Below are 144,179 nucleotides of genomic sequence, written 5' to 3' on the forward strand. Positions count from 1 at the left end.
TGTGCATTGTAATGGTCTGCTCTCTCTCTGGTGAAACTGCTGGGATTTTGTAGTTACCAGGATAAGAAATTTTGATTCTTTCACTATGGATCATCCTCCATGGTGCCATCCATTCTGACTGGGGGCTCTCAGTCTGGGTGCCACCCCACCACAGCAATAGCTGCCTGGCATAGTAAATGATGCCCAACGTCTCCCTCAGTATAGGGGATTTTCAGCTCTGTCATCAACACTGTATCCCTTGAGTTGCCAGTGAGCTACAACTGGGCAGATACTTGACAATACCCTCACAATAGATTATTTACCAATTTAAGTTTTGGATGTCTAATTTGGTCCACTCACACAAGAGGTGCTTAAGCTAGGTTTTCACAGTGAATGGAATGTGCACACTACTATAAAATTTTGTTACAGTGGAGGTCAAACACGAGCTAAAGACTAAACATGAATTAACCGAAATGAGTGAGGAAAAGAAAGTCTGTAGGATACAGAGTATGAAACCATAACCAGAGTCAAATAAAAAACCAAGTTGTTTAGAAGGAAGCCATCCTGCAGACCAAGTCGGAGTAGGATTGCAGCACAGGAATGGAATGGCCCAGGGCCAGATGCTAGCCACACACGTACTCACAAGAGACTCGTAGTGGAATGTGAGGGAAGCATACCACTGAAGAATAACGTGGTCATCCCAGCCTCTGTCATCTCGTTTAAGAACGGATTCGGTGAATTGTGGACAGTTAACTGTCGCCAAGAACCGCAGATCCTTCCAAGACGCATGCACGTAGCAAATGTTGAGCTGTTAATTGACAAACAGCTGAGTGTCATAGAAACTTCCCATGCAGAGTCTGTGGGTGAAATTAGCACTACCACTACGAGACAAGATCTTCTAGCTCGACTATTACCAGATCTCACTAAGGAACAACAGAAGAAGCTACTTGCCATTGTTCAAGAGTTCTCTGAATGCTTCAATCCACAGGTGAAGAGCAAATTAGATAAATAGATGGTGAAGCACCAGATTAGCACTGGAGACCTTCAACCAATAAGCCAGAGAGCATACTGTGTGTCAGCAACGGAACGCCAGATAATTCGTGACGAGGTAGAGAAAATGATAAAGAATGACATCATTTAGCCTTCGCAGAGCCCATGGTGTCACCAGTGGTTCTTGTCAGGAAGAAGGATGGCAGTTGGCACTTTTCTCTTGATTACAGGAAGCTTAATAAGATAACCAAAAAGAACGTTTACCCTCTTCCACGAATTGAAGATATACTAGACTGTCTGAAGGGGGCTAAGTTTTTCTCAACCATGGACATGTACTTGGGATACTGGCATATCGAAGCAGATGAGGCTGATTGTGAGAAAACTGCATTAATCGCCCCTGAGGGCCTGTATGAGTTTAAGGTAATGCCGTTTGGTTTGTGTAATGCACCAGCAACTTTTGAACAGATGATGGATAATCTTCTAAGGCACCTGAAGTGGATGATGTGTCTTTGTTATTTAGATGACATTATAGTGTTCTCAGAGACATTTGATGAACACGTTAAAAAGACTGAGGACTGTTCTTAAATGTCTCCAACAAGGCGAACTGAAACTTAATCCAAGAAAGTGTCGCTTTGGACCAAAGAAATCAAAATACTTTGACACCTTGTGTCAAACGGAGGTGTGTGGCCAGACCCAGAAAAGGTGAGATCTATAACAGAATTTCCTATTCGTAAAAGTATTAGGGATGTGAGAAATTTCTTTAGATTATGTTATTATTACCGTCGTTTTATCACAGACTTTTGTATCAAAGCCAGGCCACTCCAAGAATTGTTAAAAGCCGATGCTAAATTTATCGGGGTGGTGTTCAGCAAGATTCTTTCGATGTGCTGCGAAAAGCTCTGATGACTGACTCTGTACTTGGTCTGTGTGATGAGAGAACACCTACAGAACTGTACACAGTTGCCAGTGGGTATGGGATTGGTGCTGTTCTGGTGCAAATTTCGGATGGAAAAGAGAAGATTATAGTCTATGCTTGTAGGACACTTGAAACAGCTGAGAGAAACTACTCAACTACAGAAAAAATATGTCTTGCTCTGATCTGGGACATGTACAGATTTCAACAGTATCTCTATGGAAGGGCATTCACAGTTGTTACAGACCATCATTCACTTTGTTGGTTGACAGGTCTTAACAATCCAACAGGACGACTAGCCAGGTGGGCACTACATCTTCAAGAGTATGATATTACCATAGTGTACAAAAGTGGAAGAAAACACCAAGATGTCAACTGTCTCTCAAGAAACCCTGTGGAAGACCATCAGGACATTGATGAAGATAGTGACTGTCTCGCTGCACTCCAGGATCTCTGCTGAGCAGAAGGACGCCAAGATATCTCAAATTATGCTTGCCTTAAATTGGCCAGAGGGTGTGAAAGGTCAATTTAAGGTTGTTAATGGATTACTTTGCAAGAAAAACTGATCCGTTTGGAAAGAGGTGGCTACCAGTGATTCCTAAACACATGCGCTTAGATGTTCTACAGAAATTCCATGACACCCCTGACGCCGGACATTTAGGATTACGATAGAATTCACAAGAGATTTTTCTGGCCACCTTAATTTAGGAGTGCCTATCACTATGTGTCGTTCTGTTGAGAGTGCCAGAGGGGAAAGGCAGTGCCTCAAAAACCACCTGGCCGACTCATACCAACTCCACCAGCCGAAACGCCTTTCCAGCATGTTGGAATTGACCTCCTCGGACGATTTCCAACATCTGATAGTGGAAATAGATGGATTATTGTTTGCACTGATTATTTGACACGCTATGCCATTGCAACACCCGAAGCATCTGAGGTAGCCAAATTCATTGTGGAAGACATTGTATTAAAACACGGTGCCCCAAGGTCATTAATTACGGATCGAGGGAATCTTGTGACAGAGATAAGCCGTCGGTGCAACATAACTCATCACATGACGACTGCCTAGTGTCTGCAAACTAACGGGCTTACTGAACACCTTAGTAAGTCCTTTGTCTGACATGCTCTCAATGTTCGGCAATGTTGAGCAGAGCAACTGGGATGGGGTGCCACCTTGCGTGACATTTGCCTACAACACCAGTCAACAAGACACAACAGGATTTATGCCATTTTTCCTGGTGAGGTGACTATGACAATGGACACTGTTTCTGTTACATTCTGATGATGTGGACGATGACTACATCACCAGGTGTTAACCAGAGCTGAGGAAGCTCAGCAGTTAGCTCGACTCCGCACGCTGCAGGCTCAAGAAAACAATCACCAAAGGTATGACGTGAGCCACTGCCCTGTTGTCTACCAGCCTGGTGACCATGTCTAGATGTTCACTCATGTTTGGAAGGTTGGCCTCTGTTAGAAGCTCCTCCAGCATTACTTTGGACTTTATAAGGTTGTAAGGCAATTGTCTGATGTTACTTATGAAGATGAAGATTTTGACCCTAGCACAAGATGACGAAAGATCAAAGATACAGCCCACGTCCTTTGAATGAAGCCCTATAGGGTATCCTGCAATCCAGGATAAATTGAAAGCTCCAGGGTAAATTCGAAGATCCAGCGACAGGCAACAAGCGAAAAGGTGACGAAGAGCATAGCGGCATAAGAAATTCTAAGATCACCACCAGGGCGAGAATCAGTCATCAGGATTCGGAGTATGCAGGACCGATGACTCGTTCCTGGACAAGGAGGATGTAACACTGAGACACTTTTGTCTTAAGGAGGGAGCAATGTTGCAGTAGAAGCTGAGTAGCACAATTGCATAGTGTTTATGGTACTACACTGTTGCATGGAGGGCCTTGGGTTCAAAACTCACCTGGACTGTACAATTTTAATTTCTATATTCCATTAGAATACATTTTAGAAGTATCCACAAATGTCAAGAATGATTGTACTGGAATGTTCTGTTGCTGTATATATGTATATACTGTACGCATTCTGGCGAAAGGCAGTTCGCTCCACGCTTTTGTATGTACAAGTGCTGAATAAACCTTTGTTAAGTGAAGTTAGTGTTGGTCATTCATCTAATTACACGTTATTCTACATGACAATATTAATTGCAGTTGAAGTAGAAGTTGAGTTTTGTGTACTTTGTGTGATGAAGATTGGAAAGTCAATTTGAGAGCCTCCACCAACAATTTTGCTCATTGAAGATGAAGTTACTGTAATTGCTCTTATCCATAAAAATAGAAACAATACTACTTCTTAATGAGCGTAAAAATCCTATTGCAAGTGACTTTTATTTATATGTGTACTAATTATTTAAATAGGACTAAGTCCATGTCCATTTTTGGTTTAATGTTGACCATCACAACATTTGATGATGAGATAATTTCTAGATGACAACGTGTTACTGTTGAGAAGAGGTAAAGCTGTTAACTGTTTCTGTGAGAACTTGCATATAGGATTTATAACTGCTAGCATCATTGTACCACTTGTCTGAGTATGGTAGAGTTCATTGCACTTCTTTGAGGAAGAAGTAATTGTAGCTTTCCTTTATCATAACTCTATACAGATTATATAAAAGTAATTTTTCACATTACCATGCCTAATTAAGCTGGCAACTGGTTTTATTTAAGTAAACTTGGTTACTTAAAATATTTTCCAAATTTCAATCTCTAGCTTTCTGGTTTCTTTTGTAACACTAAATTCAGGTTCAATAAGTCAAACCCATTAGGTAATTCATGGTCAATTTACAAAAATCCTCCCAGAGGGTAACATTAACTGCGTAATAATACCATAATTGGTAATACACTGTATGTTAGTATTACACATGATGCACTATAGCTTTACAAGGCAAATAACAAAGACCTGAGCCCAGTGCATAAGAGTGAAACTCTTGCAACCTATGATTAAATGGAATCCATTACTTTAGAATAAATGTGTTTTAGTATATGTACTCCATACCTTGCTAATTTTGTATTTTTTAAACGTTTTTGAGGAACGTACATAGTCTTCATTCTTTCACTTGAGAAAGATAATTTTATGCAGGAAAGATTTATTTTAATATGCTAGGTTACCTAATAGTTTTGTGTTGTCGCTTAATGATATTTTAAACAGCCATTGATTTGCTGTTGTAGTGAAAATATAAACCCTTTAATTATGTGCTTGCTCAGTCCTTGCTCAATTTAATGTAAATCCTATGAGTACAATTCAGAAGTTATTATTTCTGAAAATCAATTGAAAGCAGTAATGCTGTTTAACATGTGTATAGTAGATGTGCATCTTATTTTAAGTAATGGAAGTGACATGAAGAAAATGATTGATAATATGTGGACTGCATTACATTTCAAGACTAATGGAGGGGTACTTGCACATATTGATGTGCACATTTTAAACCTGAAATCTCAGGGAGCCACAGCTCACCCCCTAACAGAAGCAGATCCCATGGTCACTTACTTCATCTCTTTTTTTGTGCACTTTCCGATCTATTTTTCACTGCCTATCAAACAACATCCCCATTTCCACACAACATATATAGAATTGTAACACTTTTTGAACTTGTGGCGCAAAGGCTTTGAAGAGATTTACTTAAAACATTAGTGCTGCAAAAGTCAATGTAACTCACAAAAAATTGTCAAGGAGTAATGTACTGAATCAGACAGAGTTTGGTAAATATGGTTAATCAGGGAGGATAATTGTATCGAAGAGTAGATACCAGTAAGTTTTATAATATACCAGGTGTAGAAGTACGAAACCGAAATTTGGTTGCAATAATTAGACGTATGTTGTTTGAACCTGCTAAACAATATCTTATTACAAATAATCTCCATTGCTATTTGTAAATTTATTCACCTCTCCAGCAGGCTATGAATGCCATGCACTAAGACAGTAGTTCTTTCGAAGTGAACTAGTCAGCGAGCCATTTTCATATGAACTGAAGCGTTCTTCAGTCAGAGCTGTCCAAGTCATGCAAATAGATGATAACTGGATGGAGCCAAGTTTGTAGAATAAGCTGGATGTCCTAGTATTTCCCAACTGAATGCCTAGATTGTTTCCCTGACCCGTTTTGCTGTGTAGTTGGTTGGTTTAAGAGGGGGGAAAGGGACCAAACTATGAGGTCATTGGTCCCTTGTTCCTAATAAGACAATGCCACAAGTGTGAGAATAAAACAGACAAAACATATGACAAAATGGATTGAAAGGCAATGAACCCTAAAAGGAACAAAAGAGGATAAAAAAACAAGAGAGAGATGCAGGAAACAAAGGAGAGTAAAACAAGGAAGCAGATTACAGTGGCTGGCCGACCATGAAAATAAAAGGAAAAGCCAGTCACCCTGCAACACATTAAAACCTCCACGCTAAAAGCTCTAGGATGGAGGACACAGAGGGACAAAGGATATGTGCTAAAACTCAGCTCAAATGGTAAAACCCACCCTCATGGATGAAATGTAAAACCAAATCAGCCTATGAGGCATTGTCTGCAAAAATCAACGATAACAAGTCCAGCAACCGAAGATGAAGTCACATGGCACTCAAAGAAGGACAGATCAGAAGAATATGGGCCACTATCAGGCAGGCACTGCACCAACACTGAGGTGGGTCTTCACGGCGCAAGAGGTAGCCATGGGTTGCCCAGGCTAGGCCAACGCGGATCCAGCAGAGAACCATGGAGTCCCTGTGAGAGGCCCTCATCGAGGACTTCCACACATTTGAGGACCTCTTAATGGCTTGCAGTTTCTTGTGTGTACTGATATTTTGCCATTCCGTCTCCCAAAGCTGAAAAACCTTGTGGCGTAATAATAAATGCAGGTCAGTTGCGGGGTGCCCATCTCCAGAAGTGGTTTCCGAGTAGTCATGTCAGCAAGTCCATTTCCTGGGATTTCAAAGTGACTAGGAGTCCAGACGAACACCACAGAATTACTGGACCATTCCAGGACATAGATGGAATCGTAGATGGACGCTACCAAATGTTGATAAGGGTAGCACTGGTTGATAATTTTCAGGCTGGTCAAGGCGTCAGTACATAAAAGAAAAAGACTCCCCAAGGCACGAACGGAGATACTGAAGTGCACGAGAAATGGCCACCAGCTCTGCACCGAATACACTGCAGCCATCGGGTAAGGAATGCTGTTCAATACGGCCACTATGAACATAGGTAAAGCCAGCGTGACCATCAGCCATTGAGCCATCGGTGTAAACTACATCAGAGCTCCGGAGCACATCAAGAATCGAGAGGGAGTGACAGCTGAGACCTGCAGGGTTAACAGAGTCCTTAGAGCCACGTAAAAGGTCCAGACAAAGCTGTGACCAAGGCATACACCATGGGGGCATATGTGAATGCACCGCAAGTAGAGGTGGTAAAGGAAAGGACTCCAGTTCGGAGAGAAGGGACCACAGGTGAACCACAATCGTTAGCCCCGACCTGGGCCACTGATGCAGGAGATGGACTGGAGCGGGCAGAAAAATTTGGATGCTCAGGAGAACTACGAATGTGTGCTGCGTAACTGCCAAGCAGTTGTGCACGTCTGATCTGTAGTGGAGGGACCCCAGCCTCCACCAGTCGCTGGTCACCGGACTCGTCCTAAAAGCTTCTGTCGCTAGTCGAACCCTGCAGGGGTGCACAGAGTCGAGTAATGACAACGCTGAACCATAAACCACACTCCCATAGTCAACTTGGTATCAGACAAGGGCTCTGTAGAGCCGCAAAACCATAGAGCGATCTGCACCCCAATTGGTGTTGCTCAGGCAATGAAGGGCATTGAGGTGCTGCCAGAACTTTTGCTTAAGCTGACAAAGATGAGAAAGCCAAGTCAATCGTACATTGAAAACCAGTCCTAAGAACTGGTATGTCTCCACTACAGTGAGTGGATTGCCATAAAGGTAAAGTTCTGGTTCCAGATGAATGGTATGTTGCCGACAGAAGTGTATGACATGTGACTTTGCAGCTGAAAACTGTGATCTGAGCGCCAGAGCCCATGACTGTGCCTTGAGGATGGCTCCCAGTACGCGACGCTCAGCAATACCAGTACTGAAGCAGCAGCAGTTGTTGTTGTTGTTGTTGTGGTCTTCAGTCCTGAGACTGGTTTGATGCAGCTTCCATGCTACTCTATGGTGTGCAAGCTTCTTCATCTCCCAGTACCTACTGCAGCCTACACCCTTCTGAATCTGTTTAGTGTATTCATCTCTTGGTCTCCCTCTACGATTTTTACCCTCCACGCTGCCCTCCAGTACTAAACTGGTGAGCCCTTGATGCCTCAGAATATGTCCTACCAACCGATCTCTTCTTCTAGTCAAGTTGTGCCACAAACGCATCTTCTCTGCAATTCTATTCAATACCTCCTCATTAGTTATGTGACCTACCTATCTAATCTTCAGCATTCTTCTGTAGCACCACACTTCGAAAGCTTCTATTCTCTTCTTGTCCAAACTATTTATCGTCCATGTTTCACTTCCATACATGGCTACACTCCATACAGATACTTTTAGAAACGACTTTCTGTCACTTAAATCTATACCCGATGTTAACAAATTTCTCTTCTTCAGGAACGCTCTTCTTGCCATTGCCAGTCTACATTTTATATCCTCTCTACTTCGACCATCATCAGTTATTTTGCTCCCCAAATAGCAAAACTCCTTTACTACTTTTAGTGTCTCATTTCCTGATCTAATTCCCTCAACATCAGCCGACTTAATACGACTACATTCCATTATTCTCGTTTTGCTTTTGTTGATGTTCATCTTATACTCCCCTTTCAAGACACTGTCCATTCCGTTCAACTGCTCTTCCGAGTCCTTTGCTGTCTCTGACAGAATTATAACGTCATCGGTGAACCTCAAAGTTTTTATTTCTTCTCCATGGATTTTAATACCTACTCCTAACTTTTCTTTTGTTTCCTTTACTGCTTGCTCAATATACAGATTAAATAGCATCGGGGAGAGGCTATAACCCTTTCTCACTCCCTTCCCAACCACTGCTTCCCTTTCATGTCCCTCGACTCTTGTAACTGCCATCTGGTTTCTGTACAAATTGTAAATAGCCTTTCGCTCCCTGTATTTTACCCCTGCCACCTTCAGAATTTGAAAGAGAGTATTCTAAATCTACATCCATACTCCGCAAGCCACCCGACGGTGTGTGGCGGAGGGTACCTTTGAGTACCTCTACTGGTTCTCCCTTCTATTCCAGTCTCGTATTGTTCATGGAAAGAAGGATTGTCGGTATGCTTCTGTGTGGGCTATAATCTCTCTGATTTTATCCTCATGGTCTCTTTGCGAGATATACATAGGAGGGAGCAATATACTGCTTGACTCTTCAGTGATGGTATGTTCTCGAAACTTTAACAAAAGCCCGTACTGAGCTACTGAGCATCTCTCCTGCAGAGTCTTCCACTGGAGTTTATCTATCATCTCCTTAACGCTTTCGTGATTACTAAATGATCCTGTAACGAAGCGTGCCACTCTCCGTTTGATCTTCTCTATCTCTTTTATCAACCCTATCTGGTACGGATCCCACACTGCTGAGCAGTATTCAAGCAGTGGGCGAACAAGCGTTCTGTCAACACCTGCTTTCTTTGGGATTGGAATTATTATATTCTCCTTGAAGTCTGAGGGAATTTCGCCTGTCTCATACATCTTGGTCACCAGATGGTAGAGTTTTGTCAGGATTCTCTCTCCCTAAGCCGTCAGTAGTTCTAATGGAATGTTGTATAATCCCGGGGCCTTGTTTCGACTCAGGTCTTTCAGTGCTCTATCAAACTCTTGACACAGTATCATATCTCCCATTTCATCATCATCTATATCCTCTTCCATTTCCATAATATTGTACTCAAGAACATTGCCCTTGTATAGACCCTCTGTATACTCCTTCCACCTTTCTGCTTTCCCTTCTTTGCTTAGAACTGGGTTTCCATCTGAGCTCTTGATATTCATGCAAGTGGTTCTCTTTTCTCCAAAGGTCTCTTTAATTTTCCTGTGGGAAGTATCTATCTTACCCCTCATGAGATAAGCCTCTACATCCTTACATTTGTCCTCTAGCCATCCCTGCTTAGCCATTTTGCACTTCCTGTCGATCTCATTTTTGAGATGTTTGTATTCCTTTTTTCCTGCTCAACTTACTGCATTTTTGTATTTTCTCCTTTCATCAACTAAATTCAGTATCTCTTCTGTTACCGAAGGGTTTCTAATAGCCCTCATCTTTTTACCTACTTGGTCCTCTGCTGCCTTCACTACTTCACCCCTCAAAACTACCCATTCTTCTTCTACTGTATTTCTTTCCCCCATTCCTGTCAATTGACCCTGAAACTCTGTACAACCTCTGGTTCTTTCAGTTTATCCAGGTCCCATCTCCTCAAATTTCCACCTTTTTGCAGTTTTTTCAGTTTTAATCTACAGTTCATAACCAATAGATTGTGGTCACAGTCCACATCTGCCCCTGGAAATGTCTTACAGTTTAAAACCTGGTTCCTAAGTCTCTGCCTTACCATTATATAATCTATCTGATACCTTCTAGTATCTCCAGGCTTCTTCCATGTATACAACCTTCTTTCATGATTCTTGAAGCAAGTGTTAGCTATGATAAAGTTATGATCTGTCTTGAAAGGAGGATATAAGATGATCATCAACAAAAGCAAAACGAGGATAATGGAATGTAGTCGAATTAAGTCGGGTGATGCTGAGGGAATTAGATTAGGAAGTGAGACACTTAAAGTAGTAAAGGAGTTTCGCTATTTGGGGAGCAAAATAACTGATGATGGTCGAAGTAGAGAGGATATAAAATGTAGACTGGCAATGGCAAGGAAAGCGTTTCTGAAGAAGAGAAATTTGTTAACATCGAGTATAGATTTAAGTGTCAGGAAGTCGTTTCTGAAAGTATTTGTATGGAGTGTAGCCATGTATGGAAGTGAAACATGGACGATAAATAGTTTATACAAGAAGAGAATAGAAGCTTTCGAAATGTGGTGCTACAGAAGAATGCTGAAGATTAGATGGGTAGATCACATAACTAATGAGGAAGTATTGAATCGGATTGGGGAGAAGATGCGTCTGTGGCACAACTTGACCAGAAGAAGGGATCAGTTGGTAGGACATGTTCTGAGGCATCAAGGGATCACCAATTTCGTATTGGAGGGCAGCATGGAGGGTAAAAATCGTAGAGGGAGACCAAGAGATGAGTACACTAAGCAGATTCAGAAGGATGTAGGTTGCAGTAGGCACTGGGAGATGAAGAAGCTTGCACAGGATAGAGTAGCATGGAGAGCTGCATCAAACCAGTCTCAGGACTGAAGACCACAACAACAACAACAACAACAACAACAAGTTATGCTCTGTGCAAAATTCTACCAGGCAGCTTCCTCTTTCATTTCTTTAGCCCCAATCCATATTCACCTACTACGTTTCCTTCTCTTCCTTTTCCTACTGTTGAATTCCAGTCACCCATGACCATTAAATGTTTGCCTCCCTTCACTACCTGAATAATTTCTTTTAATTCATCATACATTTCATCGATTTCTTCATCATCTGCAGAGCTAGTTGGCATATATACTTTTACTACTGTGGTAGGCGTGGGCTTCGTGTCTATCTTGGCCACAATAATTCATTCGAGCAGCAGTATGAAATGCAAAAGTAGTCTGCATATAGAGAAGGTGAGAAGGAGAGCTGCTACTAGACCGTTAATAGCCACTAAAAATAGAGACACTCAAGATAGAGCCCTGCAGGACTCCATCCTAGTCGATAGAGATGGAACTATGGGAGGCACCAACTTGGTCACGGGAAGTACGAAGTAACAGGAAGTTTTGGATACAAATCTGGAGTAAGCGAGACCCGACTCATACAATGTGGCAAGGATATGATGTCGCCAGGTCGTGTCATACGCTCTTCGTAAATCAAAAAAAGATGGCAACCAGGTGTTGCCATCTGGAAAAGGCTGTTCGGTTGCCAGACTGGAGGGACACAAGATAACCAGTGGTAGAGCAACCCTGGCAGAAGCTGTCCTGACATGGAGCCAGTTGGCCACGTGACTCCAGGACCCAACCCAACCGCCAACATACCATACATTCCAGCAGCTTACAAAGAACATTGGTGAGGCTGATGAGTTGATAGCTATCCACATCAAGTGGGTTTTTACTGGGTTTGAGCACTGGAGTGATGGTGATCTCCCGCCATTGTGATGGAAAGATGCCATTGCACCAGACTCGGTTGAAGATGACGAGAAGACGTCACTTGTAGTCAAATGAGAGATGTTTAATCATTTGGCTGGGGATCCGATCAGGCCCAGGAGTTGTGTTGGGACAATTGCAAGGGCACTCCCAGTCTGTACATGGGGTGTTATAGGATTCACTGTGGTGTTGAGTGAATGAGAGGACATTTCCTACCAGCTGCTGTTTGAGAGTGTGAAAAACTGGGGGGTAATTCACTGACACAGAGGCCTGAGCAAAGCGCTCGGCAATCACGTTTGCATTGGTACATAACACGGCATTTATGGTAACACTGGGAACACCTGTTGGGGTCAGGTACGTTTGATCTTTACCCAGACTTGGGAAGGTATCTCGCCCAACCCTCCCGCTTCTGTCATTTGGTAAGCTGGCGAACGCGGGCATTTAAGCGTTTAAAGGGTGTGAGGTGTTCCAGGGAAGGGTGCAACGTATGCTGTTCTAGAGCTTGCTGACACTCCTTAGTTGCTTCAGTAACTTCGAGCAACCACCAAGGGATTGCCTTACACCTTGGACACCCTAAAGAGCAAGGCATCAAGTTTTCTGCCACAGAAACAATTGTGCTAGTCACCTGCTCAACCATCAAATCAGCGGTGACAGCAGAGGTGAAAGTTTCCCAGTCCACCTTGTTCAAAGCCCATCTGGGCAGACGTCCGTGGGCCTGGCACTGGAGCAGTGGCAGGAAGACGAGGAAGAGGTCACTACCACACATGTCGTCATGTGCTCTCCAGTGGACAGATGGAAGAAGTCCTTGGCTGCAAATTGATAACTCAATGGCCGAGTAACTACCATGAGCCTCACTGAAATGTGTGGCGACCCCAGTACTTAAGAGGCAAAGTTCGAGCTGGACAGTAAAGTTTCAACATCTCTGCCTTGGCTAGTAAGCACAGTGCCACCACACAAGGGGTTAAAGTAGGAAAGGTTTAGGGAGTTGGTCAATCAGTGCAGCCAATACATTCAGGGGTATTGCACCATCTGGAGGAAGATATACATTGCAGACAATTATTTCCTGCGTCATCCTTATTCTGACAGCCACAGCTTCGAGAGGGGTTTGAAGGGGCACAGGTTCACTACAGACTGAGTTTAGGACATAAATGCAAAATCCATCTGACACTCAATGATAATCGCTACAGTTGCTGGAGGGTAATGCAGATAGCAGGTGTAAAGCTTAACTGTTGCCGTAGCTCTGGCAAGGCGGTGGAAAAAACAGTAATTCCACTGGAGGATGACGTCATCATGAGACTGGGAAAGCATGGAACATTCAATGAGGTATTTAATGCCTCAGAGTCACCTGGTGCCACCAATTTATTGCCCGAACAGTCCATATCCGATGTGTCTGGGTACCTGGTGAGATCTAGGTACTCAGCAGCTGCCAATATCTCCATCCCATCCTCAGACACAGAGCTTGTAGGGAGCGGTGGTGTGGGTGCCACTGCTATTTCCTTTGTCTTTGGTGGTGTTTTATTTATTTATTTTCACTTCTCTCGCTGCTCCTTGGGTTTCCCTGGCTCAGAGGACTTCACTGGCTCAGTCTCTGGGACTGAGGATGAGCGTGAAGTCCTACAACCAGCTGCTTTTGGGCTCTTCAGCCACTGGCGGGTGTCATCTTTCCCACTAGCAGAAACCTGGGACTGGAGCGACTCAAGGGACCGCTTCCTAGTGAGAGAAGCCGAATACAACTTACACTTCTCTGGATTAGAAATGGGGACGGATGCCCCAGATGGTTGGGGGGGGGGGGGGGGGGGGGTGTTGCTCCCTTAGTAGGTGGTGCAGGAGCAACAGGGAGGGAAATGCCCCCCACCATCAAGGGGGCATGTGTAGTCTTCTGGCTCTGAGAGGTGACTAGGGTTGGTGGAGCTGATGGTGCCAGAACTGTTGCAGCAGCATTGTAAGATGATGTCATACACACAGGATGCAGGCATTCAAATTTTCTCTTAGCCTCAGTGTAGATCAGTCGGCCTAGGGTCTTGTACTCAATGGTTTTCCTTTCTTTCTGGAGAATCCTGCAGTCTGGCGAGCAAAGCAAATGGTGCTCTCAACAGTTGACACAGATGGGAGGCAGGGCACATGCAGCATTGGGATGTGATGGGCATCCGTAATCTGAACATGTGATGCTGGAAGTACAGCAGGAAGACATATGGCAGAACGTCCAGCATTTAAAGCACCACATCGGGGGAGGGTTGTTTGGCTTGACGTCACAGCGGTGGACCACCACCTTGACCTTCATGGGCAATGTAACACCCTCGATGGCCAAGATGAATGCACTGGTGGCAACCTGATTATTCCTCGGACTATGGTGGACACGCCGGTCGAAATGTACATCTCGCCACTCTAATTTAGCGCGCAGCTTATCGACAGAATGCAAAAGAAGGTCCCTGTGAAATGTGATACCCTGGACCACCTTTAAGCTCTTATGGGCTGTGATGGTTACAGAAACAGCCCCCAGCTTGTCAAAAGTGAGTAATGCCCGTGACTGGGCAGAGGATGCTGTTTTGATGAAGACTGACCCAGCTCTCATTTTGGACAAGCCCTCCACCTCCAAAAACTTGTCCCCTAAATGGTCAACAAAAAACTGAGGCTTCATCGTCATGAAAGATTACCTGTCAGCTCTCGGACGTACAAGGTACGGGGGCGAATAAGATCTGCTGTCATCCTTAGCCTGACGTTCCTTCCATTGTGTGGCCAGGGAATTGAACTGAGCTCGTGAACACTTAGACTGCTGGTGTTTCACCACCAGCAAGAGATGATGGACCTAAGCTTCATCACGTGTCATCTGCCATGATGCCACCCACTCCTACCAGGGGCCCTTCCCACAGGCGCCATCCAGTTGCAGCATAGGCCACCTGGCAGGATGGCCATTGGCGGGAGCCCTGATGCCCCAGGGGATGGGCATTTACCCCTTGGTATATGTGGGTAGTGAACGGTGCAGGCATCAGCAGAGCGATCCCTGCATGGTCTGGGGGCTACATCAAAAGGGTACATGGTGGCCCCACCACAATGGACTGGCTATCATGTGCAAAGAAGTCCAGGGTCATCTTCGATGCAGAAAGCGACACTGCATAGTGCATGGTGGAAAACACACCCAGGAAGGTGTCCTCACCCAAGAGATGGAGAATGGGCAGGACTGCAATGTAACAATGAGTAAGTGGGCTAAAGATCTAAATGCATGATGGGCACAATGCGCCATGTAAGGCACCCTTCCCCAGTTGGCTTGCTCTTCGGGAAAATTTTGAGGCATGGAGGTCAAACCCTACAGGGGACCATCACATAAAGGCCAAAATATGTGAAACTCCTTTTAGTCGCCTCTTATGACAGGCAGGAATACCTCGGGCCTATTCTTAGACCCGGACCCGCAGGGGATTGCTGTGTGTGATGGCGCATTATCATAGAGCAATATGACCTTGTGTTTCCTATTTCCGCATTACAATAATTTTTCGCATAATGCTTGATTTAAATTTATCATTTGCTGTTGGTAACAATCAATGTTAACAGTTTCACCAGATTTTAGTGGCTAGTAATAGATGACACCCTTCTGATCCCATCAGCACAGAGCGTTGTCTTCTTTCCAAAGCGATTTGGTCTTACAGTCTATTCACCCATGATTTATGATGCTTAGGATTCTCAAAATATATCCGTTTTTCATCAACTCTCTCTCTTCGATGGAGAAATGACTTTTTTGTAGCTAGTGAACAAGTGTTTCACAAGTGGTCTTTCGATTTGCTTGCTGTCTTTCATTCAGTTCATGTGGAACTTTTATTCCCACTTTCTTTACCTTTCTCATAGCTTTCTACCAAAGAGAAACATATCTCTGCATCACTATCAGTTGTTCCGCGAGTTCCTGTTGAGTTTATCATCTTCATCCCATAAGGACTGCAATTCATAGTCTTTGAACTTTTTTGGTGGTTTCCCATGCTGCTTGTTGTTTCTCACATCAAAATCATCACTTCTGAATTTTCTGAACTACTTGAAACATTGTTTTCCCAAGCGCATGTTCGCTGAAAACTTCGAAAAGCATTTGATGCGATTCTGCAGCAGTTTTCTTCAAATGATAACAGAAAACCAATGCTGTCCTCAAATCATAGTTCACAGGTACAAAACTCTCATGTTTACAGGTTTGGAACAGATACCAATGTATGAAACTTGGGTTACTGTGTGCTGACGTTTGTCATCAACCATTACAGAAACAGATGGCACTGCAGATGCTGTCTCACGGGCCCTACACTGACAGCTACCACCATCTATAGGGAAATTCTGGTTTCATACTTCTACACCTGGTAAACGGAATATGTAATCCAATGTCAAGGGTCCATCAATAATTCCTTAACCTTAACTCATCTACAGAAGGAAGATTTGTCATGGAAGAACATGCTCAATATATCTGACTCAATGGATACAAAAACTGAGGCAGTGTTTGTAATCTTCACAATTATCAGCATGCCTCAAATCAGGTTTAAAATCAATAAATCATGATTAGTGCCTTATTTATATGAACCAGATAAGGTTGACATAACAGTATACTTTACTAAATAATAGACTTACCAAGCAGGAAAGCGCCGGTAGACAGGCACAATAAAATAACTAACACCTTCGTCAGGAAAGAGAAGAGTTTACAAACATTTCGTGTAAACTCGTGAATACTATTTCACAGCTTCAGCTCCTTTCACCCATTAAACAACCATCTCAGCTATTTTCAACAACTTTCGTTTTATTTCCATTCCCGTTTTTCCCACATAACCGATCATTTTTTAGCAGCTTCCCACAGGTTTAAACGTTATTATTTCTTTGTCAAACAATTGTTAGCCTCATTTTCATAGCCTGCCAGTACATAACCAGTCCTTTAAACACATTTACACGCATTTTTTTCGAAATTTTCCTGAATTTCCCCACCCTTTAACGTGTTTTGGAGACAACACAACTAGCTAACCTTTGCACCCATTGTTGTTCACCAACCTAAGTTCAGCACAGGATCAACATAGCTCATCTCAAACCAACACTTTTTCGACTTTTTTCACACCTTTGTCTCTCCCTATATATATATCTATTTATTTTCACTTTAACCTCATGTTACCCTTTGCACCTTCTAATACCATGTCAACCTCACAAAATCCCTACAATGACCCCATTAAATTTTATTTACATTCCCTCCGCAAACATGCCTTCAACCTAGCCAGATTATGCTCCCATATTTTATTTACTCAGGCTTGTCTGACATTTGGCATTACCCCCAAAGGCCTCACACTTAAAGTTCCCATCTCTGTCTGCAATCCTCCTTTCCATCAGTCCTTATACCAGTTCCAAACTGCACAATCCATAGCCCTCACCCGCCTAATCCTTCATCTTTCCTCTTTCCTGACGAAGCAGCCGCCAGTTGCGAAAGCTCGAAATTTTGTGTGTGTGTGTGTGTGTGTGTGTGTGTGTGTGTGTGTGTGTGTGTGTTTGTGTGTTATTTTATTGTGCCTGTTACCGGCGCTTTCCCGCTTGGTAAGTCTTGGAATCTTTGTTTTTAATATATTATTCCCATGTGGAAGTTTCTTTCTATTTTATTTACTAAATAATAGAATATTATGCTGGAGATACCAATGTTATTACAGAGAAAGCGGAGATACCAATGTTATTACAGAGAAAGCAACAAAGCAAAACATTCATGCGTCGAGAGGGTGGGACGGGAAGTGGGGGCAGAAGAACCAAATTACGAGTGTCACAATACTGTACAATGAAGAGTTTTTAAATGAAAAGCTTTAATTTTCCTTGACTGATTTGTCATATTAGCGAGATTCTAAGAATTTTACGAAGATGGTCGCAATGTCAATTTCATGAAGAGTAAGAAACAATCTATTGAAGTCAGATATTTCCTCAAAAGCAACTCCTTTAGTTTTAACTGGGCACAACAAAAAGACTGTAGATAAGTCATCTTACTTTAATTTACATAGCAGCAAGGACAGCAACACACTGCTTAGTGTCTAGATATTGGTTGGAGGGAGAAGGTGCCTTGACATTGGGCGAGCACCTCATTCATATTTTAACAATTTGCTGTCCTCCTGTGTGTGCGATGCTCTCTCCTCCCTGACACACAACCAGGAGTTGCACTATTACAACAATCCCTTCGCAGTACTGTTTCAAAATCCTCTCACCTGCACTCTTCATATGTCAATCACTGCACTCCTCATGCTACATAGCATTTCTGCAACTCTTCAAACTTCATGCAGTTTCTGTTGTGTTCTGTCTTACAAATAAGTAATAGTTTCATTTCTCTTTCCCCCCTCATACTCACTAGTCCAACTTGCATTCCTCATTGTTGTCAGAAATTGCCCTTGTGGCTGATAAGTCTCTTGGAAGCGGTGCAAAGTGACACCTCATCCTACATGTTCCATCAACTTCTTACTGTATTTAAATTGAAGGATTTTTGGTTATAATTTCTTTTCATACCAGAGACATGACTGGTATAATGAAATATCGTTAAATAACTATAACTTCTGAATGACAGTAAACTAAATTACAGTAACTTTAACACAAATAATTTGTCCATCGTGTTTCTGCTCATCAGACAATAAAATACTGCATGGATCATATATTAATGTGCTCTTCCTTCTTTTCACCCATGAATATTTTTTTGCAATATGAAGGTGCAAGTGTGAATAAAGGCACTTATCAATTTCCACAGCAGAAATAAAAGATTTTTTATTTTAATCCCCAACATTACAAAATAATATTAAACTGTACAGAAAATAAATACAGGTACATACTTTCACATTACACATTTACAAAAAGGACCATGAAAGCAGTACAGTATCTCTCTGAAGGAAGCAGACTGATCTGCTCTTCTGTGCCTGCACATAAAGGTAATTTGAGTTCCTTGTTATATCACAACACCCCTACCACTTCTTTTTTAATACTGTAGTTTCGAAGACACTTGACAATACTTATAAGAATAAGACTGGCAACAAAGGAAACATTAAAAATATAAAATGTCATGAAAAGGAATAGCACCACATTTTATGTTCTTTACACGTCTCAGATCTTATTTGAAAAACATCACAAACATACCAACAATGCTACTTTAAGTCTATAGTACAGCTGATCATACCATCTCCCAACATAATCAATCTGCAGTGTAACTTAATATAAAACATTAATTCAATATGTAAAAATGTAATTTAAATTATAATTATTGCTTTGTGTCACTTTTTGATGGCTGCCTAGGATGTATTACAGGCACAGGCGGGTACTACATTCATAGCAGCTTCTTTCAAGTTTCCACTGGGTTCCTTATTTTGTCCTGCATCACCAGCATTTTTATTAGCCTTATTATCTCCTGTTTCAATAATATTAGACCCTATTTCATTGTTTTGCTCCTTTTTTTTATCATCTTGTGGAGGATTCACATTAGCCTTTCCTGGTTGTTGCTGGTCTTCACCTTGTTGGGCCTGCTGCACAGGGCTTCCCTGGGGACTCTGTTTAATGGCCTGATCTGGTGGCACCTGGCCAACATTTGCCTGACCTTGAGGGATCTGGTTGTACTGATATGATCCAGGTGGAATATGTCCTTGTGGTAAATGTCCTTGCATTACTTGACCTTGTGGGTTATTCCCTTGTGGCATAAAGGCCTGACCTTGTGGGAACTGTCCCTGTGGTTGTTGCCCTTGTGGGAACTGTCCCTGTATCTGGTGGCCCTGTGGGAACTGTCCCTGTATCTGGTGGCCCTGTGGGAACTGACCCTGAGGGAATTGCCCTTGTACCTGGTGACCTGGTGGGGCTTGTCCTTGTGGCATATATCCTTGTGGTACGTAACCTTGTTGTTCTTGTCCATGAGGCTGGAACTGTTTAGCTGTATGCAACTGCTGCTGTGGTTGTTGTTGTTGTTGTTGTTGTTGCTGTTGCTGCTGCTGCTGCTGCTGTTGATGATATTGCTGCTGCTGCTGTTGCTGCTGTTGATATTGCTGGTACTGCTGCTGCTGCTGTGGTGATAGTGGAGGAGCGAACTAATAAACAGAGAGAGAGAAATTAAACTTGTGTTGACTATTACAACATGAGAGTACACAGAAATACACAATAATTCACACTGTTTTAACTTAATTGTATGATTTTGTACATAGGAAAATTTATTTTAGTAATTCTTAGAATGGAGTTAAGCACTTCCATGACCTTTCTCACTTCAACAATAATCAAGTCTCTAGAATGATATACATGAGAATACAGGGTATTTTTCATAAATTCCACATTTATCTTTAATAGAACTGCCGCAAAAGCAAGTCACTTTAACAGTAATAAGTACGAGTCCAGTGTATGTGTAGTCCTCAAAATATCTTTTGTATTTTAAAGATAAGAGTTAATCAAAGGAAGGAAGGAAAGAAAGAGAATGAACTTACTTTGTTGTCAACTTCATACAGTAATATGTACAATCTAGTACATAACATGTGACAATGAAACATGAGTGTTAAGCCATGACCTACAGTACCCAGATTCATGTGTGTAAAGGTGAAACATTTCTAGATTACATCATCAATGGAAAAGTATCACCCAACAAGTTTTTGAATGAAAAACGTGAAAATAGGTTTGATTCTTACATGGAAGCTTCCTTATTACCATATTCAATAACGATGTGTTACTGCACTTAAGAAGAGCTAATTTAAAAGAAGGGGCCTTAAATTCTTGCTAGCAGATTTATTGTGCAGTACGAGAACCCAACTCCTCAAATAACTGTCCCACACACATTGCTATGATGTATTTTGGATAGCGTACATACCTACTGAAATGAAAACCTTTGAGTGACACTTTATTAGTACTTCGAAGAAACAATACTTGGGAGACGTCAGTCTCATTCAAATTTACATATTTCTGGTGCTGTCTGCACAGAAACACTTATGTTTTTATCCTAATGTAATTGTAATGTATTTTTGGAACTTACACATTTTATATAAGAAAATGTGTTTAGTTTATGCTGCAAAAATTACTTACCATATAACACTCACTAAGGTATTTTTACTAGTAAACTTCTGAGAGCATTATACAGTTTAACTATAGTGTTATTCAAATAATCTGTTCTCACACAATTCCCTGGACAATACACAAATTTCAGAAAGGTGTGAAGTTGTTATTTAGGTGTTTATTATGAGTTTCTACGAGAGCTGATTCCATACTGCACTCAATATTTTGATGACTAACCTAGTTATTTTCAGATATGGGGAGCAATGTTATGGTGTGCACTTAATGATGCTGAACCTCTATTCACAGAAAAATTCAACTTTTGGTACCTGCTGTGCTATTTGATGCGCATTGGCTTTCTCCGTAGTGTGCAGTTATTCCCTTAAATAATCATGTCCTTGGTGTTTTCCAGTTCTGACAGACGAGATGACTAGAGAGTGTGGCTGCCAACCATCCTGTATGGTAATGGATTTCTCGAATTTCAGTGTTAAACATTTTTTTTTTTCACACATGAGCGTTGTACAGGACACTAAAATCCAATAGTTAATCTTTTTCCACTAATTTATCTTACTCATTTAAATCATCTGTTGAAATTACAACAACGTTAGTGCTGTATGTTGCCACTCAATATACTGAAGTATGAACTTCTGTTACAACATGTTTGTTGGACTCATGATTTAGTGCACCACATTATTTATTTGTCCTTGGGCAATGCATCTAAGTTTGAATTTGCCTTATTTAAACTGCAGCCTATGTCGATTGTCATACTAACTTAAATAATAAAGTCTATGTATTACCGCAGTCTAACAAACAGTTGTGACATTCACTGCTGTGAAAGTTTTTAATGTCTGACAGTTGGAAGGATATTAGCACCCCTAGTGGCAGCAAAAAAGCGATCCTTAAGATTAATGTTTGTTTGTAATTACATTTCTACTTATTTAAAGAAATAGTTGTTATATTTTTGTGTTGCAAGCATCAGTAAATTCACGAGATATGCATCTCACTAATTCAGTGAGATAAGCTGCAATTTACTCACGAAGAATCACATTCAATTATGTGTGTAATAGCAGCTCATGCCACTGAAAACAATGGAATATAAACACAGTATTCCATGCACAAGAAGCATATACTTCTGCTGCTGTCTGTTCTTATTGCAATGGTCTCTTTTCACGACATGTAAAAATTTTGTATGTAGTCTAATAATTTGCATTTTCTTACACTTAACTTGACTTTCACGCACATGAATATCGATATAAATGCAATTACTTTTGCTTCAAAAGTGAATGTAGTGAAGATTGATGCTATTTCTGGCTCAGTGGTAGCAAAAATTGCAGAATGGGTTTCTTCTGTGTAGGGTAACAGTTTTATTGAGTTTTGTCATTTGATTATCGTGTCTGCGCAGTTCTCTCTTCAGCTACAGTTTTGGTGATTTATTTGGTGTGTTAAATAAAGTAGGCATTGCATTCCATACAAGTTTTTGACATTCCACACTCAGTGATTTGGCTGGAAGTGTAGTGAATGAAACTTCATGTTGTTGGACAGATATAAAATATTTTTATGCAACAGTCAGGTCTTCTGCTGTGTTTAAGTAATTTTTGGTTCTTAAAGGAAAGCAATGTTCTTCAGTAAATATCTGTATGTTACAAGGAAATCATAAACTGTCCTGTAATTTACTGTTTCATGCCTACCAAGGTCCTTTTGGGGGGAAGAAGAAGAAGAAGAAGAAGAAGAAGAAGAAAAAAAAAAAAAACACAATGTATCATTTTTTTAGTTACTGCTGATTTTTATTGTACCAGATTTGCTTCCTTTGTAAAAACTATTTTACAAACAAATATTAATAAAACTATTTGCACTCATCTGATACCATATTCAGAATTATAGCTTATTGTCCACTTAGGAGTCTGCCATTGCACCATATAACAAAAATGAACAAGAGTTTTGTAACTGCACACATAAGAATGTGGTATTACTGAAAATACTCTGACATTTGGAAATGGTGGCATCAATGAACAATGTTTTACTTAAGCCAATACTAACTGCCCTTTCCATAATTTTTGATATTTCAATCTAGAATTTCCATTGTTTAGCATTAAAGTAAAAATATCTAATTCACCTCCCAAATGTTTTGAACAGCTTTGTGTTTTTTAGAAATATGAGAAATGACTACAGTATTTTACACTAAACTCATTAATGTAAGTTTTCTCTTTACAACATTATGTATGTCCCTTCCTCAATAAAATAACCGTTGTTCAGGATAAAATTTGTAGTTTTCATTGGGTCCCTTATTGGAGTGCTGTAGAAGTCTGAAACTTTATTGGAGGGACACTAATCAACTGAACGCCATATTCCAAGCCTTACTTTAATACCTCTAATCTGTGTTTACAAAGTTTTCCAACATTCTTACTTCAATATTGCCTCAAACACATTTAATCCTATCAACAAAGATAAAATGCCTCCTATGTAATGTTAAAGATGAACTACGTCTTCAGAAACAGGGTGCATATAGCAGTCTGTTCCAATATGGCATGTTGTATGCTGCTGATACTGACAAGGAACATTAGTCACAAGACCCTACACACAGCCCAACATATCATCCCTATGCACTGTCTGGAGCATGATAATATAATGCAGTATAATGGTGCAACTGTCCAATTTCTAGGACTTAACTGGGTGTCCCATTTATCTTGACCACCCTAAATAAATGTTTGTCCAGATTCAAATTACAAAATGTTTCAAGCAAATGTTCTTTAGCTGTCAGGAGGACGTCAATCAGCATGATTGCCTTCGTTGTAGCCTCTCTCTCTCTCTCTCTCTCTCTCTCTCTCTCTCTCTCTCTCTCTCTTTCTCTCCTCCTTTTTTTTTTTTACAAAGATATGAACAGCGGTGTGACTTTTTAAAATGGCAACCTGTATTTTGTATTTGGTAATTCATTCCCTCTCCTAAAGACCTATTCAAAAATGTATCACAGTGTACCATTCACTGAAACACAATGTTATTAATTACATAACACAACATTGAAGCTGACACTCCCAGCACTTAGTGCAGTTACTCGGGGTAACGGAAAACATCCACGTGCTGACGCTGACAGAGGACAAATGTAAAAATAAGTACAGTGCACACCCATCATTCCATTAACCATCGTCAGCTGAAGAGTTGTGTGTGTAGAATGTACACCAACGAAGAGAAAGTAGAAATGCTACTCATCTATAGGGAATGTAAGTTAGCAGAACAGTAATTACAATACTGTTTTCTTATGTACAGGTACATTTAGTACAGTAGTTTAGTCCTTTTAAATACTGTTGTGTAGAGTAGGCATAGAGTATAGGCTGTCCTTCCTACAAACAGCATCAACATAACATTTCTTTTATTGTTATTGCTGAAGGTGGGCAAAAAGCTATGCATGCAGTGGAACTGTACAGAGAGCAAAGTCTTCACAAGAACCCACCTTACCGACGGATGTTTTTCTCATCTCGTTGCGACACTTCAGGAAACGGGAAGTTTAAACCCACAACAACGCAATCGTTGTAGCACTCGCATAGACCAAACTGCTGAAGTTACTGTTCTTGCTTACATTGCTACGAATCCACATGTGAGCACACGACAACTTGACACGAGATTGTCATGCCTATAACCAGTGTACATCATATTCTTAGAAGTCATCGGTTCCATCCTTACGATGTACTCCTATATCAAGAGGTGTATGGGAATGATTTCCAGAATCGTGTACAGTTCTGTCAGTGGGCACAGCAGCAAATACTCGCCAACCCGAACATCTTCTCCAATGTTCTATTTACCAATGAATGTTCCTTCTCAAACAAATGGCAGGTAAATACAAGGAACATACATTACTGGTCCAGCAACAGCCCACAATGGCTCAGACAGGTGGAACATCAGCGTCCATGGAGAGTTAACGTCTGATGTGGTCTGCTTGGTACTACAATTAATTGCCCTTATTTCATCATCAATGTTAGTCTAAATGGCACAGCGTATGCCAACTTCCTCAGACGGATTCTTGCTCCTCTTCTGCATGAAGTGCCGCAAAGAACCAGAATGCTTATGTAGTATCAACATGATGGATGTCCAGCACATAATGCCTTGTGTGCACATTGTTTTCTAAACTGAAGGTATCCTGCCAGATGGATTGGTTGAGGAGGAGCAGTTACTTGGCCTGTCAGGTCTCCTGATTTAAATCCTCTGGACTTTTTTCCTTTAGGGGTGCATTAAAGGCGTTGTCCATGACAATATTCCAACAACTGACGACGTGCAGGAACGTATCGTGCTTGCTTGCTTGCTTGCAATTCTCTTCAGCAGGCAACATTGGAAGCTGTAAATCATTCTTTCATTCAATGAGTGCACCAGTACTTTGAGCACCTTTGAATGTTCTACTCCTGGGCAATGGTACAGGAGAGTCAAAGTCAATTTTGTGTTATGTTTTTACTGGGTTTTTATTTGTTTTCTGTCAACTCCAGCAAGAGGACGAGTTTATGATCCCGGGTTCAAAGTCAATGTTGTGTTATGTAATTAATAACGTTGTGTTTCAGTGAATGGTACACTATGATACATTTCTGAATAGGTCTTTAGCAGAGGAAATGAATTACTGAATAAAAAATACAGGGTGCCATTTGAAAAGGTCATACCGCTGTTCGTATCTGTGTAAAAACCAAAGCTACAATGAAGGCAATCATGCTGACTGATGTCCCCCTGACTGTTAAAGAGCATATGCTTGAAACATTTTGTATTTTATATCTGGACAAACAATTATTTAGGGTGATCAAGATAAATGGGACACCCTATATAAGAGTCAAACAAAGAAGGATGTCATGAGACCTTACAACAGGGACACGTATTTAAATTTAAGAAGAAGGCTTGATGTCCAATACACAGCTTGTTAAGATTTCACCAGTCATCTTCCACTATCAAAAACTGAAAATTTTGAAGAAATGTGCATTTCACACAACATTGACATGGGCTGGGGAAACTAAATACATGTCAAAGATTGCAGCAGTGAGAGTTGAATAAGTACAGGTGACACACTAACGATACCTCACAGTCCGTTCAGGTTCAGTCAGCAAGCACATTACTCTGCTTGGAGCGTCTGAAGTATATGATCAGGTCAGGTCATCAAAATATTGAGTGCAAAATAAAATTGTCAACCTGATTAGAAACAGACAACATACCGTCAATCATTCACATCAAAAGAATTTCATATATCATAATTACCACCATGTTCTGATGCACACACAGATTCAAAAAACAGCAGAAACAACAACAGTATCATCATGACAATGAAACCTTGGTTTTACATGGTAAATTCTGATCTTGCACCTGTGAATAAGCTATTGTAATGAGCAGAAAGTGCAGAACACAGAATTATAACATATCACTAAAGTTAACCAATAAGAAGCAACAAAAGTTTTGGGTGAATTTGCAGTTTCTCTGTTCTGTTAACTGCCATTCACAAAGTAGACTTGACATTTAAAACAACTTAATTTAAGGAAGATCTAAAGATTATTAAAATATTAAAACAGGAATTAAACTTCATTCCTACCACAGTCAATAAAGTTACTTGGATAACTGTTCTACTCAGCAGGTATTTCTAGACTAACTACAGTTACATACTTGCTGTGGATGGTGAACTGGCTGTTGATGACCAGGTGGTGGAGGCATGCCATTTGGGTAAGGTGGAATCTAAACATGCAAACGTGTTGTGCAATTAACAAAGAAAAACAGCTGATGATACAAATGACACTATACTACATTACTACACTACAAGGGTGTTAACAGCAAAATGCTACACAAGTAACTTAAATTACATATGAAAGGAAATGTAATCTTACCAGTCCTTGAGCAACCATTTTCTGGATGGCTTCCAGTCTTTGTCTTTCAAACTCATGATACTCTTCTTGGGTGAAAACTTGCTGTTCATCCAGACTTTCCCAGCCTTGATCCTTTTCAAAATCTGGCTTCATAGTTTGTGCAAGAAATTCAGAGTAGCTGAAATAATAATAACACAAAATATTAAGCCAATAAAACTAAAGCTATGCTATCTGTGCACTTTTTATTTCTCTCTCAACTTCCTAGTCTTAAATCTTGCGATCAGGAAAATATTTCATCAACAACAACCATGCTTTCAGTGAAACAATGTTTTAGTGCAGCACAAACCACACTACCATAATATACCACTCTCTCATTAATTTTGTACTTTTGAAATAATATATATTTATAATATAGTAGTATCCACGAATTAACATAACAAAAGCACTCACACTGTTGTTAATTTTATATTTTTGTGATTATTGGTGTTTATATTAAAGGTGTATATACCACATAACATAAAGAAAGCACTACCATCTTCATACTTTTAATAACATAATCATATAAAATGATTATCTATTAAAATTTGAAGACTTCCTATGTATCAAGATGTTCTTTTACATGTTGACTGTCACCATGCTTAGTGATGGATGTTTCACTGCCAGGCCAGGCAAAGCCCAGCCAGTCACACAACACTAAGTGCGAGGCACTCCTGTGGCAGCTGGTGGTCACGTATGAGTCAATGCATTATACTGAAGAAGAAAAATATTTACATGCATAAAATTAAAAGATGCATATTTTAAGGTCAGAAACATTGATTTTTGGAGAATGAGAACCCATTCTGTAAGGAACTACATGAAAAATTGAAAATCAAATTGAGCAGAGCAGAATACTGTCTTCTTATAAATTGGAAAGGTGGAAAGCTCCTGTGTCTTGCTCTGCTCACTGCACAAAAATCACTGTTGGGCAAAGACGTCCTCCAGGCTTTTCGATGCACCAATGTTTTTAGCTACACACAACCAAGTGCCTCCTGTGTGTTTTCTAATGCCATCTATTACTCTCTTGGGGTCATGATTTCTATCTTGGTACGATGTTGATGCTGACAAGGAACATCAGCAACAAGACCCAACAAACAGCCCAGCAAATCAGCCTTGATGTGCCAAATTCATTTTCATTACAATTGTAATTATATCTTCAATTCGGGCTGGTCTCTCTATATTTATTTGTTGAAGGTAAATACTATTTGTAACCTTCCCTTTACAGGCACCTTATCAACTTTTGTTTACTCTTCTGTTTATTTCTTTGGTGACTGTGCAGTCATCATTTTAAAGTTACCCTGAATACAAAAACTGAACTGGTTCCATGAATTCATTATTAACTTGTACAGTTTTTAGATGTGTTGGTTATATGTTATTTTTGTCCCGCTATAATCAGTTTTCACTCACTCTTCCTAACTAAGTCTTTCATTGACTGACTAAATTTACCTGCAATAGTGGTGGTAGGTACAAATTGTCTGGATGAGCATAAAGACTGGCAGAGCCCAGAAATCCCTAGTTGCTGGGGAGGAGGACTTTACCAGTACTACATCAAAGGAGCACATGAGCTACAATGCCCAACTTCGCATCAAGGTCTGAATACGTCCTATGACAAAATTGCAGAATTCTAGTTCCACAAAGCAGAATAATTTTACAGAAATTCCAGATATGCCAAAAATCATTGTCACTTAGCCAGTAGTTGTACTATAGAAAAGAAGGAAGTAATGACAGAATACATTTATCAATACAAGTACAAAATACATAAAAAAATTAATAGCATCAAATGCATTAGCCTTTTAAGGTGTCGTGCAATCGCTGAAAGAGTCAGCTGTCAACGCCAATCATCTTGTATCATGATCTCAAATAGAATTAATATTTAGTTTACTTTACCAACATCTCACTATGCAAATGTGCTTGAATGTCAAATCCTCCATACAAATGAGGTGTGATCAAAAAGTAATGGAAATTTTAATTTTCTTAAAGAATCTTTGTTTATTCATGAACATCAACTTTGTCCCTTTCAAATAAGCCTTCTCAGGTACAATACACTTGTGCCAGCTAGTCAACAACATGGTGTCCGGTACAGTTGTTTGTTTATAGTGAGAAAGTGAACAAAAGTTATAGTTATGCGGTGAAAAACAGAACGTACGTAAATTATAACAGTGAAATAGTGATGCTAAATGAACGTGTATCAAGCCTGCAATTAATTGTAGACGTACTAAGGCGGGACATTGCGCATTTAGAAAATGAAAATGCCGAACTGAAAAAGGCGCGTAATATCCTGATCGCTAAAGAAAGTAAAACACGGAACTGGGAGCACATGACTAGCACGATCACGGAAGAAAGAAGCGAAAAGGTGATAAATACAACGAATGGAACGAACCGCGGCAATAAAAGCAATTTCAGTGTCCTACCTCCAATAAACGAGTGCTCTGAAGTGGATATAGGCCTACAGGCAGAAACAACAAGGCAACATATGTTTACTAGGCCAAAAAGGGTAGGTCGTGTGAAACCCAGTGACTGTAGAATTCCTGTGGAACAAAAAATCGTTTTCATGCACTAGATTCAGATATAAATGTGGAATCCACAGAAAACTGTGACGACAACAACACGCCGAATCTATATAGTGACAAGCACATGAGCAGAAACTTCCGCAATAAACATGAAGACAAACTCAAACTGAAAATATTCTCCGATAGCCATGGACGTGAGATCGCAAAAATACTATGTTACAGTCATTGTATACAAGCAACTAGTATTGTCAAACCAGGTGCACCCGTCCAAGAACTCATTAGAAACATAGAAACTGAAAATGATCGTCATATTGTCGTCATAGCTGGAGCCAATAATGTATATAAAAACGACATCCACAGTGCAACACGAAACCTTAAAGCAATACTAAATTCAACACAAGAGAAATCAGTTTTTGACATCGGAATTCCACATAGGCATGACCTTTCGGAATGGTCATGTGTGAACCTGGAAATCATAAAAGCAAACAGGCAATACTCAAAGATTTGCAGGGCCTACCAAAATGCATATTTTATAAGTATGGACTCATTGCAAAGAGACTGTTACACGAGACATGGCATGCACCTTAATAACAGAGGCAAGAAGATTCTGTGCCAAAACATCAGCATAATACTGAAAGCATCTGACAACCAAGAAGTAATTGCTGCTCTTCCTGCTCCTTGCTTGACACAAGCAGAGCCTGAAGAAATAGTTACTTCTATTGCAGCAGTAGAAGTAGAGGTGGAAACAGCAATTGTACCCACACACATAACAAACGCTGCAGCAGCAGTGCCTACCACACTTCATCTACAGGATTCAACAGCAGCAAAAGATGAAGCAACATCCAAATCTCCACTGTCACCAGTTGCCACAACAATGCCTACAGCAGCAGCAGCAGTACCTATCACACGTCACCAGCAAGATTCAACAGCAGCAGAAGAAGGAGCATTCACCTTATCTCCTCAGTCACCAGATGCCACAACAGTGCCTCCACACACCGTAACAGCAGTTCCATCAATTCCTGTAGAAGCAGCCTCATCTACAATATCATCACAAGGAGGGAAGAGTAGGCATACAACAGTAGACATGCTACCACTCCGAGTGAACAATTTTTTTAGTAAAAGGCAACAAGAGGCAGAAATCCAAAAGATAAGCCCTCAAAAAGGTTTGAAAACCAATCACCATAGTGTTCAGTGTGTTAGCAATAAGAGCATGGATCTTAAAATATGTTACATTAACGTTCAAGGAATGAAAGATAAAGAACTTATCATAAATGAGTTTGGTCTTGATAACCAGTTTGATATTTTTTGTCTGAGTGAACACTGGGCTAATGAGAATGAACTTGCAGTTGCCAAATTTGACAATTTTAGTATAGTAAATAGCTACTGTAGGAAAGAGCACATTAGAGGTGGTGTGGCAATTTATTCCAACCAGTCACTCAATTGTACAATAACCAAACTAGACCTAAATTCCTTGTGTGATGAACAGCACTTTGAAGTTACAGGTATAATCATTAATAGTCATAAGCTAATAGTAGTATCCATGTACAGATCACCAAAGGGAAGCATTAACATATTTTTAGAAAAAATGGACATGCTATTGAGTGAATTAAGTAATATTAAATGGCTACACTATGATACTGCAATAGGAGGTGATTTGAATGCTGATTTTGATGTTACTAAATGTAAAGGTAGTGTTGCAGATCTGAAAACTCACTAAGACAATACAATTTACATCATGTTAATAACAGGCCCACAAGAAACAAAGCATGTTTAGATAACATCTTTGTAAACTTCAAGACCACTGAAAACACATGCCAAGTTGCAGTGTTCTCATTCTCTGACCATGACTCCGTATCTCTAAATTATGCAAGTCAAATTCCCCTCAATAGGAGCAATGCAAACAGACCTATCCCAGCAGTTGTGATTAGCAGACCCATAACTGAGGATAAAATTGACACATTTCGTAATTTCCTTGCAGACAGAGACTGGTTTGGCCATTTTAGTGTAGATGGACATTACACATCAAGTAATGACCTGCCAGCCAAAATAATATTTGATAGCCAGAATGAGATTTTCACTCTGCAGTGGAGGGTGCACTGATATGAAAATTCCTGGCAGATTAAAACCGTGTGCCCGACCGAGACTCGAACTCGGGACCTTTGCTTTTCGCAGGCAAGTGCTCTACCAACTGAGCTATCGAAGCACGACTCACGCCCGGTACTCACAGCTTTATTTCTGCCAGTACCTCGTCTCCTACCTTCCAAACTTTACAGAAGCTCTCCTGCGATCAGGAGAGCTTCTGTAAAGTTTGGAAGGTAGGAGATGAGGTATTCCCATAAAGAAAATCAAAATAATGGACAGTAGCCACAAATCCAGATCTCAAAACAGACAAAATATATGGTACACTAAACAGCTGACAGATCTAAAGAAACAAGTTTCGTTACTGTACAACATATACAACAGTATGAAGTCTGACTGTGCCAAATCAGCCTATGTGGAATGCAGGAATGAATACAAAAAAGCCATCCTGCAAGCCAAAAAAACCTACAATGCCAACAGCATACATAATTCCACCAATAAATGCAAAACTGCTTGGAAAGTAATTAACAGTGCTGCCACAGATAGTAAAAAAGACAAAATTAATATCCCACCACAAATACTCAATGAGTTTTTTATTAATTCAGTGAAAGAAATAGGAGACGCAATTATCAAACCAGACATTAGTCCATCAGAGTTACTCTCCCAAAATTGGGGTAGACAGTCACTAAAGACAAGCATGCTAACCTTCTCCGAAGTAACGCCTAGATATGTACAAGGGGTCATAAAACAACTGAAATCATCTGATAGCTTAGATATATATGGCATATCATGCAACCTGCTAAAAAAAGTGTGTGATTGCATTCTGTACCCTTTAACCCATTGCATAAACAAGTGCTTACTTGAGGGATATTTTCCTGATGAGTTAAAACTGTCTAGGATCATCCCAGTATACAAAAAGGGAGATACGGACTCTCCATCTAGTTACAGGCCTATTTCAATAGTAACCGCATTCTCCAAGGTAATAGAATGCATCATGTACCAGCAATTATCTCACTTTGGGAATCTAGGAATAATTAATGCTACACAATACGGGTTTAGGAAGAATCTGTTAACCATTGATGCAATCAACACGGTAGTCAGTTACATCCTCAAAGTTTTTGAGAACAAAGGCTTTGCTCAGGTCTCATTCTGTGATCTAAGCAAGGCCTTCGACTGTGTTGAGCACACGCCACTACTAGAGAAACTAGAATTCTACGGCATCAAAGGAAACAGTCTCAGACTATTAAAAGCTTATCTCAACAACCGTAAACAGGTAGTTTGTGTTGGTAAGAAAAGTCAAACATATAAAATTTTAAAGTAGGTGTGCCTCAGGGATCTGTACTTGGGCCCTTCCTGTTTCTGATAATGATCAATGACCTTCCCTCGTTTATTAGATCCAACACTGTATTGTATGCAGATGATACGACTTTTCTTCATAGCAGTAACAATCTTAATGATCTTAAAACCTGTGCTGAAAATACACTCACTCATGCAGCATATTGGTTCAGAGCAAATGGTTTCCTGCTAAATGAAAATAAAACTCAGCAGGTAATCTTCACTCTAAGAGACAAGCCACTATCTGATGACCCTAGTTCTGTTAAATTCCTGGGAGTTTATTGCAAACCCTTATTTACTAAACAAAAAATTATGACTGTAATAAACCTCTATATATACAATGTCTTAATCTTTATGAAGAAGAACCTACAAGATGTGATACGTAGAGAAAATGTACATTGTTACAACACAAGAAGCATCAAAAACATATACATGCCTTACCACAGACTATCAAAATCAATAAATAGCTATGAAGACTCAGGACACAAACTATTTAATAAGCTGCCACATGCCATACAGGATCTTCCTGAACACACATTCAAAGGAAGACTGCATGAATGGTTTATTGCCCACCCCTTCTATGATATAAATGAATTCTTCAACTGTAAAATGCAGTAATCGGACAGATGACCCACTGTACATTTATTGTAATACAAGCTAAAATGTTTCAGTAATCAATACCTTATCACAGTGTATTATAAATTGTAACTTCATTTGACATTGCCAATTGCTGTAATGGCCTAAAGACAATAAAATATTTATTATTATTATTATTATTATTATTGCTTTTTCCAATCTTTGAAGCACTTCTGGAATTCACTTTTTGTTTATGTTGTTAAGCTTCTTCAGCAATTCTGTTCTTATCTCGCCAGCGGTGGCAAAATGACATCCTTTCTAGGTTGTCTTCAACATCAGGAACAGAAAGAAGTTGTTGGGGCCCCATGTCTGGCAAATATGGTGGCTCAGGCAACATAACCTTTTTTTTCCCTTTTTTTCCAAACAATCACAAACAAGGGTGGGAGCATTATCATGGTGCAATTTCCACAAGTGGTTTTGCCACAGTTCTAGTTGTTTTCTTTGGACTGCTTCATACAATCAGTGCTTAATTCCAGCTAGTATTACTTATTTACCATACGATCATAAGGCTCTATCCCACCATAATCGAAGAAAACAGTGAGAAGAATGCTCATGTGATCAAACTTGTCAATTTTTTTTTGTCTTGGCTCTTCTGGCAATTTCCACTGATACAATTGGGCCTTGGTTTCGATATCACACACGTTTACCTATGTTTCATCACCTGTTATAACCCTCTTTAGAAGTTCTGGATCATTGTCAACTTCATTCAATAATTTCTTATCGCTGACTACACAATGTAGTTTTCGGTTGACATTCAACAAATTCAGAACAAACTCTGCTGCTGCATGTTTCATGCGCCGCCCCCCCCCCCCCCAAAAAAAAAAAAACCGCCCCTGCTTGGCATGAGCCAAAGGATAAGCCGATATCATCAACAACCTCTCTGACAGCAATTTTCCAGAACCACTTTCTTTACTTCTTCCATACTGCTGTCAGTAATTGATGTGTTATGGCAACCAAAGTGGCAGTTGTCTTTGACACCTTTTCGGACCTCTCTGAAATGTTTATACCACTCAAATTCTTTTCTTACTCATAGTAAATTCACTGAAAGCCACAGTCAACATTTAAAATACAGTGCCGCATTTTATTCCATTTTTCACACAAAATTTAATGCAAATTCTTTGACTGAGCTTTTTTGAAAGTAAAAATTCCCGAGCACTTGAAACCACACGTAACCTTATCGACTGTCAACAATAAACTAAATATTCAAAACAGCTGAAAAGGCAAATACATCAGGAACATCTGTACAAAATAAATATTTTAAAAAATGAGAAAATCTGATGTACAAACACCCAAATTTTAAAAAATCCACTACTTTTTGATTGCATCCCTTAGACATAAGATGATAATACGAACATAGCATTGTGTAGCCCTGACTACCCCTTTCTCCCAACGCTGCATCTGTGTAAATTTCAGTTTTATTCAATAAATAATCAAGTACTCATTCCACAACAGATTTTCACTCTGCATCAGTACGTGCAATGATTTCAAAAATTCTTAGCAGATTAAAACTGTGTGCCAAACGGAGTCGGACCTAGGCTCTTTGTCTTTTGAAGACAAGTGCTGTACTGACTAAGCTATCCAAGCATGATTCTCAACACACCCTTGCAGCTTTTTCGAACCAGTACCTCCTCTCCTATCTTCCAAACTTCACAAAAGCTATTCTGCGTGCTTTGCATTCTTTGAAGAAAGGATATTTCCACGTAAGACAAAGGTCCCCAATTTGAGTCATGGTCCAGGATAGTTTTAATCTTATAGAAAATTTCAAATGATTACTCATTTGGTTACTAATAAATAGGCAAAATGTGTAAATCCTAGGACCAACACTGAGAAGTGAGCATCAAGACAGCCAATATTCTCAAGACTATGTTTGTTTAACTACACTCCTGGAAATTGAAATAAGAACACCGTGAATTCATTGTCCCAGGAAGGGGAAACTTTATTGACACATTCCTGGGGTCAGATACATCACATGATCACACTGACAGAACCACAGGCACATAGACACAGGCAACAGAGCATGCACAATGTCGGCACTAGTACAGTGTATATCCACCTTTCGCAGCAATGCAGGCTGCTATTCTCCCATGGAGACAATCGTAGAGATGCTGGATGTAGTCCTGTGGAATGGCTTGCTATGTCATTTCCACCTGGCGCCTCAGTTGGACCAGCGTTCGTGCTAGACGTGCAGACCGCGTGAGACGACGCTTCATTCAGTCCCAAACATGCTCAATGGGAGACAGATCCGGAGATCTTACTGGCCAGGGTAGTTGACTTACACCTTCTAGAGCACGTTGGGTGGCACGGGATACATGCGGACGTGCATTGTCCTATTGGAACAGCAAGTTCCCTTGCCGGTCTAGGAATGGTAGAACGATGGGTTCGATGACGGTTTGGATGTAGCGTGCACTATTCAGTGTCCCCTCGACGATCACCAGATGTGTACGGCCAGTGTAGGAGATCACTCCCCACACCATGATGCCGGGTGTTGGGCCTGTGTGCCTCGGTCGTATGCAGTCCTGATTGTGGCGCTCACCTGCACGGCACCAAACACGCATACGACCATCATTGGCACCAAGGCAGAAGCGACTCTCATCGCTGAAGACGACACGTCTCCATTCGTCCCTCCATTCACGCCTGTCGCGACGTCACTGGAGGCGGGCTGCACGATGTTGTGGCGTGAGCGGAAGACGGCCTAATGGTGTGCGGGACCGTAGCCCAGCTTCATGGAGACGGTTGCGAATGGTCCTCGCCGATACCCCAGGAGCAACAGTGTCCCTAATTTGCTGGGAAGTGGCGGTGCGGTCCCCTACGGCACTGCGTAGGATCCTACGGTCTTGGCGTGCATCCGTGCGTCGCTGCGGTCCGGTCCCAGGTCGACGGGCACGTGCACCTTCTGCCGACCACTGGCGACAACATCGATGTACTGTGGAGACCTCACGTCCCACGTGTTGAGCAATTCGGCGGTACGTCCACCCGGCCTCCAGCATGCCCACTGTACGCCCTCGCTCAAAGTCCGTCAACTGCACATACAGTTCACGTCCTCGCTGTCGCGGCATGCTACCAGTGTTAAAGACTGCGATGGAGCTCCGTATGCCACGGCAAACTGGCTGACACTGACGGCGGCGGTGCACAAATGCTGCGCAGCTAGCGCCATTCGACGGCCAACACCGCGGTTCCTGGTGTGTCCGCTGTGCCGTGCGTGTGATCATTGCTTGTACAGCCCTCTCGCAGTGTCCGGAGCAAGTATGGTGGGTCTGACACACCGGTGTCAATGTGTTCTTTTTTCCATTTCCAGGAGTGTATTTATTGACATATCTTTTATTTAAAGAGGAGAACATATGTGTTTGAAATATGTACTGTTGTTTAATAATGAACCAGTAGACTTGGAATGGCTTGTGAGGCCAAAAAACGATCAGCAGAGAAATGAACTCCCTTCCATGTTAACTGCAGGCTTAGATTTTTTTGGCAGTTTTGTTGGAGCAAGGTGTTGTAGAAGATTGGCAGAGGCCACATGTTGACACCCTTACAGTCTACTGCTGTTAGCCACACTCACAATCAAGAGCTACATCAGTTGCTTAAGATTCAAGTGATTGTTTATTGAGCTGAGAATTGGAAATGCCACTTTCATACTTTCATTTGTTTTATGAGAAAGCTGTGAACAATAGTTTGGGACTTAGAATAGACTGCATTTTTTTCTGTGATAAAATTTGGCCCTCAGCCAATATTTAAACATTTTTACTAGTGCTGGACTCTGAGCAGCAGATGCGACTTAGAATTATTTGTGCTGTTTTGGTGACAGGCTCTATAGAGTGTTAAAGACTACCATTTTGCATATGGATTGTACAATATTGCTATAAGGCATTAAACTGCCTATCTGAGCATGATCTGTCAGACCTTACTGAAGCTGTGGCACTTCAGTATGTTGCATTTGCACACCAGTTAAACACACAGATGTGTACCAGATTCTGCTAGTACCTGTTCCCACATACAGAATCTTTAACTGAACTTGTTGTATTTCATATGTTTGAGACTCCACTTACTTCCACTATTTGTTTCAGTGAAGGGCGAATTATTCACAAGTTTGACTGCTGTGAATCGAAAGTAACTATTTGATTCAATTTATCCATATGTTTTTGGTATGGTGTTAGATTAAAGTCATTTGATTATTATTTTAACATGCAAACTTGCTTGACTTTGAGACTGTTTCAAATGCATGATTACTTATGAACCCTGTTGCACTCTCAGCTAGGACAGGGCAAGCACATGAGCTGTACATTAGTGTAGTCCGCCTCAATAGGTGTGCTGGTTGCTCTCTTTAGTAAAATGTCTCCAGGTAGCAAAAGTAAATAGGTAGTATTAATGGCCAATTTGTTGTACATTTTATGCTCAATATTTTTGCCAAGCAACCCAGCTTTCATCTTCATGTCCTGCAAGCTGTGTGTACATAAGAATGTACATTCACTGTGTGGACTCCAATCAACTGATTGGGAGTATGCACACACCAAGAAAAAATAAATAAGCAAATAAATAAAAAGAGAGATATATATAAACAGAAGATGCAACACAAAGGAATTACCCGAATGGGACAGAAATTAGTAGATGTGATGTACATGTACAGACATACATAACTTCAGAAAAATTGGATGATTTATTAAAGAGAAAGAGGTTCACAAATTGAGCAAAACAATAACTTGTTGGTACACCCATGGCCCTTATGCAAGCAGTTACCCAGCTTGGCATTGGCAGAGCTGTTTCACGTTGTGCAGAGAGATATCGTGCCGAATTCTGACCAGTTGACATATTAGTTCATCATACTCCCAGGCTCTGAACGGCTCTGCCAATAATTCTGCAAACATTCTCAAGTGGTGAGAAGTCTGGCAATCTTGCTAGCCTAGACCGGGTCTGGCAAGCATGAAGATAGAGTAGTAACTTTTGCCGTGTGCAGATGGGCATTATCTTGATGAAATGTAAGCCCAGGATTTCTTGAAATGAAGAACAACAAAACAGGACATAGAATATCGTGAATGTACCGCTGTGTAGTGATTAGACAATTGACAGTTTTTAACAACTGATTCGCCAGTCGACTGTTTTTAAGTTAAGCTGTTTTTTTTCAGTCAAATGAAACAACTGAATGAAACTAGTCTTTGTGGCAATGTCAGCTATATGAATGTTTTTACTCACTCACCGTGTTTTAGTGATTTTACTTACATCTTTTTCTGTCTTTCTAGATGTACATGAACCATGACTAGGGTTGACAACTTTTTTAGAGCCAAATGAAGTATCTTATTTCAAGGAGATGTGAATGACAAGTACATTTCTAAAAATATATTCAAAATGTATGTATGTACTTACTGAAATGAGAATTTTTGACTTGTGGCATTAAATATAAATTTCTGTTGGTTTTAAAAGTTTAATATATGGTGCTGCACTGTAAATTTATTATATACGAGGGTGAGTCAAATGAAAACCTTATATTTGTAATAACAAATCGAAATTTCGTGCTGTTATCCTGTAAGCTGGGAAGCGTGCTACAAACAGCATGCAGAATGGCCCATAGGTGGCAGCATAGTGCAAATGCACACATACCGACACAGTATCAGTATCAGTATAAAGATGGCCACATGACTTGCGACTTGCAGCAGGGAAGAACAGCATTCTGTTATTCAGTTTTTGCATAGTGAAGGAGTGAAACCTATTGAAATTCACTGACGAATTAAGGTTCAGTACGGTGATACATGCTTGTCACAGCAGCAAGTCTACGAATGGAGTAGGAAGTTCGCAAAAGGTGTGACTTCAATGGAAGATGCTCCTCGTCCAGGTCAGGCACCATGAGTTGTGACTCCACAGAACATTGCAGCAGTTGAAGACATAGTGAAGAAAAACTGCTGAGTAACACTGAATGACACTGCAGCATGTTTACAGATTAGTCATGGGTCAGCAGACCACATTTTGCATGATATGCTCCAGTTTCACAAAGTGTCTGCAAGATGGGTGCCATGACAGATGACTCCTAGAAGGAGAGAATGATGTGTTGAAGCTTGTGAAGAACTTCTTTGGCGCTTTGAACGAGAAGGTGATGGCTTCCTTGCAAGAATCGTTCCTGGGGACAAAACATGGGTTCACTTCCACCAAACGGAAACAAAGAGAACGAGCAAGGAATGGCGCCATTCCTCATCACCAAAACCAAAGAAGTTTCGAACAGAACCATCAGCAGGGAAGGTTATGCTGACTCTCTTATGGGGTGAAAAAGGTATCATTTTTGGAGCATTACATGCCTAGAGGGACAACTGCCACCAGTGCATCATACACAGATCTCCTAAAAAAATCACCTGCGGCCTGCAATGTGGATTGCTGTCGGCACGTGTCCTTTTGCAACAACATGACAATGCAAAGCCCACACTGCCCGTACAACAGTTGCAGCAATCACACACCTGCATTTTAAGTGTCTTCCTCATCCACCTTACTCACCAGACCTTGCCCCCAAGTAATTTCCATTTGTTTGGACCATTCAAAGATGCAATGGGAGGAAAGTAGTTCCGTTCTGATGAAGAGGTACGCCACACGGTGCACGAGTGGTTTCGCAGACTACCAAAAGAATTTTTTTCTAAAAGAATTTATGCACTTTGTAAGCACTGGAGGACTTACATTGAGCGTGGGGGAGATTATGTTGAAAAGTGATACAGCTTTGTACCACTTCTGCAGAATAAATAATATTTAAAGAAATATTTAACGTTTTCATTTGACTTACCCTCGTATAAACGAACAATCACTTTTTAACATGTTTTTATCGGTTTCTTGTCTTTTTAGGTACAAATTTTGCAACTGATTTTAAACTAGCTTCCTGGTAAGCTGGAGACTTGAAACTTGCAACATAGCTCTGAATTGGATGACACTATAATATTAACTCGCTTTCGAGTCCAATGTTTGGCAGAGGTTACTTTGTTTTTCGGTTTGTCTGTCTGTCTGTGTCTGCCTGTCTGTCGAATCGGTCAGGCACAAATTTTGCAACTGACCTTAAACTAACTTCCCAATAAGTTGTAGACTTAGCTCAGAACTGAATGACAATTGCCTCGCCTTCTCTACTAGTTTGCGGTGGAGAGCAGGTACTTTGTGTACTATTGCCCTGTGTGTTTGTTCCAGTCGTGAATGTTTTTCTATTAAAAATGACTGCTGCTAAGCTTCCCTATGAGGAAGCTATTCTATTCTCTATTCTATTCCTATTCTCTCTCATTTTTACATTCACAGTCTTTTCATGAGATATCCCTATGAGGAACCAATATATTGGTCGGCTCAGTTGAAGGGAAACCGAAATAAACCTGAAGTTTACCACATGTTACTGTAAAAAACTCACAAAATGTTGAAAAATTTCACACACACAAGACTAAAGAGCAGAAAATAACTATTTAAACAGAGATACTGTTTTAAAATGAACTAATAAATATGAAAAAATCTCTCCTAGTCCCATACAGGTTCCTAATGTCAGAGATAGTTCAGAAAATTTGTACTAGAGAATTTTTAACAGCAATGACATTATCTGTAAAGCTGGAAATGCTGGGAGGCATGTATGTAGCTGGTGATGTAATTTCATGCACAAAATATTTACCTTCCACACAAATACAGCAGAGTCCCGCTAATCTCAACCCTGGTAATCAGAATGTTTGGTTAATCCAAATGTGAAAAATGTTACTCTAAGTATGGAAAAGTGCACAGTAAACTGCTGTACATACAACTATTTTAATTTATACAGTACAGTAAACATGCATTAGAAAAATTAGCAAGAAAACATTAGGTTTAAACAATGCATAACAATGAAAGAAAAGCTGTCAAACTTACTAAATACAGCTGACATTTTATCCCTATTTTTTAGATGACAAAACCTCGGTAATTGTTTTCTGGCGTAATGAAGACAGTCTGTTATAATGTGATGCATAGTCGAGCAATTGTCTTATAAACATCAAATCAGCAGGTGTAGCAGTGGGCTGTTGCTCCAAAGAACATAGCACGAGGTCAAGGGTTTCTGCTGTGTCACTGTGTGTCACCAGCTCTCCTTTGTCGCTTTTAGACGCATTGTCACTACTGTCACAGCAGCCCACTTGTTCCTGGTCTTGAATCACAGCAGCAGATCTACGTCCCCTTCACTAGCTTCTTCACATCAAGGAATTGTCTGTATCATTAGTATTAGATCTTCCCTCTTCATTTTCAACTAGATTGTTCCGAAATTCAAGAGATGTCCACAGTTTTCTCCACGACTTTCTCAGAGTATTTTCTGAAATATTCTGCCATGCCTCAGCGGCACTATAAGCAACATCCTTCACATTGGTCGATTTTATTTTGTGCACTAAAGGAATATAATCATCTTGAATCAGCATTCTTAAAAATTGTTTCTTGTAAACCAGCTTTAATGTTTGCAGTACACCCTGGTCCATCGGTTGTAGAAGTGGTGTAACATTCGGCAGCAAAAAGTTCACCACAATTTCTCCATCACATAATTCTTCAGTGCTGGGGTGAGATGGCGTGTTATCAGTGAAAAGGATTGCACAGGGAGACAAATGACTTTCCTTAGAAAACCATTGAAGAGGGAACCTGGTCTTGAAACCATTCTTTTAACAGCTTACCATCCATCCATGCTTTTTCCTGGTTGTGATAATACACGTGCAGGGACTTTACGTTGCAGTTTTTAAAATCTATGGGCCTAGCAGATTTGCCGATCAGCATTAAGGGCAGCTTGTGATTACCAGCAGCATTGTTGCACGCTAATAAAGTCACACGATCTTTGCACATTTTAAAACCAGGAGCATGGTCTTTGCTTTTGATGCCAGGCTTTTTGTTGGCAATGTCCTACAATTACGGCCAGCCTAGTCAGTGTTATAAATTTGTTGGGGAGAATACTTTCCCTCTCTTATAGTTTTTTCAAACTCACCCAAGTATTCCTTCACTGCCTTACGGTCAGAAGAAAGCTTCTCTCCAGTAATAGTTAGCTGACAGAGTCCATGACGTTTTTTGAGTCTGTCCAACCAATCCATACTCTCGCTACTAAAAGACTCGTCACCATTCATTGACTTGTTCAGGTAAACAACCTTCTCCTGAACCAGTGCTCCATCACACATTGCCTATAAAACAGAATGCAAACTGTTGCTAAAATGAGGCAAGATTCCTTTCCTTCTTCACGTCATGAAGGGAACCATTCTGTTCATCTCTGCATTTTCCAATAAGAGTTGCAATACATCCAGATTTCCCTGTCTTGATCCTAATTTTGAGGGCATCCAGAGGTGTGTTGGAGCGATTTTTATACAACTATTTGGTGTAAACCTGGCTCTTTTTCTGTGTAAGTGAACATTTGACTCATCACAAACAGACTGTAATAAATCTTAGTTACAATTCAATAAAGGAGGACTGAACCATATACAGTTTCTTCATTTTAGTCTATTTAAAAAAAGCGCCAGTTATCATGCTTACACACTCTCCTGTACACAAACAGTAAGTTCCAAAATCATCTTTACAACTTTGATCATGTATATTTTAGAAATGGGAATAGGTAGAAACATGCAGTTTATGGCATAATGTTAACACACACATCCACAGCTGTTTTTTCTCTCTTATTTTCACATGTTAGTTATTGGCACTTTGCTATCTATCCCTATTTCTGAAATACAGTGTTAACAAAAACACGGTAACATTTTACCAATCCAATAAAACTAGAAGTGATGAAAGAAAGGAATTGCATCCATAGTAATTGAAATCCTACAACCTTGCCATTTACGAAACATTAATGGCATTTATCATTTTTTTAAAATTACGTCCTTTAGATGGCGTCGTTTTGAGTAGATACATTCGTAAAATCTGCTGTTAAGATTCCTTATTGACCATTGCAACATCTCAGCTGGGATACTGTGAATTGCATCCCGAATTCTCTGTTTTAACTCATGCAGGGTTCTTGGTAGATTCGTGTAGATTTTTCTCTTGTAGCCCCACAACAAAAATCACAAACAGATAAATCTGGTGATCTAGTGGGACAGGGAATATTACCAAGTCGTGAGATCAATCACACTGTTGCCGAACAATTCTTGCACATATGGCATTGATTACCATGCAGTGTGTGATGTCGCTCTGTCCTGTTGAAACCAGGCTTCTTGAATGTTTGGAAAGTTTTTCAATGCAGGTGTAACGAACGTACATAACATCTCAACATAATGTTCGGCAGTGACAGTTATTTTGTTTCCCCGTTCATTTGCGAAAAAATACAATCTGATAACCTCATGTGATGAAACACCACTCCATACTGTCACTTTACTAGTGTGTAAAGGGTCCTAATGAACATAATTAGGATGTGTGTTTGCCCAGTAATGGTAGTTCTGTTTATTCACATAACCTGCGAGATGAAAACGTGCCTCATCTGACATCCATAACTTGTTTAGAAATTCATCGTCATTAAAACAATCGTAACCGGTAAGCGTTGCCCTTCAATTGTTGCACCATCTGTAGTTTGTACGGATGGAATTTTAAATCAAAATGAAGAATTCTGCAGTCTCTTCAACGTCATTAACTCAACATTTTATCAGGTGTTTCAACAAAATGGCATCATGACATCCTAAAAATATCAAAATTCCCTCTGCACTGCTACCAAACTATCAGTGTTTTATAAAACATTTTTATGGCTAATGCACAGTGTTGTCCATTCCACTGATCCATGATTACTGAAATAAGCGGACTGTTGACTCGCTAACCGTCATGAACCAGCAGTGCTGCCGCCTGCCAACTGCTGCCACTACTCATTTCTAACATTTCCGTTATTCTATGTCACCCTGTACATGTGATCAATGTTGCGAAGACAAAATTGGAACACCCTATATTTTCCATACTTATTTATTGAGACAATGGGAAGCTTCCCACAATGAGCACTCACATACACTGCGATGCCACCCCACCCGCCAGCCAACTGGATATCTTAAATGTCATTTGCCCTTCTACTCATTGAGCTGTATGAAACTGACATCATTTACAATCATATTCTTTACTGCGAATTAGTACTACATCTGAACATGACTGCACTTTAAAAAATCCTTCTCAATATCATGTAATTTACACCTGCTGGTGGGATGTAGACATGTGCCCACTGGCGTTGTCGGCACTTAAACATAAGTGAGGAAACATTCCCCCTCTCATGCCCCCGTTCGCCACGCAACACCATGGCCATCGACCAACTTATGAAGAGGCTGTTTGTGTCTGGCAAAACAATCTGATTTGACTCAGATGTCCGTGGTTTTCGAAGCTTTTGTCTTGTGTCGGCAATTTACGTGATGAGAGGCCTACCCCAGTGATACATCAGGTTAATTAGTTATGCAATAATGGCAACTGGAACAATTTAATCCACAACAGTGAATGGATCCGTTTTAAATTGTGAAAAGAAAAATTACTGCATTCCGTACGTAATTTAATGAACATGTATACTGCTTATTTTAACTTTGGCATACCCCTGAGGCAAGTCTTCACTTAGGACCAATCTCTGTCACTATAATGTGGCACTGCTTTAGTTCAACTAATGAAATTACTGCAGGCTTGTTTCACTAGAAAGACTGAATGGATACCTTGGTCATCTAAAACATGAAAGAGTGGTTTCAGTGAAAAGAATGAACACATGGTTCAACCCACGGAAAAATTACCAATTGATTTTTTTCACTTGAAAAGAAAGAATGAATAATTCAGTCAATATGCAAAGCTACAACAGTGTCAAATCTTTTCATTTGACTGCTAACACACTGATTGCTTTCACTCAAAGAAAGTAAATGAATAATAATCCAGCTGATACACAAAATACAACTGAGTGACACAATTTTGTTTTCTTTCAGTTGCTTCCACATACTGGTTTCAATCAAAGAATGAATGAGTAGTCCGAACAACTGAATCGATCGTTTTCATTCAGTTGCTCCCACAGACTAGTTTTACTCAAAAGAATGATTGAATAATTCAACTGACACATGTAACTACAACCAAATGAGTCAACTGTTTCCCAACAACCAAAAGAATCTATTATTTTCATTTCGACGTTCCCATCACTACCGCTGTACTGTAAGAATGCTGCAGGTGACAACGAAAGGGCGATTGCTGTGAAAAGAAATGGCATCCCAGAAGGATCAGTTCTGGCTGCTGGGCTGTATGGTGGGTGACAGTTAGGTTGGTATCGCACTGCTGTCCGGAGCGTCTCCAGACATGTCTTCGCTTGTCATTGGGGCTAAATTTGAAGTTGGAATCCTCACTGAACACAATTCTATCGTCACTGAACACAATTCTACTCCAGTCAATGTAAGCTTAAGAGGGGTCCTTGAAAATGACCAAAGGTCAAAATTCATTCTCCAAACACACTGAGTGTTCTCTTTGTAAGTGATACACCACAACAAGCTACGAACTACCATACAACAGAAACTGAATTAGTGAATTGAAAATGCCTGTGTTGCATTCTCTCCATTCACTAACGCAAGCTATATTAACTCTGCTCCATCAGCCCAGCACCAGTGAGCACTTGCAGCTCACCTGCTGAGCCCGAGTCCATGCCTTGTTCCATTGCACACAAACAGCCTCTATCCTTCATAAAATATGCTTAATGGGACACATTAGGATAATGATCTAAAACTGGTGCATTAATGGACAAACTCTGTCTTTTTTTAAGGTTATCTTGGTATAGGAAACCACCTAAATTATTTCACATGGTTCATCACTACCATTACACATCCAAAATACGTTTTTTGTTTATCACCAAAACACTGTACAATTTGGCCACAGTTGAGACAAAGCTTCATAAACTGCAAAATAAATTGATATTATTTCGCATTCTGTTTGTGTTGCACCTGATACTCCAACTTTACAAATGCACTTAGAAGTCATTGATTTACAAAGCTGCATTCTTCTCAAGGACAGATATTACAGTAGCACAAATTTGCCCCAATGGTACGATCAGAAGAGTATCCCAAAATACACAGAAATGCAGCCATCATATCTATAGTTTGGTCAGCATTTGATTGCATTAAGCTTTGTTCGTTCATGAAAAGGAAAAAAACTTCACAACCCAACACTAAAGGGGCCTTCTGTGTGTGACACAAATATTTTCTCACTCATGAATAAAAGGAAATCCCATGTTCCACAAACATAACACTCATTAACAGTTTTCCATTAAATGGATGCTGTAACAATCTTATTTCCTCAGTACACTAAGCACTTTGCACACCTAGCCCACTGGCGGGGTGCAGAATGCGCGTGGACTCGCGATACTGAATGTACCTTGCCCTAAGGCAATGTAAAAAATGACTAAATTCACAACACCACAGAAAACACTTCTAGAGTACTACCTGATTAGACCATCCTTATTGGTATCAGTTTCGGCAAACACATGTTCTCTCATCCTTTCCATTTCCTCCACTCGTTCTCTCATGTCAGCGTCTGGTGCTCCAGATTTATACAGCTTGTCCAGTTCCTTCAAAAATAGCGCTTTTACCTCTTGTTCATCCCAAGCACCATTTCCATCCAAATCTGTAAAAATAATAATAAAGTTACTAAACTTTATGCTACATTTTATTGGTATGCAATAGTCAGTTTATACACCTTACTTTAACTAGCAACATCTGATTGTTACCAATAACCAGTCAATACTGTATTATTAACAGATGGCAAATTGATATACAAAGGCATTAGAGTGTATGGACTTTGGCCAGGGGTATTTTGAGGCTATGATTGGTTCTCTGATGGGAGCATCTCTGACACCAGGGAACAGGAGTTTAGTGTATCACTGACAGCAAGGTCTTTAGAGATGAAATACTTGCTTTCCTGGAGAACTGCAATTATTTAAGGAACAATTCCAGCATTCAACCTGAAGTAATTTAGGGAAATCTTTCGGTACCTTTACATGGACCATAAAAATCACATACTGCTGACAATATAGCCCAATAATGTTGTTTGGTAACATTGTGGCTACTTGTATAACAACATTACCAGCCACTCCTGTCTGGCAATGTTGGTGGTTATACATTTCTAAGCCAGAGATGTTTACACGGGGACCCTTACTGATAGACAAAAAAATGATGAACACAAGGTAGTGGAAGTGAGTGTGGCTCTCCTGCTTTCATGTCACACCAGGAATAAAGTTAGAAATAATAGACATTGGACTTTGAGGATGTGTTCTTTTTTAGGTAAGCTGAATGCTTCAAAAAATGTAACTCGTGAACTGACACGGGATACATACATTTTCTGAATGGCAAAACATGATATCAAATATCTCGTGGAAGTGGTCCAAGAACTGCCAAAACCAACACATACATGGGAGAGTGTATACCAATTACAACCCAACTGGCAATCACCCTTCAGCTGTTAGCTACTGGCGGTTCATAGAAACTTTAACGTACCTCTTTAAAGAGCGTTATTCATCAGTAAGCCTCTTGGTACCAGAAGTATGCAATGCTTTGGTAGGATGACTGAAGGATTTCATTATGGTAAGTTGGAATAAGGATACAGTTTTTATTTACACTTCATTTTTGTTCACCAGCACACCACTGTTTACACTATCAATTCCTGCTTCAGGCCCATCTCGAGAAATATGAAACTCATAGTATCAAATGTGAACTATGTGACTGAAGAGTTGCCTGCACTTCCACTCTTCCTTGGCATCATTTTTACATTGCATTTGGCTTGGTTGGAAGGCTTCAGAATTTTGTGTGTGCCTCGTCAGACGAGATTCTAAGTTCATCGGCAACAGCTTGCCAACAATCCTTTTTCTAAATGTGAACTTTCTATACATTATTTTCGACGTTCCATAGCTCTGGTCCTAGACAAATTACGTTTATGAAATTCTTAATTCTCTCTTTTTTCCATTTCTCTGTTGCTGTGCACAACTAATGAATGACCATATGTATACGTGCAAACTTTCGAACAAAAGCGAGACAATATTGTGGCTGCAGCACTGTTAGTGAGAGAAGTAGAAAACCAAGGTGAGAGCGAAAGGGAAGCATTCTGAGACAGGGAGAGAGATAGATATTGCAATGTAATATGAAATATTCTCCACCTTTGATGGCGAACACCCTTAACCCCGCAGTAATACACTGACAACTGCCAGCAACAGCCTGCTATGTATTGCCTGGCCATACCACAAAATTGCTGTGTATTGCAGCCACATTGCAGCTCCACTGACAGCAAAGGTATTGCGGCCAAATATTGCAGTAAAATATGACCTGTAGTAAAAGCACCTTTAGAAAAAGTTAATCAAAGTGGCAAAAGTTAATCGAAGTGGCCGGATGGATATTGGAAATCAGTTTTTCCCAAATACGAGTCTAGTTCCTTAACTGTTACGCAGCCTCACTCAGCAGTACATCTTGGGAAGAGCATAAAAAAGTGAGGGTGCCCGAGTAGATGAGCTATTTCCTAACAAATTCCAATATTCTAAGACTTTAAAGTTAAGGAAATATCAATGTTTTTAACAGAAAATCTTAACCAGTGCAAAAAATCTGTTATGTTGTTCCAAAGCAACAAAGCAGTGTCTCCTGTTTAGATGTGATATTATGAACAATCTACAACATATATATTTAAAACTTTTATTCACTCCTTTTGGGTGTGCCAAGTTACTGCTACAAAGTACAAGCAAAATTCTTGAAACTGGTGGTTCTTATAAGAATGAGCATGGTAATTGTGAGACATCTCATTTTGTCATAGCAGGATACTGCATTATATCAAATACTTCCACTTGAAGTTTGCCCAGAGGTCACTGCTCATGTCCGTAGGCTGAATTACGTGGACTTCAGACTGCTTAATGTTTTATTGGCAACAAAAGCTGTCAGTAGAGTTTAAGCATAGGGAAATATTGAAGTTTTAAGTTTATGTTTTCTGACATACTGATACAAATGGCAACTGTATTCTTACATACATGCATGACAAACATTTATTTATGCTCTGACTTCGTTTATATGCTGCAGAATATGTTTCAAATGATAGTGCATGGTTGGAACTGCACAGCAGTGTTAGCATAATGTCAGGTAACTGAATGTGTAGCGATCAGCTTGTGATCTGGAAAATTGTTCTGTGAACAACAGATCGTTTGATGATCACAAAAGAATAAAGAATTATATGCACCACCTTGACTGAAAGCCTAGCAAGAACTTGGTATTGACAGAATTATCTTGTTGACCCAGTTACAGCCAATAACACTAATTAGTATCCTTTAATAGAGATATTTATGTTCGTACACTGTATTGTGGGCAACTATACTGATATTCCAGTCATAACTTCACAAAGAATAAGGAGATCCTAAAGTTGTCAGCACACGGAGCACGCTTTTGGATGTCAACATTGAGCATGGTGAGTTCAACATGCTGCTGAACAGTCAGAAACAATGTGACTTGTGGATATGGTACTACTTCTCAATGTGGTATATGCAATCGCATCGTGCTCCAGTTGCAGTTTGCACCTATATCTGGCTCATACATCACACTGTTCACAAACTGGATGCATGCAAACTTCCTACATTAGCTCTATTAAAACACACACTTGCTTCCTTGTCCAAATTCTAGTCATTTTGTTCTGCCTGTAGTATACAATAATAAAAACTTCAGTATCTATGGACATGTTATGAGGCAAAAAGGGAAATACCACATCCAGTCAATAAATACATTGGCTTAGAAAAGTTCCATTAAAATTAATGCAATACAAATTTACAATAGTTCTTCACATAAGATAAAAAATTATTTAATCATACTATTTAGTAAAACACTAAGGTCATTCTTACTTAATCACTGTTCCTATTCTGCAGCAGAATCTCTGAAAAATGTGAATTACAAAACTTAAAACAAGAAAGTGCAAAATACCTTACTGCAAGTAGTGAAAGCTGTCTTGTAGAATAAGCCAATTGAACGAACTCACTCCTTGGAAAGAGCAGTACTTATATTCACATAACATTGAATGTTATAGAATATTTTTCTATTACACTAATAAAGTATCAGAACTGATTAAAAAATGAGAAGGCTAGTAAAATTTTTTTTTAACCCAGTGAGACACAAACCAGTAATGCATCATCTGAAAACTTACAATTTTATGAAGCTACTCGTTTTGCTATATGGACCAAGAATGTTACATGACCACACTTTATGTCTTACTATATCCTGAAAGCTTTAATCCTAGATATGTTATTAACTGACATTTAATTATAGAAAGTTGTACCAAGAACATTGCGTTTCTTATCGGTCTTCAGTGTGCCATTGCTTTGAAACAGCAAACTTTCATAATACGGTTACAAAAATTCTTTCGCCACCAATATGATGTTTTCCCATTATTTGACACAGATGGAAAAAAACTCACAATACCATGAAGTAGTTGTGCAACCTAAATGAAAGTCGGTAGGCACTATGCCTGTTCAACTCTTGTGTTAATCACATAAGAGTGGTACTACTAGCTTCACTATGAGGGTGCAGCTCAGGTTTGCGTTAAATACATTCTGTAATGGTCATAATCACTAGTTACCTTTGAGACTGAGCATGTTGACTTGATGTTAGGCAAGAATGAATTTAAGGTGACAATAACACTACTATCAACACCTCACTGTGTTTGAACGAGGTTGTGTAATAGGGCTATGAGAAGCTGGATGTTCCTTTTGTGAAGCTGCAGAAAGACTCGGCAGGGATGTAGCCACTATACGATTCCTGGTAGCAGTGGTCATGAGAATATACAGTTGCAAAAAGATGGGGCTCCAGGTGGCCGTGTGGCACTACCAAAAGGGAAGACCATTGTGTTCAGCATGTGACTCTGATGCATTCTACTACTGTATCTGCAGTAGCAATTTGAGCAGCAGTCGGCACCACACTGACACAATGAACTGTTATAAATCAGTTTACTATAAGAACAGATCTGAGCCGGGTGCCGTTGAGAGCATTCCACTGATCCCATATCACTGCCGTTTGTGACTTCATTGGTGTCAAGCAAGAGCTGATTGGAGGGCAGGATGCATGTCTATTGTGTTTTCTGATGAAAGGTGGTTCTGCCTTGGTGCCAGTGATAGCCATGTGTTGGTCAGTAGGAGGCCAGCTGAGGGTCTGCATGCTAGAAACACTAGAGGTACACCTGGAGTTATGGTCTGGAGTGTGATTTTCTATGACAGTAGGAGCACTCTTGTGGTTATCTCATGCACCACGACTGCAGACCTGTACTCCACCTGTTGACTCAAACTGTTGTGCTGCCATTTGTGAACAGCATTCCAGTGAAGGGTGGGGGGAGGGGGGAGAGGGGTGTTTTTCAACAAGATAACACTCGCCCACACACTGCTGTAGCAATCCAACATGCTTTACTGAGTGTCGACATGTCTTGGCTTGCTCTATCACCAGATCCGTCTCCAATCAAGCACATATGAGACTTCATCACCCAACAACTCCAGTGTCTTCCAAAAACATTAACTGTCCCTGTATTGATCGACCAAGTGCAACCGATATGGAACTCCAATCTCAAAAACTGACATCCTACACCTGTATAACACAAAGCACGCACATTTGCAAACTTGCATTCAAGATTCTGGCAGTTACATCAGTTATTGATGTACCAACATTTCACATTTGTAATGGCTGATCTTGCACTTACATTAACTTGTGATCTTGCAATTTTTTTCTGTCAGTGTATTACAGCAAATCACACAATTAATGGCGGGTTCTCAAGAGATCTTCAATTTGCTGATGCTTAAAAACTGCATATATATACAATGGGCTTCAACTGAAAGCCAGTATGGCATCTCTTGGCTCTGTACTGAAGAGATGGTGTGCACGTAATATAGGTGGCATTCTTCCATATCACTGGTTGTACAAACACACATTCAGAATGTTATGCTAAATTGTTATGCACATTCAGAAAGACTCCCCTACGTGATTATTCCACACTATCTCAGCATGCTCAACATTCAATAGCACAGTCTGTTTGCTGACAGCTTAACCAATGTATTTGATTCAATACAGATGTCAGAGCAAATGCAAGCAGTGTGTGTTTTGTATTCACACTAAATATATATTCTTCATGGACTTTACATTTGTAGTTCTTATGTAACCAGTTTAATGCACTGCTCTTCACTGAAAAGCTATTTGTGCTTTTTTTTGTATATTAAAACCAATAAATTTAAGCAAAGGGTCAGCTTAAATGATGCATGAGGTTTCAAAGCACTGTTTGTTGACATGTAAACGACATACAAAAGATGAATGATACATGAAAAGATACACATTCTCGCCAATTTTAAAAAGCTTGCCTTGTGGCTCGCGTGCATACTAAATGACAGGCCTGTGATAGCACTCTACAAGATGGTGGCAATGCAGGAGAAGAGTTTTTATGTATCACTATGTGTTACAGGTGCTCAGTTTACACTCATACACAAATATGGAAAAGCTCAGCCTGGTTACCAGAGCGTTTTGTGTTGATTATGCCAGTTTTGTGATACTTGTTTGCGTAACGGGAAAAGTGTGGGACAACCACATGCCTCAGAGGAAATTGTGGAGTGCATTAGACAGAGCTTTGTGTGCAGCCCACAAAAATCAACCATTTGTGCAAGCTGTTCAGGGCATTCTGCAAAAAACAGTGTGGAATGTTTTGCGCTGCATTTGCATTTCAAACCCAACCATTTATAACTGATACAACTGATCCTAGATAATTATGCCCACGGATCGAAGTTTTTTACCCAAATGCACCAAACTATGGAAGACGGTGGTGATTCTGCAGGGACATTGATATTCAGTGGCAAGGCAACGTTCCATCTGACAGGATAAATGAGTCGTCACAATGTGAAGCACAAATTGCTGCATGTCCCAAGGGTGTGGAGCTGGAAACGGATTCGCCAAAACTGAGTGTCTTCTGTGTCACATCCAAGACAAAGGTGCATGGCCCCTTTTTCTTCATTGAGCAGATGGTGACACGTTGTGTGTACCTGGATACATGCAGTTATGGTTGCTGTCAAAAATTACTGTTGACTATTCTACTTTCATCTTTCAACAGGACAGGGCTCCCCCACAATTGTCCACATCTTAGTCAACAGAGAGCTGCCACACTGCTGAATAGGTTGCGCTGGTCTGGATGATATTCCTCAGTACAACCCATAACCCCCCCCCCCCCCAACTTTTGAGTTTCTTTTTTTCCTCTGGTTGGGGATGGGCATGACAATACCACAATTATGACACACTCATTTAGTACTGTTATCTCTTGAGTAATTTGCTCAATGAGCTCAACTGACTTCAAGTTAGTAATGTTACTGGCCTCATGTCAAGTCAGTGGGCTACCCAGATTTTTGTAATTTATTTGCCTAACGACAGCCTCCATTTCACTAGTGACTTTTAAGTCAACAGTTAATATCCAATCAACGACTGATTCGTACCCAACACAACAACTCGGAAACTGCAGTCAAAACTGGTGGAAAACCAATGTGCCTCCAAGATCAACCTAGTAGGTAGATATTAGCAACTGTCATGTATCACATAAATCAGCTCAGAAAATCATGGTAATAAATAACCTTTTGACATATACAAGTATCAGCAATTGCTATTTGGCGTCGCAAACTGAAAAGTGAGCAGACACAGGCTATTTCACAAGGTTATGCCTACCTTTCTGCATTGTGCTTGTAAATCAGTGACAAACCATGAGCAGACATGCCTGGATAGTGTCTATTTTCCACTAAACGCACATGAACCAAATCTACTTAAATCACTGCACGGTGTGCTGCACAGTTAGATGTCATCATGTATGACAGCTTTGGTGTTATTCTGGGAAAGGCCGATTCCCTCCCTCCCAAGTGCTGCTTGCTCTTTTTTTAGCTTACAGACTATACATGATCCAGTTTCTCACACTGCACCAAGTTGCATTGTGGTTTGGAATGAACATTAAGCTTTCGTTAAAAGGACAGCAAAAGTAATGGTGGACCTCCTTCAATACAACCACATCTAGTAAAGCACTGTGGTGTTTAAACCAACCTTCGAGTTGCTGGTAGTAATAGCTTTAACTAGAGAAGTTGGTGCAATCTATCCCAGAAGGGTGGCTGCAATCTGAACTTAAGCATTTGAGATACATTCCAAGAATACAGCTACAGATTTATAGGTACGACATAGAAGTTCTTGTGAAACAAATAAAAAAATAATTCATGACTTTGGGAAGAGGTCAACCTATTAATATTTCTGTGAGGTTGTAATCAACAGAATAAGCTCCACAATTCTTATGCATAAATTAAGACCATTGCTTTAAACAGTACAAACGATATTAACCTACTGTTAAACGTAGCTCACACCTCAAAAGTTCCTACTGTTTACAGTATTCCCTGTGAATCTGGCAGTAATGTTTAAGGCAAACTATTGGAGCTGTCAGTAAGTAATGTACACAACATGCATGCCACATAAAGCAAAGGGCTTTAAACAAATTGGTTGTGTTATGGTGTCGAGAGTAGACATTAAAACAAAGAATTTGAAAATGAAAATTGAGGCTCATGTTCAAGATATGGGAAATTTTTTATAATAAGATAGCACACAAGGTATTTTTTGACTGAATTTGATTTTATGAAAAATTAGCAAATACACTCCTAGAAATGGAAAAAAGAACACATTGACGCCGGTGTGTCAGACCCACCATACTTGCTCCGGACACTGCGAGAGGGCTGTACAAGCAATGATCACACGCACGGCACAGCGGACACACCAGGAACCGCGGTGTTGGCCGTCGAATGGCGCTAGCTGCGCAGCATTTATGCACCGCCGCCGTCAGTGTCAGCCAGTTTGCCGTGGCATACGGAGCTCCATCGCAGTCTTTAACACTGGTAGCATGCCACGACAGCGTGGACGTGAACCGTATGTGCAGTTGACGGACTTTGAGCGAGGGCGTATAGTGGGCATGCGGGAGGCTGGGTGGACGTACTGCCGAATTGCTCAACACGTGGGGCGTGAGGTCTCCACAGTACATCGATGTTGTCGCCAGTGGTCGGCGGAAGGTGCACGTGCCCGTCGACCTGGGACCGGACCGCAGCGATGCACGGATGCACGCGCACGGATGCACGCCAAGACTGTAGGATCCTACGCAGTGCCGTAGGGGACCGCACCGCCACTTCCCAGCAAATTAGGGACACTGTTGCTGCTGGGGTATCGGCGAGGACCATTCGCAACCGTCTCCATGAAGCTGGGCTACGGTCCCGCACACCGTTAGGCCGTCTTCCGCTCACACCCCAACATCGTGCAGCCCGCCTCCAGTGGTGTCGCGACAGGGTGAATGGAGGGACGAATGGAGACACCTCTGGTGATCGTCGAGGGGACACTGAATAGTGCACGGTACATCCAAACCGTCATCGAACCCATCGTTCTACCATTCCTAGACCGGCAAGGGAACTTGCTGTTCCAACAGGACAATGCACGTCCGCATGTATCCTGTGCCACCCAACGTGCTCTAGAAGGTGTAAGTCAACTACCCTGGCCAGCTAGATCTCCGGATCTGTCCCCCATTGAGCATGTTTGGGACTGGATGAAGCGTCGTCTCACGCGGTCTGCACGTCCAGCACGAACGCTGGTCCAACTGAGGCGCCAGGTGGAAATGGCATGGCAAGCCGTTCCACAGGACTACATCCAGCATCTCTACGATCGTCTCCATGGGAGAATAGCAGCCTGCATTGCTGTGAAAGGTGGATATACACTGTACTAGTGCCGACATTGTGCATGCTCTGTTGCCTGTGTCTATGTGCCTGTGGTTCTGTCAGTGTGATCATGTGATGTATCTGACCCCAGGAATGTGTCAATATAGTTTCCCCTTCCTGGGACAATGAATTCACGGTGTTCTTATTTCAATTTCCAGGAGTGTACAAAGAGAGTGGTGGAATAAATTAGATTGAAAAATCTGGCTGCACACCAATCACAGAGTGCAAGGATATCTCTGTTTCGAGGGTGGCAGTAATGATAAGAATTTATAGTGGCTGTCCCATGTGCCCACTGAGTTCAGTGGCATAACAGAGTTGAGATGACCCTCACTGTTTGATTACTCTTCTTGTACATGCATACTTTCAGCCCCTCTCTCTAAAGTTCAATACAATTTTGTGATCCACCTATTGAAAGTTATTGCTAAATTAATTTTGGAAGTCTACTTTTGGATAGTAGTCTATTGTCAAGCAGTTGTAGTTGTTAGATGTTCCACAAGAATTGCAAACAGCAATTCCAGAGGTTGGAAATGGGCAGATTTGAACCTCTTCCTTAAAAACATCACTTAGCTTGGAAGGAAAACTTTGTTTAAAGTTCATGATTGAGGACATATACAATAAAGCGAAATGCTCTTGGCAGTTTTCAAGGCTACTTATAAGTGAGTACATTTTTCTTTTGTATTCTGATGGAACCAGTTGCTAACTGGCCATGTCAGTACTGGTAACTAACAATGAAATAACTGCTGAATATCAAATTATACACTGACAAGTGTCCAAGCATAATTTGTGGGAGTCCATGAAACACATTATATGTAATATAAAAATCTAAACAGAATTAGAAGCACTGTTATACCTTTTTTCTTTATTATTAAACATTAGGTGAGTATGGAGGCTAAAGAATCATAATAAGTGTTGCTTTAGACCAAAAATTAGTTTTTAAAGGCTCCAGCTTTTCACAATGTAGGGTCCTGGCACTCAGAAGGATCAAGAAACACTGTATTAAAGCATCCTACACAGCAATGGTAGAAAAATTATCTACAATTCCAATCCCCCATCATCCTAACACAGGAAAACCACAGGGTGAGTCAGTTTGCCTAACAACAAAACAATACCCAGTGTGAGTACACTCACTGAAGTGGATGATATTTAAAACACAAAGGCCATGAACAACCTATGAGCATTCTCTTGAACATCTGAACTCAAGTGTATGAAGATGCAGTTGCAGCATGTTGGTCACAGAGAGTAAATTATTTTAAGTGTTAATACAACTAAATGTAAAACAGGGTGCATACGCGGACAAGGAAAAAAAATTCCCAGATTTCCCGGCTTGAAATACTTCTAAAATGGTTCGTCATCAAACGCTCTGTAATTTAAGAAATTCATTGTACATACTTGCACACAGTTCAACATGTGTAAAACAAAATTTACTTTGAAAGTAAAGCATTTCAAACCACCATTCGCAATATTTTCCCCGCAACCTATTAGAAATAGGTTCGTTTCAGTAGCCGCCAGAGAGCGCCAGATAACAGGCGCCACCTTGCTTTGGCAGCTGCTATGAAGCAGGAATCCCAGATGTTCGTACGTGTAAAATATTAAAAGATCTTATATTATGTCATAAAGGAAAAAGACATCAGAGGATACTCCAAGAGCATCGGAATTTCATGAAACATACTAAAATGGCACGTTTAAAGTGCTTACTTAAAGACATTCATATGTCCAGATTCCCAATGAAGTAGGCTTCGACCTGATATTAAGCTTTTCAGTGTGGGTTTCGGGATGTAATTTTTCTTGGAGCACCAGTACTGCATTAATTCATTTTTGATTCTTTATTATACTAGCCAGAAGATGAAAACGTGCACTTGAAATGCAGCGAGCAGTTGAAATTAGCCAATAGTGTGGAACTAAACACTTTGTTTCAAACACATTGACTGCCTCAGTGTAAAAGATTAATAAAACCAAATTTCTTTAGCAAACCAACAAAAATAATTTCATTGTTCTGCAAGGCAATTAATGCATGGCTGTCAGAAAAGTTGAAATAAAATAAAATCTGAAAGTAATAATGTATATTAGCCTTCCGTAATTATGTGAATGTATTTTAATTCACTTGATAGAGCCCGGCTACAGAAAACCATTTTGTTTTCATTTGACGTGAGAGCAGTAAACGAAGAGGAAACAGCAAAATCACTAAATGTAAACACGGGTCACGTGGAGACCACACACTTCCCCACTATAACTCAGACTGCTCTGCGTATCAGCCTCTGATCTATGACATTTCCGAACCGAGGCAATACTAAGATAGTGGCGCCACCCCCACTCAGGTAGTCTGAATCTATGTATTTCCCTAGTAATTATAACAACAATGACATTCACAAACCCAAACAACATAATCAGACAGCGATTGGTGTTCACTCGTTCGGCTTTACTCCTCTCAGCTTGTATAGCCTGGTCCCCTTTTGCCTGCAGAAAAGAATCTCAGTGTGACAAACAAAACAGTTATAACAGGGAACAAGGTTCGAGCATTCCTATTGTAGGGGCCACAATATTACTGCATACCAAAAACAGAAAATTTTACCCAATTTTTTAACAGTGGTTTTATTGTATGTTGAAAACTACTATGTGGAAATCCATGGAATAGAAGGTGTACCATAAATACTGAACATAAACAACCAAAATTTTCTGACTGTTTAAAATAATGCGTACCATGAAGGTAGAAGAATGTTTTTGGGTCAAATTCCTGATTTTCCATATGATCCTGTTTCTGCCATACCTCTTCAAGCTGTTGCTTGCTACCAGGATGGTGGAGCTGTAACAATAAGGACATAGTTAGGATTACTTTAAGGACCTTAATGAAAGTAAAAAATTAATTCATTTCTTGAAGCACTAACACAGCACTAGTTCTTGTGTAATACTAATAATGACCATTGGTGCATAAGAGAAAATAAGAATCCAATTGCACACTAAGAGGAAAATAAGAGTCCCCAAACCAATAGTCCAACACAAATATTATACAGTTGGTAAAAGATATAAATCTATGAGCAGATTATCATACATATCATCAAGAGTTTCTCATTACCTCAGTTTGTTGCCACTAATGTTCACAGCATTTGGTCTAAAATAAAAGATCACTCAAAATACAATCTCCTCATGCCCCGCATGTGCTTCACTGGGACTAAATCTGAAGGTCACACTGTATGCATAATTACTACCCTGTTGTAAAGCCCAACTCCCTGACATAAGACTGACAACAGAATATACTGGGTGCTGTTCCTGATGTATCTTATACTATTCAGCTTTCTCTCAATAAATACTCATTGTAGGCTACAATTTCCAACACCGTACTTCCTGGAATTGGTATTTCTTATCCATTTTAACACCACTCTTGGCACTAGGTTTTTGCAAGGGGGATTGAGGAACTATACAAGGTGCTAGAGGGAAATATGGTACATGCAAACTTGAGGAGTTGGAGGAAAAAAAGAGGCACGAGGGCACAGGGGCTCTATACCACGAGTAATAAACTAACACTGAGAAGCAGTGAACCTAATAGCAAGGATACTAGAATGTGTAACAAATTACACTGAACATATCAACAAAATACTTAGACAATAATAACTTTGGTAGTCTTGACATAAAATAAAACTTAACAAAACAAAAATTATCTGGATGAAAAAATTCAGATACATGTGGCTGGTTGACAACCACATAAAAGCACAAATACCCATGTCAAAATATGCTCCCTAACGATATAGGGATGAATCTTGATTCTTTACAAGTTGTCGAAATTCATGCTACACTCATCCAACATCACTTACGCCTGAGGAGAAGTCTACAGTCAAGCCATTTAACACTGTCTTATCAGTATACAAAATATGATTTAGACATAATGTGGAGCAACGATTCCACATGGGTCATATTCTGGAGGCTCTAATGCTGGAGAAAGAAACCACAGAAAGCATCCCATGCAAAGATAAACCAGAGTTCTCATTACATCTGAAGGAGTGGGTGGAGGCATTCTTTTGATACCTCTTCTGCCTAGAAAGAGTGTAAGTTAAGATCAGTGTTCACGCACTGTTCAACAACTTCTGCAAGATTAGGCAAACAACTGGTAAGGTGAATGGATGTGCTTATAAATATCATTTGACCTCTGATCAGGACTAAGATGTCTGGTACAGAGACTCTCAACATTTTGGCTCCTTATAATAATGTTGCCTGTTTCCCTTAACTAATTCGTCTAGCAGAGTTAATCAGCCACAATTATTCGTATAACTGACAATGAATCCATTAGCGGATCCTGGGGGAGAGTGTACTCCAAACAACAGAATGATGCAGAGCTCAAATTAGGCTCAATCACAATACATTTCAATCAACACTTAAGTGCAAGCAGCAACTCAACAAACTGAAGTGGCATGAAGAGAAAAGCAAAACTACTTACAAAAATAACCAATATTAAAGAAACACCCAAATGGCAGTAATCACTTCCTTAATAATCTGTCAATGACCAAGAGTAAAACCTTGATGACTAAAAGGTATACATCAAGGACTTTGGGAAAAAATATGAACTTCATAATAAAGTAAGAGTGGGCAGTAAACAGAACTAAATTTGAATTGTTAGAGGCAACATGCATCTAGGAAAGGTTATGTAGCCATATGCTGAGACCAGATGACATGTTGATGACATGATTTATGCTTCCACTGAGAAAGAATGATTTTGTGAAAACAGAAAAGCATTGTCAGGCATTACTCCCTGAAACTTCAAACTGACAAAAATTCTCGTGACTACTTGACGCTTGCACACACAGGAAGACAAACTGTCCATAAAACGAGTTTGTCTGCCATCTTAATGGAGTTATCAATTTGCATACCAAGAATTATGCACCAATCTATGCAGAAAATTAGGTGACCACTCAAGGGATCAAAAGACATACCTCTCACCTCTTGTTTCATTAGGAAGCACACAGGAAATCAAAGAAATTTTAAACATATATTAATTTAATCTGACATACACATACCCTACATTGCTCCTTGCAATCATATCTTTCTAAAATTACTACTGCTCCACTTGATAAGTAAATCTGAAGTTTACTGTTACATCTTGAAGGATTCTTTTTTGGGGGAGATCCAAGCACGTGGCATACATTACAATCCCCTTTAAGAATGCTCTCTTTGTCAATTATGTCACATGGTGGGAAATAACACCACATATGCGTTTATTTTCAAATACACATGAAAAACAATTACTGCCTGTAAGCTGAAGGTGAGTGGGACAGAATACATAGTTTCCTAATGCAAAACCCCACAACATCCTTAGAACTGGCAATACTGATCAACCAGCAGCTCGGGGACCCAAAGTTCACAGCATCTATACGCAGCTATTGCTGTCTGAAACCCACTGGGTGAAATGACCCTTGTAATGAGCATGCATCCTGGTCTCTACTGAGATCTACCCATCTACAGTGGTCCTAAGACAATTGGAAATCTCCTAAATGAACACTACCTTGTCAACGGCATCTTCAGTATGCTGTGGATGCACCTTGGTAAAGCCCAGCACTCTGCTGGCATTAGCATAGTTGCCTTAGGGCAGGCCTCAGCAGAAGCCATGCTGCATGTCTCACATTCTAGAGAGGATTGCAAAGGTCATCACTCCCCAATGCCATTCAGCCAGAAATGGCTGTGTATGAGCACTGAATGTTGGGTTCCCAAACTGTTGGCTGGTCAGTAATGCCATTTCTAAGGATGTGAGGTTTTGCATAAGAGAACTACATACCTCACCTGTCTCAGTCACCTCTAGCTTACAGGCATCAACTCTTGCCCATATGCTTTTCAAAACTAGCATATTCACAGTGTGCTTCCCACCATATAAACTACTTGCAAAGAGGGATTTCTTAGATCTAGTCATTATTCCTCTCTATAGGGTATATAGAAAGTGGACCAAGAGGAGCAATCACAGAATTCAGTAAGTGGCCACAGGACTTCCTTTTGTTAACCTGTCAGTAGATTGGATATTAAAACTGTAGTGTGTATATAAGATATTATGAAACAATTACCTAAAGATTATATCTGAATCATTCTCTTTCCTAAAAGTCATGAAACCTAAAATGACTCTGGGCCTTCTAAGAAGTTAATGTTGAGGTTTACAACAACCTTGGTGTAAGATATTAATTTTGCCATCCCTGATTTTTAATGTGTAGTTCATGAATTTCAAAATATATGAGCTAACCTTATTAGATCTTGTTTTGATATCCTGGTTGAAATTCACAAAGTAGTAGTACTGTCTCCTCATTCGCTATTATCACAAACACCAAAGATGACTGCCTCTACAGACAAAAGTAGCAGTAAAAGGAAGTGCATCTTCCAACAAAACTGCTTTGCCACTATCAGTGAAAATACAGACCAGTACTTCAAACATTGCCACTCTCTCATCAAAAAATTCGAAATGTATCAGAATTCATAGTGTATGTCTCAGCTTCCCACTGCTCTGTAAAGAAGTCATGAACATAAATGACGAGCAAAATTGAAAATATTACACACCATTCTTCTTTGTTCACACTCTACTGGCTGCAGGAAAGAGTCTATCTGTGAAACTTCCTTGAGGAGCATGATTTTATTGGGAGCATCAGCCTCTGAGGACATCAAAAATGTCATTCAAACATCACATTAAAACAGGGCAAAGACAATGGAAATCTTATTCATACCGCTGGTGGAATAAGTTGTACCAATCTGATTAATTTGCACCTCAAGCTAGGTGCTTCATTGCTTTATTGTAGTACTTCCTGTCTGGCATGTTTAAGAGATTATACTTAAGTAGTACTGCCCCCCCCCCCCCCCCATGAACATGAACCATGGACCTTGCCATTGGTGGGGAGGCTTACGTGCCTCAACGATACAGATAGCCGTATCGTAGGCACAACCACAACGGAGGGGTATATGTTGAGAGGCCAGACAAACGTGTGGTTACTGAAGAGGGGCAGCAGCGTTTTCAGTAGTTGCAAGAGCAAGGAGTGGGGAAGGAGTGCTGCTCAATATGTCCTCCACGAACATATGCGAAGCTTACATGACCATCAGCCATTGAGCCGTCAGTGTAAACCACTTCAGAGCCCCGGAACAAGTCAAGAATCGAGAGGAAGTGACAGAGGAGAGCAGCAGGGTTAATGGAGTCCTAAGGTCCAGATGAAGCTGCGGCTGAGGTGTACACCATGGAGGCATATGTGAACGGACCGCAAGCGGAGGTGGTAAAGGGAAGGACTCCAGTTCGGAGAGAAAGGACCGCACGCGATCTGCAATCGTTAGCCCCGATCTTGGTTGCCGATGCGGGAGATGGACTGCCATGGGCGGAAAAAGAAGACTGTTATTTGGGCGCACAGGGGAGCTATGAATGTGTGCTACATAACTGGTGAGCAGTTGTGCATGTCTGATCTGCAGTGGAGGGACACCAGCTTCCACCAATATGCTGGTCACCGGACTCGTTCTAAAACCTCCTGTCGTTAGTCAAACCCTGCAGTGAGGCACAGAGTTGAGTAAATGCAATGCTGAAGGCGCTACCAAACCATAAACCACTTTCTCATAGTCAATTCGGGATTGGACAAGGGCTCTGTAGAGCTGCAGCAGCGTGCAGTGATCTACACCCCAATTGGTGTTGCTCAGGCAACAGAGGGCATGAGGTGCTGCCAGCACTTCTGCTTAAACTGATGAAGATGAGGGAGCCAAGTCAACTGAGTGTCAAAAACCAGTCCTAGGTTTTTATATGTCTCCACTACAGTGAGTTGATCGTCATTAAGGTAAAGTGTGGGTCCCGGATGAATGGTACGACGCTGACAGAAGTGCATGACACACAACTTTGCGGCTTCAGCAACAACAGTACTGGAGCAGCAGTATGAAATGCAGAAGTCGTCAGCATATAGAGAAGGTGAGACAGAGAGCTGCTGCTAGACCGTTAATGGCCACTAAAAATAGACAGACACTCAAGACGGAGCCCTGCATGACTCCATTCTCCTGGATATGGATGGAACCATGGGAGCCACTAACTTGGACACAGAAAGAACGAAGCGACAGGAAGTTTTGGATAAAAATTGGGAGTGGTCTCTGGAGACCCAACTCATACAATGTGATGTGGCAAGGATATGATGTCATTATGTTGTGTCGTATGCTTTACATAAATAAAAAAAGATGGCAATCAGGTGTTACTGTCTGGAAAAGGCTGTTCGGATGGCAGACTCGATGCGATGGTCACAAGATTATCAGTGGTAGAGCAACCCTGGCAGAAGCCGCCCTGACATTGAACCAGCAAGGCACGTGACTCCTGGACCCGACCAAACCAACGACGTACCATATGTTCCAGTAGCTTACAAAGAATGTTGGTGAGGCTGATGGGCCAATAGCTATCCACATCAAGTGGGTTTTTACTGGGTTTGAGCCCCGGAATGATGCTGCTTTCCCGCCACTGGGATGGAAAGATGCCATCACACCAGATCCGGTTAAAGATAATGAGAAGATGTCGCTTGTAGTCAGATGAGAGATGTTTTATCATCTAGCTGTGGATCCAATCACGAACTGTGTTGGGACAATGTGCAAAGGCACTGAGGAGCGTGTAGTGAATGAGAGGATGCTCCCTTCCAGCCGCCGTTTGAGTGTGGAAAGGCTGGGGGTGGTTCTCCGACGCAGAGGCTCGAACAAAGTGCTCAGCAAAGTGCTCGGCAATTGCGTTTGAGTCGGTACATAACTCGCCATTTATGGTAACACCAGGGTCAGCTGTTGGGAGCTGGTACCCAAAAAGACGTTTGCCCAGACTTGGGAAGGTGCCATGTGACACCCAATGGTGGAGACATATCTCTCCCAACACTCCTTCCATTATTTGATACGGTAGCGAACACGGGCACAGAGTCGTCTAAAGACTGAGATGCTCCAGGAAAGGCAGGGTGTATACGTGGACAAGGAAAAAAAATTCCCGGATTTTTCCCAGATTTCCCGGTTAAAAATATACTTTCTCAGGGTGACAGTATATTTTCCCTTATCAATCCTTTGAATGGTTATGGTTTTATACACGGGCGTACAATTTCCCGGAACTTTACAAAACGAAACTTCGATGCGCTTTTGTAAGCCAGTCGTAGCTCATGTCACGTGTCTTGTCAGCCAATAACAGCAGATCTTCAGAGCATAGGACACGTGATGTAGCCAGCCAACAGCAACATCATTGTTAAGTAGCATGAAAAAACAAACAGGGGAAGTTAATAGTTTAAATTAATATACATAGTGTTGCTAAAAGAAAAGAAAAGCTTTCACATATAACATTGTTCTCAAGCTGCAAGAGAAGCTAAGATTTCACATATACTGTTGATCTTTTTTGCGCTTGTTACACTTTAAGATATCACACAATTGTGCAAGTAAAATTTTTAATAATGACATAAATGTCTGATCTTTAGGGTTCGAAATTCGTCAAAATGGCTCGCCATCAAAGAGTTGATTTTTAAATGAGAGTCAAATGCTCTGTGATTTAATAAATTCATGGTACATTCTTGCACTTAGTTCAACTTACGTGAAATGATATTTACTTTGAAAGTAACGCTTTTCAAACCACTATTCGCAATATTTTCCCGTGACCTGTTAGAAATAGGTTAGTTTCAGCAGTTGCCAGAGAGTGCAGATAACAGGCGACACGCGCTTGGGTAGCTATCATGACGTACAAAGCCCGTATGTACGTACGTATAAAATATTGTAAGATAATAGATTGTGTCATAAAAGAAACAAGATATCCGAGGATACTGCAAGAGTATCCGAATTTCGTGAACCATATTAAAAAGTGCACATTTAAAGTGCATACTTTAAGTGCACATTTGTATGTCCAGATTCTTAATGAAGTAGACCTCAAGTTGTTATTAAGCTTTTCAGTGTGGTTTTGAGGATGTAAAATATCTTTGAGAACCAGTACTGTATTAAATCATGTTCGGTTCTTTAGTATGGTGTAATGTCATACGTGCCAGAAAATGAAAATGTGCACTTGAAATGCAGCGAACAATTGAAATTAAACATTTCGTTTCAAATACATTGACTGCCTCTGCGGAAAAGGTTAACAAAAGGCAAATTTCTTTAGCAAACAGACAAAAATAACTTCATTGTTCCGCAAGGCGATTAATGCTTGACCGTCAGAAAGGTGGAAAAAAAATAAAATCTGAAACTAATGACATATTTTAGCCTTCTGTAATTATGTGAATGTGTTTTAATTCACTTGATAGCTCCCAGCCACAGATATCCATTTTGTTTTCATTTGACGTGAGAGTAAACGAAGCGGAAACAGCAAAATCACTAAATGTAAACACAGGTCATGTGGAGACTACCCACTACAACTCAGACTGCTCCACGCATCAGCCCCGGATCTACGACATTTGTGAACCTCTACTCATCTACATCCATACTCCGCAAGCCACCTGACGGTGTGTGGCGGAGGGTACCCTGAGTACCTCTATCGGTTCTCCCCTCTATTCCAGTCTCTTATTGTTCGTGGAAAGAAGGATTGTCGGTATGCTTCTGTGTGGGCTCTAATCTCTCTGATTTTATCCTCATGGTCTCTTCGCAAGATATACATAGGAGGGAGCAATATACTGCTTGACTCCTTGGTGAAGGTATGTTCTCGAAACTTCCAACAAAAGCCCGTACCGAGCTACTGAGCGTCACTCCTGCAGTCTCCCACTGAAGTTTATCTATCATCTCCATAACGCTTTCGCGATCACTAAATGATCCTGTAATGAAGCGCGCTGCTCTCCTTTGGATCTTCTCTATCTCTTCTGTCAGCCCTATCTGGTATGGATCCCACACTGCTGAGCAGTATTCAAGCAGTGGGCGAACAAGCGTACTGTAACCTACTTCCTTTGTTTTCGGATTGCATTTCCTTAGGATTCTTCCAATGAATCTCAGTCTGGCATCTGCTTTACCGACGATCAACTTTATATGATCATTCCATTTTACATCACTCCTAATGCGTACTCCCAGATAATTTATGGAATTAACTGCTTCCAGTTGCTGACCTGCTATTTTGTAGCTAAATGATAAGGGATCTATCTTTCTATGTATTCGCAGCACATTACACTTGTCTACATTGAGATTCAACTGTCATTCCCTACACCATACGTCAATTCGCTGCAGATCCTCCTGCATTTCAGTACAATTTTCCATTGTTACAACCTCTCGATACACCACAGCATCATCCGCAAAGAGCCTCAATGAACTTCCAATGTCATCCACAAGGTCATTTATGTATATTGTGAATAGCAACGGCCCTGTGACACTCCCCTGCGGCACACCTGAAATCACACTTACTTCGGAAGACTTCTCTCCATTGAGAATAACATGCTGCATTCTGTTATCTAGGAACTCTTCGATCGAATCACACAATTGGTCTGATAGTTCATATGCTCTTACTTTGTTCATTAAGCAACTGTGGGGAACTGTATCGAACGCCTTGTGGAAGTCAATAAACACGGCATCTACCTGTGAACCCGTGTCTATGGCCCTCTGAGTATTGTGGACGAACAGCGCGAGCTGAGTTTCACATGACCGTCTTTTTCGAAACCCATGCTGATTCCTACAGAGTAGATTTCTAGTCTCCAGAAAAGTCATTATACTCTAACGTAATACATGTTCCAAAATTGTACAACTGATCGACGTTGGAGATATAGGTCTATAGTTCTGTACATTTGTTCGACGTCCCTTCTTGAAAACGAGGATGACCTGTGTCCTTTTCCAATCCTTTGGAATGCTACGCTCTTCTAGAGACCTACAGTACACTGCTGAAAGAAGGGGGGCAAGTTCCTTCGCGTACTCTGTGTAAAATCTAACTGGTATCCCATCAGGTCCAGCGGCCTTTCCTCTTTTGAGTGATTTTAATTGTTTCTCTATCCCTCTGTTGTCTATTTCGATATCTACCATTTTGTCATCTGTGCAACAATCTAGAGAAGGAACTACAGTGCAGTCTTCCTCTGTGAAACAGCTTTGGAAAAAGACATTTAGTATTTCGGCATTTAGTCTGTCATCCTCTGTTTCAGTACCATTTTTGTCACAGAGTGTCTGGACATTTTGTTTTGATCCACCTACCGCTTTGACATAAGACCAAAATTTCTTAGGATTTTCTGCCGAGTCAGTACACAGAACTTTACTTTCAAATTCACCGGGTCAATACAAAAAAAAAAAAAAAAAAATCAAATTTCCAAAATATGTTCCTCTTTTAGTGCACCTCTTCCTAAAAAGTTCGAAACATAAAACATATGTATTCGAGGAAGTGGAAGACATATTATTTGATCTTAAGTATGCCGAAGTGCAGTGCCACACCTCTTCATAAAGCATTTTTCTACCGCACGTCCGAACTATATTCAGGAGAGTGGAAACTGAAATGTCCTGTGGTGCCTATCCTTCTCTCAGTCAGCCGGTTTGACAGCCTGCCCCTCTTTAAAAAAATCTCACACCTTTAATAGTGGATGGAATTATTTGTGATCGAGAGAACAAGAATTCTTCAGAAAATGGAACTTTTTATTGCCTATTAGTTAATAACTTGCTGTTTTGTGTGGCATAAAATTAAATATAGGATATATAAAATCAATGCTGACAAGAGATAAGTAAGAAATTACACACTTCTTCAAACCTTAGCTCCTAGTATTTTTTTCTCTCTAATCTTGTTACAGCTTTACATGGCATGCTTTCCTTTCTGCGAACGAATATATTACCTCATCAAAGTTTGTCAAACGTTTTGCTACATGAAAAACCGAAATGTCGTTATCTGATACTGAAAAAGCTGTTAATACAAATAATACCCACGACTAGTGTGGTTTCTCAATCTGATTTCGTCTAGTTTGTCACTGTCTACTAATAAAACAAAATTGGCCTTTCTAGTATGGTAGCAAATTTGTAACATCAAAGAAACGAGACTGTTTCAGCACAAATGGCCATTTTGATTACATGACAGAATATAATCCACGAAGTACCAATAACAAATGCCAATTAGGCCTACAACAAGCAGAAAGCTTTATGTTCGGAAATAGTTTCACATTTCATTCATATGCACCAGCTTCTCAAGCATGAGATCGAAAAGTAGTATTACGAAATTTTTATATAAATTTGGAATTGTCTTATTCTTCCACAATTTGTGTGATGTCCCCGTTTATCCCCGTCCTCGTTCTAACAATCTTGTCATCACCAATTCTGTAGCTATTGGTGCCATTGTCAAAATTTGTTCGCCAGTTAACTTTACTAACCCTGCCAGTATCACAGGTTTAGTTATCCCGCAATTATTTTCCGGTTAGGTGTTATTACGTGTTTGAACAACACGTTTTCCACGTTACTTCCAGAATAGAACTCACGCGGCTGCTAGCCGGGGACTGTACTACTGGTCCTTACAAGTGTAGCGATCTGGCCAAAACCTTTCTGTCAAAATTTCATTTTCTTGGATACACTGAGAAGATAATACGTAATATTTCTCACCTGTTATTCCTGTCAGTCATTTATTTCCATTCTGGTAGTCTGAATCTATGGATTTCGCTAGTAATTATAACAATTCTGATCATTCGCAAACCCAATCAACCACATAATCAGACAGCGATTGGCATTCATCCGTTCGGCTTTACTCCCTCGGCTCGTATAGCCCCATCCCCTTTTGTCTGCGGAAAGTTTGTTTCTAGATGCGATGAGGATTCTCCTGACAGAAACATCACGTACACTATGCATGCATTCAAAAGTCAACTTATGATTCATTCAGAAATCAACTTAGATGGTGTTCAAAAACCAACAGGGAAGTGTTTTAAAATCGTATGAATAATCGATAGACAAAATTACGCTGGATGCTAGGCGCTTTGTGAAACAAGTTTTTTCCCCTCGAGAATATGAATTTGTCGCCCCCTTTTCCCGACAGCATCTAACTGCTTGCTGCAACTGCTTGCACAGCCAACACCCACATTCCTGTAGCCAGAAGCGGGAGAATCTACTACTCAAACGCGACTCAACTGTGAATGCGCATGAGCCCGCTCGTAACTACTAAAACTAATCTAATATAAAACCCTTTGACACATTTTGCTGTTGGCAGACACTTGCATGAGCACTGTGTGACATTGTATATGGCGCATTTCCCTTGCAGTTTAAGTTATTTTCGTTTTTTTCTCTCGTTTATGTTTTATTGTTGAAGTATTATTCTGCATTAGTGAGATACAGTAATATCCTCTGTTAGATCATCGGTTCTTAAAAGTCAAAATTACAAAAATTTAACTAAAAACTAAAACAATGAAAAATTTCCGCAATTCTAAAAATATCCCGGGTTTTTTCCGGTTTTCTCCCAGATGAAAAAATTCCCGGGTTTTTCCCGGCTCTACCGGGTCGTATACACCCTGGAAGGGTGCCACTTATGCTGCTGTAGAGCTCGCCTATGCTCCTTAATTGCTTCAATGACTTCCAGTGACCACCAAGGGACTGCCTTATGCCTTGGGCACCCTAATAGAGAGGGATCGTATTTGCTGCGGAAGAAACAATTGTGCTAGTCACCTGCTGAACCATCACATCGATGTTACCATGTGGGGGAGATTCAGCGGTGACAGCAGAGGTGAAAGTTCCCCAGTCTGCCTTGTTCAAAGCCCATCTAGGCAGGCGTCCATGTGTCTGACGCTGGGACAGTGACAGGAAGATGGGGAAGTGGTCACTAGCACACAGGTTCTCATGTGCTCTTCAGTAGATAGATGGGAAAAGTCCTGGGCTGCAAACTGATAAATCAATGGCCGAGTAACTACAATGTGCCACACTGAAATGTGTGGCGGTCCTAGTATTTAAGAGGCAGAGGTCGAATTGCGACAGTAAAGTTTCGACATATCTGCCTCAGCCAGTAAGCATGGTACCACCACACAAGGTGTTATGGGCATTAAAATCTCCCAGAAGTAGGAAAGGTTAAGGAAGTTGATCAATCAGTGCAGCTGATACATTCAGGGGTACTGCCCCATCTGAAGGAAGATATACATTGCAGACAGTTATTTCCTGCGTCATCCTTATTCTGACAGCCACAGCTTCAAGAGGGGTTTGAAGGAGCACATGTTCACTACAGTCCGAGTTTATGTCATAAATGCAAACTCCACCTGGCACTCGATTATAGTCACTATGGTTCCTGTAATATCCCTTATAGCAGTGGAGGGCAATGCAGATAGCAGGTGTAAAGCTTAACAGTTGCCGTAGCTCAGCCACGCAGTGGAAAAAACCGTCGCAATTCCACTGGAGGATGACACCGTGAGACTGGGAAGGTATGGAGCACTCAATGAGGCAGTTTACACCTCAAGAGTCACCTGCTGCCACCGATTTATTGCCTGAGCAGTCTATATCCATTGTGAATGAGGGTCTGACGAAGTCTAGGTCCTCTGCGGATGCCAAAATCTCCACCCCATCCTCAGCCGCAGAGCTTGTAGGTAGCGGTGGTGTGGGTGCCACCGCAATTTTCTTGGTCTTAGGGGTTTCTTTCTGGATTTCTCTTGCTGTTCCTTGGGTTTCCTCCCTGGGTGGAACGACTTCACTGGCTCAGTCTCCAGGACTGAGGATGAGCATGAAGTCCTACAAACAGCTGCTTTTGGGCTCTTCAGCTACTGGCGGGTGTCATCTTTCCCACTCGCAGAAACCTGGGAAGGGAGTGACCCAAGGGACCCCTTCCTAGCAAGAGAAGCCAAAGAAGACTTACACTTATCCGGCTTAGAAGTGGGGACGGACGTCCCTGATGGTTGCGCAGAGAGGGAGCTGTTGCTCCCGAAGTAGCTGGTGCAGGAGCAACAGGGCGGGAAATGCCCCTCTCCATCAAGGGGGCAGGTGTAGTCTTCTGGCTCTGAGAGGTGACCTGGATTGGCGGAGCTGATGGTGCCAGAACTGTTGTAGCAGCGGCGTAAGACAATGTCATACGCCCAGGATACAGGCCTTCAAATTTTCTCTTAGCCTCAGTGTAGGTCAGTCTGTCCAGGGTCTTGTACTCAATGGATTTCCTTTCTTTCTGGAGAATCCTGCAGTCTGGCGAGCAAGGCAAATGGTGCTCTCCACAGCTAACACAGATGGGAGGTGGGGCACATGGAATATTGGGATGCGATGGGTGTCCGCAATCTCTGCATGTGACGCTGGAAGTCATATGGCTGAACTTCCAGCATTTAAAGCACCGCATAGGGGAGGGATACATGGCTTTACATCACAGCAGTAGACCATCACCTTGACCTTCTCAGGCAATGTGTCACCCTCAAAGGCCAAGACGAAGGCACCAGTGGCAACTTGATTATCCCTTGGACCCTGATGGATGTGCCAGACAAAATGAACGCCTAATCACTAAGTTGGGGCGCAGCTCGTACATGACAGCCCCACCACAAGATACTGGCTACCGTGCTGGATATTAGGTGCAAAGAAGTCGACGGTCATCGTCGTCGCAGAAATCCACACTGCATAGTGCATGGTGGAAGACGCACCCAGGCAGGTGTCCTCGCCCAAGAGATAGAGAATGGGCAAGACTGCAATGCGATGAGGAGAAAGTGGGCTAAAGATCTCAATGCATGATGGACATGATACACCTTGTAAAGCGCCCTTCCCCAATTGGCTCGCTCTTCAGGAAAATGTTGAAGAATGGAGGTCAAACCCTACAGGGGACCATCACATGAAGGCCGAAACGTTTGAAACTCCATTTAGTCGCTTTGTACGACTGGTAGGAATATCTCGGACCTATTCCAACACCCGGACCTGTAGGGGGAAGGGAGTCCTGTTAACAGAACGCACCAGAGGAGAATGCTACTTCTTTAGTAGGATAAGGGGAGTGGTTTCCAAAGATGGTGCAGCAGGAACCATGGAAGGCCTTCAGTTCCTGTAGTTTGTGTCCCTTAATTTGGGTATCTCACTTCGGGAATACTGGAGGGTGGTCATTCCCGCAACTGACACAGACAGGTAGTAGCACATGCAGTGAATTTTCACAAAATGGCTAGCAACAGTCTACACAAATTGGGTTATATGTATACCTGGAAGACATACAATTACTGAGCTACATGAACTAAAATCGTCATAACTTATGAATGGTTTGCATTAGAACGTTCAAACTGCACTTTTGGCCACGAGGCATGATGGGAATTAGTAATCACTGTATGTTTTGGTTTAGCGACAAAGCCCTATTTCATTTGGATAGGTTTGTCAATCAAAACTGGTGTTTTCTGGGACAGAGAATCTGCATTTCACGATTAAGAAGTCTCTGCACCCTCAACAGGTGATGGTGTGGTACGCAATTGTCCAGCCACAAAATAATTGGTGCAATATTCCTTGAGGGCACAGTGACACTACCTTCATGTACCAAATGATACATGAAGACTTTGGAAGAGGATTTCATCCCCATTATCCAAAGCGACCATGATTTTAACAAGATGTGGTTCATGCAAGACGAAACATGAATACATGTTGTTTCCTTTTTGTGAGGCTATATTAAAGACAGGGTGTAGAGCAGTAGGCCCAAAACCATTGCTGAGCTGAAAACAGCCATTCAGGTCATCAACAGCATCGCTGCTCCAACACTTCAGCGGATCATAAAGAATTTCATTATTTGTCTGTGCCCCATCATCGCGAATGATGGCAGGCATATTGAACATGTCATGACCTAAATCCAAATATTTGTAGCAATGTTTACATGTTGAATAAAGCGTATGCCTGCCACAGTTTGTAACTAATTTACTTTTTTTTTTTAAAAAAAGTTCAGTAATTGTCATCATGTATGTTGACAGTTAAAGCAACACATTGGGGGCGAGGAATATGGCTTCACAGTGCAACAGGGAACTATAATTTTCACCTTCTCTGCAGTTGAATCCTCCTCAAAAGCAAAAGATGAATGATCCACTGTCGATATTATTGTCTAGCGGGCTTTGACGTACAAGTTGTACAGAGTGGATCTCTTGATTCCCCAAGTGTTTACACAGTTCTTCGTCCATCTGCTGTATCATATCCAAGTGAAAAATTGAACCCTTCACCATGTTTAATTTCTTATTAGGTGTTATGGTAACAGATGCACCACCAAATTGTTTACAAGGGAGTAATGACCACGACAGGATAGGATTTGCCATCTGAATTAAGATGGATCCACTTCATAATTCAACAGGGGAAGAGAGTTTTCACATTTTGTTTTTAATATTCTTCACAAAGAACATTGACTTAGTAGAGAGAAAGGACCCTCCATCTATGTGCGAACCAGGAACTGAGGGGAATAAGTGTCTGCAAGTTGTTTGGTTTTACATTCCTCCCAGTGCATGGCAAAGAGAGCATTCCTGGGGTCACAATGAACTGAACTTAACTGTGGTCTGTTTAAAGAGACTGCTATAAATTCAGTCCTTTTACGATTCGAGAATTCTGCCAAGGTATTGTCTCTTCAAGCACCTACTCCTTGATATGCACAGAGAGGCGACATCTCTGGCATCGAAAGTGCAATCCCTATGTGGTAAGAGGGCTAACACTGTACGAGTACCTGATGACTCACCACGTGGACTGGCTACCATGTTTGGTATCAGGTGCCCCCTTCTCCTCACATACTAAATTCCTGGAGGAAAACTGGCAAGGGTGGAGATCAAACCCAGTTGTTGGGACCAACATACGATAATCACAATACACGGTGCAAAACAGAGTGATGAAATGGCAGAAGCCGTAATCTATGTCCCATGAGTGAGCTAGGCTGTCAGCAGGGAATCTGTAATAGACAATAAGTCCGACAAAAGATAAAATCAGTGTATGAAACTGCTGCACAGGAAAGGAAAAAAGTATTTCAATAGATTAGGGGCCCATGCTTGGCACATGTGTACACAAAAAAAAAAAGGAAGAAGAAGAAGAAGAAGAAGAAGAAGAATTGTGAGCCGCTTGGCAGGGCTTCCACACCGAATCAACTATAGGGGCGCCAAAACAGTTTCAAGGGCCCTATGATCCATAGTATCAAGGTCCTCTGGGTCTTTACATGGACTGGGGAATCTAAGGTTTCTGCCTCTATTTGGGTTATCTCAATACAATTTATGGCAGAGTACTTAAAAACAACTTAAGTATATAGTGATACAATTCAGTACTACTAATTTTACTAACAAGTTACACTTACTGGTTCATGAGCTTTCTGTTTCTTTTCCTTCTCTTCTATTTCCTTTTGAAGCTGCTGCTTATGTTCCTCATCTAAATTTTTTAATTTCTCTTGTTTCTCAAATTCCTTCTGCATTTCATATTCTTTGAACTCCTGCCTTCTCTTTTTATCAGCTTCAGCTAGATCAGCTGTTGTCTGCGGGAAAGAGATGTCAGAATTATTTACTTTCTCTTAATTTCACGTGACTAACACCAGACAAGTCGGTAATAGCATGATTCACTACCAGCAGTTATGAGTCTGACTATAATAACTTATATCAATTTCATTTCTACTGTATAATATGTTACTGGTGGCGTTGATGGCCATGAGAGGAGAGGGTGTGGGGTGTGGAGTAGTAGTAGTAGTAGTAGTAGTAGTAGTAGTAGTAGTGGTCCTCAGGTCCAGTGCAAGTGGTGCTTTGTGTGTGTGTGTGTGTGTGTGTGTGTGTGTGTGTGTTCTATACTGAGACAACTTTTAGTAGTCTGTTTCATTGTGCCTGTCTGTGAATGAATACCTCCTTTGTGTGGAGTTGAGTTACATATAAAATGTTTCTAACACTGATGCTCCCTATCGATTGACCCATCCCTCTTGTCACTTTTCCTCAACTTATTCTCAGCTTTTTCATCTAAGTCAATTATTAATCTAAGAGATGTCTGGGTCTCCAACTACGAATCTTGTGTTTTGTTTCATTCATCGCCACTTACCCTGCAACATTTCTTGAAAATTTTTATATTTCTTAGCAATAGAATGCTGGTATCTTCATAATGTCAATACTAACCTTTGCAATTAATTTACGCAGATCTTCAATCTCAAAAGTATGAGGATTTGAATGATCAAGATGTTCTGGTGGTATCTTGAGGTGATCTGTGTCAATCCCATTACGAAGTTCATATTCTTTGATTGCCAAATGTCTGAGTCGTTCCAGTTCTTGACGCTTCAATTCATCTAGTTTTGTGCGCACTTGATGATTCACATATTCCAGTTCTTGAGCTATTTTGCCTGTCTACAAAATAAAAGCGTGACTGCAGAATACTGTAATATATATGTAATTATATACAAGAATAAAAGCTTCAAAAATACAGGCTAACACTGAAGCTTCAATCAAATAGTCTTTCACAGTTACCAGAAGACAAAGCACATACACAATGGTGTTGATTGCATCACAATATCCCCATTACATCCCGAGATATTGAGACGCAAAGTTGACGCTTGAAACACCTGACATGCGCTGCTAGTGCACGTACTGAGGCTCAGGCATCACCCCTAGCCTATGGGAAAATATCTGCTGGAATGTACGACATTTATACAGGATGGCAGCAGACCGTATTATTCGCTTCGGACCTCTTGATAAATATGGAAGTGTGATTACGCATGTCAATCACATTGTGATTACGGGCAGCATGGGGTTCACGCCTGAGCCTCAGGACGTGCGCTAGCAGAGCATGTCGGGTGTTTCAAGCGTCAACTTTGCGTCTTAATATCTTGGGATGTAATGGGAATATTGCGATACAATCAACGCCATTGTGTATGTGCTTTGGCATGCTATGGATTGCTGAAGAAGAAATATAGGAGGTCCATTTTAAAAAACATAAGTTTGAGTTAAAAAACACATATGCTTTTGTTTTAGAATGTTTCCAAATATGTACATTCATGGGCCCCAGCCCTACATTGATACCGGTGAAAGTCTTTTTCCAATAGCTGTTATTGTTCCAGAGATATTTTGGGTGGACAAGATAGCTGGGACACCCTGTATATCATTGTATGAAACGCTTACTGTTACCATGATGCCTTTCCTGCCCTGTGATCTACAGAGGCCTGGCCCAAACGCACTGCACCATTGAACAGATTGATGCTTGGAAATACACCACTGTAAATGACCTTTCACATCAATTTGTACACAATATTATACAATGACACTCAGAAACATGACCAAATTTTTATCAGTTTTGTTTTTTATTCACACACTGATAATTACCTCCAATGAAAGCTTACAAGGGAATCATCCAATTCCACATGTCAAAACCTACCTTGAAATTTGTTGCATATGAAGAATACATCAAAAGAAACACAATGTCAAAATTTTAGCTGCTAAGACACACTGCAAATACTTTTAAAAAATTGTTATATTGCCAAATTTTTAGCTCACCAGGCGACTGGAGGAATGTACACCCCTATTGCAGCTACAGCAGACAGTGTACATGCAACACGGCAAGCACCTAGCTTTGACTGACGCCAAATTGGTAAACAGATAACATGGCACAATGCGAATGGAATTTGTAAAGCAAATTTTAGTTTCCGCTAACAGTTCCTCTGACAAAATTGTTCACAGTTGACATTCACTCGAATCTACACTCATGTATATCCATAACACCTTGCAGCTGCCTCTGCAGTATCACAAAGTGTTAACAATGGGGAAAATACTCTATTAATTTTCTGTTTGTTTATCTCATACATGGTTGTTAATAGGTGTTATTTATTAGTTAATTTCTTTGAAGTTCATTTGAATGAATTGAGATTAGCTAAAAATTGCGTGGAAAAAATTAAAAGAAATAGAAAATAACAGACGATTTCATGAATTGAGGTTTGTATGATTGTTGTGCTAATTAACACCCAGAACGAAAATACAGTATCTTGCCAGCTCATGAAAACATGAACAATATTAACTTTCAGTAACAAAGAAAAGGCTGTAAATTTTTTCGTTAAATTAAGGAAGGGGACAACACTTAAAGTTAAGCAGTGTGTAAAACTGTTTTCATTTTAAATCTGAAAGTGAACTATATCAATGGAAGATCATCTAAAAAGTATGAAATATGCACCAAAATGGAAATGGCAAAAGTGTGAAAAAGGCTGTTTGGAAGATATGGAACTGTCATTAACAGATAATGCTACAGATAAATTTTTAGATGGCGTGAAAATGAAGCTTCTTGTTTTCCCCTAAAACACTGAGTATAAAGCCAGTCAGTCCGATTTCGAGCAAGAAATGCATTCAAGGCAAATTAGGAGCAATAATTTAAAAAAAGAACTGTTTCGAAGTACAAATTCTGTAACTGACATAGCAAAATCAGGAAAAATGTGAGAGAATAACTTTCAGTTTCTTACCAGTTGCAGAAAATAATTCATTGCTTTTGTTGAACTTGTGGTCTGGACACCACAACACCTCTGCCCTCAAGAGAATGGTGTACAGGCTGTTAACATAATTCAGATACCATTTGGAACTGAAAGTATTATTCAACCTTTCTAAAGAAATTTTTCCAACATTGGAAAGGATGTGAATGTATGCTTTCCTGGTGTATACAGCTGGCGAAGAGTTCTTCGGGCTTCCAGCCAGGTGGCGGTGTCTTCAAACTTCGACGTTTTGACAAGTGACATACTCATCTTCTGGCGAAGTGCCGAGACTTTGTGGATGCCAGTCCCCAGTTTGAAGACACCGCCACCTGGCTGGAAGCCCGAGAACTCTTTGCCAGTGTAAAGAATTTTTTGTGATTTCAGGTTTATCAGCATAATAGTACTGCTAAACTTTAGTCATCTGTGCATTGTCAGTTTGCTTCACCATGTTTTACCAATTTGATCAAGTATGCAGCACCATATGCAGAACAATGGCCATGACCATTTCTTATGCATCTCAATCCTGTCTAAATATAACTAGTATGTGACATGCTTTCTTTTAACAGGTTTAACTGATGTAAGGACAATGTTAGTTTTCATTATCCAATAGACAATTCTCATTATTGTGATGACTAGGGAATAAAGAAGTTAGTAAATTACACACCATTCAAAAAATTATCGTTGAACTGTACTACAGGAACTGTTATAAAATATCTTGTCAACAAATTAAAATTCTAAATTGGTCGAAGTCGTTCGTATTGTAACATCATGCACTGCCTTGATTTTCTTTCCTCTACTTGTTTAAATGTCTCTGAGCACTATGGGACTTAACTTCAAAGGTCAGCAGTCCCCTAGAACTTAGAACTACTTAAACCTAACTAACCTTAGGACATCACACACATCCATGCCCGAGGCAGGATTCAAACCTGCAACTGAAGCGGTTACACAGTTCCAGACTGTAGCGCCTAGAACCACTCAGCCACCCCGCCCGGCTCCCCCCTACTAGTCACTTGTGCAGTAATTACATCTGCAACAGTTTAGCTGTTGATATGAACTGCAAGTTTTTAAAAAAATAATGATTTGAGTCTTTTTGGTATGACTTAAGTGCTTAACATTCACACATGAGTGCACTTCATGTTGTGCGACATTACATTCTCTTTGTTCACCAATTCTGCACTAGGCAGGAAGGACTGTACAAACAGCTGTTCATGTGGAAAAAATGAGTAACTTTAACCTTTCCAAAAAAAAAAAAAAAAAAAAAAAAAAAAAAAAAAAAAAAAAAAAAAAAAAAATACTTGCAGTGTGACTTAGCAGCTAAAATTTTAACAGTGCATTTCTCATCATAATTTCTTCCTGTGTGAAAAATTTCAGGGTAGGTTTCAACATGTCGGATCGGAACATTCTCTTGTTAGAACTAAACAGAATCTAAAGAAACTATCCCAAAAACTACAGGAAAAGGTACTTTAAACACTGATATGGAATACCACTTACACGAATATCAGCTTCTTCAGCCTTTTCCAATTTACGTCTAAACTCTGGATCACTCTCTAGTGCTGTCACAACTTCTTTCAAGTAACGAGAGTACTCAATTCCAAGTGGTTCCTGCACACACACACACACAAGAGACAATAACTCACTGAAAATAGTATTAAAATTGTAGTATTAAAAATAAATTTAAAAAAATAAAATTATGCTAATGATCCTCATAATGTGTTCTTTGGATTATGAAGTTCCATGACTAAAAAAAATATGAAACTCTACAAGTATTCAAAAAATAATTATAGGAACAATAAGTACAGCATATTCAGTGACATAAACGAAATGTATACAAATCGTGCCTTCCTGCAGATCTATCCATTTCGTCAATGCCGGTGGCAAGATGGAAACTGAGACAAACATGTACAAATGGCAAAACGATCCCAATATAATCTGGAAATAGATTTGTATTGCATGTAAAACCTACAGATTAAGTTTGCAGCATTCCTGCAAAAGAAGGCACAGGCACATGGACACATTTGAGGTCAATACAATGCTGCTGAAGCAGATCAGTGTGTGTGTGTGTGTGTGTGTGTGTGTGTGATACAGAAAATCTGGGCCATTCCTCATCTGTTAAGTTACATTCTACACACTGATTCCAGAATGATATTATCAGTCTGCAAACTATAAACAAAAAGTCAGTCATAATGAATGACATATCATTTACAATACCACAATCACACCAGGCCTCAGATGCAACAGCAGAAAAACATCATTAAATGGTTATTTATAACATGAAATTTACTGGTTCATTCTGATTTGTTAATATACTTCTTTGTGGTATGTGAACTGGTAACCATAACTGATATTCATACTAGACACCTCAAAACTAAAGAGAAGACAACATCGACAAATTTTTTTGAGAATTAACAAACTGTCAGTCCCTCTCAGAGGGCACCGCCTTATCGTAAGCACCTTCAGTGCTCGGCGGGAGGGTTTGTGTGCTTTGATGATGTCGAGAGCTGTACTGGCAGTAGTGTAGCTACTGGCTGGGTCACCCAAGCCAGAGTGATCTCGACTGAGAAGCCAGATGAAGTGTGTCCCACACCATAGAGTAGGGGGGACTCCATAGGCTATGTCATCAGCCCCTCTAGGGGAGCTAACCCCGAAATGAAAGCCCAGTCCTCCAAGAGTTGAGTGCAGTGTTGATACCCCTGCCTCGTAAAATGCAGTGTTGATATCCCTGCCTTGTAAAAAATATATTATTGTGAATAATTCAACAATGAATGTTGTACTGCCCCTACATAGACAAATTGTGTTAGGAAAGAGGAACATGGATTTATTGGTGATTTCATTTGGAACATAGAATGTGTGTACGCTGTTGCATACAGGAGTAATGGATAGTGTTGCAGAAGAGGTGCTAAGGTATGGAATGGGAATTGTTGCACTGCAAGGAATTAGGTGGAGGGGAAGAGGAGAGATTTGTACACAGAAATTCTCCCCACCTATTCAGGAAAAGAAGAGAGACAAGCGGAGTATGGAGTTGGGTTTATAGTCTCCAAGAATATGCGAAGACCTGTTATTGCTTTCACCCCATATAGTGGAAGAATATGTACTCTGCATATGAAAGGCAAATTTCACAATGTGACCTTTGTGAATATATATGCCCCAACAAAAGAATCAGATGAAAATACTGCAGACATCATCTATAATCAACTACAGGAGGTATGGGACAGAATACCCAGATATGATTCCACAATAGTTCTTGGCGACTATAATGCAAAACTGGGAAAGGAAAAGGCATTAAAAAGCTTGCTTGGTAAGGAAAGTCTGTATGACGAAATAAGATAATGGTATGAGGGTTGCCCAGTTTGCTTCTGCAAACAAGTTGAGAGCAATAAGTACCTGTTTTCCAAGGAAAAATATCTACACAGGGACGAACAAATAAATCATACCAAATAGACCATATATTGATATAAAAAAGGTGGGCATCCGATATGGAAAATGAGCAAATTCTGATTCTGACCACTACTCAAATTCTGATTCTGACCACTACCTAGTAAGAGCCAAAATGAGAAACTTGCCATGGCTGCCATAGGAAGTAGTAGCAGAGTAAACATAAGGAATATAGAACAATTGAAAGATAGGTCTACTATTCCCGAAGTACCAGAACAGATTGACACAGGAGTTACAAAAGAAAGAAGGTGGAGATGATAGAAAAAATGGAACTCTATTAAAGATGCCATTAGGCCAACAGCACACGAAATACTGGGGCAAGCAAGGAGACTTAGGAATGAAGACTGGTATGATGATGAAAGTAGACAGGCAGTGAAACAGAAAAAGGAAGCAAGACTGAAATGCTTGCAGCAGAATACTAGATCAAATCAGGCACTGTATAATGAAAAGAAATTAGAGGCAGAAAGGGTATGAAGGAGGAAAAAAGGGAAGCCATGAAGAGAAAGATAGAGGAGCTGGAAGAGCACTGCCAAAGGAATGAAAGAAGAAAGTTCTACAAGAACATTAAAGAAGGATCTCAGGAATAGAGATCGAAAATAACAGCTTGGAAGGACAAAGGGGGGAAATTTGCTGACAGGTAAACAAGATGTTCTGGATGTATGGAGAGGATACTTCAAGGGAATTTTGGAGGGCAATCCTACCAGGAACAAGCAGCTACTCGATAATACTGCAGATCTGGAAATAGAGGAAAGGGGAACTATGGAAGGTAGTGTATTGTTTAAAATTGTTTAACGCCAGGAACTGATGAAATAACTGCATAAGTGCTAAAAAATGGGGGAACTTATCTTCATAAGTGGATCCACAAACTTATTAAGTTGATATGGAACTATGAAAGAATCCCATAAGAATGGACCTTAGGTGTAATTCAACCAAAACATAAGGAAGGAGAAAAGACCTGCTGTTCAAATTACCGAGGAATTACCCTGCTAGATGTAACCTATAAGATCTTCTCTAGTATTATCTACAAGAGGGTAGCACCATATGCAGAAGAGATTCTAGGGGAATATCAGTGTGGATTTTGGCCTAATACATCAACAAAAGACCAGATATTTGTGTTGAGGCAAATACATGAAATGACCTATGAGTATAACATTGAGCTACATAGACTTCAAGCATGCCTTTGAGTCTCTATAGAGCCCAAATGCTAGATGATTTGCTACTGCTTGGTATGCCATCTATATATGTCTCACTTATTCGAGCATCATTGCCTGGTTCCAAGGTTGCAGTGCGAGTAGATGGAGAACTGAGCAATTGGTTTAGCGTAAGTAAAGGAGTCGGTCAAGAGGACACACACTATACATTAGGCAGATGAAGCTGCAACTATATAAGGTCACGATCAGGCCAGTAGTAAACCCACTGATGTGAAACATGGATGCTAAGGAGTGTTGATGAGCAACAGTTCAGGAAATTTGAACATAGAGTGCTGTTTAAGATCTATGGGGTAGTTCAGAATAATAATGGTTTCTGGAGATATAGGATGAATGGTGAGCTGGACGGCCTCACACAAGGAGCTGATATCTTAAGAATTATAAAAAAGTAGAAGAACAGCCTGGCTTGGGCATGTCTTCAGGATGGATACTGAAAGAACAAGTAAAAAGATTTTTGAATGGAGACCAATCGGAGGAAGACAGAGAGGAAGACCACGAAAACAGTGGATAGATGATGTAGAAGAAGATATAAAATCACTGAGTCTGAGGATGGCGGACAACTGTGCTGGAGTGGGCAGAATGGAGGAAACTTGTTGATGATGCTAAAACCCACACAGGGTTGTAATGGCAAGAGAAGAAGAGAACAATCTGTCCGTTTCTGTTAATAACGTGCTGCCTATATTTAGTGGGGTGAAAATCGCCGCCGCCGCCGCCGCCGCCGCCGCCGCCGCCGCCGCCGCCGCCACCACCACCACCACCACCACCACCACCACCAACAACATAAACATGATCAGACCTAGAGAGCCACAGGGGATAACTACCATGTTATCCTCTGCTGATGGTGTCACTGGATGTGAAATAGAGAGGAATGTTAGCAAACTGATGACCCAGCAGCTGTCATCTTTCCTGATCTCTGAGCCATGGCTTCTCTCAAATAGCTCCTCGGTGGACTTCACAAGGCTGTGCAATTTTCCCACCTGAGATCTTTCTTCAAGAACAGAGTCACTGGCAGCATCAAGAACTGGACCCAGGTTTCCTCATGGCAATCCAAAATCCAGACCATTTGAGAAATATGTATGTCACATAAAACACCTCATCCAGCATCCACAAATAGGGGCATATAGAGACATACTTAAAACTGTTTAGCTCACTTTGAAGAATCCACTACAAAAAAATATGTGCCACATGTTTCTCTCATCAAGTACTGTATCTACATGAGTTATGAAGGAAATTAGCCAACTTCAAAACAGATCTGAGCAAAGGGTACAATTTATTTGTCAAGATCACAAGTTACAAATAAACTGCTCTTTACAGATTGAATCATGAAATAAAACTCAATATGGGCAACAGAAATTTTAACCAAGCTTACCAGATTATCAGTTTCATTTATCTCGTTTCCATCATTTTTTTCATCATTTTTCTTCTGTGTTACAGGTGGTCCAACAGTATTTTGAACAACAAGTAAGGTACAAAGGAGTACCAAGATACCTTTCATCATTACTGCAACAAATATAACAGCACGATTAATACATCAGGATACTTATATCAATAATTACTCTATTTAGCAGACACATTCTGTGTGCATATGTAATTTTAAAGAAAGAAGTTTATAGGGGAGAAAATACTGTAAGTGGCTTAAACTATCAGTATGAAAGATTTGTTCATCTGATAACACTACTGGATGGATGGGTTCAAGGAACCAAACTATCGCGTCATGTTCTCTCTGTCCTTGGTGAATGAAATTAATAAAATTCTTATAAAATGGGCAACCAAACTGGTCCTTAGTATGTTCATCCAGCATGGGAAAAAAGCAATAAGGCTAAGATAAAGCCATGTATAAAACAAAAAAGAGTAAACTACCTCAAACTGAAGGGTATTAAATTGAATTAACTGGAGACTTTTCTTGTAACAAGAAGCACAACTTATGCATCTGAACGGCAGGCATTCCATTCACTATGAAAGACTGGTAAGTAGTCAAGGTCAATAAAATGGTACGAAGAAAGATAAAACACTTTAATTAAAACCATAAGGAATGTAAAAGCACAAATGAATTAAAAGGTTTGGTTAGGGGTCAGGCCAATCCTCTCCACCCAAAGGCCAGATGGCAAAACCGTATTGCTGACCTTCAGGTAAAATTACACGAGCTACACTATAAGATAAAACATAAAACTAGATTTGCTACAAGAATGTCATCTGCTAAAATTGAGGGTAATGACTAAATTGCTAGTTTCAGAGTTTGGATTATTGTGGTAAAAGTGGGGCACTGTTAAGATGTATTCCACTGATAAGGGATACCACAACTCCAACAACATGTTTAAGAATATACGCATGGGTCACTGTAGTACGGTCAATGCAGAGTCAAAGAATTTTAGGTTCTCAGAACATTCTGCACGTAGCCATCTTTTATGCTACGTAGCTTGTTGGCATCTGTGATATAGCATTCCATATTCAATGTAGTCAGGAGTCATTGGGACAGGATCTTCCTTAAGGCATGAATAGATAATGGCTAGCAGTGCCATATAAACATTCCTATAGTAAAGAGTACTGTTCATTGCCACCTACATGTGTGAAGATATAGGTCATTCAGCTATGAATACACAATCATGGTTGTAAATAGTTTTTGAACTCTAATTTGTTCACCACTGAATTAAAACTGTTTTCATAAACATATAGGTCTGTCATGTCTGGACTGCTCGACTGAAGGATAGAGATGCATGGAAAAGATGTACAAATGATCATGTGAGAGACTTCAGGAACGTCACACATACTTCAGTGTGGATGATGAATTGTGGACGGGCTGATATGATGACACCAGTCAACGGACAGTGAAAAGTTTTGTGTTGCAGTATGTCGAGGTTCTTATAAGATGTAACTGTGACTAGGATCACTGCCTCTGCTACATGAGAGCAAGGCTTGGGTTCAGGAAATGAATTTTTTGTTAATACATATCCGATTGTCATTTACTGTCCTTGTTTTCGATCTGTTCTGTGAAGAACTATGATTTTGTATTCAGAAACAATGAGTCATCTATTCTGCTACACCTACTCTGGGGCACACGTTTATCTGTTTTTTTAGTCAGGTTTCCTCCACTAGTGTAGCTAAGGAACGAAATATTTTGGGATTATATCCCTGCACTGTGTTGATCTGACCCATCTGGCGAGACTGCTGAGGAAGTCTGACCATCTGCCTGTGCTTCTTCATTCACACATTTTATGTCTTAGTTCCACCCATTCCAGCTGGGTGCTCTCCCCACAGGCAGCACCAACCAACCACAGCAGTAGCTAACTGGCCGAACCAACCATTGCACAGAGTCCCAGCATTCAAATTTTGACAACCACGAACTCCTGGGCATACACGGAGATTTGACATTTCAGGCAACAACAGTGTGATCTTTGAGTGGTCAAGGGAATATAGCTCTGTGCAGGTATCTTACAACAATAGAAGTAATAGAGAATTTCTGCCACTTGGACAGTAAAATAACAATATGGCCAAAGCAGAAAATGAAATGCAGAGTGGCAATAACAAGAAAGGCATTCATGAAAAGGAACAATTTGTTATACTGAATAAAAATTGTTAAATCTTTCCCAAAAATAATTGCCAGGAATGTAACCTTGTATGGGAGTGAAAAGTGTACAATAAGCACTACAGACAAGATGAGACGAGAAACTTTTAAAACATGATGTTACAGCAGCTATGCAGAAAAGGAGACTTTCAACAGGATACAACAGTACAGAGAACTGTGTCAAATCAGTATTTAGACTGAAGACCTAGCAACATCAGCTATTATATGACATGACGTTTATCATTAATATAAATTACAGTAAATTTATTGAGCTCTATCCTCAAGGCATCAGCTAATATAACTCTCATGGACAACCAATGCACAGTTGTGTATCTAAATGTATTTTAACTACAGGACTGAGAATTGTCCATCAGAGGCATATTAGCAGATAATGTTGGGATATACATACTGTTTCTTCAAGCAATATTTATGCACAATAAATGAAAGCTATAGGAAGCTTACTCCTAAAACACACTATCAGATTTTCGGTTCTACTAAACCTACCAATACAGGACATAGCACTCTCTCTCTCTCTCTCTCTCTCTCTCTCTTTTGGTGACTGGCAGGTCAAAATTCTTAACACCAGTTTCACATGTTCACACTTAATGGGTTTGCAATGAACTTTTGTCAAAAATCACATTATTTAAGCATTTATAATGCTATTCCGAATATCATTTCTGTAAATACCATCCACATCCGTCAAACCAGTACGTTCAATTTGTATTTATTCCAAAGTCTACAATAGGGTTTGGCACGTAATTTAGTTGAAAAGCCTGATGTAAACCTTCCAAGAAGAAGATAGGGTCGACCGAAGCGTCCGATTACACTTGTCGGCTTTGACCCGTGATGTAAGGCTGTTGTGGTGTGTGACATTGACAGAGTGGAATTTAGTTTGTGAGAGTGGCTTCTTTGTCGGTATCGTTTTGATGTGATTGGTGGTGCTCTCTGGTGGTGTGTTTATGTGTTGTGTGATACATGCTGTTTTTGGTTTAGTGTGCGTGTGTGGCACGTTTATAGGCGGTGTATTGTTGCGGTCGGTGGTTCTCTCTGGTAGTGTGTTTATGGGTACGGAGTTCATTTGTGTGGTAGCATTGCATGTATGTGGTATCGGTAGTGTCTGTGCTTTCAGCGGAATATTTTTCAGTGAGTTAACAATTTTGGTTTTGTTATGTCGATGTTATTGTAGTCTTTTTCTGTTCGTTGTATGTGAATTTTGGTAAATAGCTTTTTTTATGTCTTTGGTAGGAATGTATGACTGACAAGGTCAACAGTTTTCGGATGTCGGCGATGATGAGGGACAGTGAGTTGTCTCTAATAAAACTTCAACTATTTAGAGTTTTGGATTAAGTCATGAAGTGTTCAGTGTATTGTGAAGAAATGAGGCTTACCAAAGTTCCGGCGTCTTGGACCAGGGACAGCTGTATGTGGAGATGTCGTAAGGATAACAGGTCAAGGGAAGTGTTTGATTACAATTTTGTTGGTTTGTTGTTTTTTTTGTGGTAGTTATGATTGTGGACGTGGTTTCAGTTTTGGGTTTTACAATTTGGTATCGTTAGTTTCTGTTGACCTATATAGGTCAAGGTAAGTGTTCGATTCCAATGTGTGGTTGCTGCATGTTTTCCAATATCGAGAGTTGATGTTAAGCTATATAGCTCGAAGGAAGTGTACGATTCCTGAAGATAATTTGACGAGTTTTGTGTTGTCGGTTTTTTTCGTCGTTTTGTGTGGTTTGATATGGTGGTGTGAGTCTAAATTTGTTTATATTTACTTTGTCCCCACGCGAACACCCCCAATTTCCCACGCTTGTCTCGTTAGTTTCATCGAGTTTTTGGTGATGGTGGTGGTAGTGTGTGGGTGTGATTCGATGTATTTTCGTGTTTGTGATCATGTTTACGTAATGACGTCATAGGCGCCACATTGGAGTCGTAGTTGTGAGGTCATGGGTTAAAGCCGACGGGTGGAATCGGACGCTTCTGTATTTCCGAAGATTACACATCAGCATCCTAGATTAGATTCCAGACTTATTCTCAACAATTTCCTTATCACTTTCGAGTACAGTTAGCTATAAATGTCCCTCAATTTCAAAATATTTTATAGTCCTACGCTTTACATTCACTCAACCATGAATCCGTATTTTGCCCGTTAGTTTTACATTACACATAAAAAATAGAAGAAAATTATGTCAGAGCTTGCGAAACAAAGTTTTCTAACACTTTTTGGCAGTATATAAAAAAACTTCCGTCTGTGTGTTCGTAATGGTAACATAAGGACCATATATTTCTTCCACACACGAGGGATGACAGAGTTAACGTTTCATATATTAACGGCTACTCATCTGCAACTAGACAGCAATCAAGGGGGTGCAAATATGGGTAATGAAATAACCAGATCTTTAAATGACCGTTTCTTCCAACTGTCTGTCTAAAATATATGGAATCTACGAAACGTAAATGTTTCCGAAACTACATTTCTTTTGTTTTGTTGCATTTTTGTTTTCGTTATCTAAATACTTTCATCAATAGCCAGGAGCAAACATGAATTGCATCATCCATCTCTCCTGAAATTTAGGATGACTTGGGGAAAATTAATAGCGGCACGTCATATTTCAAAGCGAAAAAAAGGTGTACATATACGCTGGTTGAAGTAACTAATCTTGATTATTAGGAGAAAAATAATGTCAAACCAGTTTATAACTGAAATATGTCAAAATGAGAAAGTGGGCCTCTTTTAATACCACGAGCTAATACATTCATAATTATTAACAGCACTGAATACTACTTCCAGCGTACTCACGTCAAATAAAACTGTCACGGAAATAAATGCACTAAAATTATGTGACAAAACATTTCACTGGCTACTTACGTGGTTTACAGCAACACCACAGATCAACACTACTCATTTGTTCATTTCCGTGTATCAAACATACACTACTCAAAGATTTTCATTACAGACCACTCACTGTATTTCAAAACAAAGAACTAAAGCTTGCAGATGATCCAAACTGTTTTTACAAAACTTGGGGAGATGGATAAAGCTCAGCTTCGATAAAGACGTGTCATCTGAATCTGACACCTCAAGTTAACATCAGGTGGCTTCGATCAGTCTGTCCACTCTTCCGTCCTCCATTTTGGCACATTATTGCCTTTAACCGGTAAAGTTCTGATCAGTATGCATTGAATATGGTAATTTCTTATTTTGCTACAAATCGTTTAAATTAGTGAAACGAAGATCGAACTCATTTTAATTTCCCGCAGACCAAAATGTTACTCCAAGTAGCTTCTCAATATGGCGGTGCATACGGGTGTACAGGTAAATCGCTCCGTAAATATCGATAAATTACCTTCAGTAAATTACCTCCTATTCGGAAAAAGTGATGAAAGGTGTCAGAACATGTGTAGTGATGCATAAATGGTATCATTAATGTTGTTTTGTGAAAGCAAAACTCAGTAAATATTCGTGTGATTGCAGAACTGAATGCAAGGGCTATGAAATTGCTCTGCAAATGTGTAACGCTGGACTCGAAATAACTAGGAGGGAACGACTGCAAAATGACTTAAGCAAAGCTAGACAATATGCCGAAATGCTGAAGAGTTTGATTCAGTATGTCGGCATTCCCATAGAGACGTAAAGTTGTGAACAAGAGAGTGCGTATATATAGGCCTCAGAAATTCCCCCACTCTGTGTTAAATACGGACGTTTTACGTGTACCTGCTGCGCGGGGTAGCCTTGTGGTCTCAGGCGCCTTGCCACGGTTCGGGAAGCTTCCCCCGTCATAGGTTAGAGCCCTCCCTCGGGCATTTGTATGTATGTGTGTGTGTGTGTGTGTGTGTGTGTGTGTGTGTGTTTGTCCTTAGTGTGAATTAGTTTAAGTTAGATTAAGTAGTGTGTAAACCTAGGAACCGATGGCCTCAGCAGTTTGGTCTCATAGGAACTTACCACAAATTTTCGTATTCCATTAAAGATTAAATACGATGTTCTACATGAAGACTGTCTAAAACCGTGGAAAGAAAATTCTAGCGCCACGGAAAATTGCCCAGAGGCAGCTATAGGCCATAAAAGTGCCAGAGAGAAAACCTATTAGTGCCATATACCATTAAATCTTGTGTTAATGCAATATGAGAAAATACAAACCAAAAAAGATAAACAGCTAAGAAAAAAGAAGAAATATACATATTATCAACGAGTCATGGTACGGGACTAGCTACAATCATGTCTGATATCCAGTCAGAATGAAAAGTCACTGAAATTTTGAAGCCTGGAGCTCCTTCAAGAGAAGTGTTAAAGAACTGTGAAACAACAGTAAAAAATGGTGTGAACTGTTTCATAATCGGAGGAGGAAATGTTGCGTACAAGAACCAGAGTAGCCTTTCAGTAAAAACACTGAAACAAACCTAAGAAAAATTTCACAAGCCAAGGTATTTGGGGCCAATTGAAGAAAGGGATACTACCTGTCGGCTTTGACCAGAAACGTCAAAGTTTTCACATAGATATTAATTTCTTTATTTTCGAGTCATAGATAATAAATCGGTTATCTTCTGTGACGAGGCCACAGTCTAGCATAACAGTAGCGACATTTCGCCTCATTTTGTTGCCTACTGCGGCCGCAGCTCGCCAAGCGGCCAGTAAGTAAATCTGTTGAATTCGGCCAATAGCAAAAGCCAATAGTAGTTGTTTATTTTGGTTTGTGCAATGGTTTTTTACAAATGGAAGCGTCTGTAGCGCAATAAATTGCACCAACAACAAGAAGAAGACTCCACATCTGCCCTTTTTTTTAGGTTTCCTGAGGACCGTGAGAAGTATATAACGTCATATTACTATAGTGTATCGTCAGGATTCGCTTGCAAACTACATGTGTATTAAGAATTAATTTTCGTTTCAGGAACAGAAAATGGCTAGTGAACATCAGACGACAAGATCTTATGGAAAAAGATCTTGTTCGTTACATTTCGAACAAAATCAGTTCATGCCAGTAGACAGTAATAAACTCGTGTGGAATACAGTACACACACTGTCTGACATCCCTCATAAGCCACCTCAACTGACGATGAAGAGGAAACTGCCACAAACGTTCGTCAATCCATCTGAAGCTGTAAAACACTTCTGTGGCACAGAAGCAGCCAGTTCAACTCTCCACATATCAGTGCCAGATTTATTTGAATCGTTAATAGAGACCTGCTATGATGATGAAGTAGTTAGATTAAGTGCAGTTGTTTGTGTTTTGCGAGAGTGTGTGAAGTGTCAGAATGTATAGATGGCTAGACTTCGTGCAAAACTATTATGAGACAAGGAAAGTGCGTATCGTTTTAAGTACAGATAGTAACAGAAACTTTGTCAGAAGGATCGAGTATAAAACGATAAACAAATTTTGATGCTCTTGACTTGTTGTTAAGCCAGGTTAGCATGCCATTGAAGGAGAAAAGTGTTGCAAGACGGAAAGAGGAAAATAAGCCTTTTGCTCCTAATTTGTTACATTTTACAGTACTCAGGCATACAGGTTTTGTCAAAATGTTTTATGTTTCCATCAGTGAGTACATTACAGAGGTATGTGGAAGGCATACAAATTAAATGTGGGATAGGTGACAACATATTCCACCTTTTAAAGCAGAAGGTACAGTATTTCTTCGATACTGATAAAAAAAAGGTGATATGTTCCACATCCACGAGGATCTCCTCAACACGGATCTATGGAACGAAAAACTAATCTAATATAACCTAATCTCTAGAGAATATGTCATTGGATAAAAAAGTCTCTACTGGCACAGTTAACAGATGACAGCCCTTCTGACATCGTTATTGGACTTGATGACTTTGGGTTTACATGCACAGCATATTTCTCCCACTACCTGGCAGTTGCTTGTCCTACTTAGAATAATATAAAGACGAAGGTCGTACTTACGGCAACAGGTGACAATGACTAAAACAAAGTAGACATAAGGAACGACAAATGAGGCATCGATCCCTTATCCACCCAGTGGTATATGTCTGTGCTTCTTACGTGTGAATCTATGTGTTTGTATTCCTTTTGTATCAATGTGGTAAACAGCAGTTCCATCGAATGTCACAAGCATTGCTTTGCAAAAGTGTTGTAGAAACCGAAATACATGACCGTGTTTTTAAAAGACTGGGTTAGACATGGTGTACGATTTTTGTCGCTTGTATTAATTTAAAGATGGCGCCAGGTACAGAGGTAGTATCTGTCTCAGTTCAACGAAAAAGTCTTGTTTTACTCGATATCTACATCTACAATTACATGGATACTCTGCATATCACATTCAAGTGCTTGGCAGAGGCTTCATCGAACCACCTTCACAATTCTCTATTATTCCAATCTTGTATAGTGCACAGAAAAAGTGAACACCAATATCTTTCCATATGAGCTGATTTCCCTTATTTTATATTGGTGATCTTTCCTCCCTATGTAAGTCAGTGTCAACAAAATATTTTCGCATTCAGAGGAGAAAGTTGGTGACTGAAATTGCGTGAGAAGATTCCGTCGCAAGAAAAACCGCCTTTCTGTTAATGATATCCATCCCAAATCCTGTATCATTTGTGTGACACTATCTCCCATATTTCGCAATAATACAAAACGTACTGCCTCTCCTTGAACTTTTTCGATGTACTCTGTCAGTCCTATCTGATAAGGATCCCACATGGTGCAGCAGTATTCTAAAAGGGTACGGACAAGCATAGTAGGTCTGTTACATTTTCTATGTGTCCTGCCAATAAACGCAGTCTTTGGTTCGCCTTACCCACAACATTTTCTATGTGTCCCTTCCAACTTAAGTTGTGTTAAGGTAGTTCATAACGGAATTCTGTGGCAAATGGTGTCATTTTTGTTGCTCTGAAGTATCGGAAAATAGTCTTCCAGATGAAAATACTGAGTGGAAGTGTCATGGTTGTGCAGATACAAACGGCAAACAGGCATGATGTCCGAAAACATGGTGGATGAAAATGACTGTAGACTTGCTTCACATCAAGATACCCTGGAAGAAATGAACCTTGTGAAAGTTATTTCAGTGTTACAAGAGGTTATTAAAGCTCTCCAGTTAGAGAACGCGAAACTAAAGGAACAGGTTAGTGCTGTTGATAGTAATATCAGGCATAACAAACATGCTATTAACAGTCAGATAGCTGTTCAAACATGTAACGATGTTATGCCTTGGGAATATGATTCGAGTAAAAGATCATTCACAAAGAAGATCAAAGACAATGAAAATGTTAGTATATTTCATCAAAATATTGGGGGATTGAAGAATAAAACTGATGAGCTTCTGCTTTGTTTAGAAGATATAGAAACTGAGAATGTAATAGATGTACTATGCCTGTCTGAGCATCACATTGTCACTGATATGCAAAAGGTTAGCATCAATGGGTACAAATTAGCTGCACATGTAAGTAGAGATAATATGATGAGAGGAGGAGTTGCCATATATGCCAAAAGCTTCCACAGCGCAAAACATTTAGAAACTAAAAAATTTTGTGTAGAGCAACATATGGAAGCATGTGCCACTGAACTAAAACTAAATGATGGCACTTTCATAATTGTAACAGTGTATAGGTCCCTCTCAGGGAATTTCCAGCTATTTCTAGAAAACTTGGATTCTTTTTTGTGCTATCTGTCAGACAGGGGGAAGCAAATTATCATTTGTGGGGATTTCAATGTTGATTCCCTGAAAGAGTGTGATAGGAAGAATGACCTTGTAGTATTACTCAGTTCTTTCAATTTGAGCTCCGCCATTGATTTTCCTACTCTGATAACAAAGAACAGCAGGACATTGATAGATAACATTTTTATAGACCAAGATAAGTTTAAGGACATAAATGCTTATCCTGTTGAGAATGGTCTTTCAGATCATGGTGCACAGCTAGTTACAGTACATGGCATAGCTCTATGCAGTATATCAAATCAGAATTTCAAAGAAGTGCGTTCAATTAACAATATAAATACTGCAAACTTTAGGGAAAGACTAAAGGAGCTAGACTGGGATGAAGTGTATATGGAACCCGATGCAAACTTGAAATATAACTTATTTCACGATACATTTTTAAGGGTATTTGAAAATTGTTTTCCCAAGAAAACAGTGAAACATAATTCCAAGAAAATATATAAAAAACCCTTGGCTAACTAAAGGAATAAGAATATCTTGCAACCGTAAAAGAGAACTGTATCTAATAGCAAGAGAGAGTACTGACCCCGAAATTGTTCAATATTATAAAAACTATTATGCAGTACTAAGAAAAGTTATTAAAAAGTCCAGAAGCATGTGTATCATGTCTGAGATCAGTAACTCTGATAATAAAATTAAAGCAATTTGGAATATTATTGAAAGGGAAATAGGGCAACCAAGAGCACAGGAAGACTTTAGTGCCATAAAACTGAATGACAAGTGCACCAACAAACAATCTGAAATTGGAAATATTTTCAATAATCATTTTTTAAATGTTGTGGAGAAAGTAGGATCTAGATCTTCACTAGAAGAGGCAAGGCTTCCAATAGAAGAGGCCATACCTGTGCAGTTTGAAACAACTGTATTTCCACGAACCTCTCCCTCTGAAATCAGTAAAATAATAAACTCACTGAAAAGTAAAAGCTCTTACGGAATTGATGGCATTTCCAGCAAGATACTTAAAGCTTGTTCCCCACAGATAAGTAGGATTCTCAGCCACATATGTAATACCTCTTTGGAGCAGGGTGTTTTCCCCGATAGACTGAAATATGCCATTGTAAAACCATTGCATAAAAAGGGGGATACGTCGGATATCAACAACTATCGCCCAATATCTCTTCTGACAGCACTATCAAAAATTTTTGAGAAAGTAATGTATTCAAGAGTAGCCTCCCATATATGTAAAAATAAAGTACTAACAAAATGTCAGCTTGGTTTTCAGAAAGGCTTTTCAACAGAAAATGCTACATACGCTTTCACTGATCAAATATTAAATGCTCTGAATAACTGGACATCACCCATTGGTATTTTTTGTGATCTCTCAAAGGCCTTTGACTGTGTAAATCATGGAATTCTTTTAGATAAGCTAAATCGTTATGGTTTGAGGGGGGCAGTGTACAAATGGTTTAATTCATACTTAACTGGAAGAATGCAGAAAGTTGAAATAAGTGGTTCATGTAATGTTAAAACAACAGCCGATTCCTCAAACTGGGGGGGGGGGGGGGGGGCTATCAAGTACGGGGTCCCACAGGGTTCGGTCTTAGGTCCTTTACTGTTCTTGATACACATTAATGACTTAACATTCCATATTGATGAAGATACACAGTTAGTTCTTTTTGCTGATGATACAAGTATAGTAATAACATCCAAAAACCAAAAACTAAGTGATGTAATTGTAAGTGATGTTTTTCACAAAATTATTAAGTGGTTCTCAGCAAACTGACTCTCTTTAAATTTTAATAAAACACAGTATATACAGTTCTGTACAGTAAATGGCACAACTCTAATAATAGATATAGACTTTGAAGAGTAGTCTGTAGCTAAGGTAGAATTTTCAAAATTTTTAGGTGTGTCCATTGATGAGAGGTTAAACTGGAAGCAACATATTGATGGTGTGCTGAAACGTCTGAGTTCAGCTATGTATGCTATTAGGGTTATTGCAAATGTTGGTGATAAGAATCTCAGTAAATCAGCTTATTATGACTACTTTCATTCACTGCTTTCGTATGGCATCATATTCTGGGGTAATTCATCGTTGAGTAGAAAAGTATTCATTGCTCAAAAATGTGTAATCAGAATAATTGCTGGAGCCCACCCACGGTCATCTTGAAGACATCTATTTAAGGACCTAGGGATCCTCACAGTAACCTTACAGTATATATATTCACTTATGAAATCTGTTGTTAATAATGCAGCCCAGTTCAAAAGTAATAGCAGTGTGCATAGCTATAACACCAGGAGAAAGGATGATCTTCACTATGCAGGGTTAAATCTGACTTTGGCACAGAAGGGGGTAAATTATGCTGCCACAAAAGTCTTTGGTCACCTAGCAAACAGCATCAAAAGCCTGACAGATAGTCAACCAACATTTAAAAATAAATTAAAAGAATTTCTAGATGACAACTCCTTCTACTCATTGGCTGAATTTTTAGATATAAATTAAGGGAGGGAAAAAAGCATTAGTGTCATGCAATATTTTGTGTAATGTAATATCTTGTACAGACATCTTTCATTAACCTGACACATTCCACATCATTATGAAGTGTTGTATTCATGATCTATGGAACAAGTATTAATCTAATCTCTAATCTAATCTAGCATTTAACACATTGACTGCAATTGTATAGTTGGGTTACTGACCCGTTGGGACCATTTACTTTTTTTCAATATCCTGCTTTACTTTGCTCCAAGTAAACTTGTTAAGTGCAAATAAAGTGAAAATGTGGCATTTTAGTACGTTTTTTAAATTTTTTGTGAGTTACATATGATTTACATGGCCCCAGAGTAAAGGTACCAGGTGTCTCATTTGCTATGCTGCTAATAATTTTAGGTTTGTACTCCTCTCAGTTTTTCATTCCACAGCATTATTTGTGTACAGTTCCATTATAGCTTTCCTGTACTATTGCTACAATCTTTATTCAGTGTTGTTTGCTCCGTAACAAAGTGATATTGTGGCAGAAGAAAATGTCTCATAGAAGTTATGAAGATGAACAAAGGTATGCACAGCAGCTTTTAGATGAAGTTATGGACATAAGTGATGAAAATTCTGTGTCTTTATTTGGTGATAGCTCAGACGAATTTTCATCAGAGGAGACTGGAAGCGAAACCGGAAGATCTGATGATGGAACCACATTGGTGAAGGTAGCAAGAAGAGTTTTATGTCCACATTCAGTCAAGAACCAGACTTCACAGCTGTAAAAACCAGGCAACAAAGCACGTCTAACCCTGTTAGTGCCATAACTACTGCAGTTGATTCAGGTTCAATTTAAGTAAGTGTAATATCAGAATGTTCTGAAGATGAAGATGACACACTTAGAACAAATTCTAATGAGATTGTCTGGAGGGGGCAGTTACGGGTAAAAATATAAACAACTTTACATTTATTCATTCCCGTTCTGGTGTAAATGCTTCGGTTGCACTAACTCTCAAAGGCATGACAGACACTACACGATTTCTACAAACATTTTGTAACTGATGAAATTTTAGAATATGTGACTCAAAAAACGAATTTGTACGCAAAAAAAGCATTAGAAAGTCATTTAGTAACTGTCAATTCACGACTGAAAAAGTGGACTGATGTCAGCAAAACTGAAATTGAACAATTTTTAGCATTTTTGTTATCGATGTCACTAAATGTAAAATCAAGGAGTCCAAATTATTGGTCAATAAATATGCTCTATCACAACAATGTTAAAAATGTTATGTACTTATCATTTTGAACTGCTTTTCTGTATGTGGCATATTTCGGATAACAACCAGTGCCCACTGGGAAACCGCTTATTCAAAATTCAACCTCTTATTGATAAATTACTACAGAGATGTCAAAGAACAGTTATGCCGGAGAATGAAGTTAGCATTGATGAGACACTTGTGCCATTTCGAGGAATACTAAGTTTCATTCAATATATAAAGAACAGGCGCCATAAATTCGGAATTAAATTGTTCAGACTTTGTCTAAAGAGTGGTTACACTTGGAATATGAACGTTTACTGTGGGTAGAATGTGAATCCTGGCGTTCCTCTTGCTACTTCTGTTGTTATGAGCCTTATGAGTGGATTACTAAATGAAGGCAGAATCCTATATACAGACAATTTTTACACAAGTGTTCGTCTAGTACACCACCTTCTTGAACAATCAACACATTTAGTTGGTGCTCTAAGATCAAACAGAAAACAAAATCCTCAAGATGTGCTACAGGCAACACTAAAATAGGGGGAACACAAAGCAAAGGAAAGTACCACAGTTGTAGTAGTACTGAAATGGAAAGATAAGAGGGATTTTCTGAAGCTGAGTACTATTCATGGAGAAGAAGAAGCAAAAGTTCAAACCAGGAAGGACACAAAGAAATAACCAGCAATGATAACTGACTATAATCAGTCAAAGTCTTTTATAGATCTTTCTGACCAAATGAAGTTGTACTCTCATTTTGTAAGGCATGGTGTGAAATGGTACAGGAAGCTTGCAGTTGAATTGTTGACAGGGTCAGCACTGGTAAATGCTCACATGATTTGCCGATACATCAACAACAAGATCTCAATCAAAGAATTCAAAGAGGAAGTGGCTTTGTGACTACTCCATACAGAAGATGCTGATGATCCTGAGACATACCTCACCAAAGCCATCACGTTACCTGCAGATTTTGACACTTATGAAGATGGGAGCAGCCAGATGTAGGTGTACAGTGTGCTACAAAAATATAAAGAATGTATTTGGGCAAGAGCAAGCTGTCAAGAAATGCAAACAAACTGCAGGGAAATGTAAGAATTGTGACTCATATTTTTGCAGAGAGTGTTATTTCATGAACCACAGTGAATACAGGTGTTAGAGAAACAAAGTGGAATGACCCAAATTTTTCATTTGCATTGTTGTTGCTACTGGATTTGAGAATGTATATAAAACTGTATGTGATTTGCAATCTACTGTGTAAGTAATATGTCAAACTAAATAATAAATAGAAAACAAGTCCAATACGACTGAGCCATGTGAGTTATATATAACTCACGAATTCAAATGTCAGTAACTATTCTTGAGTTCTTGAAAACCATAGGGCATGAACGTTATTTGTTACTAGGGCCATAACCCACTATAACACCGAGTCACAGCACACTCCTGTGAGTTACAACTGCTCCACGAAGCTTTAAATTGAAAAATGTCCATGAGTTGAAGAGAACACTTCCTGTGAGTTACACTTAACTCATGTGGCAGTCACAGTTTTAAAAAATAGGTTTGAAGCGTTAACTAAATCTGAAATCAACGAATCAAAATGTCAAAAGACAATGGAAACAACTGCAAAATAAACAAAAAGAAAGAATCCAGTTCTTTGAATTAGAAAAGTTGTGTGAAAGTCTGTAAGCAAACACAAAATAAGGATTATTTCAGACTGCCACAGTCGTGGTATGTTCATTATATTAAGTTCAGTGTTGAATAAGTTAACCAAGTTTGAAGTGGAGGGGTTTATGAAACCTGCAGCGCTTCTGAGTAACGTTGTAGGTAAAACTGACTTCTCTGAATGGTCTACTAAAGACTTTGTTGTTGTAGTTGGGGGATCAAATGATATTAACAAAAATCAACCATCTGATGCTGATCTCAAGAGAACATTAGAAAGGCTCACACAGAGAAATAGCACCATAGTGAACATACCACATCAATAAGACTTCACTGAAGTTTCACGTATAAACAAAGAAGTATCAAAAACTAATATTAGATACAACCAAAGCTGTGATCATTTTAATAATGTGACAGTAATAAATGTAAACACATTTAAAAGGGACTATTATACAAAATGTGGACAGCACTTTTATTATTCTAGTAAACTAGCTTTATGCCAGACTATTAAAAAAGTTGCGAGTGGTCAGTTGAAATTCCTGAAAACAATCCATAGTCTTGAATATGAATGTCTCCAGCAGGGAAACTTGCAGTGATGACCAATACTTGTTGTTACAAGTCTTGGTCTAGGCATATTAACCTTCAACCACCACCATAAACTACAACTTTAGATTATGCGAAACCTGTGCTACAATCAAAAGAAGACTGTGATCATCTGTTCTTCTTTCACATAAACATACAGTCAGTGAGAAATAAATTGTATGAGCTTTAACTAGTTTTAGAAGACTTGCATTGTGATATTCTGTGCCTAAATGAGCACTGTCTTAAGGAACACGAATCCAAGGTGTATACTCCTGTTGGTTTTAAATTTTGAACTGCCTATTTTAGATCAGTTATGCAAAATGGAGGAGTGTTAGTACTAATGAAAAGTGATCTCATACATACAATTAAGATTATAGGTCTCAAAGTTTTAGTGCAGGAGGGAGAAATTGTAAATGCTGCTATTTACTTCCCTGAAAGCAAGATTGTTGCAGAATCTATGTACTGTGTCTCCAAAACTGGTGCCAAAGTTACTAACAAACAGGTAGATAATCTCTTAATGTACTTACATATAAGAACCATAAAATTTTAATCATGGTTGACATTAATATAGAGGTGATGGTGCAAAATTCTAAAAGTAGATCACTGTTAGATACCCTCAAGTCATACAGTTACAGCTGCCTTAGCTATAAGCCTACCAGGCAGAATGCCTATCTGGATAATGTTATATCAAACATTGGCAAAGATAATGTAGTCTTAAATGTTATTAAACCAATGCTCTATGAGCTGATAAAATTTTCCTAAAATTAATGGGTTTAAAAAAATTATGCTCAAAGAATAGAATATAGGTAGTTAAATCCTTCAAATGTAAAAAGTCTCGCATATAGACTTTTGACCATTGATTGATGTAATACTGTCATGGAGAATAAGTCGTTAAGTAATGCTTTTGATTATTTGTTAGATGCCATTAACACTGTCTTTAAAGAATTTTGCTGCCTCATCATGAAACACAGTGACTAAATGCAAGGAGAAAACAGAAAAGTAATGTAACTGGCCAGTATACACCTTACTTAAATAACTTAAGAAATCTGTTAAGAATTTACTATAACAAATCTTTCTCAAATAATTAGTATAGACACTCATGTGCCAAATTAAAAAAGCTGTACAGAAAATATATCATTTCTGCAAAGAAAAAAAGCAAATGACACTATGTTTCTCAGGCCAGCAAAAAAGTGAAACAGCATGGACAATAATTGAAGTAGAGTTAATGGCAGAAAATTTACCTGTCCCACTAAGAGCAGATGAACTAATTAATAGTTTTATAGATTCTGGGGAATTATCCATATTAGATAAAAGAAATTTAGAGGACAATGAAGACAAACTTCCCAATTTGTGGGAAACAGAGTTGCCAGTAAACTTGTCATCATTTGGATGGAGAACCATTTGTTCTAAGATATACTGAATGTAGTCTAATTATTTAGCAACTCCAGAACTGAGGACATCTATGACTCTTATAATTTCACGATAAAGAGAATAATGGACACTATATTCAGTCCACTTTCTTACCTAACCAATAGGATGTTTACAGAAGGAACATTTCCTGACTGCCGTAAACTGACAATTGTCTTACCCATATTCAAAAAAGGAGACAGAAATTCACCCCAAAAATTACAGACCCATCGCAGTATTATCTATAAATCCAGAATTATTGAAAAATTAATGGAATGCCAATTAAATGATTTTTTTAGTCTTACAACCTCCTAAATAGGGCCCAATATGGATTCTGAAGTGGGCTAATCAACAATAAAGGCAGTTCATGAAGTTGTATTATCAATATTACATGGTTTTGAAAATAGGGAACACAACAATGCAACTTCAGTAGATTTATCCATGGCATTTGACACTGTCCTTCATAGCATTTTCATTTAGAAAACCTGAAAAATATGGAATAACTGATGTAGGACTATTATCGCTGAAAACATATTTGACAAACAGAAACCAAATGGTAGTTTTAAACTCAAATAACAAATATGACATCCTCAAGATGAAATATGGAGTTCCACAATGATCTGTACTGGGACCTTTCTTATTTATTGTGTATGTGAATGACCTGCTGAACTTATTATCATGTAAATCTGTAATGTATGCCGATGACACAACTTTTATCACATCACATAGTGACATGAATGTTATCAAACAAATGAACAACTCAACAATGGAAAAGGCAGCTCAGTGGTTCCATGAAAATAGACTTTCATTAAATAAACATTGAACTGAACACATCCTATTTTCCCTTAGAGGTATTGATAATAGACCAAATGAATACATTCAGGCATATATCTTGATACTAAATTATGCTGGCATACCCACACAGAAGAGCTCTGTAGTAAGTTGGCAAGAGCTTTATATCTCCTTAGGAAACTTAAGGATTGTGTCACTAAGGAGTGCCTTTTTCCATACATATTAGCGTTATCAAATACTTCTTTGGAGAAACTCTGCTGGAGCAAATGATGTCTTCAGCTGACAGAAAACATCCATTAGATATGTTTTTGGTTTGTACAAATTAATTTATTGCAGACAGTAATTTATTGAGCATAAAATGTTTACAGTCTTCAGCCTATACATACTAAAAGCACTTATGAGAGCCAACAGAATGCCCACATGTATGAAAACAGGTCAGATGTACACTCATACGAAACAAAACACAGGAACTTGTTAGACATTCATTGGATGCATTTGAGTAAAGTCGAAAACAATTTTGTACATGCTGTCAAAACATTTTTAACACTATATCACATGGCACAAGGGAATTCCATGAAAATAAATTTAAAGCGTTGATAGAGACATGGCTGAAAGAGAGAGCATTCTATAGTACAGGTGAATTCATATATAATGAAAAAACATGATGCTCTCTTATATAATGAAAAAATATTATGCTCTTTTAAATAATGAAAAATTGTGCACTTGTATTATAAATGTGATTGTGAAACAACAAAATTGCAACTTACAACATACAACAAAATTGGTCTGGGCAACCAGTGTAACAAAACTAATTATAGATGATTACAAGATATGCAATATTTATGTAATAATATCTGTATATGTTAACCTTTTGTATAATCATTTTATAACCGTCTGTGGAATTATGTATCTAACTTTTGTATAATTTGTTTAACAAACTGTATTATTACGTAACAAACGTGATACCTTATACAACACAACAGTTGTCTACAGACAATAAAATCTAATTCAATTCAATAAATCGTTTGTTTGTCCCAATGCATTCGAGACTTATTTTCACTCTTAGTTAGTCTGAGATATTTTGGAAGAATTTCTTTTCATTCTGGACAAATTTTACTGTTTCATTTTCGTTTTTGAGTATGGATTTACTTATTCCTATGAATATGGAAGAGTTGAAGCAGGTTCGACAACTACAGTACAGAATACAAGTTTCAAGTTGTCTCTTTTTTTAGCCTTTGCTACCACTAGTGTTACTACCATGTTACTATATAGGTCAAATGAAGATCAGGATACTAGTGCTAGCAAAGACGAAAAAGGCGACATATATAACATTGGCGTCCTATTCCACCGGTGCGGACGGTATTTGCTTCTTGATACATTACCCGTGTTAAAAGGACCGTTTACCAATTGCGGAAAAGTCGATTTCGTGTTGATGTATGGCTATTGTGGTCAAAATGCCCAACGGGAGTGTGCTATGTATGCTGCTCGGTATCCTGGACGACATCATCCAAGTGTCCGGACCGTTCGCCAGATAGTTACGTTATTTAAGGAAACATGAAGTGTTCAGCCACATGTGAAACGTCAACCACGACCTACAACAAATGATGATGTCCAAGTAGGTGTTCTAGCTGCTTTTGCAGCTAAGCCGCTCATCATTAGCAGACAAATTACGCGAGAATCGGGAATCTCAAAAAGGTCGGTGTTGAGAATGCTCCATCAACATCGATTGCACCTGTACGATATTTCCATGCAGCAGGAATTGCATGGCGACAACTTTGAACGTCGTGTACAGTTCTGCCACTGGGCACAAGAGAAATTAGGGGACGATGACAGATTTTTTGCACGCGTTCTATTTAGCGATGAAGTGTCATTCACCAACAGCGGTGACGTAAACCGGCATAATATGCACTATTGGGCAACGGAAAATCCACGATGGCTGCGACAAGTGGAACATCAGCGACCTTGGCGGGTTAATGTATGGTGCGGCATTATGGGAGGAAGGATAATTAGTCCCCATTGTATCGATGGCAATCTAAATGGTGCAATGTATGCTGATTTCCTACGTAATCTTCTACTGATGTTACTACAAGATGTTTCAGTGCAGAAAGATGTACTTCCAACATGATGGATGTCTTGCACATAGCCCGTGTGTGGTTTAAGCTGTGTTGAATAGCATATTTCATGACAGGTGGATTGGTCGTCGAAGCACCATGCCATGGCCCGCACGTTCACCGGATCTGATGTCCCCGAATTTTTTTCTGTGTGGAAAGCTGAGGGTTATTTGCTATCGTGATCCCCCGACAACGCCTGAAAACATGCGTCAGCGCATTGTCAATACATGTGCGAACATTAGAGAAGGCGAACTATTCGCTGTTGAGAGGAATGTCGTTACACGTATTGCCAAATGCATTGAGGTTGGCAGACATCCTTTTGAGTATTTATTGCATTAATGTGGTATTTACACACAAACAAATGGCTCACAATTTTGGACGAACAGTTGGTAACAGGTAGGTTTTTTAAATTAAAATACAGAATGTAGGTACGTTTTAACATTTTATTATGGTTGTTCCAATGTGATACATGTACATATGTGAACTTCTCATTTCTGAGAACGCATGCTGTCACAGCGTGATTAGCAGCTAAAACACCTACTTGGACATCATTATTTGTTGGAGGTCGTGATTGACGTTTCACATGTGGCTGAACACTTCATGTTTCCTTAAATAACGTAACTATCTGGCGAACGGTCCGGACACTTGGATGATGTCGTCCAGGATACCGAGCAGCATACATAGCACACTCCCGTTGGGCATTTTGACCACAATAGCCATACATCAACACGAAATCGACTTTTCCGCAATTGGTAAACGGTCCTTTTAACACGGGTAATGTATCACGAAGCAAATACCGTCCGCACCGGTGGAATGTTACGTGATACCACGTCCTTGCACGTTTGTGACTAATACAGCGCTGTCTATGACAAAGCAAAAAAAGTGGTCCAATTAAGACATTCATATTTCTTTACGTACTACACGAATATGTAATAAAAAATGGGGGTTCCTATTTTTTAAAAAGCAGTTGATATCCGTTTGACCTATGGCAGCACCCTCTAGTGGGCCAAGCATAGCGCCATCTGGTATCCCCTTTCAAGCTAGACATGTTTTGTTATTTGTAGTTTTTTCGTTTGACGCTTATTTCGTGAGATATTTGGCCCGGTCAGTATCAATGGACAACCCTGAATAAGTCATTTGACCTTTACAGGTCAACTGAAGAACAGGATACTAAAGTTAGTGAAGACAAAAAAGTCTACATATGTAGCATTGGCATCTTGTACGTCACTTGAACTACGCAAGGCATATAAAAGCAACATACATATACATAAAATTTATGTCCCATACTTTTGTTGACCTGTATAGGTGCTTTTAAAGAAGGGTTCGGTGCGTTTTCATTTCATACATTGGCGACAGTGCTATGCAAAAAATCTTTCTTGTTTTTGTTTTGACCTATGTAGATCAACTGAAGTGTTCGTACATAATTCAACTGAAGTACAGGATACAAATTTTTTATTCGCCTTCGATACTAATAGTATCGATTGAAAATTATCATAGCAGTACTATCGATGGCGAAAAGCCTCAAGAGAATAGGATACTAGTGCTAGTGAAGGGAAGAATAGCGACATAGATAAGATTTGTTTCCTATACTTCAGATGACCTACATAGATCAATTGAGTAACATAGTTAATAGTTCAACTGAGCACAGGACGCCAATGTTATATATGCTGCCTTTTTCGTCTTTGCTAGCACTAGTATCCTGATCTTCATTTGACAAACAAGTATACCATTTACTGTTTAGGTAACAACTAGCGTTCGTGTGGCAGAATTACTACGCTAAGCTTTAGAAAACAATATCCAAAACATGAATCGAAGAACGTCTGAGTTGTTTTCTGATCCACGGGTTCATTCTAATAGTTCTGCACATGCACACTCGTCATCATGTACAATACGTCTTCTGAAAAATATATCAGTTTCTTAAATGAACTATAGTCATAAATATTCTATTTTAGAAATAATTCCATGTAAGCGATATATAGTCTCATTCTTACTGTTAGCAGTTACACGTAAATATTTTTTGTTTTACTTCGGGCTACATCTTTTTGTATCTCTTTTCAGAGTTCATAAATCGAATCCTTAGCTTGCGGTTTTGTACGTAATAATTTTACCCGACCATGTTTGAATAGTTATTAAAAATAGAATTAAGGTTCTAAAGTTGTTTAATTCTCACAATCAACATTGCTAAAGAAGACAATTACGTACGAAGCGCGTGTACAGCGGCATGGCGAGGCTCGGCCGGCGGTCCGCACGGCCAGATAAGCGACACGGCTCGGCCACTGCGACAACAAACGAATTCCCCGGGGCGCTAGCACCCCAGGGGCACAGTTTTGGACGAGCCTGGTCTACATCGTCACACCAGTTATTGTGTGTACCTTATCTAGTCTCGCCATCTTTAACCAGTCCCTTGCAGCTCTGTATTTGATCGTGACATCTATGGGGCATATTCTGAGCACTACACACAGTGCAGCGCTGAGGTGGTGCCGAAGGCTCCAGATACCCTAAGTAGGATACTTCTCTGCCCTCGTCCGACCGATGCATTTTTGGTGACCACGTTCAGTATATGTGCCTACGTGCTAGCTGCGAAGCTAAGTGCTGACTCGAAGAGCGCACAGTGGTATGTCCATATGACTGGTAGAGGTAATCTGTACTGTTTTGACTTAAGCCTCACCAGTTTGTGTAGTATTTTTTTTGTTTGGTCTGTTGTTAGCCTTATGTGTTCGCGGAAATTCAGTTTTTCATCTATGTGTACCCCAAGACAGACCGTAATGTATGCTCGTTTGCTATTTGTATCCCCAATTTTAACTGAAGGATTCATTTGGAGTGATCCTTTCAGTAATATCTACGTTGTTTTGTTTTTAGCTATCCTGAGTTTATTGTTGTGGCACCATTGTGTAATTGTTTGTAATATTCCACTGCCCTTCTCTTGTAACTGGGCTCTGTTGTTTGCAGTGACTACAACTGATGGATCTAAGTGTAGGCGACAATTCCGTCTGACCTGTCATCCCCATCCAAAAATTGTAGGAGGGGTTCGATTTATGTCCCAGAAGATGGGGCAGCAGATCCACTCTTGAGGACAGCCTTTGGTAATTCTTTTAATTACTTTCAGGCTGTCCATTCGACTACTCGGTCTTTACAGTAGTCTAGGAAACTGTTGCACAGAGACTGCGTTACCTCCAGATGTTTTAACCTTTGAAAGAGTGTGGGCTGCCAGAGATTATCTAATGCTCCGGAAATGTCAATCATTATTGCCATGGCGTATTTCTGTTTTGTAGTATTAACTATGTTTAGGGCCTGGTTGATGGCCTCATCTATCGATCTGCCAGTTCTGAAGCAGAAATGGTGTTGGCTCATACCCCTGAGAGCTCTGTGTGTTTGCAGGCGCTTACACAGTAGCTTCTCCCGAATCTTTGCTAGGGTGTTTACTAGGCATATTGGCCTGTAAGACTTTGGATCTGAAGGATCCCTGTCCATTGATTTCTTAATAATGACTACTTTAGAGGTTTTCCATATTGTAGGTACCCTGACCAGTCGTAAGGCATCGTTCAGTGACGTTGTTAGGAACGGGGTGATTTGCGGTGCTAGTTTTTTCAGTATTTCCGAGTGGATGCCATCTGGTCCAGGTGCTTTTTTGTTTTTGAGCTCTGAGATTGCTAGTGCAACCTCTTCTTACGCAAAAGGATAGGTGACAGTTGCAGTGTTGTATGGTGTGTAGGTTTTCTCTTAGTGTTGCATGATACTGTGTGTCTGTATCGATAACGTCGTCATAGAGCAGTTTATACAGCAAAAACTCCGCTGTATTCCTCCATCCCCTCGTCATCCTTCCATCGCGTTCCAGAACTAGTGGGGTTCTTATCTTCTCTGTTAGTATTTTGTATGGTTCCCCCATGCATTTTGTTCTGTTTTGTTACAAATAGCTCCCATTGTTGTCTATGCGTGTTCTATAGGATCTGTCTGTATAAGTCTTGTGCATGCCTGTATGCTTCAAGTCTTATTCGTCTGTCTCTATCTGCTATCGCCCTTTGATTAGATTTTCGTTTGAGTCTTGCATCTTGTTTGAGTCTCGTCAGCTCGTTGGTCCATGGTACTGGGGAGCGTTTTGTGTTCTTTGGTGTCGGTATTGATATGTTTTGTGCATGTTGTATTACCTGTGTTAACTTGTGTGCTCTGTAATCGATGTAATTGATGTTTCCTAGATTGTGTTGTTGGATAATTTCCGTTAATTTGTTCTAGTCTTCTTTGTGCAACAATAAGTGTCTGGTGTGCGATTTGGTCTTTGTGTTCTGAGTGTGAGTTAGTGTGTATTTTATGACATTGTGATCACTACTGGTTGTGTTGTCGTGTACAGTTCAGTTTGTTACGTACGCCATTGCTGCATTATTTGCCAGTGTAAAGTCGTTATTATTGCTCGTACCATCGAACCCTGCATATGTTGGTATAGGTCCTTCCGTATCCATTGCATGTATTTGTGTTTCTTGTATTACGTCGGTGATTATGCGTCCTCTGTCATCTGTTCTGTCTGCGTTCCAGAGGATCGATCTGGAATTAATGTCAGCAGTTATCACTAATTTTTTGCCTCTGGCATACATTACTAGGTCTCTGATGTATTCAGCGTATTTGATGGCTGTATTGGGAGTACATGGATGCAGTAACCCATGTGACGTTCCCATTAGTCATCCTTATGGCGACTAAGAGTTGACTGCATAACTGAGTCACCTTAATTATAAGTTCTATTTAAAATTGCTATTGCAGCCTTAGTCATTCCTGCCTGCTATTATGGTAGCATGTTTTGGTAGACATATAGGTTGCCCTTTTCTATTAAAACGTTCTTGTAAGCACATGTCTGCGAGCAAGTCTTGTGCTATTTTAGGGATTTCCGCGCTGACTATCGCACTGTTTTTTGTAATATGTTGGAAGATATTAATTTTTTGTCTATGTGTTTTGGGTGTTTTACGTGTACAAAACAGTTACTGCCTGTCTGTGAGCAATCGAAATACGTTCGTTCGTGTGCTCTTACATGATCTATATTTATTTTGTACAAGTAGAATGATTCTAATCTGCGCAGGCAGACCTGGAGCATGAGGTCGAGTAGCGGCTCTGCTGACGTAGGAATATTTTCTGTCCATAGAATGATTCTGTTTTTCTGCTCAGTTACTGGAAAACAGAGAGAATGTCCCTTTGGATGGCACAATCTAAGTAGCACCCGCTGTGCTGTAAGAAGTATCTCTTTTTCTCTAGACAAAAGTAAGTTAAATTCTAAATTATCATAATTAGGTGTAGCTGGCTTGCTGTTGGTGCTGGTTTCTGTTGCTGTTTCTGAGGTGATACTAGACGGTTTGTGACTTAGTGTAGGCCGCTGATGGGGAATTTTAAGATCTCTTTGGGATGTCCCACAGTTACATTTCGTTTTACGACACGCTTCTTCAATGCTTTTTGCTTTCACACGTTTTTCACTTATGTTGGTGGTGCTTGCTGGTGTGGTGTCGGCGATGGTGGTGCTTTGTGTGGGGCTGACTGTATGTGTTATGTTGTCTTTGTTGATGTTTGGAGTGGAGGTTGTTTCTAGACGCACGTTGACATCGTTGCAGATGTCACATGTGTCTCCCTCAGATTTATCCCATCTAATTTGTCTACTTTTATAAGTCTGGATCCGGTAGCTCTGAGTTTTGTATTGGTTTGTGGCTTGATTGTTTCGATGTCTATTGATTCAAGGTCTACGTATGTGTCTGTTTCTTGTTTCTTTTGCTCGGGGTGCAGAGTGCCTCCCGAGACAAATTTGACTGGTTTGATGTACTGATGTACTGTTCACATTTACGTGTGTCGTAGAGTTTTCCATGTGATGATGATTCTGGTTTGTGTTCATCTTGTGTATGTGTGATGTGATTAACTTCGATTGGGAGAAATTGTGAAGGAGCATATCTGTTTTGTTTGTACGTATTCTTGTGCACAGTATATGTAAGCTCATCTTTCAACTCATCTGTCCTCTGTGTTAATGTTCAAAAATGGCTCTGAGCACTGTGGGACTTAACATCTGAGGTTATCAGTCCCCTAGAACTTAGAACTACTTAAACCTAACTAACCTAAGGACATCACACATATCCATGCCCGAGGCAGGATTCGAACCTGCGACCGTAGCAGTCGCGCGGTTCCGGAGTACAGCGCCTAGAACCGCATGGCGACCGCGGCCGCCTTGTGTTAATGTTATTTGGAAGTTTATCCAGTGGTGTAATTATCTTTTAATGGGCTTTGCCACCTTGTAGTGGATGGAGCTGCCGGTTGTCATGTCATCTATATATTCTATCGTATTGATGCAGCTATCCTGTAACGTCGCTGAGTGTGTTAGGGTCGGGATGGGTTCATTATCGTCGTAACTCTCTGGCAAAAGATGCATTTGTCTTCTCCAGGAAATTGCTCTTTGGTAGCCTCTCTTTAATGTTGATGGTGATTTGTATTTATGTGTTTTGGGTGATTGACTTTGGGTGTTCGTGTTTCTTCTGTGTGTGCTGATTTTAGCTTCCATAGTCTATACTGTCCAGGAACCGGTCATGCAATTGTTTATAGGTCAGATAATTACCTACTTTTGTTTTTATTGAAGACGCGGCCTCTGTCTTTGAAGGGGATGCAGACGCAAACCGCGGACGTGCACTCACTGCACTTGTGTCATTGGTTGCCGTACTTGGCACACTTAAATGTCGATCTTTCTGTAGGTTTTAGTCGTATGTCCTAGGTCACAACACTTAAAACACCTGTTTACTACTGTAAAGTCTTTCACAGAGAGTGATTCGAAGTCTGTATAGACTTTCTGTCTTAGTGTAAGGACTCTGTGGGGTGACCTCCAGTATCTGGTGACTGAAACCCCTTCCCTTAGGCCCTGTTCTAAACCTTCCTTTGACTTCTCTGTCGAGGTCTTCTTTCGTGGTGTCACCGCTTAGATTCTGCTCATAAAGGCTTTTTAGAAACTCCTCGTCGGTAAGTGTATCTGGCATGTGATATACTGCCACGAGTGGCTTGCGTTTTCGCGGTCCTTCACAGACAATGGTGTGCTGGTCTTTGGTCTTTTCTATCGTGCGGTAGCGCTCTCGCTTCCCACACCCGGGTTCCCGGGTTCGATTCCCGGCGGGGTCAGGGATTTTCTCTGCCTCGTGATGACTGGGTGTTGTGTGATGTCCTTAGGTTAGTTAGGTTTAAGTAGTTCTAAGTTCTAGGGGACTGATGACCATAGATGTTAAGTCCCATAGTGCTCAGAGCCATTTGAAACATTTTTTGGTCTTTTCTATTATTTTTCGACGATCCTCCTGTGTTTCCGTTTCTAGTATAATTGCAATCTGGGTGGTTCTGTTTGACTTGATATGTATATCCTTTCCTGGGATTTATGTTCTTGATGATTGTCTGTCGAACAGCTTTGGCGTCTTGATTTGCTGTCAATTTGATATACATGGTTGTGGCCTGTTTTGTTTTAGCCTGCTCTGTTCTTCGAGCCTCTTTGGTTTTGGGCTCTATTGTTAAGGTGGCAGCGTATGTGCTTGTGTTTGCGCTTGTTGAGTGTCTTTATTAGTTAATTCTCCAATTTGTTGTTGCAAGTCTTGGTTTGCTACACTGCGTTCCCCATGTTCGTCCTCCAATTTCTCAACCTTCTCTTGCAAAGTCTTTGACTGGATTCGATGCTCTCTGTAGTTCAAGTCTTAATCGTATATTTTCATCGTTTAGGCGGGAAAATTTAGCTTCAAGGCTAGTTATTTGAAAAGCTATGGGAAACACTTTGTCTCTAATGATGGTTAACAGAGCAGATGAAGCATGCTTAGCTTTTAACTCTATTCCTATTTCGCTCAATATTTTGTCTATGGCTGCTATCTTTTGACTGGGGGACATAGGCACAAGTTCTTCCTCTGTGTGTTCCATTACTGTTGTGATGTTGATGGCTCGAGCTAGCGTCTTAATCCATGCTTTCCTCCTTCTTCTGTCGCCCTCTGGTGTGGTGGTGTCGCTGCTTCATCAGCTGAAATCCAGAGCCAGGCGTAGGCAGGTGGTTGTTCATCGACAGCAGGGAGCACAGCTGGTGGCCGCTACTGCTGACGTCGACGGCGGGGTGCGGGGCAGCCGGTGGCCTCTGCCGACGCGTCGGATTCCGCTGTGGCTGGTGAGGTGTCGCAGCGCGCAGCGCGGAGCGATGACACTCGAGAACCGGCGCGGCTGACTGGCGAAACGGACACGCGCTCGGCCTGCGGGAGGGCGACAGCCTCTCCTGCGCACGACGAACGCACTAGAAGTACTTTAATCACTCTCTGTTTTTCATTTACAGTACCTAATGAGTAAACGAGATTGGACTATGTAAGATGACACTCCTGGTAACAGAGAATTTTTCATCAGTGTCCACAATCAAATTTTTACCCAGAAAAACTGCATCTGAATGGGGATCCTCACCACATGGCAACGGAGTCGGCGACGATCTTGTGCACAGTGAACTGATGCTGGTGCTGTTCGAACCATGCTCATTCCACATCATTACGATTTATTGTGCAAAATGATCCATGGCACATGACACTAACTAACTAGGTAACAAACACTATAAGCCATACGGCATGTTGTATTGTCCTGCTAGTAGATGCCATCATACCAAGAAACAACAAATTACGTGCAGATATGGATATAGTCCCCAAGGATAAATACACACTTATGTTGTTCCATTCTGCCTTCCAGAATGACAAGATCACCCAGGGAGTTCCACAGAAACGTTCCCCAGACCATAATGCCCCCTCCTCTGGGCTGTACCGTTTGCGTTCAGACATTTCATACCATCACACCAATAACGGTCTGTCCAATGGAGTATAAAACGTGATTAATTTGAAAAGGTCACCTGTCACCACTCAGTGGACATCTTGTTGCGCTGCTGGTTTGAAAATTCTAGCCTGTGTCGCTGATGAACGGTAGTCAACGACGATGCATGTACCAGGTGCTTGCTGCAGAGACCCATATGCAGCAACTGTGCTGGCATACGCCTTCGCCAGCACACCGGTCTGCACTAGGAAACATTGTATAGTAGGCACTGAACAGAGCGCCCCTACGACAAAAAGAAGACCAAGACACGCCCTCACGCTACGCGCCAATAATGCCCCTTGGCCAGAGTGCATATAGGCAGCCGCCGATCGACCCAGCTGTCTCAATTGCTCATCGGATCGAGACATAGTGGGCGTGGCACCTCAATACATTGCACTGTGCTGTGCTCTAGTCTTCCACAGTGATAGTCGGCGCCTCATACCTCAGATAGCTGAGAGGGAACGTTAAGTCATTGTATGTAGTTGTGGTATGGACACGAACAAGATTCAAGAGTTAGTGCATGTTATTGTTTGCTGTTAATCACAGAACCTCGGACTGGACATCCTCAAAGTATTCAATTGGTTTCTATAATAAAGTGTATTTTAAGCACATGTGCATTTTGTGTTGTAGTGAGAGGAAACCGGCCACCCACCTATCATAGCACTCTCTCCTCATCCAGTCAGGAACCACAAAACTTTAAAGGAGGGGACAGCCACAACAGCTCACAGTGCTAGAAGTCACTCGTCTATTCGTCCAAGCACACCTCCACAGCTGTTATTTACCCCTGCCATCTATGACATATGGTGCACCACAATTGCCTTGGTGTCTGTTCTGGATAGTACCATTTTGCCACACATGGTGCACTTTAACCACGTCAGCAGGCGAACAGTTTACAAACCTAACCGTTTGGACAATTCTTCTATCCGTTGCGCAAAAGCCAATGGCCGTGCCCTTTTGGACGGCAGGTAAATTGTTCTGTTTCCGCGTAACGACAACTACTACATTCCAGAATGAGATTTTCACTCTGCAGCGGAGGGTGCGCTGATATGAAACTTCCTGGCAGATTAAAACTGTGTGCCCGACCGAGACTCGAACTCGGGACCTTTGCCTTTCGCGGGCAAGTGCTCTACCAACTGAGCTACCGAAGCACGACTCACGTCCGGTACTCACAGCTTTACTTCTGCCAGTATCCGTCTCCTACCTTCCAAACTTTACAGAAGCTCTTCTGCGAAACTTGCAGAACTAGCACTCCTGAAAGAAAGGATATTGCGGAGACATGGCTTAGCCACAGCCTGGGGGATGTTTCCAGAATGAGATTTTCACTCTGCAGCGGAGTGTGCGCTGATATGAAACTTCCTGGCAGATTAAAACTGTGTGCCCGACCGAGACTCGAACTCGGGACCTTTGCCTTTCGCGGGCAAGTGCTCTACCAACTGAGCTACCGAAGCACGACTCACGTCCGGTACTCACAGCTTTACTTCTGCCAGTATCCGTCTCCTACCTTCCAAACTTTACAGAAGCTCTTCTGCGAAACTTGCAGAACTAGCACTCCTGAAAGAAAGGATATTGCGGAGACAAGTTTCATATCAGCGCACACTCCGCTGCAGAGTGAAAATCTCATTCTGGAAACATCCCCCAGGCTGTGGCTAAGCCATGTCTCCGCAATATCCTTTCTTTCAGGAGTGCTAGTTCTGCAAGTTTCGCAGAAGAGCTTCTGTAAAGTTTGGAAGGTAGGAGACGGATACTGGCAGAAGTAAAGCTGTGAGTACCGGACGTGAGTCGTGCTTCGGTAGCTCAGTTGGTAGAGCACTTGCCCGCGAAAGGCAAAGGTCCCGAGTTCGAGTCTCGGTCGGGCACACAGTTTTAATCTGCCAGGAAGTTTCAACTACTACATTGTCCTCCACATCCCCCAACACTCTATATCCTCTCTCCACTGTTTGTGCTGTCACCTGGCGTCTACGAGTGGTTACTGCAAGCTGGCGTCAAACATAAGCGCTGAGCTCGTTAATGTGACCGGACCGCTTGTGTATAACTGCCAAAAAAGAGTTGGAAGAAGTATTTAGCTCCACGGTTAACACCTAGCCACGCCAACGTTGGCGACCCCAACGTGCTTGTGACAAAGACTAATGATTAACAGAATGCCATTCAGTGCGAGTTTTATGGTCAAATTTATTCCGCCCGATTTCCCACAGTAAGTTAAACCATCAAAATTTGTAATGAGTTAGCAGCATAGAACTATAGTGGATTTTTCTTTTATTTTCAAATACATTTGTGGGTAAAATTTGTCTTTTAAGTACATTAATTCATAATTTACAGATTTGTTGATTTTCACACTCACCTCATACTCATATGTTAATGGCAGCCTGTGCTTGCTCAGTAGTTCTCTTTCTCAAATAGCCGATGGTTGGTTCCATGAGGAGGAGAAGAAGGTTACTGTTTAACGTCCCGTCAACAACTTCATTAGAAAGGGAGCACAAGCTCAGATTAGGGAACGACTGAAAAGGAAATAGGCCGTGCCCTTTCAAAGCTTTAAAACGAACCATCCCGGCATTTGCCTCAAGCTATTTAGAAAAACCAGGGAAAATCTAAATTAGGATGGCCGGACAAGGGTTTGATCCGTTGTCCTCCCGAATGCGAGTCCAGTATGCCAACCACTGCGCTACCTTTTTTTTTAGGGGGGGGGGGGGAGCGCTTTTCAGCTACTGACTGATCAAAAACTGGTAATCCTGTTTGACTGTAAAGATCTTCAAAGCGACGTGTGCTAATTCGTCAACGTTCTGAAAAACGAGTCTTGTTTCTTTTCACTTGTTAAGATTCGACGACATCCCAGCATATTTACGTAGTTGCTTTCGTTGTTCATACCAAGCTCCTAATTTTAGTGCGCAATTTCTCACCTCTTGTGTCGGAAATCATTAATTTTCCAAATAAATCTTCACTTCACACCTAGTATGACACTTTGATGTGTAGTTAATTTACACATCAGCAAATTGTAAAAGATAACTATTAATGTTGGTTTGACAACTGATAGTTTACTTCCATTTATTTCGTGCTAGCAATGCTCGCACAAATATATATAGTTTTCTGTAAATGAAATGGAAACCGAAACATTGTAGTTGCTACGACTTTAAGCTTTCCTCGAAAGTGAAGAACGGTTTGGGTTATACGCACTGGGTCGTGAACAGGTTCCGTAATGCATACTTCCGTGCAGCTTCTGTCCTTTCTCTACCTGGCTTGGGGTCGCTGTCTAACCTGATGCGTCCTGAGAACACATTCAGCTAAGGAAATCGAAGTAAACAACCTGTTTACATTAGGTAATCAATGAATTTAACATGTAAAAGAAATACTTGTGCGTACTCGATATTTTTGGGGGGAAATTTATCTAAAACCCATATAGCACACAATTGACAAAAAGGGAACAATCACTAGTACACTAGCTCCCAAATATGAGTGAGTTTGCCATTTCCGTGCCCACGTAATGAGGCGCACGGCTCCCAAGTGGTGATTATCGCGTACTTAATGCAAGGATAACCCTGGACAGAGACCCAGTGCACCGGTTAAGAGATTACAATTGTGTTCTACATGGTGCGGCTGTGTTTAGTACGTTGGACTGTGCAAAAACCTCTACACGATCTCTGTAACAGACGAAAATATTCCGAATACAGTCACAATCACGCCTTTCAGCATATTCGAGGGTCTGTTTATGACATTTGGTTTACGCGACGCTGCTCACTCTTGGCAAAGATTCATTGACTCCGTGTTGCAACGTTTGTCATTCTAGTTTGTGTACCTGAATGAAGTCCTCGTCTCTTGAGCTACTGCAGAACAACACCAAGCAATATCTGGCGACTTTTCAAACGCTTGGAACAGCAAAATATGGTTTTGGTAAACCACATATTACCTTCTTAGATCGTGTAATTTCGTCAGCAGAATCATGACCGCTACGCGAGAAAGTACAAGCCATTATAAAAACCCTATGGCTAGAAACCATCAAAGGTTTATGCCGCTTCTTGGGAATACGCCGCTTCTTGGGAATGTTGAAATATTATCAGTGGCATCTGCCCTGGTCTGGTGAGTTGCAATAACGGCTGACTGCAGCGCTTTCTGAAATTAAGACCGAAGGTAATTCACCGATTAAATGGACAGACGCAATGAGCAATGCTTTTCAAACAGCAAATGCTGCACTCCTGACACACCCCGCACTGGATGCACGTCTTGCGCTGGTAGCTGTTTCTAGCCAGACTGCTATTGATGCAACATTTCCATAACAAGCCCATGGTGCTTGGCAACCATTTGCCTTCTTTCACACAAGCTATCTCCTTCGCAACAAAAATGGAGCGTTTACGATCATGAGTTTCTTGCTATTTACAAATCACTCAAGCACTATCGTCTCCAGTTGGAAGACAAGAGTGTTTACAATATTAATGAACCATAAGCCGCTTGTCTGTGTCTCAAACAGAACAACAAATGTTCACCACCACACTATAGCCATCTGGAGTTCATTGCCAGTCCAGTACCAACATCCGCGAATTTTCAGAAACTGATAGCCTGGTCGTCGGCTGTCTGTCTTGAGTTAGCACTGTAGCAAATTGTATTGTCCTTTTCCAACTTGCAAAGGCACAAGAGTCTGATTAGGAACACTAGAAACGCCTGCATGATGTATCGTCCACCTTTCAGCTACAATTCGCCGACGTTCCTGGTTCAGACATGAAGCTGTATTGCGGTACTTCAAATGGAAGGTTTCATCCTTTTCTGCCACCCAGTGCTATTGACAGCCTTCACAGCCTATGCCACCCTGGTGTCAGATCATCAACTCTCCTGGTTTCAAAACGTTTCGTCTGCCCTGTCATGCAAAAGGATTTTCACGAGCGGGCTCGTGCAGGCTTTCACTGTGAGTGCAGGAAGGTATCCCGTCAAGTCCATGCACCAGTTGGAGATTTTCCGGATCCAACACACTTCGTGTATATGCACATCACATTACAGGACCACTCCAACCGTCTAGTAGTTAGCGCCACTTATTAATTGCAATTGATCATTTCATTCGTTGGGCAGATGCCATGCCGACCCGCAACATATCAGCAGAAAATCTATCCTTTGCTTTTGTGTCAAATTAGTTTCTACGTATCGGTTATCAGCCGCACCTCACTATGGACTGCGCCTGGCAATTTTTGTTTTTTCAGCAATAGTAAATGCTACAGCGCTTTCCATCATAGAAAACCAGCTACCAACCATCAAGCAATGGCGTGATCGAACAATGGCACAATTCTTTAAGGATTGCACTGTCGTCATGACAATAGCTGGACAACTGCCCTACCCATGGTTTTACCTTGGTTTCATACCACATACAAACTGGCCTTCGATTAAGCGTCAACAGAGCTTCTGTATAGTGAAGCACTTCGATGCCTGGTTAGTTCATCGACCCATATTCCATACAACTACCTGACCATGACCAATCAGTCTTTATTTTTTGCCTGAGGAAACATATTGCATGCATTCGCCCTTATTAAGCATCATGATACAGAACAACACCTGCCTATATGCATAATGACTTGCAAACATGGACATATTTCATTTTATGAACAGATAGTGTGAAACCATCGCTACAGCCGCCATACACAGGCCCACATCAAGTCATCGTAAGAGGAACATGAATTTTGGACATACTATTAGTTGGTAAAACTGCAACAGTCTCAATTTACAGAGTGAAACCTGCATACTTGTTCCCAAAAGTGCCACCAACACTCACGCTGAATAACCAGCCTGATATTTAAGCACAAGTACTCAAAACAGACCCACTACCGAAACAAAGAAAATGCCCTGGATATCGAGTTGACTTTCCTACAAGATTTTTGGAGGACGTGTGCTTCCACTGAGGGAGCTGATGTAGCATGCAAGATCGTTGATGACTACTTCGTCGCAGCTATCACAGAGCTTGCAGGCCACCATCATAGGCACTGTTGTTCCATAACAACAGTTTATTTGTTGTGATTCTTGAAGTTTTCTGGGCGTACTGAATATTCTATGAGGTTTTGGGATTGCAGCCGAATCTTGTTGACTTGTTGCTACAATATTTCCGCTGGCAACCATCCAACCATCTTCAGGTGAGTATCTCCCACTGAAGACTGCCGTTTGTTTTTTACTTTATTGTTATTTTATACCACTGCCCAATGTGGGCAGGGGTGAGCTGGCAGTGGCACAATTCGCCACTCTTTAGCCAAGAGACTACATAAAACAACACAGGAGAATGGTGCATATATAAAATACTGAGATAAAAGATGAAGTTTACACATGAGAAGGGGGAAAAGTGGGAGTTAAAATATACAAATTAAGAGGTAGTTTCATGAGGCCCATGTACATAAAATCCACAGATGATTAAAATGACACTCGACGAAAATATAGCACATAAACACTGGTGGCGCAAAGAGTGGCATACACAGTAACGAAAGCCACACGGGATGACAGCACTGAACACATACTGCACTTATGTTACATACATGGCGAGCACCAAAACATGATAAAGTAACTGGATTAAAATTGGAAGGACCTGCCAAAGGAGGGGAGGGAGAGAGGAAAGATAGAAGGGGAATCTTTGGAGGAGGATGGACAGGAAGGGCAAAAGCAGGGGAGCCAGTAGAACACCAAGGGACAGGAGACAGGAATGGTGAGGAAGGAGCAGCCCAGGAGGGAGTGCAAGGACTGGAAAAGGAGAAGACAGGGGTAGGAAAGAGGATGTAGCAGACAGGGAGGGGAACGAGAGGGAGCCCAAGAGAGGAGGAGATAGTAAGAGGAGGATCAGGGTTGAAACGAAGGATAAATACTGGGGTGAAGCACATCATCTGAAACAGGGAGACATTGGAAGTTTCTTTTGGAGAGGAGGTGGAGGGTGTGGAGTTGGAGAGAGGGTGAAACACATCAGCAAAGGCATGGCAGCAGGTGGGTAGTGGAGAGGAAAGGAGACACCAGTGGGTCAGGTTGGTCAAGGTGGTGGTTGGTGTAGAGGATATAGATGTGTTCAGGGAAAAGGAGGAAATGTGAGAAGGGGATCTGATCATAGAGGATCCACATGGGGGGTGGGAGATGGAGGCAGAAAGTGAGGTGGTGCACATGGTGTTCAAGGATTCAGAGGGCTTTACAGAATTTAGGAGGGCCTGATACCCAGATGACACTGGCATAACAAAGGATGGGATGGATCAAGGATTTGTAGGTATGAATGATGGTGGATGGATGCAATATCTATGTCTACCCAGACAGAAGTTTCAGGCTATGGAGTCTGCTGTGGGCCCTGCATTGGATGGCAACGAGATGAGGAGTCGAGGTGAGGCGATGGTCAGGGTTGAGGACAAGGTATTTCAGGATGGGGTAAGTTGGATAGGGTGGTCATAGATGTTGAGGTAGAAATCATAGAACTAGAAGAAGTAGGTGATGTGTCCTAATTGCCTGGGTTTTGGAAGGATTAATTTGAAGGAGCCACTGGTTTCATAAAGCAGTAAACTGGTTTAAATGGGTTTGGAAAAAGCGCTGGGACCGTTCAAGGATAGGACAGAGGGCAAGGAAGACAGTTTCATCAGGATGGTTTGTGCATATCAGTAGTATACGGGAGATACAGGAGAGGAGAAAGGATGGAGTCCTGGGGCATACCTGCGATAGGGTAAAAGTTATGGGAATTGGTATTATGATTGGTAACTTTAGGACAGTGGGGGAGGAAGGAGGCAACGAGACAGATGAAGCTGATAAGAAGGGCGTAGGTTTGGAGCTTGAAAAGGAGCCTGAAATGCCACACATGGTCATAGGTGTTCTGGAGATTAAGGGAAATAAAAATATCAGAATGACGGTAGTTAAGTTGAAGGAAGAGGAGATGGGCAAGGTTGCTGGCAGAGAAGGAGCGCTGGAAACCACACTGGATAAGAGAAAGGAAGTGGTGTTGAGTGTGGTGGTGGTGGATATGGCGGGAGAGGATGGACTCGAAGACCTTATTGAACACAGAGGTGATACATATGGGGTGACAGGAGGAGGTGTTGGGAGGGGGTTTGTTAGGTTTAAAGAACAATAACAACAGAGTGCGGGAAGTCTTCCACAGGTTAGGGAAAAAGCCATTGAAGAGGATGGTGCTGTACAGGGTGGCGAGGAAGGAGAGAGCACATTGCTCAAGATGGTGGTAGGTGATGCAATCGTGATCAAGGGCGATGTTGCGTTTTGAATGAAGGATGAGCTTAATGTCTTGTGCTGTAATGGGAGTGTTCAATTCTGAGGTTGGTAACTGGTCCAAGAACCAGAAGCTGTAAGTAAGTGGCGAGACAGTGATATTGGTGTGATCAAGGACATCAGGGAAGAGGGAATAATCAAAGTGTGAGTATGGAGAAGACTTTGAGAGGTGGGAAGCAAAATGGGTAGCTTTACTGAGGTTTTCAGGGAAGGGGCGGTTGTTATGGAGGAGTGGGTAATGTAGGGCAGGATGGCCCCAGTATGGCGGTGGAAGGCAGGCCAGTACTTGGAGGACTTGGTAGGAAGGGTGGCATTGAGTTGTCTGCGTGTAAGGCGCCAGTCCCGACGTTTCTTTGCTGTCAAGAAGTTTGTATTGAATCCTTTCTGCTCCTTTCCCCAGTCCTACCGATGCTAAAAGTGCCTGGTCTATAACGATCACCTTATCTCCATCTCTAATAATCCTCCCACCACCCCCTACTGCAAGGCCTTTCATTTCCTCAAACAATGTCCCAGGCCTCCCCTCCTACCTGCAATACATGTCTTTGTAGCTGCCAGTGGCAGAGGAGTGTGTCCCAGTCATGAGCACAGAGGAAGGAATGGTAGAGACAGTAGGATTCATAGAGAATGAGTACAGCCTGTGGGGAAGAGTATGATGATGGGGGTCGATAGGTTTGATGGGAACATGGGCAGCTACACAGTGTCAGAGACAGTATTCTGGAGGAAGGATGAGGTTTGAGCGATGTCATCAGGATGGTAGAAAGCGAAAGGTGGCTTCTGATCTAGGAGTCGATGGATTCCTGGTAGTCATTCCATCTGGCATGGCGGTAATTGTGAATGACCTTGTGAGAGGTGACCGTGTGGGGATCTGGGGAAGGGCGAGAGGCAAAGGAGATGTTGAAAAGCATTGGGAGATGGTCACTGCCAATAGGCTCAAAGACTTCCACAGTGATGCACCAAAGGAGGTTGGGGAAGCGAGGACGACATTGGGGGTTGTGTTACTTTCAGGATATGTATGCTGAGGGAGGGGGACAAGGGTTTACTTGAAGGGTGGAAAGGAACTGATGCCAGAGGGTAGTAGGGTCACGACTATGAATTTTAAGGTCTGTGGTAATCATGAAGGTGAAGGAGGTGCAGTCAACATGGCTGAGGGAGTCATAGGGGATGTGAGCAGGAGGACAGACATATATGGTGGCACAGGTGTCAGTGAGGGTGGGGGAAAACGCTGAGGATCAGGTGTTCGGTAAGATAACTGAGCAGGGATTGTGGCCAAACAAGGATATGCTCAGAGTGGTCAATAGCGATCCCACCTTGTGCTAAGGGATGGGGATTATCTGTATGGTGAAGGATGTAGGGAGAGGTACAGACAATGTGGTAAGGTTAGAGGAATGTTTCATTGAGATGAACGATTCAACCTGATGCTGACACAGGGTATGCACGAATAGGGGCTTGTTGGCAGGGAAGGAGAAGATGTTTTGATAAAGGACGTGATACTGTCGTTGCACTAGGACAGAGACAGAGGAAGGAGAACGAAGCGGGGCGACAGCGCATTAGATGAGAGTGACAAGGTGGGTAAAGACGAACTGGGCTTGGTTGTGGGAGTAAGTGACATAGGTGTTCAGGTGGAAAACGGAATGGGTGGCGAGGGAGATCTGCTGGAGGGTCTGTGGGCGCTGGAAGAAGTGGATGTTTTGAAGGAGGCTGGTGAAGAACCGGATGATATCTTGAGCTGTGGGGGGTGGGAGGAGAGAATTATTTGGTTGGAGGAGTTGATAAATGGGACAAGTGGGGGTGGTGAGCGCTGGTTTGGTTGGTGGGATTGGGCTTACATTTAGAGAAATAGATGGGGTGGGCTTCATTACATTTATTGTAGGAAGGAGGGGAGGCGAGGTTGGGACATTGCCTGAGGAAATGAGAGGCCTTGCAGTGGGGTTTTACAGGCAGAGGTAAAGTGATCGTTATAGACCAGGCACTTTTGGCACTGGTAGGACTGGGGGGGGGACGGAGCAGGAAGGTTCAAGAGAGCAGCGGTGGTTAAAAATAATGGGTCCCTGAGTGAGTAGGTAGTCGATGGAACGGGGGGATTCAGTGAAGGTATGTGCAAGGGATGTGAGACCGGAGTTATTGTAGGTGTGGTGGATGGAACGGATTTCGAGGGCAGGGTGGGCATTCAGTTTTGCCAACACCTCCACCTCTGTCTGTCTTTTACGTAGCTTTCAAACCATCTCATTGCACTATCTGAGAAATTAAGCTGTTGCATTATTCAATATGTCTAAGTTAACAGTATCAAAGGCTTTGCTGAAGTCCAGTAGCGTCAATATTGTTGCCTTTAGATTGTCGATGGCATGTTTCAGGTCATCAGTTATTTAATTAGAGCAGTGTTTGTGCTATGGTGTTTACGGAAACCAGATTGAAATTTGTCATATAGGCTGAATTCATGCAAGTGTTCAGTGATTTGGTCATGAACAATATATTCAAGTGCTTTGGAAACAGCAGGCAGTATACTAATTGGTCGGTAATCACAAGGCAGTTGGCGGGTTTTCGATCTTAGGGATGGGTCGAATTATGCTTCTTTTCCATGCACTGGTATATATTCCGCTCACAAGGGAAAAATTAAATATCTCAGTTAAGACAGGTACTAAGATATCGGCAACATTCTTAATCATGGTTATACTGATACTGTCGTTGCCTATTGCACCAGAAGAGATTCTCATTATTGCTTTTCTGCCGTATTTGTCGTTACATGTTTTAGATGGAAGGTATCGTTGTTAGTTATCCTGTTTGGGGATTCTTGTGGACGGTAATTATCAGCCGTGGGGGTATTCAGAGGTGCAGAGAAGAATTCATTTAAGTTTCCGATTTTGCCTTTCCGACCCCCAAGCTACGGAGATTCTTCCATAGAGTCGGGTCTAAGGATAGAATGGAGGCCAAAGGTGACACAGGAGGTCTTTTTAAGGAGATGAGTGTGGAGGGGGGGATTGGGGGATTTAATAATGACAGAGTCCTTCCGGAGAATGAGTTGGGACATGGGGGCATTCGGGAAGTATTTGCGAATTTCTAAGGTGAGGGCATGGACATCAAGTAACTTGGGGTCGGAGCGTGAGAGGACATAGGTGTACATGGCGGTGGGTTGGGATGTGGAAGTAGTTGTGGAATCCATTGGCGGTCAGAAAAGTTGGGGGTGGGCGGTGGTTTTTTGGTGGAGCGAGCAGGAGCAGGGTTAACACTAGGTCATTTAGGGTTTTTTATGAGGGCGGTCTGGGAAGAAGGGTGAGGGATAGGTTAGAGCAGTAGTTAACAAAAGGCAAGCCCTGCCTGGGTTGCAGCGGTGCCAACAAGAACTGGTGTCAGTGAATCATTAAGGGTGGCGATTGTGGCCCGCTGAGCTCTGACATAGGTGGGTGAAGGAGGTGCTGGGGATGTAGGGTGATTGCGGAGGGGCAAAACTCAAGAGGATGGGTGGCACGGATAGGAACAGGAATGGGAATAGATTGATAAATGTAGTGATATAATTGGGAAACGAGATGGACGGGGAAGAAACAGTAGTGAGAGGAAGCTGGGCATAAGGATGATGGTGGGGGCAGAGGAAGTGTAGGTGTAGATGATGATAGTGGTTAGACTTGTGGGATTAGCCTACTGGCGACTAGCGTCACCAAGGTAGAAAGCGAAAACGATGATCAGGGAGATGACACAAAGTGGGCGAGGACGATAACGAAGACGAAGACGAAGGTGCATTACAGCTACGGCGACGGAGATGGGCAGCCGGCAGCAGACCCCGAAGCAGCAGGTGGCAGGTAGCAGACTCCGAACTGGCGGACGACGGCGGCGGCGGTGGCGGCTGACGGGCGGCGGGGCGGTGGTGGGCAGCGACACAGCGCAGTGCAGGGCCACTGAGCTTCCAGCTGGAGAGCAGTTACTGACATTAGTCCAGTCAAGAAAGTCTTCCGTGTGGAACGAGGGATTCCAACCCAGTGAAAGAGAGACTGCTGATTCACGGTGTCACCTTTATAGCAAAATTTGGCGTGGAAACGAATGCACACTGGCGACCGTCACTAGAGGGTCTTCTAACGAAATCTGCATACTCTGCAAATACTGTTCCATCTGTGGCTCGCAGGCGCATGCATAAAGGTGAAATTACGTGCCTGCCTTCTGTTGGAATGCACGCTCGCGTCGCTAAAAGCAAACATCACATGTCACCAGACGTGTCATTATGAATAAAATGTCTTCTCTCAGAGGAAATTAAAGAGATTAACTGGGTCCCAAGCCTTGTCTAGTTTAAAGCTGCCGTCACGATTTATAAGCTTTATCTGCAACCGTCGAGCTGCCATCACCCTTCACAAACTACTGGCGTCATTAGAATGTTGGTGCACCAGGCTCATGTCGTTTGTAATTGAGGCAGCCTCGTAAAGGCGCTAGAACACATACAGTCAGTGTTCAAAGATAATGGTTATTCTTCACATCAGATTAGCAGAGCGCTAAGGAGGAAGAAACGTTACCACCCATAACATCAGGAAGATAAACTGCTGTTCAAGTCCAGGGCATTCCTTCCATATGCTGGCAACCTTTCGTCAAAAGTAGGCAGGATCTTAAGGAAACATAGTGCCCTTTTCGAATCGGTAAAGGACGATCTGGGTTTGCGGAAGGCCGGGATTTACAAAATTCCTTTCCAGTATGGCAAAACACACATAGGTCAGACGATACATACAGTACATGAAAGGTGCGATGAACATGAGCACCACACACGACTTTTGCAGCACTGTAAGTCGGCAATAGCTGAGCATTGTATTAAAACAGGACACTCTATGGACTATTCTGCCACAAAAATCTTGGCCCCAACTAGATCATTTGACATTCAGTAATTTAAGAATCTGTGGAGATAAGTATAACACAAAATCTTATAAATCGTGATGGCTGCTTTAAACTAGACAAGGCTTGGGACCCCGTTGATCTCTTTAATTTCTTCTGAGAGAAAACATTTTATTCTTATCGACACGTCTGGCAACATTTCACGTTTGCTTTTAGCGACTCGAGCGCACATTCCGACAGAAAGTGGCATGTAGTTTTACCTTTACACAAGCGCCTGCCTGCGACAGATGGAGTAGAGGATGAGGATTTCAACAGAGTATGCTCCTGTGACAGCTGCCAATGCGCATGCGTTTCCGCGCCAATTTTTTCTATAAAGCCGACACTGCGAACCAGCAGTCCCTCGGCTCTACAATTTTTACCTCATCATTTATGGTCGCTCTATCGACCTCACTCCTACTCTGAAATACTTTACCTTTACCCTCGACCGTCATCTCATCTGGAACCCCATCTCCTTACAATCCAACACAAAGATCACAATAGACTCCTCCTCCTGAAACCCCTGTCTGACCAGACACCAGGATTGCATCCTTCACACCTACAAATCCTTGATCCATCCCGTCCTTTGTTGTACCAGTATCACTTGGATTTCCGCCCTCTGAGATTCTATAAAACCCTCAAAATCCTTGAATGCCATTCACTCCACCTTGCCTTCCATATCCACCTCTCATCCCCCATTCGGATCCTCTACAGCCTCCTTCCCTTCCTACATCTTCTTTTCCTCGAACAAGTCCGCATCCAGTACATCGTCTGCCAACTCGACCCCCCTCCCCCCAAACCCCCTAGTGCCTTCTATCCTCTCTACTGGTTGCCACGCCTTTACCGTTGTGTCCTGCCCTCTCTCTATCTTCACACCCTCCACCTCCTTTCACAACGCTCCTTCCAGCACCTCCCCCTCCTTGATGATAAGGTTCACTATGATCTCTACCCCTCCTGCCAACTCTAAACCCTCCCTGCCGCCGTTGGATAAGCAGCTGCCAGCAGAAAGTCGTATACTCTTGGCTCATTTATTTGCGTGTTTTTGGTATTTGCATTGTTTAATTCATAAATTTCGGGCGTATTATAGTATTTGAGAGTTGTAGCATCGCGTTTTAGTACCTGAATAGTGTAAAATCGGGTAGTCTCCTTCCGCCGCCGAGCAGTGTGTCAGCAGTGCGCAGGTAGCAGCATTACTGCATTTACTAGGCAATCTTGCATTTTAATAACTGTTTAAATTTTGTGTCGATTTGTTTGTGCTCTCTGTACATTAGTTCAGACGTTCTTTGCACAACAGTTTTTAGCATGGATAGGGACTGCAACTGCTGTGTTCGGATGCAGGCTGAGTTGGCATCCCTTCGCTCCAAGCTTCAGGCAGTGTTGGCTTCGGTCACACAGCTTGCGACTGTTGCCAATGGGCATCACTGTGGGGGTCCGGATGGGGGGGTGTCGGGGACGGCCATCTCGTCCCAAGCATCCCCCGATCGGACAACGACTGTGGTTGCCTGGGATACTGCCCACATTGAGGCTGATCTCTCACCTGTGGTAGAGTGGGAGGTCGTCTCAAGGTGTGGCAGGGGGCGAAAGACATTCCGGAGGACTGAACGGAAGGCCTCTCCAGTTTGTCTGACGAACCGATTTCGGCTGATATTGATCTTTGGCCTGACATGGCTGCTTGTTCTGTTCCAGAGGTTGCCCCTCAGTCTGCAAGATCCGGGCAGTCGCAGAGGGTGGGCTTACTGGTAGTTGGGAGCTCCAACGTCAGGTGCGTAATGGGGTCCCTTTGGGATATGGCAGCAAGAGAGGGGAAGAAAACCAATGTGCACTCCGTGTGCACACCGGGGGGAGTCATTCCAGATGTGGAAAGGGTCCTTCCGGATGCCATGAAGGGTACAGGGTGCACCCATCTGAAGGTGGTCGCTCATGTCGGCACCAATGATGTGTGTTGCTATGGATCGGAGGAAATCCTCTCTGGCTTCCGGCAGCTATCTGATTTGGTGAAGACTGCCAGTCATGCTAGCGGGATGAAAGCAGAGCTCATCATCAGAATGGTCGACAGGACTGACTGCGGACCTTTGGTACAGAGCCGAGTGGAGGGTCCGAATCAGAGGCTGAGACGGTTCTGCGACCGTATGGGCTGCAGATTTCTCGACTTGCGCCATAGGATGGTGGGGTTTCGGGTTCCGCTGGATAGGTCAGGAGTCCACTACATGCAGCAAGCGGCTGCACGGGTAGCAGGGGCGTGGGCTGGGCGTTTTTTTAGGTTGGATGGTCTTGGGCAAGTACACAAAGGGCAACAGCCTCAAAGGGTGCAGGGCAAAGTCAAGACATGAGGGGACCAAGCAGCAATCGGTATTGTAACTGTAAACTGTCGAAGTTGCATTGGTAAAGTACCGGTACTTCAAGCGCTGGTAGAAAGCACCGAAGCTGAAATTGTTATAAGTGCAGAAAGCTAGCTGAAGCCAGAGATAAATTCTGCCGAAATTTTTACAAAGGCACAGATGGTATTTAGAACAGAAAGATTGCATGCAACCGGTGGTGGCGTGTTTGTCGCTGTTAGTAGTAGTTTATCCTGTAGTGAAGTAGAAGTGGATAGTTCCTGTGAATTATTATGGGTGGAGGTTACACTCAACAACCGAGCTAGATTAATAATTGGCTCATTTTACCGACCTCCAGACTCAGCAGCATTAGTGGCAGAACAACTGAGAGAAAATTTGGAATACATTTCACATTAATTTTCTCAGCGTGTTATAGTCTTAGGTGGAGATTTCAATTTACCGGATATAGACTCGGACACTCAGATGTTTAGAACAGGTGGTAAGGACAGAGCATCGAGTGACATTATACTGAGTGCACTATCCTAAAATTACCTCGAGCAATTAAACAGAGAACCAACTCGCGGAGATAACATCTTGGACCTACTGATAACAAACAGACCCGAACTTTTCGACTTTGCATGTGCAGAACAGGGAATCAGTGATCATAAGGCCGTTACAGCATCCCTGAATATGGAACTTAATAGGAATATAAAAAAAAGGGAGGAAGGTTTATCTGTGTAGCAAGAGTAATAGAAGGCTGATTTCAGACTACCTAACAGATCAAAACGAAAATTTCTGTTCCGACACTGACAATGTTGAGTGTTTATGGAAAAAGTTCAAGGCAATCGTAAAATGCGTTTTACATAGGTATGTGCCGAATAAAACTGTGAGGGATGGGAAAGACCCACCGTGGTACAGCAACAAAGTTAGGAAACTACTGCGAAAGAAAAGAGAGCTTCACTCCAAGTTTAAACGCAGCCAAAACCTCTCAGACAAACAGAAGCTAAACGATGTCAAAGTTAGCGTAAGGAGGGCTATGCGTGAATCGTTCGAAAGTAAAATTCTATGTACCGACTTGACAGAAAATCCTAGGAAGTTCAGGTCTTACGTTAAATACGTTAAATCAGTAAGTGGCTCGAAACAGCATATCCAGACACTCCGGGATGATGATGGCATTGAAACAGAGGATGACACGCGTAAAGCTGAAATACTAAACACCTTTTTCCAAAGCTGTTTCACAGAGGAAAACCGCACTGCAGTTCCTTCTCTAAATCCTCGCACAAACGAAAAAATGGCTGACATCGAAATAAGTGTCCAAGGAATAGAAAAGCAACTTGAATCACTCAACAGAGGAAAGTCCACTGGATCTGACGGGATACCAATTCGATTCTACACAGAGTACGCAAAAGACCTTGCCCCCCTTCTAACAGCCGTGTACTGCAAGTCTCTAGAGGAACGGAAGGTTCCAAATGATTGGAAAAGAGCACAGGTAGTCCCAGTCTTCATGAAGGGTCGTCGAGCAGATGCGCAAAACTATAGACCTATATCTCTGACGTCAATCTGTTGTAGAATTTTAGAACATGTTTTTTGCTCGAGTATCATGTCGGTTTTGGAAACCCAGAATCTACTCTGTTGGAATCAACATGGATTCCGGAAACAGCGATCGTGTGAGACCCAAGTCGCTTTATTTGTTCATGAGACCCAGAAAATATTAGATACAGGCTCCCAGGTAGATGCTATTTTCCTTGACTTCCGGAAGCCGTTCAATACAGTTCCGCACTGTCGCCTGAGAAACAAAGTAAGAGCCTACGGAATATCAGACCAGCTGTGTGGCTGGATTGAAGAGTTTTTAGCAAACAGAACGCAGCATGTTGTTATCAATGGAGAGACGTCTACAGACGTTAAAGTAACCTCTGGCGTGCCACAGGGGAGTGTTATGGGACCATTGCTTTTCACAATATATGTAAATGACCTAGTAGATAGTGTCGGAAGTTCCATGCGGCTTTTCGCGGATGATGCTGTTGTATACAGAGAAGTTGCAGCACTAGAAAATTGTAGCGAAATGCAGGAATATCTGCAGCGGATAGGCACTTGGTGCAGGGAGTGGCAACTGACCCTTAACACAGACAAATGTAATGTATTGCGAATACATACAAAGAAGGATCCTTTATTGTATGATTATATGATAGCGGAACAAACACTGGTAGCAGTTACTTCTGTAAAATATCTGGGAGTATGCGTACGGAACGATTTGAATTGACCAGGTTGAGATTCACTGTGAGAGTCCTTAGAAAATGTAGTCCATCAACAAAGGAGGAGGCTTACGAAACACTCGTTCGACCTATACTTGAGTATTGCTCATCAGTGTCGGATCCGTACCAGATCGGATTGAAGGAGGAGATAGAGAAGAAGATCCAAAGAAGAGGGGTGCGTTTCATCGCAGGGTTATTTGGTAACTATGATAGCGTTATGGAGATGTTTAGCAAACTCAAGTGGCAGACTCTGCAAGAGAGGCGCTCTGCATCGCTGTGTAGGTTGCTCGCCAGGTTACGAGAGGGTGCGTTTCTGGATGAGGTATCGAATATATTGCTTCCCCCTACTTATACCTCCCGAGGAGATCAAGAATGTGAAATTAGAGAGATTAGAGCGCGCAAGGAGGCTTTCAGACAGTCGTACTTCCTGCGAACCATACGCGACTGGAACAGGAAAGGGAGGTAAAGACAGTGGCACGTAAAGTGCCCTCCGCCACACACCGTTGGGTAGCTTGCGGAGTATAAATGTAGATGTAGATACTCCTCAGGGCTCCCTCTCCATTCGTCTTCACTTCCCCTGAGCGGTTTTTCTCCCTTCTACACTCCCTCCCTTTCCCATGCCCCTCTTCTGTGTTTCTGTGCTCCCTCCCTCCTGCCCCGCCATCTCCTGCCCTTTGGTGGGTCCCCTAACCTCCCTTTTTCTTTTCCTCCTGTCCCCTCCAGCCCCCCCTCCACCCCAACTGCACCTTCCTCTCCCCTCTTTTTCCCTGCCCTCAGGCCTCCTCACACTCAGCAGGTCCTGCCGAGCAGTTTTATTCTTCATGTGTGCTCCATCGGTTTTTTAAGTCTCTCTCATTCTGCTGTGTTTTTATACTGTGGCCAACTTTTTACTTGTTCGTGTGACTCTAGTGTATTTTATGTGCTTAAAAACTCGCTAACTGTGTTCTTTTAACTTTATGTCGACCTTCTTAACTGTCCCACAATGAACATGCCCGTGTCAGTGTTTATTTTAACCCCCATTGTCTCCACTCATTATGTTTTTATTTTCCCCTTTTTCGCTTTTACTTTTCCTCCTGTCCCCTCGAACCCCCACCCCAACTGCACCTTCCTCTCCCTTCTTTTTCCCTGCTCTCGCAACTCCATCCCAGCAGTTTTATTCTTCATGTGTGCTCCTTTACTTACAGTGGTTTTTAAGTCTCCCTTGTTCTGGTTTGGTTTTATACTATGGCCAACTTTTTACTTGTGCGTGTGATTCCAATGTATTTTATGTGCTTAAATACTCGCCAACTGTGTTCTTTTAACTTTATGTCGACATTTTTAACTGTCCCACAATGAACGTCCCAGTGCCAGTGTATGTTTTAACCACCATTGTCTCAACTCATTATGTTTTTATGTCCCCTTTTTTTCTCCTTTTTATGTCTGGTTTCCTCTTTTTATATTCACTGTAATGTCACTCAGCTGAAGAGTGGCGGATTGTGCCGCTGTCAGCCCTCTCCTGCTCATATGGGACAGGGGAATAAAATCACAATAAAGAAAGAAGAAAACCAGTAGTCTCCAGTAGCGGATATTCACCTGAAGATGGCTGGACAGCTGCCAGCCATTATATTGTGGAAAGAAGTCAACATCATCCGGCTGCAATCCCAAAACTTCATAGAACGGTTTATCTGTTCCTAGTGTTCCTGGCAATATTCTTTGATAAGGTACAATGTTAGGATTTCCTTGTCAACTGAGGCAAAACTCGACTAATGCTAATTTAACGCAAAAGCTTGTCTCAAATGCTTACCACATATCATATTTTTGTTCTGTTTTTGTTAACAAAAGTTTATTATTCCTGGTACTAGAGCGTTCATATAGTCTATTGTGTGCCATTTCGTTTGTTACCGGAAAATGAAAACATATTTAGTTTGGATAGTTAATATTTAGTCACCCTTTGTCACAGTAGACAAGAAGCTCAAATCCATCAAAACAGGAATCGAAGCTGCATGCGAGATTATTTGGGCAAGACTCCATGTCTGGGGTGTGCGTGGAATTGTAACTGTATTCTTTTATCGACCACCAAATTCACCTTCTCGTGTTGGGAGGTCATTCCAAGGTGTGGCAGGCAGCAAAAGACGACCCCAGAGGCTGAGCAGAAAGCCTCCCTGGTGCGTCAGACAAACAGGTTTCAGGTACTGTCCCTGGCTGAGCCAGATGCAGCTGGTGCCCTGTTTCAGAGGATGATTCTCAGCCTTCAAGGTCTGGGCAATCGCAGAGAGTGAGCCTATTGGTAGTTGGGAGCTCCAATGTTAGGCGCATAATGGGGCCCCTTTGAGATATGGCGGCTAAGGAGGGGAAGAAATCCAGTGTGCACTCCGTGTGCATTCTGGGTGGAGTGATTCCTGATGTGGAAAGGGTCCTTCCGGATGCCATGAAGAGCACAGGGTGCAGCTAGCTGCAAGTGGTAGCACATGTTGGCACTAATGACGTGTGTCACTTTGGATCTGAGGAAATTCTCTCTGGATTCCAGCGGCTATCTGATTTGGTGAAGGCTGTCGGTTTTGCTTACGAGATGAAGGCAGAGCTCACCATCTGCAGCATCGTTGACAGAACCGACTGCGAACCTTTGGTGCAGAGCTAGGTGGAGGGTCTGAATCAGAGCCTCAGACGATTTTGCGACCGTGTTGGCTGCAGATTCCTTGACAAGCGCCATAGGGTGGTGGGGTTTTGGGTTCCGCTGAATAGGTCAGGAGTTCACTACACTCAGCTGGCGGCTACACGGGTAGCGGAGGCTGTGTGGCGTGGACTGGGCGATTTTTCAGGTTAGAAGGCCTCGGGAAAGTACGGGGTGGGCTGCAATTTTAAAGGGTGCATGGCAAATACAGGACGTGCCTGAATCAAGGAACAGTCGGAATTGTAGTAGTAAATTGTCGTAGTTCTGCTGGGAAAGTCTCTGAGCTTCAAGCACTGATAAAAGCATAGAAGCTGAAATCGTTATAGGTACAAAAAGCTGGCTACAGCCTGAAATAAGTTCTGCAGAAATTTTTACGAAGTCTCAGACGGTGTTCAGGAAAGATAGATTAGGCAGAATAGGCGGTGGTGTGTTTGTGTCTGTCAGTAGTGGTTTATCTTGTAGTGAAGTCGAAGTAGATACTCCATGCGAATTGGAATGGATGGAGGTTATACTTAACAGCTGAACTAAGTTAATAATTGGCTCCGGTGATATACTTGCTGAACAGTTCAGAGAAAATTTGAGTCTTGTAACAAATAAATACCCCACTCATACGGTTATAGTTGGTGGGAACTTCAACCTTCCCTCGATATGTTGGCAAAAATACTTGTTCAAATCCGGTGGTAGGCAGAAAACATCTTCCGAGATAGTCCTAAATGCTTTCTCCGAAAATTATTTTGAACAGTTAGTACACAAACCGACACGAATTGTAAATGGTTGCGAAAACACACTTTCCCTCTTAGCCACAAACAATCCAGAGCTAATAGAGAGCATCATGACTGATACAGGGATTAGTGATCACAAGGTCGTTGTAGCTAGGCTCTATCCGTTTTTTCCAAATCCACCAGAAACAAACGCAAAATAATTTTATTTAAAAAAGCGGATAAAGTGTCACTAGAAGCCTTAATAAAAGACACTCTCCATTCCTTCCGAACTGACCATGCAAATGTAGACGAGATGTGGCTCAAATTCAAAGATATAGTAGCAACAGCAATTGAGAGATTCATACCTCATAAATTCGTAAGAGATGGAACTGATCCACCATGGTACACAAAACAGGTCCGAACGCTGTCGCAGAGACAATGGTAAAAGCATGCGAAGTTCAGAAGAACGTGAAATCCCCAAGATTGGCTAAAATTTACAGACGCGCGAAATTTGGCACGGACTTCAATGCGAGATGCCTTTAATAGGTTCCACAACGAAACATTGTCTCGAAAGTTGGTAGAAAATCCGAAGAAATTCTGGTCGTATGTAAAGTACACAAGCGGAAACACGCAGTCAATACCTTCGCTGCACAGTGCCGATGGTACTGTTACCGAGGACTGTGCCGCTAAAGCGGAGTTATTGAACGCTGTTTTCCGAAATTCCTTCACCAGGGAAGACGAATGGAATATTCCAGGATTTGAAACACGAACAGCTGCTAGCATGGGTTTTTAGAAGCAGATACCTTAGGGGTTGCGAAGCAACTCAAATTGCTTGATACGGGCAAGTCTTCAGGTCCAGATTGTATACCGATTAGATTCCTTTCAGATTACGCTGATACAATAGCTCCCTACTTAGCAATCATATACAACCTCTCGCTCACCGATAGATCTGTACCTGCAGATTGGAAAATTGCGCAGGTCGCACCAGTGTTTAGGAAGGGTAGTAGGAGTAATCCATCGAACTGCAGACCTATGTCATTGATGTCGGTTTGCAGTAGGGTTTTGGAGCATATACTGTATTCAAACATTATGAATCACCTCGAAGGAAACGATCAATTGATACGTAATCAGCATGGTTTCAGAAAACTTCGTTCTTGTGCAATGCACATTATTCGAACGAAGTGATGGCCGCTATCGACAGGGGATCTCAAGTTGATTCCGTATTTCTAGAATTCCGGAAAGCTTTTGACACCGTTCCTCACAAGCGACTTCTAATCAAGCTGCGGGCCTATGGGGTATTGTCTCAGTTGTGCAACTGGATTCGTGATTTCCTGTCAGGAAGGTCGCAGTTCGTAGTAATAGATGGCAAATCAACGAGTAAAACTGAAGTGATATCAGGTGTTCCCCAGGGAAGCGTCCTGGGACTTCTGCTGTTCCAGATCTATATAAATGACCTGGGTGACAATCTGAGCAGCTCTCTTAGGTTGTTCACAGATGATGCTGTAATTTACCGTCTAGTAAAGTCATCTGAAGACCAGTATCAGTTGCAAAGCGATTTAGAAAATCTTGCTGTATGGTGTGGCAGGTGGCAGTTGACGCTAAATAACGAAAAGTGTGAGGTGATCCACATGAGTTTCAAAAGAAATCCGTTGGAATTCGATTACTCGATAAATAGTACAATTCTCAAGGCTGTCAATTCAACTAAGTACCTGAGTGTTAAAATTACGAACAACTTCAGTTGGAAATACCACATAGATAATACTGTGGGGAAGGCGAGCCAAAGGTTGCATTTCATTGGCAGGACACTTAGAAGATGCAACAAGTCCACTAAAGAGACAGCTTACACTATACTCGTTCGTCCTCTGTTAGAATACTACTGCGCGGTGTGGGATTCTTACCAGGTGGGATTGACGGAGGACATTGAAAGGGTGCAAAAAATGGCAGCTCGTTTTGTGTTATCACATAATAGGGGAGAGAGTGTGGCAGATATGATACGCGAGTTGGGATGGAAGTCATTAAAGGAAAGACGTTTTTCGTCGCGACCAGATCTATTTACGAAATTTCAGTCACCAACTTTCTCTTCCGAGTGCGAAAATATTTTGTTGAGCCCAACCTACATAGGTAGGAATGAACATCAAAATAAAATAAGAGAAATCAGAGCCCGAACAGAAAGGTTTAGGTGTTCGTTTTTCCCGCACGCTGTTCGGGAGTGGAATGGTAGGGAGATAGTATGTTTGTGGTTCGATGAACCCTCTGCCAAGCACTTAGATGTGAAATGCAGAGTAATCATGTACATGTAGATGTAGATGTAACAGAAAACTTCAGTGAAAACTTTAGTCCCCTCGCACATTAGCTTCCCCAATCATATTGTAACCATTAGTGGAGATTTTGGTCACCAAACAGTAAATCGAGAAAATTATAATTTTGTTAGTGATTATTATAAAATGCCTTTTCTGAAAACTACCTAGAACAGATAGTTCAAACTCAACTCATGAAGAAAATATATTAGATCCAACAGCAACAAATATAACTGACCTTTTTGAAGATTTCTACAGCCACTGAAGATGCAGCAGTTGCAGCAACAATGATTATCAAAGTACAAAGGGCAACTAAACAGTAAAAAGATTTAAATGTTCAGCAATATAGAAAAAAACGGCACTGTAATATCTCAATGAATAAACAGAAACCTTTTGCATAGGACAAGTGCAGGGAAAGGAACTATGACCCAAGTTTGAAAGAATAGTTGATAATGCTTTGCATAGATATGTATCCAATAGAACAGTTCATGTTGGAAGAGAGCGTCACTGTCAAGAATTTTCTACAGAAACAGAGACTACTGTGTAATACATCTAAAACAAAGCATGAGAGATTGCAGGGCATTCTCACTTCTGATACGGTGGTATGCCACTTCATGTTCTTAGGGAATATGATCTTTATTGCAATTTGACTTCATACATCATGATGAAACGGTGGGCAGTAGTTAATGCTCTTGCTTGCATGCTCTAAGGAAGGAATAACGATAAGCTTTACCTGCGTTCAAAGGAATAGGGTGCCTATTTAAACGATTTCAGTAAAAGCATGGCGACGGTGGGCCGAGGGAATCGCGTTTTTTTCTGCGGAACCTGGATGGAAACATTTCTGGACGCCCGAGTTGTGCAGCCGCATTGTGCAGACACGTTGGTTGGCGCCAGTCAGTAGGCATCCGCGTTCAAGTAGACTGACTAGCGCCGAGAAGTCGCCGCTGCAATGGCCAGCGTACTGTAGACCTGCCATAAAGCAGAGGATGGGCCCTTGTTAGGCAGGAAGCCGACAAGACAACTGTGAGCGTTCTGCGCATTTCCGGGGGGCAGGTCACTGGCGCCCAGACGTCCAGATTCTGTTACAAAACATATCACGAGGCTTTTAGCGAGTTTATGGCCGTTATTTGGAAACTTCGAAATAGACGCAACAGGGGAGATAACAAGCTTTTTATTGAGGGATGTGGTTCCATCCTGGTCATGTTCTTAGCAAAACACACGGCGTAAAAGCATGGGAAAGAGGCTGCGAAGCTGAATCTTTTTTCCTTTTTTCCCAATTATTTTTTAAAGTCGCTGATTGCTCAAAGCTGTGTATGCAGAGCAAGGGCCGCCCTCCGAGCTTCGAATGGCGCGCTCCAGCTCTTGATTGTCTTGTGCTAAAGTGGGGGAAGTCTAACATATAAATAGGCTTTTGCTACCGAGCTGAGGAGGAAAGCGGACAGAAAGAGAAGATCACTCTTGTACTGGCACTTAACTAGTAAAGAACTGCAGGTCTCTACCTAAACGGCGAGACTTGCGTCCTTTGCTAGTGTGCCATTTAGAGCCTGTGCCAAACACCTTCTGAACCATCAGAGGTACTACTTCTAGCATCATGCACACAACGAGTGATGCGTGGGTGTACTTATTTGTCTTGATTCGGCCATCTAAGCATATGACATATTCCACCGCGAATGGTCGTGGTACGGAGTCAAATTGGTTTGGCAGACCAGCAAACTGGTCCACCTGCACACTGGAATCCACTGGGGTTCCAGAGGCTCATAGGAAAGTACGTGAGTTCCGAATTAGCAGAAGGCGAGACCGCATATTTGCATTTTTCGGGCACGCACCATTAATAACAGATTGCGGCCCATCCATGACTTCAGTCGCCGAACGCATCGTGGTGTGACGCCCTGACCAGCAGAAGGGTAAAGTATTCGCTGCTACGGCGTAGGGCTCCAATATATGTTTCTCAGCACCCTATTCTTTCTAACCATATTTTTCTTTTTTTGGAATAGCAGAATATAGATGCCTGATGGTGGCGTAGTTTTTGTGAAATAACACCGATTCACATGTATGAAGTCAGGTAAAGCAATTAGTTCTGGTTAATGTCGTGTGTCGATCCCCAGCTGATCACTTTGTCCGCCATAGACCCTATGTTAGTGAAAGCGTTTGTCAAATAAAAATGTTTGTGTAACGTTTCTTTAGTCATTTTTGTTGTCTTGTGATGTTGAGGATGAATAAATCTATTGTCATTTAGATCACAACTTCTCCCTGTGTCCTGATTAATATTACCTTGCCTTTATATTAAAGTCCAGATTCTAAAAGAAAGTAGCAAGCTTTCAAGCATAGGACTACAGCTGGAGAGATGCCGTTTTGGTATCAAGAGAGCAATCCACGAAGCCTTCAGTGTCTACCGTAGCTGAATATTGTCAAACGATCTTTCACAAAACCTAAAGAAATTCTGGTGAGATGTAAAGGCTGTTAGTGGCACCAAAGTTACCATCCAGTCACTCATGGATGGGACAGAAACTGAAGTTGAGCGTAGCAAAGCATAAGCAGATCTTTCTTTACAAAACAGTCAGACAGCAGCCGCCGGCCAAGACAGAGCAATAACATGGAAGTAACAAATTTTGTAACATTTTATAAGCTCCTAACCACAAGCTTTCGTCAGCATATGCAGTAGATTTTCGTAGTGTTTGTCGATAGTCGTTTGTTTGTCAGTCTGTGCAGCGTAGTTTTTTACCGTCCTTAGTATGGATTGGCGCTAAGACATGAAAGAGGAAGCCACCTGGTAGATTTTTGCACAGAGCACAACTTAATCATAGCTAACACTTGGTTCAAGAATCATAAAAGAAGGTTGTATACATAGAAGAAGCCTGGAGATACTGACAGGTTTCAGATAGATTACATAAAGGTAAGACAGAGATTTAGGAACGAGGTTTTAAATTGTAAGACATTTCCAGGGGCAGATGTGAACACTGACCACAATCTATTGGTTATGAACTGTAGATTAAAACTGAAGAAACTGCAAAAAGGTGGGGATTTGAGGATATGGGACCTGGATAAACTGACTAAACCAGAGGTTGTAGAGAGTTTCAGGGAGAGCATAAAGGAACAATTGACAGGAATTGGGGAATGAAATACAGTAGAAGAAGAATGGGTAGCTTTGAGGGGTGAAGTGGTGAAGGCAGCAGAGGATCAAGTAGGTAAAAAGACGAGAGCTAGTAGAAATCCTTGGGTGACAGAAGAAATACTGAATTTAATTCATGAAAGGAAAAAATATAAAAATGCAGTAAATGAAGCAGGCAAAAAGGAATGCAAATGTCTCAAAAATGAGATCGACAGGAAGTGGAAAATGGCTAAGCAGCGATGGCTAGAGGACAAATGTAAGGATGTAGAGGCTTATCTCACTAGGGGTAAGATAGATACTGCCTACAGGAAAATTAAAAAGACCTTTGGAGATAAGAGAACCATTTGTATGAACATAAAGAGCTCAGATGGAAACCCAGTGGAAGGAGTATATAGAGGGTCTATACAAGGGTGATGTACTTGAGGACAATATTATGGAAATGGAAGAGGATGTAGGTGAAGATGAAATGGGAGATACGATACTGCGTGAAGAGCTTGAAGGAACACTGAAAGACCTGAGTCGAAACAAGGCCCCCGGAGTAGACAACATTCCATTGGAACTACTGAGCCAGTCGAGACAAATCTCTACCATCTGGTGAGCAAGATGTATGAGACAGGCGAAATACCATCAGACTTCAAGAAGAATATAATAATTCCAATCCCAAAGGAATCTGGTGTTGACAGATGTGAAAATTACCGAACTATCAGTTTAATAAGTCGCAGCTGCAAAATACTAACACTAATTCTTTACAGACGAATGGAAAAACTAGTAAAAGCCGACCTCGGGGGAAGATCAGTTTGGATTCCGTAGAAATGTTGGAACATGTGAGGCAATACTGACCCTACGACTTATCTTAGAAGCTAGATTAAGGAAAGGCAAACCTACGTTTCTAGCATTTGTAGACTTAGTGAAAGCTTTTGACAATGTTGACGGGAATGCTCTCTTTCAAATTCTGAAGGTGGCAGGGTAAAATACAGGGAGCGAAAGGCTATTTACAATTTGTACAGAAACTAGATGGCAGTTATAAGAGTCGAGGGACATGAAAGGGAAGCAGTGGTTGGGAAGGGAGTGAGACAGGGTTGTAGTCTCTCCCCGATGCTATTCAATCTGTATATTGAGCAAGCAATGAAGGAAACAAAAGAAAAGTTCGGAGTAGGTATTAAAATCCATGGAGAAGAAATAAAAACTTTGAGGTTCGTCGATGACATTGTAATTCTGTCTGAGACAGCAAAGGACTTGAAAGAGCAGTTGAACGGAATGGATAGTGTCTTGAAAGGAGGATACAAGATGAACATCAACAAAAGCAAAACGAGGATAATGGAATGTAGACGAATTAAGTCGGGTGATGCTGAGGGTCATTAGATTAGGAAATGAACCACTTAACGTAGTAAAGGAGTTTTGCTATTTGGGGAGCAAAATAACTGATGTTGGTCGAAGTAGAGGGGATATAAAATGTAGACTGGCAATGGCAAGGAAAGCGTTTCTGATGAAGAAAAATTTGTTAACATCGAGTATAGATTTAAGCATCAGGAAGTCTTTTCTGAAAGTATTTGTATGGAGTGTAGCCATGTTTGGAAGTGAAACATGGACGATAAATAGTTTGGACAAGAAGAGAATAGAAGCTTTCGAAATGTGGTGCTACAGAAGAATGCTGAAGATTAGATGGGTAGATCACATAACTAATGAGGACGTACTGAATAGGATTGGGGAGAAGAGAAGTTTGTCTTACAACTTGACCAGAAGAAGGGATCGGTTGGTAGGACATGTTCTGAGGCATCAAGGGATCACCAATTTAGTATTGGAGGGCAGCGTGGAGGGTAAAAATCGTAGAGGGAGACCAAGAGGTGACTATACTAAGCAGATTCAGAAGGATGTAGGTTGCAGTAGGTACTGGGAGATGAAGAAGCTTGCACAGGATAGAGTAGCATGGAGAGCTGCATCAGACCAGTCTCAGGACTGAAGACCACAACAACATCATTAATGCTAATGTGAAGCAGGATTTTGGAACATATGTTGTGTTCAAACATTATGAATTACCTCGAAGAGAACTATCTATTGACACATAGTCAACACGAATTTAGAAAACATTCTTATGAAACACAACTAGCTCTTTACTCACATGAAGTATCGAGTGCTATCGACAAATAGTGTTTCTAGATTTCCAGGAGGTTTTTAACACTGCACGTCACAAGTGGCTTGTAATCAAATTGTGTGCTTATGGAATATGACTCAGTTACACAAGTGAAATCGTGATTTCCTGTCAGAGAGGTCGCAGTTCGTAATAACTGATGGACAGTCGTTGAGTAAAACAGAAGTGATTTCTTCGTTCTCCAAGGTAATGTTATAAGCCCTCTGGTATTCCTTATCGATATAAATGATTTAGAAGGCAATTTGAAGAGCTGTCTTACGTTGTTTGGTGATGATGCTGTCGTTTATTGTCAAGTAAAGTCATCAGAAGCTCAAACCAACGGCAAAACGATTTAGAAAAGATATTTTTGTGGTGCGAAAATTGGTAACTGATCTCAAATAATGAAAAGTGTGAGGTCATCCACATGGGTGCCAAAAAAAAAAAAAAAATCGTTCGGTTGCATGACGGATCAATCAAATCTAAGGGTCATAAATTCATCTAAATACCTAGGAATTACAACGACAAACAACTGAAATTTGAAAGAACACATATAAAATATTATGGGGACGGCGAACAAAAAACGGCGTTTTACTGGCTGAACAGTTTGAAGTTGCAACAGATCTACTAACGACACTGCCTGCACTACTCTTGTCCGTCCTCTTTTGGAGTACTTCAGTGTGGTATGGGATCCTTATCAGATACGATTAATGCTGTACATCGAAAAATCTCAAAGAAGAAGGGTACACGTTTTGTATCATCGAGAAATAGGGGAGATAGCGTCATAGACATTATACAGGATTTAGGGTGGACATCATTAAAACAAAGTCGTTTTTTGTTGCGGAGCAGTCTTCTCACGAAATTCCAATCCCAAACTTCCTCCTCTGAATGTGAAAATATTTTGTTGACACCGACCTCAAAGGGAGAAACAATCATTGTAATAAAGTAAGGGAAATCAGAGCTCGCAAGGAAAGATATAGGTGTTTATTTTTTCTATGCAGAGAGTGGAATAACAGAAAATTACTGTGAAGGTCGTTCGATGAACCCTGTGCCAGGCTCTTAAGTGTGATTTACAGAGTAGCCATGTAGATGAAAGCAAAACTCAAGAATATTGCCCCAATTTAATTCATGTACCACTGAAAATATGATTGAAGTAGAAATCAGTGTAACTGACATCAAGAAATAACTCAAATCGTTAATACTCATCAAAGCTCCAGGACCCTCTGGAAACCCTATCGGATACTATACAAAGTTTGTGACTGAGTTAGCCCCTCTTTTAACTATAGCGCACCGTAGATTCCTTGAACAAAATACTGTGCCCCAAGGTTAGAAGAAATTTGCAGATTACATCCATCTACAAGAAGGCCAGCGGAAGTGATCCACATAAATACCATCGAATATCCTTGACATCCGTTTGTTGCAGAGGTTTAGAATATATTTTGAGCTTAAACATGACGAGATATCTAGAACAGAATGACCCCCTCTGTGCCAGCCAACATGTAATCCGGAAAGACCCCAACTGACAACTTTCTCATGTGACATATTGAAAGCCTATGTCAAAGCAGACAACTAGAAGCAGTATTACTCGATTTGTGGGAAGCATTTCATTGCCACATCTACACTTGTTATCAAAAGTACGATCATATCAAGTGACATTGGTGACTGAAATGAGGATATTTTGGTAGGGAGGATGCAGCAAGTTATTTTAGATGGAGGATCATCAACAGATGTAGAAGTAACTTTGGGTGTTCACCAGGGAAGTGTGTTGGGACCCTTGCTGTCCGTGGTGTACGTTAATGTCCATGCAGACAATATTAACAGTAAGCTCAGACATTTCGTAAATGATGTAGTCATCTATAATGAAGTACAGTTTGTAAAAAGCTGCACAAATAGTTATTTAGGATTTCTTGACCATAATAACAATGAGTCACTGTTGGAATCAGCTAACTAAGACAAACCCCTGGGTGTAACCCACTACGTAGGGATATGAAATGCAGCTCACTAGGACAGACTTCAATAAAGCAGGTGTCAGATGTCAGTTTAGTGGTAGAATACTAATGAAATACAGATTAGTTGCAAAGCGCTTGTGTGACCCATCCTAGAGTACTGTTCACGTGTGTGGGACCTGTACTAAATAGGAACAATAGGGGATATTTTATGTATATAGAGAAGGGCAACACGAATGGCTACAGGTTTGTTTGATGTGTGAGAGAATGTCAAAAGGTTGCTGAAGAAACTGAATTGACAAACTCCTGAAGATAGATGTAAACTATCCCCAGAAAGCCTTCTTACAACGTTTCAAGACCACCTTTAAATTATGGCTGTGGCCTGATACATGTCACTCACATAGAGTTCATGAGGACAAAGTTAGACAAATTACAACACACATAGAGGTATTTAAGCAATCATTCTCCCTGTGCTCAACAGGTGAATGGATTGGGAAAAAACCCGAATAACTGGTACTGT

The 144,179-nt window shown here is 41.1% G+C and overlaps 1 protein-coding gene and 4 non-coding genes across 6 annotated transcripts; 1 reads left to right on the forward strand and 4 right to left on the reverse strand.

The window, feature by feature from the left end:
- Nucleotides 1-18,792: 18,792 nt before the first annotated feature.
- Nucleotides 18,793-89,846, reverse strand: LOC126268234 (nucleobindin-2). 2 transcript variants are annotated; one of them, XM_049973882.1, is made up of 10 exons: nucleotides 89,394-89,846; nucleotides 84,339-84,469; nucleotides 79,821-79,931; nucleotides 76,003-76,227; nucleotides 75,207-75,380; nucleotides 58,826-58,928; nucleotides 46,815-46,995; nucleotides 26,900-27,056; nucleotides 26,682-26,750; nucleotides 18,793-20,119 (listed from the first exon to the last, which is right to left on the reverse strand). In XM_049973882.1, the coding sequence occupies exons 1-10, from the start codon at nucleotides 89,428-89,430 to the stop codon at nucleotides 19,337-19,339; spliced, it is 1,971 nt and encodes a 656-aa protein (XP_049829839.1). In that variant the 5' UTR covers nucleotides 89,431-89,846; the 3' UTR covers nucleotides 18,793-19,336. The 2 variants fall into 2 exon arrangements, with proteins under 2 accessions (XP_049829839.1, XP_049829840.1); XM_049973883.1 differs by lacking the exon at nucleotides 26,682-26,750 and having other exon boundaries at nucleotides 89,394-89,819.
- Nucleotides 31,554-31,628, reverse strand: Trnar-gcg (transfer RNA arginine (anticodon GCG)). Its single transcript has one exon. It is a non-coding gene; the product is annotated as a tRNA-Arg (tRNA).
- Nucleotides 89,847-114,300: 24,454 nt separating the features above from the next.
- Nucleotides 114,301-114,375, reverse strand: Trnas-cga (transfer RNA serine (anticodon CGA)). The gene has a single exon. It is a non-coding gene; the product is annotated as a tRNA-Ser (tRNA).
- A 225-nt stretch (nucleotides 114,376-114,600) lies between these two features.
- Trnas-cga (transfer RNA serine (anticodon CGA)) lies at nucleotides 114,601-114,675 on the reverse strand. The gene has a single exon. It is a non-coding gene; the product is annotated as a tRNA-Ser (tRNA).
- Nucleotides 114,676-115,008: 333 nt separating this feature from the next.
- On the forward strand, nucleotides 115,009-115,083 carry Trnas-cga (transfer RNA serine (anticodon CGA)). Its single transcript has one exon. It is a non-coding gene; the product is annotated as a tRNA-Ser (tRNA).
- The last annotated feature ends 29,096 nt before the right edge of the window (nucleotides 115,084-144,179 follow it).

This window comes from Schistocerca gregaria, chromosome 4 (genome assembly GCF_023897955.1).
Source record: "Schistocerca gregaria isolate iqSchGreg1 chromosome 4, iqSchGreg1.2, whole genome shotgun sequence".
In the NCBI taxonomy this organism is placed as follows: domain Eukaryota; kingdom Metazoa; phylum Arthropoda; class Insecta; order Orthoptera; family Acrididae; genus Schistocerca; species Schistocerca gregaria.

Coding starts and splice junctions, on each gene's coding strand:
- LOC126268234 (XM_049973882.1), bottom strand. CDS start 89,430: ATGAGTAGTGTTGATCTGTGGTGTTGCTGTAAACCAC. Junction 76,228..79,820: donor CTGAAGAAGCTGATATTCGT/GTAAGTGGTATT, acceptor TTTATTTTGTAG/ACAGGCAAAATAGCTCAAGA. Junction 26,751..26,899: donor AAATGGTTGCTCAAGGACTG/GTAAGATTACAT, acceptor TTGCATGTTTAG/ATTCCACCTTACCCAAATGG.